The sequence below is a fragment of the Carassius auratus genome, chromosome 2 (genome assembly GCF_003368295.1).
Source record: "Carassius auratus strain Wakin chromosome 2, ASM336829v1, whole genome shotgun sequence".
Taxonomy (NCBI): domain Eukaryota; kingdom Metazoa; phylum Chordata; class Actinopteri; order Cypriniformes; family Cyprinidae; genus Carassius; species Carassius auratus.
The window spans coordinates 6,487,208-6,611,411 of NC_039244.1; the positions used below are offsets into that span (position 1 = coordinate 6,487,208).

Here is a 124,204-nt window from a genome sequence, read left to right on the forward strand (position 1 = left end):
GAAAAAGTTTCATTTGCTGAAATAAGCTTAATAACTATACACATAATTTTCAGTGGTATGTTATCAAGGTAAGCCAAAATAAATTGAGTAAGCATAGCGATGCTCGAACTCACCCAAAGATAAAGGGAATAAAGAGGTATAGCAGCCAACACAATATTTCCAATCACCCTCCTGCCAGGCTGCAGTCTGTGCTCACACACAATCACACACACACACTCATCACAACTTCTCACATACTAGTTCTCACAAGAACACAAGGGAGCCTTTATGTGTATTCTCAAGTGTGTGTTAATATCGCTTTACTTGAGTAGGGATCACCACATAGTATGTGTGTGTGAGTGTCTGCAAGAAAGAGGATGTCCCCTGTTGTGTAAAGTGATATGAATCATTTTTTCTAAGTGTCGAGAGAAAGTGTGTGTGTGTTTGGTGCAGAGATATCTCCAGGTGAATTCCTGATGAGATTCAAGGAGCCTTTCCGAACACACACACACACACACACAGTTTAGCTGGAAGGGATGTTAGCAGTCGACTCACGCCAGGAGAGAATAAGAGCAGGACGGAGAGATTAAAGAGCTTACTTGTCACAATCTATACGCAGAGAGAGAAAGAAAGAGGGATGGAAGGATGAAAAGGAGGTTTGGAGGACACTTCAGACCTCTTTAGGTTCATTGGGACCTTAGTGTGAGGAAATCTGCATGAATATTTATGCCATATTTGTCATTTCATGAATATGTGATGCTAAAGCTACACATTTCCTCTCTACTTGTGTTCTCTAGTTGATATGTCTGTATTTCCCATAAGCCCTTGCTCACAGTAAGTGCTATGTTGTTAGTGTCCCGCCGGAGGGGCTCTCCCAGAATCCTCTCTGCTTTCTGCTTATGTAACAGAACGCACCCTCTTTGATGTCCAAACTATCGATTCCAGTTGATTGGTTGAATCAGATTGGTTCCTGTGCTAAAAGACATGTACAGATAAGTTTATTTTACCTGTAGAGTTCACAGGTAGATGAAAAATAACATGGTCATCATTTTTTCAACATTACATTGAACTTTAAACTGTAGATATACAATAAAAATAATATTATTTTTTTACACTGCATTGTAAACCATATGTATTATAGTTCAATTCAAAGGTACATTACACATCACACAAAGTTTCATTTACATCTATCTATATCTATCTATATAACAGATTTTCACTTGTTTATTAATAAACAAAGCAAAACAAGTAAAACAACAATCTGTAACAAATGCTATGGGACTAATTTCAAACTATATGTTACTTATGGTTAGCTATTGTGAAAATGTGATTTCATCTACCAAAGACTGTAACAAGAAAGAGACATTTACTATGAAATCTACAGACAAAACTAGAAAACAGATAAAAAATGTTATGGATATTTGAACATTCCTCTAATAAAGAGCAAGAGAGAGCAGCTGATCTGTGTGTCACTCAGTACTGCATCTCTCTTGACCTGATATGATGATGTAATGCTTCTCACACACACACACACACACACGGGTCCCTTAATCTTATCCTTAAAGCTTTCTTCTAGCTCAGAATTCACACACACACACAAAGCCTTTTCTTGTTCTTCAAGTGTGTGACACAAGAAATAAGATAGAGAATGAAAAAGAGAAGAAGCATCGAGACACAGAGGGCAGTTTCATCTGGCCTTGAAAAGAGTTTTGATTTAGTAAATATTTTTTAAGTATGAAGCCAGTGCACACACTGAAGCAGTAACACTGAACCTAACATTCAGTGTTGACCTCTGCACTTTGACTTGCACACATGGGATCATGATTCTGCTTTGACCCTGTAACCCTAACAGATGTTATTACTAATAACAGAGTAAACAGCTGAGAATAAAGTGACCCCTCTAAACACAGCCAACAGGCCATCAGCCTATATTTCTGTTTGTGCCAAATTGAGCTCATGGTATATATTTCCTTTTAAGAGAAGATACATATTTACTGTTATAGGGTTTAAACCACAAACATTTCAACCCTCAACTTCTTTCCACAGTAAAGGTTATGGTTTAAAATATTAAAACCTCATATTTCTCACCTTGTTGTCAATAAAAGTTTTACCTTTTTGTTTCAAAAATCCACGCTTGCCTATTTTAGTGCTAAAACCTCAACTCTAGGCTTGTTGACCGTTTTAGTGCCCTTTGTCACCAGCGTACCGTAAAATTTCATATTTCAGTTTTAAAACAAACTTCTATGCTTGTTTACAGTACAATAAAAAAAGTGTTAAGAAGCTTAAAGTTTTTAATAGCTTTATAGTTTAAGTGCCCTTTGTTGCAAATTTACCATAAAATTTCATATTTTCGTTTTAAAACAAATATTTCAGCTAATTGAAGAAGCTTAGTTTTTAATAATTATACGATTTTAGTGTTAAAAACACAACCATACTGGCTTGTTTACAGTTTTAGGGTCCTTCTAAAGTTTGGTGTAAATTTCAATGTTTCCGCTGTAAACATTTTTTTTTACATTAATGTTCAAATATATGAATAATTTGCTGGTTTAAAGAAAAGTTTAGAATTTTATAGCTACAACACTACTGTCTTGTTTACAGCTTTAGTATCCTTTCTACCTAGTTTACTGCATAGTTTACGGTTTTAGGTAAGTCTCAACAATATCTGCTGGGACTGAGAGGCTACAAAATGTTACTTGATACATTTCATCTTGATGTTAAGTCAGTCTCTGGCCTGCTTCCATGGAAAAGGATTTGTTTTATTAACATTTTACTAAGATATCTCTTTGGATGATTATATGTGGGTGAGGAAGAGATAGAGACTTTATTTGATTTTTCAATACTACTCATTTACTCCTATTGCAATTTTACTTTTTTCACTTTTTTACACCATTTTGGCTAAACACATTTACAGTTATTGTCCTGCAGATAAATCCCACTAACTGTTTTCATTTGTGTTCATTAGTAAAAGTGAGTAGAGGACGACGTGATAGAGCAACAGACCGCTCAAACGTACTCAAAGATGTGCTGAGAGGGTGAAAAGCTTCTAGAGTTGATTATCCTGTTGCATGTATGCAGAAGAATTGCGGAGGATTTGGAAATAAAAACCACATCTCCGCCCATCTGTTGGATTTCAAAGCATTCAATGTCAAAGGAGACCGTGTATAAGGCAAGATACCTGCATGTGGGTGAGAGGGGGAAGGAGGTTTTTTTTCTGTGCCTCTGCTTGTCTTTTTTAAAAGGGCAGAGGAGTCTGCAGCCTCTCAGCTCCCACAGAAAAGCAACCCTACAGAGCTACTTTATTCTGAACTCAATGGACATCAAATATAGCATGAGAACACTCCACTGTCTGACACCCCACACACTTCAACACTGTACACCCACAAGAGATAAAGCCCAAACTCTAAAGTTTCACGCCAACACTTTATTAGAAAATGTTTGTGGTATAAACCCCAAATCTTCTGCAAGACAGTGAAAATCTGCCTTGCCAAATTAGAAAAGATTTGACAGTTTTTCTCCATTGGTTTGGCTAATTTCTTCAAACAGAAATTACATTCTCAAAACAAAATGGACAAACCTCCAAACCACTTGGCAATTGTTCACAACAGAATTGATTTTCTCATTCATTTCATCAAATTGCCAAAGTGCATGTCCTTAATGTCTCAGTACATCTTTGCAAATTATTAAGTACAGGTAGCCTACATTTAGCACAATTTTCAAGTGAATAGATCTCGTTTGTCTAAACTGATTGTTGATTCTCAGTCTAATGGTTGTTCGCTCCAAAACGTGTCAGCGTCATTTCATTGTATAAGTCATCACATGCACAATAGTCTGTTCAACTTTCAAAATAAGTCAAGAACATAATACCATGAATACCATATATGAATCCTTGGAACATTTGATACATTTATTACAGCAATTGACAGTCATGTGAAACTAGAACTTGACTAACGAAGGATGACCAATCAGACAGTATCTTTAGTTACCTGACAGGTACTGTCCAATCACTGTGAATGCTGCCAAACATGTATATAAAGAGCTTGACCATGCAGGACCAGTACAATTTCTGAACATGGAGGCACCTGGCCAAGTAAATGAACAAGGGCAGCTGCCTCTTTGAGGAACAGGAAGAGGAAGAGGAGTAAGGGTGCATGATGGAGGAATAGGGGGAAGAGCCCGAGGAGCACGAAGACACCATGCTGTCCCGGATTAAATTCGGGTCACAATACCATGTCATCAACCATGGCCTCACAAAAGCCTAATGTGCCTCACTCTACAGAGACAGATCCGCGCTGCAATCCTACAAGACAATGCCATTTTCCAAAACGTCAAGGGTCAAAGAGCTGCAATGCCTCCCATGTAAATCTAATACTGTTGGTTTTACTGTAATATTTCATTAAGTCTAGTCTTTGATGATTTTCCCCTTCCCTCTTCTGTATGACTGATTTAATGTGTTCTTTATTCACGCTTTTGTAGAGAATAATGGCATTGGAAGGAAATGAGACCCCTCATGTCCTTGTGTTTGTGGATGAAACTGGCCTCAACCAGGCCAAGGGCCAAAGATGTGGCCATAATATTATTCGAGGGGGTAATATAACTATGTGTGCTGCCATATCTGAGAATGGTGTGGCCACACACATCCCCAGTATAGGCCCATACAATACACAGGAGCTTGGACCGCCTTCATTTTGATTTGATCCCTGAAAATGAGAGAGGTCTCGTAGGGCCTCACCTACCAAACATGTCATGGTATGGGACAATGTGAATTTCCACCATGGCCCGATCATCAGGGACTGGTTCACTATCCAAGGATGGTCATGGTGTTCCTACCACCTTACTCTCCTTTCCTCAATCCTATTGAGGAGTTTTTCTCTGCTTGGAGGTGGAGAGTGTATGAGCATCATGCTCAAAATCAGAGGTCCCTGCTCCATGCAATGGATGCTGCGTGTGAGGATATTACAGGAGATCATTGTAGGGGGTGGTTGCGACATACACAGTGTTTCTTCCCTCGTTGCATCACAAAGGAGAATAAACGCTGTGATGTGGACGAGAATCTGTGGCTAGACAGACAGCAGCGTGTGGATGCTTAGGAGGGTGAGGACGGTGGCCAGTGAAGAACTGTTAGTTGTGAAACTCCCGCTTTATTTACAGCACTGTAGGCTGCATATAAATTTCTTTTTGTTTTGTTTGTGTGTTTATATTACAGTAGATTATGCTGTATACATTTTCTTTATACTGCTGTATACATTTTCTTTTGATGTATGGAAGTTATGTTATGTGTGTGAATGATAACGGTTACAATTTCCTTGGCAGTATGAGTGCAATGTGTGATGTCAAACCTTGGAGGCTACTCTTACCCTAAAATCTTATTTCTTTTTTTCAGTTTTATTAACAATTGTTTTCTGTTAGCTAGACAAAACAGCTAACAGTGCAATAACCATTGTCAATGAAGGACTGGGCTAAGACTGATAGGTGGACATGAGGAATATTTCATTGGTCCTCTGCCATAGTGACAAAACATCTAAACATTTTGACTTGCAGTGCTTACACAATCCCAAAGGGACAAAGCTTTTTAGGGGCACCGACTGTTTAAATGAAAACAGTTAATTTAGTTTTGATACATGAGTGTACTGTTCTGGGAGAGGTATGAGCTTTTGCTGATGAATCATGGTGTTATGCCGAACCATCCACGTTATTTTGGCAAAAAGCACCAAGAGTGTTGAGAATGTCCGGTCTGTTTCAAGAGATGAGCGATTGAGAAGGATCTTTGCCATTTCCGTGACACTGACTCTTTATATGGAAAAGGAATTTAGTTTTGAAGCATGAGTGAACCGTTTTGGGAGAGATATATGGGCTTTTGCAAATGAGCTATAGTGTTGTGCTGAACTGTAAGACTGTTTTGCCAAATGATCTAATTTTGAGTTTAAGTTTTGATCTAAGTTTTGAGAATGTAATTTCTGTTTCAAGAAATGAGCCAAACCAATGGAGAAAAACTGTAAATTTTTGTCTTCTGAAAAACAGTGTAAAAAATACTGTATGTAGCTTCTTAGGGGCAATGCTAAAAAAAATATGATCTTTAAACAAAATAAAAAAAGGTACGTGTCATCCTGTTCAAAGGATTACAAAAATAACATGCTATTTTATGATCTCTCTTATTTGTTAAAAACATCAGTATCTAGTATGTTTTGCAAGGGAATATAAACTTATGAGCAGAACTGTATATATATATATATATATATATATATATATATATATATATATATATATATATATATATATATATATATATATACACACAAACTGACACATTTTCATGGTTAAGACAACTCCATTTTAGGATTTCTAATCAAAAACAGCATAGCGTCTCTTTTGTTTAGGGGTACAAGAGGGTTTGGTTTCAGTTTTTAATAGGTACTTGAATTTGCCATGACCCCAGCAGACTATGAGTCACAATGGTTGGGAGTTAGTCTTGCTGTTTGTAATTTTTAAGATTGCTCTCTGGTTCTATTCAAATCCAGTTCTTTCTTTCAGGACTGAAACTAGACTAAGGTCAAAGTCTCTTGATCTCTTCTGCACCTGATATCTAAGCAGAATGACTCACTGAGTCAGCAGTGTCTATTTGCGCTGACTGTCATGAATATCCAGCATTTTAATTCAACCACAAACGGTAAACACATTTCACAGAGGAGGGATGGATCCATTACCTGAAGGAGGTCAGAGACATCAATGAAGCGGACAGTGTTTTAAATAGTAACAGTTAAAAACTATATTTAACAACTTGGTTGGAACTTGTACTAAATAAATGCATTTTCTTCATTAACAATACTGTCTAGGGCTCTATTCATTTCAGCGAAGTTCTGTGTAACACAAATAGGTCCTGCTGTTTGGCTCTGTTCAAGTCCTCCTGGGATACTAGTGTTTGCAAGAAGAAGAAAAAAAAAAATATATATATATATATATATATTTTTGAAATCTCTACTTCTACAAAATGATTAACAATGAATGCACATTAGGTGTGTTTGCGGTTTTATGTTTTTTTTTACATTTAGGAAGGTCAAGTGAATATACTACAGATGTTATCATAATAATATTAATGCTATAGGATTTTATACATGCATTTTTCACTGTAAATGAAAAAAACAAATTTCACACTTTTAAACAAATTTAAGCTATGTATCTATCCTAAATAAAGAAAATACAGAGTAAGAAAATTATTTGATTCAGAGCCCTGCTAATGAAGTAATGACCACTGTTTTAGACTTTATTAAAATGTAATAATGTTTTTAAGTGTTAGTGCAGAGAGATCTGGCAACAGTATGAATCTGCTGGAGAGGTTGCAAGGGTACAAAGTGGGGCAGAGGAACAAAAACTCTGCAGATGCGACTGTTGCTAAGGAACAGATCATTCCGTGCCTCATCCGCTCACGACAGTTCTCTGTATAAGCACACAAACGCAGTCACATGCAGATGAAAGCATGCCATGCCCACACACTGGCCCCCTACACACGTTTGAGTGTGTATATATGTAAAGTATGTCTTATTAGTGAAGGCAGCTGCTGCTTTGCTAATTTACTCTATTGTTAAAGGATAAAAGGGCTATCACATACAGTCATTATAAAAGAAAAACAAATAAAACGGGGAGAAATAAAGAAAGCGAGAGTGACAGAAAGACTAATAGATGCATTAGAAGGTGACTGCAATAGATCGAGGAGAACACGATAAATAGATAGATAGATAGATAGATAGATAGATAGATAGATAGATAGATAGATAGATAGATAGATAGATAGATAGACAGACAGACAGACAGACAGACAGACAGACAGACAGATAGATAGATTAACCTTAACATAAACAAACATATATATTCAAATAAATTGTATTATCATAGAGAGACAGAACGTCAGATAGAACAACAGATGGATACAATGACAGATAGATAGAATGAACGACAGACAGATCCATAGATGGATAGAACCAATGATAGAATAAATCACAGACAGACAGACAGACAGACAGACAGACAGACAGACAGACAGACAGACAGACAGACAGACAGACAGACAGATAGATAGATAGATAGATAGATAGATAGATAGATAGATAGATAGATAGATAGATAGATAGATAGATAGATAGATAGATAGATAGATAGATAGAACCAGTGATAGAATGACAGACAGATAGAACAAGAGACAGATAGATATATAGAATGTCAGAACAACAGACGGACAGACAGATAGACAGAACGACAAAGACAGAACAACAGACAGATAGGAAGACAGACCGACAGACAGACAGTTAGAAAGAATGACAGACAGATAGAATGACAGAACAGCAGAGAGATAAAACGACAGACAGAACGATCAACCGATGTGACACAACCAGCAATAAGATGTGATGCCCTCTAACTAACCTCCAGGTGGAACAGATCTTCTCTTTACTCCTAACCCAGCACATCATAATGAGCATAGACACTAACAACTCTTCAACTGTCATTAAGGGTTTTCCAGTTACAGACTGTGAAAAGAACGAACAGTTTCTGTGTGTTCAGACACAAGTACTCAGAAGCTGATATGAGATTACGTGTCACCTCACAGAGGTGAGGAGCCTACGAGGCAGTCATGGGCATTGAGCTGCTAAAATGATGCTAATATAACAGCCACTGTAATGCTTATTAAAATACAAACAATCAAAGAGTGTTTCATGAAAAATAGACATTTAGGAGCATAAACAAAGCCTTTGTTCTAGAATTGTTGTGGACTTCTATAAAATAAAATAAAAATCTAGTGATTCTGCAAAATTGTGCAGGAGGGATTTTCAATTCAAAACGGTCACAAGAGTCAGTCACGACAGAAACACTTGAGGTTTTACACACCATTTCACATCTAGATGAACATACAGCAAAGTGTGAGATGGGACATATAACACTAATTCCCACACACACCAGAACTGCTGCTCTCGAGAGATTGTCTTGTCTTTTAGTCAGAGGCAAGAGCTGTCAGGAGGACAGAAGATGAGTCGATAGACACAACCTACTTCCTGTGGACAAACGCCATCTGGCCCTCAAACACACCTCCAGAGAACTTCAAGTCTTTCACAGACTGTATGCAGACTTTAGTGAATTAATATTGTGTAATGCTTCCTGTCTAATGTACAAAAATATAACTGATTATATTACTGCGTAAATGCTTAAAATGTGTGCACACACACAGACACAAACTGTATAATCAATTTCAGAAGGAAATTTAAAATAATTTGGGTGGAAAGTGGAAAGTCAGTGCAGCGAGGTTACCCTAAGATGAAGACATGTTGAATTGCATTTTGCTGGTTAGGCATATCCTTTGTAGAAAGCTTTGCAGTTCTGTTTATTATACTGGGAGCAATCTAGGTTTACCAAATCAACTAATCTGAAAACTTGTTTTGACAACATCCTCCTGCCCTCTCACCACTAATGTTAAGTGATTCTTGGTCTTAGACCAGCAGGTAGAATCAATATTTCCATAAAACGGTGAAAAACATATGAAATGGCCAGACTGGGCATTGGCCCTGGCACAGGTGGAAAAGCAATATCAGAGATAAAACTTATCACAGGAAACTTCCCTCCGGAATCCCAGGTTGCAATAGTTACAGCTCACAATACACCACTCAGTCTAGAGTCTAGTAAAATAAAGCTGAAGTAAAACTAAAACTGACCCAAGATCAGAGTCCCCGTCCATCCTAACAACAATTTGAAGCCAATATAAAGTCTGCACCTATGACAAACTTCTCTCAGCAGACAGTTTATGATAGACAACCAGGAAAAAGAAGGACTAAACCCTGACTGAAAATTTAAGTTTTCAGCAGATCAACAACACACAAAGTGTGTATGTGTGAGTTAATATATATTAACTCAAGAGAGAAAATATATGGGAGTCAGATCAGATGCATGCGGGAATTGAAAACGGGAGTGTATGTTTGTGTGGTTATCAGGTGCAGGGTATATAACTCAAAACCTTTGATAAATCACATACACAAACAGTTTTCTTTCATGTGCATCCGCTGCCCCATTTATCGGAGGAAAGCCCATTTATCATCCAAGCCCCGTTGCCCGGGTAACCCAGTTAATATTCCAGACATGAGTCAGAGAGAGAAAGAAAGAGAGACAGTGAGAGAGAATGAGAGGAATTCTCCCTGATCTGCAAGCAAATAAATAACACAGTAAGAGGACCAACACAAAAAGCCAGGTTTCCTACAAGGTCACACACATAAGGCATATGTGCACTTTACAAGATCACACTTATGCATAATACAGTTTACACACAAAAAAAAAAAAATAAACAACATGAATATAATCTACCCAAAACAGGATCCAACCCACAAAAAAAAAACACATCACACACTTACATATGTACACAAAATGCATATTTTGACAAAATCAAACACATTTACAACTATATTGTATGCTTGTACTAATGTGCATATATATATATATATATATATATATATATATATATATATATATATATATATATATATATATATATATACTAAGCAGAACAACGTTTTCAAAATTGATAACAAAACAAATTCTGAGCAACATATCAGCATATTAGAATTTCTAGCGCATCATGCCACATTGAAGACTAAATTGAATAAATTACACTTTAATAAATATCAAAAATAAAAAAAGTTATTTTTATTTGTTATAATATTTCAGAAATCATATTTTTAAAAGATCACAATGAAAACAACAAAACAAAATACAGCTGCAAGCAGCGATGTCGGGCTCAAGCCATCAGTGCAACGCCACCCTGGTGGCATCGGGAAAACTGTGCCCAGCGGGCATAAGCATTTACAGTAACCCTCTGACAATCAAGTTTTAAGGGATGTGGCAGTTAAAGGGTTAATCCGACCAATCTAGACTTTGAAATCACATACACAGAACAATATATATAACTTTAGTAACACTTTATTTTAAAATGTATAAAAAATGTATAAGGTGTGCATTGTAGCTGACACCTATATGAACACATTACAATTGTTTTGTGACTACAAGTCTTTCTTCTCAAATGCTATTGAGTGGTCGCGAACGCGGATGGGAGAATGGCGCATATTTGTTTTGTTTTTTTTTGAGCAACTGGTGCCCCCTCTGGGAGTTGGTGCTCTACGAAGACTGCATACTCTGCATATAGGGAGTGGCGGTACTATCTGGAAGATATATTCCTCAAACCATCGTACAAGTGAAGGTGATGCTAGTCCTTCAAGAATCGCTCAAAACCTTTTCAAGTGTACAGTTTCCTTTTATTGCATCTTGAAATAAATATTTCTGAATTCTGAATCAAACTGGGTTGTGTTTATTGATTTATTTTATAAGACAACTGAAACTTTAATCTCCTTTGTAATATATGTGCTTTTAAACCAAGAACAATGTAATTAGAGATGTATTCCTGCTTAATAATGACTATTATTAAGGGAAAAGGCTTTATAATCATGAACTATTTACTAATGCTTAGCTAATGAGTGCAGTTATTATAAAGTGTTACCAATGCATTTACTAATGTTAACAAATTAGACATTATTATACAGTGTTACCAAACCCTTTAATAATTTATTAGTGTTTTGTAATGATTTTAATGACCTATAAGCATTTGTGAAATAGTTTTGCTTGCATTGCAGCTTTATCTGTCAGTTGAAGAGTTTTACTGTTACATCCATGAGATTAATAAATGTCATGTCACAGGTTGTCATAGGTCAGTATCAAATGAGTTTGAAATTATTATTTGCAGCACAAATAAGGATTCTTAGGATGTTTTTAAATCCCTAAAACTGTCAGAAAAGGATAAGGCCTAAGAGATTTCTTAACCTGTAATGAAAGGAAAAAAACACCACCATTAGCAACAACAAAAACAATAACAATTTAAAATATAGATTTTTTTTCCTGATTATTAAAGGAATGATTAGGTCTCTCTCTCTCTCTCTCTCTCTCTCTCTCTCTCTCTGCCAGACAGCCCCTCCCTACAATCCACACACACTGTCAGTCACCAAAGATTCACAGTCACCAACCCCCTCACACTCACACTCTCCCTCCCTCTCCCCCTCCCTTTCCTCACACAGACGGAGTGGCCAGAGTGAGATCATGTCAGTTGAGAAGTCTGACAGTTTTTTCTTTTCTTTTATCCATACAGTGTTGTAAAGTCATGAAACTATGCATATTTCCTCATAATGATTTGATCTCTGAAAACATGCCTTGAAGTGTTTGGAAGCTGCAATTTAGACATACAATACAATTAATGTTTCCCTTCTTACTGTCATTTCAAAAAATCACCACGTCAAAACCGTTCAAGCTAACCAAAATCCGTTCGCAATTTAAGTTCCTCGATGTTGTTTCTTCATGTAGTCAAAGTTTGGTGTGTATAGTGTACTTCCCATGTGAGGAGTATGCATTAATTCACAACTGTAAAATCTCAAAAATACACATTCAAATCAAAATAGCTGACTTCCTGTTGATCGTAGCTTATGACTGTGAATTAGAAAGTTGTCCGTCTTGATAAGAACAATTTAAGTACCGAGTTTGGTGTCTGTAGCTAAAACTAAATAAAATGCATTATTATTATTATTAGCTGTACACTTGCTAAACATTTTTAAATATAAACTTATGCAATTGTGTGTGTGTGTATATATATATATATATATATATATATATATATATATATATATATATATATATATATATATATATATATATATATATATATATATATATATATAAATTCAAGTGTACAGTTTTCTTTTATTGCATCTTGAAATAAATATTTATGAGTTCTGTGTTTGTTTATTTTATTTATTTTATTTTACATTTTTTTTAGGGAGATTACAGCCTTTAATCTCCTCAAAATAAATGTGCATATAAACCATGAACAATTTAATTATAGCTGTATTTATAAAATGCTTACTAAAATATTAATTTTGGGAGAAGGCTATATAAAGCATGAACTGACTATTTACTAATGCTTAGCTAAGAATTGCAGCTATTATGAAGTGTTACCAATGCATTTACTAATGTTAACAATTGAGACATTATTTTAAAGTGTTACCAAATCCTTAAATAATTTAAAAGTGTTTTGTTATGATTTCATTAACCTATAAGCATTTGTGAAATAGTTCTGCTTGCATTAAAGCTTAGTCTTCATCTGTGAGCTGAACAGTTTTACTGTTACATCCTTGAGATTATGTAAATTCAAATAAATGTCATGTCACAGGGTGACAGAGGTCAGTATCAAATGAGTTTGAAATTATTATTTGCAGCACAAATAAGGTTTTTTAGGATTTTTTTAATCCCTGCAACTGTCAGAAAAGGATAAGGCCTAAGATATTTCTTAAGATGTAATGATAACAGCACAATTAGCAACAACAACAAAAAAATAACTATTTAAAATACAGTTTTTTTTCTGGTGATTAAAGAGATGTTTAAGTCTCTCTCTCTCTCTCTGTCTGTCTGCCACTCAGCTCACACCCCTCCCCCACTCACACTCACACACACACACACAGAGTCAGCACACAGAGTGACAGAGTGAGATCAGATGTCTGACAGTTTTTTAATTTTCTTTTAATCATACAGTGCTGTAAAGTCATGAAACTATGCATATTTCCTCAGAATCACTGGTTTTCTAAATGAAAAATGTTTTTTAAAGGTTTGGAAGCTGCAATTTAAAAATAGAAGACGATTAATGTTTCACTTTTTACTGTCATTTCAAAAAATCACCACGACAAAACCGTTCAAGCTAACCAAAATCTGTTTGCAATTTAAGTTCCTCGATGTTTTTTCTTCATGTAGACAAAGTTTTGTGTGTATAGTGTACTTCCCCTGTGAGGAGTATTCATTAATTTTACAACTGTAAAATCTCAAAAATACACATTCAAATCAAAATAGCCGACTTCCTGTTGATCGTAGCTTATGACTGTGAATTAGAAAGTTGTCCGTCTTGATAAGAACAATTTATGTACCAAGTTTGGTGTCTGTAGCTAAAACGAACCCCCCCACTTTTGACAAAAGGTGGCGCTATAGAGTGCCTCTTCCACGCCCTTTTCAAAGCTTTTGCCATGGTTTAGCTATCTTTAATACTGATATCTGTTTCGAGTTTCATGTAAATCTGAGCTTGTTGTCTGCCTAAAAATCACCAGAACAGAACATTCAAGTTTGACACGTTGCCATGGCAACACTATATTAGATATCAATATCCCCACAACAGATTTTCTTCGGCCGTGTTTTGTCATTATTCTGATGAAGTTTGAAGCAAATCAAGTAAAAATAAGATGCTGAATTCAAAGCGTTTTGAAAATGATTCACTTCCTGCTGCCAGTTGGTGGCGCTATAACTTTGACTCCTAATAGTCACATATATACGATCGGTATCATACAACGAACAAACAAATTAAGTTTGATCAAATTCAGGAAATGTATGTGAATGTTATTAGACATTTCCTGTTTCTCATTTCTCGCCATAATTTCAACGCCTCGCCACGGGCAAACCGTTCGAGATATCAAAAATCTCTTCGCAATTTAGCATCCCCAATGTCTTGAGATCGTGTTCACCGAGTTTTGTGGTGAACGGGTGGAGTTCCTCAGAGGAGTATATCAAATTCCAGAGCATGTGTTTTTCATGAAACCCTAAATAGCCAACTTCCTGTTGGGCGGAGCTTATGACATGCAGTGTGAAAGTTGTTTGGTTTGATGAGTTATATATATGTACCAAGTTTCATATGTATACGTGCAAGTATGCATGATATATGGCCCTCAGTACTACAGGGGGCGCTGTAGAGCCCCTGTGCCACGCCCGTGTATCATACTCTGCCCGGCCCTAATGGCCGCAGGTTCCAAGGTGTGTGCCAATTTTCAAGAGTTTTTGAGTATGTTAAGGACCCCAAAAGCCCCCGAAACCTTGGAAAAAAATTAGAAGAATAAAGAAAAAAAAAAAAAAAAAAAAAAATAATCCTAAGGAAAACAATAGGGCTCTCGCCCTCCAGGCTTGAGCCCTAATTACATTCTCATGTTTATAATGTATATACCGCAAAACAATGGTTCAACACACAAAGCTTTCTACACAAACACACACTCATGGCAAAAACTGGCAAAAAAATATTTTTTACAAAAAATTGCATCACTACATTCTAATGCTTAAATTGTACACATGCAAAGCATATGTATATAACCAAAAAAAAAAAAAAGGTCCAACTCAAAAAAGCACACTCATTTAACTACCAAAAATGCATTTTTTCCAAGACATCACAAACAAATATAATAAAATACCCTATATTCTTATGCATTTATGCCAACAAATTACATTCAAATAACCAAAGAATGACAGATTTTCCTACTAGAGCACAACACTGAGCAAGCTTCGGTCACATGCAACCCAATTCTTTGTTAAATTTTTCCAACTTCCATTCATAAACTGCAGAGGTTGTGATGGAGGGGTAACCCCCAGATGACTGCAGAACCCTCCAGCAGTGTTGACTCCTCTCAGCCAATCAGAAAGCAGAGGGAGAGGAAGGAAGAGCAAAACATGTCGGGCGGTGCCAAGGAGATACCGCATTACACCGCAGCCTTTCCTTCCCCCACCATTCATTTATCAGATCCATTCTTTCATTCATCCCTTCACTGATTCATTCATTCATTCACGTTAACACAGCTACAGCTGATCTGGACTGCAGGGCTCGCTCTCAATACGGTGCAGTCCAGGTTCAGAGCATGTTACATGTCTCTGGGGGGTAAAGAATGCTGAGAGTGAGAGAAAAAGGGACCATGCTCGCAGTGTGAAGTGAGTGCTGACTCACACTTATTCTGACCGATAGTGACTCATGATTTCTCTATTCAAGACGGTTCATTCTAAACTCAATTGCCTCAAACTCTTCAGGACTTCACTGAAGATGATTTGAGATTGTTCTGATGCACAACAAAGAACACTTGAAAGCTTCTCTTTTTCTTCATTAGCTTGTTCACTGCAATAGGGTTCAGCAGTGAAACCATTAACCAACTATTTACTTTTATTTTATTATAAAAAAATATACATTTTCCAAAATATCTTTTGAGTTCAGCAATGGAAAAAATGTATATGGTTTCACAACAACATGACTGAGTAAACTGAATAAACTGTATTCCTGTATAAACAGAGGGGCGAGTCATTATTTTCTGCATGCTAGGTATAAATTAATGGCTAACTGCTAAACTTTATCTGTGAAGACTACTTCTAACAGCAATTATTTGATAAGCCTACATTTTTTCATATTGGATATCATGTTTCACTTGCATATACACAACTGTTCAAAAATTTGGGTCAGTAAGACTAAATTTTTTTTTTTTAGTTACAAATAAATACTGTTTCCTTGAACTTTCTATACATCACAGGATCCTGTACAAAGGAAAGCATGATGGTTTCCACAAAAAAATATATAAAGCAGTTTCAACATTTATAATAATAATAAGAAGAAATTATTTGTGTGCACCAAATCAGCATATTAGAATGATTTCTGAAAGATCATGAGACACTGGAGACCAGAGTATGGCTGCTGAAAATTAAACTTTGCCCTCACAACAATTAATTACATTTTAAAATATATTAAAAACTTTATTTTGAATTGTTTTCTGATTGTACTAATGCAAACTCAAAAAGCATAAGAAAATTCTTCCAAAAGCATTTAAAAATCTTACTGACTTCAAATTGACCTTTCAACTGCAGTGCATGTCACGTTACTGAACTGAGAACAAAATAGCATGATCATTTTAACATACACAAATGTCCATTGTTACATAGTTTAATCCATTAATTAAGGTTTCTTCCACCATAAACAGACATTATTTTTTTGAAGACCATTTTCACTCCTGCACGAACCATTAAACTAAATGGTTTATGCTACTATACCTTTAAAACCACTATATGTAAAGGACCTGTTGTGCTCAAATAAGTTCCACATGCTAGCACAGTTTACACATCGTTCATCAGGGCGAGCCAAATTGCTGATCAGACAGTGATATGCAAATGACGTGGCGGCTGTGCCATCAAAACCATTACCATTTTTAGCAAATGACCCATTTTCACGTCTTTGTTTCCATTAACGGCCCAAGTTTACATATGCATACAGGTCGAGGGCAAGATGGGATCTGACCTGCCTTTCACTGTGACAGTATCTGCTAACGTTAACTGCAGGGATTCCACTTCTCCTCACGCAAGAAACTGTTACGCAACCACAGAAACTTGAGACACATGCAGCCTTAACAGCCTGTTCAGGAATCTGCCCTGAGCCACTGCATTATCGGTAAGGGAGGACACTTATGTTTTTATGGCAGTATCCTTGAGCATGGAAAAATAAAAGACAAAGACAGGGAAAAAGCTTGATGGAGAGAGACATCTCATAACCAAAGAATGCATGTAAATTATAACCCAATCCCAAGCAGTTCAGCAGCAATTTGGTGGAAGAAAAACAAATATTTTATGACCATATGATGAACAAAGAACTACAATATTAAATTCAGCAGCAATTTAGCGGTAAAAGGATCATGACTGGAGCATTACATAAAGGAAAGAGGTTTGTTACGTCTGTGAGAGGTGAAGCACACCAGAAAAGGGTGTGTGTAAGAACTCCTCGCCCTGTTCCCCAGTTGAGAAAGGTCACAGAGAGTGTAGCTGTTGTGTTTGTGAGGGTGGACTGTGGAGGAAACCTAAAATGGATGCAGAAAGGGTGTCTGTGTGGGGAGAGAGAATGAAAGCGAGAAGCAGAAAAGAAGAAATAAAGTCTGATGAAATAAAGTGTGTTTTTCATTAAATAATTGTTTTGCAAAATCCAACAATACTGAATCTGCCCACATTAGACTGAATCACAATCACAGCAATTCAATTCCAAGGCTAATCACTTGTCTTTAAACACTATGCTAGGGACACGCTTCATTGATCCAAGATGCATGAGTAAAACTCAACATTGACCCAAACTATACCCTATCCAATGTGTTTTTATTACACCACTTTAAGTGTGTGAATAGTGCTTGATTGATTGGTAATTGTTTTGAGATATAGCTGAACCAGTCCTTGGGGGACAAGAGCTTGTGTCATTGCATTGAAGAGCAGATCTAGAGCTCAGAGTGCATGTCAGATGTCCACACTCATCTCTAACACAGCACCAGCTGAATACATAAATCCTGCTGTGAGTGAACTGACCAATACTGTCCCCTCGAGTTTGACTATAACATTGCAGCTACTGTATGTCTAAAAAAAAGGGCATTAGCCTACAGCTCTGCAGAATGCTCAACACAAATAATTCACCTCATTGTTTGTCAACCAGATATTATCTTTCAAATATCGAAGCTGGATGTGTGAACGTTGATACTGCACCAAGAAACCAAGGTTCCATGTCTAGGCCAACCAAATGATAGGAAACCATTTTTAATCTTCTTCATGAGAAATATTCATTATATTTTGTAGGTTTCATTTGGAGAACTTTGGGGCACCATGCTTTTAAAAAGCTGTAAAAGCAAGGATTGTCATAGGTTCAAACCTGGAAGGAGTTCCCATCTAACCAATATTCCCCTGAGCAAGCCACTTAAATCCCAGGATACATCTCTGTAGGTCTCCTACCGTCTGGAGTAAAAAAAAATAATAATCTGCTAAATAACCAATATCAGGAGAATTATGACATAAATCTTTAACTAAAAATGTTACCAACCTAAATGTAACCATTAAACAACCACCACCTAGCTATTTGAAGACATAGCAATGAATAACTTAAATTAAATAAATTACTGTGCAGGATACACGCTTAAACCACATTTTATCATAATTTGCTCATCAAAGATGCATCTATTAAAATTAAGTTTTAATCATCTGAGCAGTGCCAGTAGTTTTAGATTACACTTCACTGTGATTAGACAGCTGTAAATGACAGAAAGCATCGTTTTAAAAAACAGATTTGTATTATTAATACTGGTAGTAGTCTGGTCAATTGCATGATGCAGCATGTGCCTGGCCCATGAGAGAGTGACCTGCTCCGTGTAGATTAAATAGATTTACCAGAAGACTAATAGGGCTTTACATTGTACTTTGCTGATCAAGTGATGTAATGCAATATTTTCCACAAATTTGTTCTAATGAAAAAACAATAATCTATTTCTTGGATGGCCTGGAGATGAGTACATTTTAAGCAAATCTTTATTTTTTGGTAAACTTTTTTTAAGGCATATTTCTCAAAAACAATGCAGTAGCAACCCCTGCTGACCATTGTGTAATATACACAATACAACGATAGACGATGTGTCATAATGCTGATTTTGTTTTCTATGTGTCTAACTTACCTAGCATCAAAATGTTTTCTTCCGTTCCCACATGCTGTTTGAGCGTTTATGTTAAAATTTAGTGAAGTCTCTGAACCACTCGAAGCTCTACTCTGTCCGATACCGCTCATTCCAGTAATGAACATCTTTATATCTGGCGACATTCCACCCTGCTATAAAATAGAAATGAAGGTCATACGTCTTATTAAAATTTAGTTATTAAAACACGCGTTGCTATCATATCTGTTGTCGTGATAGTATAAAACTGACTGCACTATATTTTCACTATTTTCATTTTATTTATTTTTTTTATGTAAAATCATTTTAAGTTTTAAAATTGCTTGTCTGATTTTTCTTCATGATTATTGATTATTTTAATTTATTTTATGTAAAGCACTTTGAATTGCCATTGTGTACGAAATGTGCTATATAAATAAACTTGCCTTGCCTTGCCTTGCCTAAGATAATGTCAAGTCCAGCTGTGACTGTATCAGATCTATGAATACTTTGCATAATGTTGACTGATTACATTAAACACTTATTTGGTTAAATAAGGTTTAGACCATGTCACACAAAAATAATGAAAAAATATATATATATCGGTAACGTTACCCGGACTCTTACCAAGTCAATGTCTTTTTCAGTTTTATCGTGAAACATGTACGTCTAAAACACCGAATAAAAGAACAAAATGAACTACTAGTGTGTATTTTAAAACAGATCTCGCGTTGTCCTGACAAGACAGCCCCATGTGTGTATTTATTTGTTTTTTATGGACGTGGTAATCATGACCATATACATATTGTATTTCTACTGTCTACAGGCTATGATAATGACAGCACAAGTGGTAATTTAATGATGTGATGTCAAAATAAAAGTTTATTACAACGCAAGAGGTTGACGTTGGGAAATTAACCGCACTGGCATAAATCTGGAATACACTATATAGTTTAAATAATTATGAAAAAGTGGACACTTGTCATGATCAATGTTATTTGCATTTTGCCCAGGTCAACGGATTCAAAGGTTGATTCGTTGCAGGTTGGCTTCCAATCGCTGTATTAATCGAATCTACGTCATAATTTAGTTTCCTGTCTATAAAGACTACAATCGGCATGTTTTTTTGTTGTTGTTTTTTGTTTGTTCTTTGTTTCTGGTTTGGTATGTCTGTATAAATATTTGTTTGTATATTGACGGTTTTACACGTTTGTACCCAATGTTACCTTCAATAAAAAAAGATTTTAAAGCTTCACGAACACTTCCTTCTTTGCTGAATAATTCATCTGCACCATTCGCAACTTGTAACTGTTTAATTTCACTCCATTGTTATCCTAATGTTGCAACGATAGTCTTGTAAACTCGTGAAAACTTGGCTAAACGTTGATACAACGAAACTATTTTAAAATGTCTGGGCAACAAAAAATAAAGTAAGTGTTTAATTGAGTAAAATAGTAAAATAAAATAAAACAATCAAAATAACTCATATGACACTTAAATTATACATTAAACAAAGCTATGTTATGGACTAAACAGCACTCCATAAAAATAAAATATGAGAGAAGTGAGATGATTAGGGCGGAAAATGGGAATTTCTGTACTTTTTAATAATACAAAATAATAATAATAATTTTGCTGTAAAGGTATATGTTATATCGCCTTTAAATTGTCAGTAAATTCTATTCTATACTTATAAATATTTATGGATCCAACCACCAGCGTTCTGTACTGATCAATTGGGCGTGGCGTTCGCGAGAGGGCGGAGCCATGGCGTACTTCCTTTGGCGCGCGCTGTGTGAAAGTTAAAGCTGCGACTCAAATCGTTCAGTCAGTCCAGTCTGTTTTATGTGGTTTAGTTTAGGTTAGGATTTGTGAGGAAAAATATTTTTTCGTACGGTGAGTGTTAGAATGTGTTGTTTTATTTATTTCAACTTTAAGAAGTGTGTAGTTTAGAATAAATTTAGATATGTCTGTTTGTACTGTGGTTAGCAAGCTAGCTTGTCCCGTCAAACAGAACATGCGTGTTTTGTTTAAGTCTAATGTAAACATAAATACTTGTTTCTATATTTCTTGGTTATGTTAGCCAAGATGATGCATTTAAGTGTTAGACCGTACCTTTATAGGGCAGACATTCTGGGCTTGTTGTAACTTAGCCGTGTGTATTCTCTTGCTGATCAGCATGTTTGTATACTGGTTGTTGTTTAGGCGTGCAGAGATGTCTTGGGATTTTATTGTACCGGTTTTTTTTCGACCATTTCCTGAAGTCTGGTGCTGTTAACCAGTATGTGGTTCCGGATGTGCTGTCTGTCTACTAAACAAGGTTAAACTATATTTCCCACAATGTATCACAGTGCTCTATTTTCAGTGGCCAGAGGCCTGTCTGTTTCTCTGTCGACCCTGCTCCTGTCAGGCTTCTTATCAGCCGCGGACCGCAAACAGCAGCTCAGTGATGTGAAGATGAAAGTTTTCTTTGCAAACTCACAGAAACCATTGAGAGTGACTCATACAAGGAAACTATCGTCATGGCACCCAGCAAGGTACTGCTGAATGTTATTCAACTTTTATTATTCATGGATTGTTTACACCAGTGGTTCTCAATTCCAGTCCTCACGACCCCCACTCTGCACATTTTTCTATGTATCTCTTATCATTTCAGACATTTGTTCTATTTGACTGTAAGTGCCCTGCAAATTGGACTGCACAGGATATTCTGCCCTGATTCCAGTTTGAAGGGAGCATATAGGTTCCATTCAGATTGCCAGGACTGGAATTGAGAATCACTGGTTTATACTGTATGCCCTGTGATGAGAACAAGGCAAATACGAGCTGATTGGCTGGGATCTTGTGTTCTCTTGCTCTCTGACTGGTGGGTAATCTTGGTAGAGCAGTGGAGATTGGCTGTGCTGCTGTAAGGGCCCACCCATATTGATGTTAGCTGTCAAGCATAATACAATTCTCCTTTAGAAATGGACATTTGTGGATGATTTGGCAGCTTACAGTGTGTGTGTGTTTGAGTATGTCCCGATAGTGTGTGTGTGTGTAAATGTGTCAGTCAGCAAAGAGTCACAAATCTCCTAATGGGCCCACCAGCTGTGAATGCTTTCTTTGGTAATCTGAGGGCAACATCTACTGTTTCTAAGCTTTTAGTGTATACACTTTTGTTTATACCATATTAAACATCTCTTTGTTTTTGTCTCATGGTCAGAAAAAAGCCTGCAATAGGACGCTGAACAAGAGAAAGTTCTTCAGTGTTTGACTCAACTGCTGCAGCTGGACACTCGCACAATGTGGAGTCTGTCTCTAGTGGAAGAGGAGTTTGTCAGGTAAAAGCCTGTATTTCCTCTTAAAATGTCAACCCTTTCTCTGTTTAATCTTTTTAGCTCTGTATGTCTTAATATATCATTTTGATTGTGTCAGTCTCTACTTGACTTATGTTTTGTCTTTTTTTTTTATTTTTTTTTTATGTAGCTGTTTGACATGCTGTTGCTAAAACTCCTGGAAAACCCCACCATACGCCACGTGAAGAGCGAGTCCACCAGAGATGCCATCATTCATGTACTAGGAATCACGGTGAAGAAATACAATCACATGTTGGGTAGGGGTATATACTGAACAAAATTATAAATGCAACACTGTTTTTTTTCCTCATTTTTCATGAGCTGAACTCCGAGATCTAAGACTCGCCAAGGCCTATTTCTCTTAAATATTAGTTACAAATCTGTCTAAATCTGTGTTAGTGAGCACTTCTCCTTTGCCTAGATAGTCCATCCACCTCACAAGTGTGCCATATCAAGATGCTGATTAGACAGCATTATAATTGCACAGGTGTGCCTTAGGCGGGCCATAATAAAAGGCCAAATGTGCAGTTTTATCACACAGCACAATGCCACAGATGTAGCAAGTTTTGAGGGAGCGTGCAATTGGCATGCTGACTGCAGGAATGTCCACCAGAGCTCTGCCCTACAAAGGCAAAAGACCTTAATAATATCTGATTTATCTGTGGTAGTAAATAAAAATGTATAACTTTGTCTATATTAATGAATGGGCATTTGCAGTGTAGCAGCACTCATAAAATATTATTTGATTTTAGGTGTATAATTAAAAGTTTAAGGTTGTTATTATATCTTTTGGCTTGTATCTGTCAAATCCAAAGAAATCTATTTTTCCATGTATTTACCACTATATATTCACTTGACATTTTTGAGGTTGTGTTTCCAGCAAAGTAACTATGTTGGTTTTAATGTAACATCTTATTACAATAAAATAAAATTTTTATTATACTGCTCACCTGAGATAATTTTCATCCAAATCAAAACTCCATGTGTGTGTTCCAGAGAGATTGGTCAGAAGTCAAGTGAGGAACTAGCCAGAGAAGGTTCAGGTGTGAAGCTTTTTGTCTGAACCTAGTACTCTGGAATCCGAAACCATGATCCCAAACATCAGTGTTCTCCTTACACACCTGGATGGAGAGGTACAGTCACATGTTGTCTTTCATCACTTCTTTCATTGGATGCTTGCCCAGTGATGAGACCAAGGCGAATATGAGCCCATTGAATTGGAGTCTGAACTCTCCTGCTTTCCTGTTGGTTGGTAATCTTGGCTGGGCAGTGAAAATTTGCTGTCTTGCTGTAAGGGCCTGCCTACATTCAATAAGCCCCTTCCTCTGAGTTTTCTATCCTTTAAAGAAATGGGGATGAAAAAGGGTGGGGCTTACAGTGTGTGTGTGTGTGTGTGTGTGTGTGTGTGCCCATGTGTACGGTCACAGGTTGAATCTCAGTTCTCTGCAGTAATTCTTTGGGCATTGAGCACTCTCTTTGGTAATCTGAGGGCAATCATTTACAATTAAGCTGTGAGTTTCAGAGCTTAAATCTTCTGTGTGTGTGTGCTCTGTTAACATGCTGTTTGTGTTTTGACAGAGTCCGAGTCTGCAGGTGGCTGTGTGTGAGGGTTTTGTCTGGTGATGAGCTGGATGATTCTGCTCATGCAAGCCGAGATTGTTTCCTGGAAATGCTGCAGGAGCACATCCATGATGCCCACTCACATGTCCGAGCACATGTGCTTCAGGTCTAGAATGATTCTTTTGAACTGATTTAATGTCATAGCATGAAACATTTTGCCCAATGATGACACCAAGGCGAATGTGAGCTCATTGGGTAAGAGTCTGAGCTCTTCTGTGCTCCTATTGGCTGGTAATCTTGGCTGGGCAGGGGAGATTTGCTGCTTTGCAGTAAGGGCCCGCCTACATAAAGCAAGTTCTTCCTATCAAGCTCTTCCTCAGAGAAATGCAGGAGAGATTTGGGAAGGATGATCATAATGTGTGTGTGTGTGTGTGGACACAGGTTGAAGCTCAGTTCTCTATAATGTCCAATGAGCTATGAGCTAGTTCTTTTTTGTAATCTGAGGGCATTCTTTTCTTTATCATGTTAAGGCATGGTGTGCATTATTTAGATCTGTAACTTCATATCGTGTGTCTGTGTTTAGTACTGAGAAGGAGGTGGTTCTCCGTAATTTGGACATGCTATGGGAGAGAAGGTTGCAGAATATTATTTGCTGGCTCAAGACACATTTATCACCATCGCTAACATAACAGACCATGTGAGGGTATGTATTTACACTTTATGTATATACTAATTCTACAGCTGTCTGTCCCTAGCCATCGCTGATGGTATGTTCTTTAAGCTCTTTTTGCCATTTACACATCTCTTACTAGCTTTGTCTTTGGTAATTGATCACAAGTTTTGGTTGGTTTCTAATAAATGCTGTACCAAAAACTTTCCCCCAACACATCCTCTTTTTTTTTAATGTAAATGCAAAGTAGCCGCATGTGTCCATTTAAAGGGGACATCAGATGCTAAATTTACTTTTACCTGGTGTTTGCATATAAATGTCTTAGCAGTGTATGGACATAACCACATTACAATGATTTTAAAAAAAGAAAAAATTCATTCAACTCCCAAGATGAGATGACCTAAATATAACACTCAATTTAATTTTTTTTTCTCAGGATAACGCAATTTACAACCTGCTGCCAGACATCATCAGCTGATTATCTGATCCTGAATGTGGAATGAAGGAGGGGGACTTCAACACCATTATGAAGTGAGATATGATTTATGCTGCTATTGCAGTTTAACTTTTTCTGCATGACAAACCATAAATCACTTCTATTTAACTTTCTCTTTTAGATAACTCCTCTCCTACATCACTAAAGAGAGACCGAGAGTTTAGTGGAGAAGCTCTGCCAATGATTCAGAACCGCAAAGTGGGTATCAGACACACAACATGCTATTTGCTTTATTTTAACCTACAGTCTCCCAATGGAAACCGTGTTCTAAAAACACCTTTCCCGTTCATCACCAAATCAGAAAAGTTTTACCTGGTTTTAGAAGATTTTTTCCATTATTTTGCCTACTTCAAACATGAAAGGTAACTTGGGCTAATGTAGTTACCCAAAATCTAATTTAATAGTTTTCATGGTGCACAGGAAAACATTGCTAGAACAACATTTGTGAGATTGGACTCCTTTATGATAGATGATCGGTATGAAGGACCAGGGGCCTGTACCATGAAGCTAGATTAGATGGCTAGCCAGCTATGTTTCAGCTTAGTTTCAGCCAACCCTGGGTTTTAGGTACTATGAAAGTAGCTTGGCTTTAATCGGTGTTAGCTGCCATGGTATCTCACGCTGGATTCAAGAACTCAAACTGAAGGTGAACCAATCAGATGTGAGAGAAGTGACACATGTCAAACACAAAGTCACTCCAGTTTATCTGGCTCCAAATTAAAGGTCACTTATGCTTAAAAAGAAAGAAGTCTGGCTTTTATGATAATAACAGAGTCATTTTATGATTTATATAATTATTGTGATTCATATCATTTATCTCTTACAAGCAATTTTAGTTATTATAGACCGTACAAGCAATTACAGTTATTATAAATTATTTTAAATATTAATGTATACAGATCATGTAATATAAATAAGCTGTAGTATCAAAAGATACTGAACTATTTTAAAAATTACAAATCTGAACTTACATGTTCAAGTCTTTATCACTATATATTTTCAAATGTATAAACTAAGTTAACAAGTTCCACTTGTGACTACACTGATGAAGCAAGATCATTTATTTTATTAGTCCTCCTTCATTTTTCATATGACATTTAAATTTGTCATTCTTCAATCTCTTAACCTTTAGCAAAACCTTTAACCTTTAGTTTTGAATCTCGCTGGGTCTCTTGCGAGAAGTAAATCAAACTTGCTTTGTAATGCAAGGCTCGTGATTGGCTGTTCGTCAGTGATGTCACACATTCATGTGCACGTGCTCCACAAACTCACGATCAAAGCCCGAATTGACAAAGAAAGTTGATGAACAGCATTATGGTACCAACAAAGTCAGATTGGAGAGGTTTGGTTTTGTCAACTCGAAACTAATCCTGTAACTCTGAATTTGTTTAGCTACCATCATGGTAGAGGCCCCTGGTCTCTCTCTTATGTGATCTTGTCCTGTTTCCTGTTTGCAGGACTTTTATTAATGAATCTCATTGTATATTCACACAATTCATAATGCATTCATCTCTATATCCTTCAGGGCGTGACAAACCGAACTTAGATGACATTGACCTCATAACCCCAAGGAAATCTTGCTCTCATCCCAAACCTGCCATCGCCTTCACCAGTGATGAGGAAGAGGGTCAGTCACTTTAACATGACTATCATTTTAGTCATTTATGTTAAGTTAAAAGTGCAGTAAAACACTTATGCTCATTTAACATGCTTTATTTTAATTCTTTTTCAGATGCTGTCATGGCTGAGAGTGAGATGCCCAAAGTGACAACACCCATCGCTCGCATGTGACACGCATTTTTTTAAATACCTCTATGTAATTTGGTTTTAGACCGATGAGGTCTGTGACTGTAACTTTTAATTGTTTAATGTTTTAGTTGCCATCAAATATGCTATATCGGTGTCTGTAGGTTTTTATTAAACTTTTTCCATGGAGCTGAATTGTGTTTTTGGGCAGCTTTTATTGCAGCCCAAGATTGTTGCAACGAAAAGGGAAAAAAACGATGATTAAAGGGCCTGAGTCTAAAAATGAGATGCTGATCCGTGTGAAAGTTTCATTTGTGTCGCTGCCTAATGTAGGGTAAGAGAAACTACCTCAGTTGCTTTAGTTTACAATGTCTAGGCCACATTTAAAACCTTGCAATGAATATGTGCTTTGCAAAGACTCTGTCCGAAAATCTCCCAGAAGCATGAACTGCATGAGTGAGGCTGGTGGCTGCAAATGTGCAGCTTTTAGCATCTGCAACTTCTGTGATTATGAGAGCAGACGGGTTTACAACATACCAGTTCCTCAACAGTTTAATTTCACCAAAGATGTGTTTGATTTACTTTAAACTGGATAACACACATTGTACATTAACACTGAATAAACGTCTAAAAAAAAAGGTTAAAACTTTGACTGGATAATACTGCTGGGGAAACAGCACTCTGGACCAACCTAAAGTTGAAGTGTGTAATTTTTTTTAATAGTTTAAAAAAAGTTCTCAAACAGATATGCAGTCTGTTATTTTCATGTAATGGCTGATAACCGAATGATGGCAGATATTTACCCTTCATACTATTTTATCTAAATAAATGAAAAATAAAACATGTTTTGAATGCTGCAAATAAACTGAATTTGATATTAAATGACTAGAATGTTGACCTGGACCTGAATGCTGTAGTGATCACAGCAGAATCAGACTGATTCATCTGCTCCAGGTCTCGTCCTCATCTTTGTCTGTGGTTTTTGACAGGTTTAAGTTGAACACTCTTGTGTGCAGGAGAGCCATTAACCCACAGGTGATGTGGAAATGGAAAGAAAACGGTTTGTGGGAAAATCAGGCGAAGTCAAGCTAAAACTGGAAAACTGAAACATTCCATCTCTTTATATGCAACGTTTCCACATGTCTTCCCGCTATGTTATGCATAATACAGAAGACTGATAAATGGATCTAAAGACCTGTAATGCTTCAGCTGGCCTGAAGGTGGAGGCATTTCGTGACAATCAATTTGCAGAACTCATTTCCAGTTACATGCAATATATATTTTAGTAAGTTTAAATGATTATGAGTAACTCAAAATGTATAAGCCTTGCAGTTCAAATGTTTTTTTCTTCTTTTATTTGTAAATTGTAGAATCATTTATTAATAATATTATAAGGATTTATATCATTAGAAGCCTCTTGTTTTGAGTCAAATTGAAGCATTTTTTGAGTGACATTTTGTTAAAGATAACTTTTCTCTTCCAAACACAGGGTGATCCTTTTTTTTCCACAAGAGCATAATGCCATGTGACTGATGGCAGACAAAAATCTGATCTATGCTGAATGATGAGAGGATTGTGCGTTTATAAAGATTTCTGGATTTGTGGAAATTTTACTCAGGAATGCTGGGACTTTTCAGGTGATAAATCTGTTAGTAAATTAGTTTTATCCCTAATAGGGAAAAACAGCATAACTTCAGCAAACAGGCCTGTAGCTTTTCAGAAATAATGCTAATAATGATGCAACTATTTTTGAAAAATGAAAGCATATATTTTTCAAACTGCAAATTGTTTTAACCAAGCTGTAAATTCCCCCACACTGATTATTCTAGGACAATAAAGGGAGAAATGTAGTGGTCCAGCACACTCACTGACTGCAGTAATGAGACAGGTGCTGCTTAATTGACCTGTTAATGGGGCTTATGCTTATCAGATGGAAAATAAAGCCACAGACTTTATAACTGAAATATCAAGCAAAAATATACCAGAGCTCAACATATTCAGCTGCCTTGTGGTATGTCGTTAAATCAGACTTTAGATGTTTGTTATGACAACCTGAAAACAACAGCTTGTTTGTGAATGCAGAGCGAAAGCAATTCGTTAGTTTTGGTTTGGCGCAATTGATTAGAATGGTTTAAATGGCAAACTAAAAAAACCTGTGAGCCGCTTACCTGTCCTGACAAAAAAGTACTATGGATGGTACTAGAGTATAGAGTATGAGTATAGAGTATGGTACTAGTATATCACAGTACCATAGTACTGTGATATACTGTGAGTTCCAAGTCTGTGACTACTATGGAAATAAATACCATAAAGAACACGATATATATGAGAACATACATTTTTATTAATACAGTACACTGTGCACTGTTTTTAAAACTTGAATGCCATTGGTTGTAAAATTTCTACAAATAAAAACTTAAAAAAAAAATTACAATTTTTTTTTAGGTTTTTAAAACCGGTAACTGTTTAAATCATATCAACACATGGTGATGTGATGTGACAATTTTTTAAATTCATACATGCTCCTTATAGCCTCTAAATTGATTATGTTTGAAATAGTTTTAGATGTAGTACAAAGTCTCCCAGTGAATATGTCAAATACGTCAAGTATTTCAAGTTGACTACAAGTTTGCATGGTTCTTCAGAAAATACCTTATTGCATAGTCAAAAAGTGTAGTACCTTGGTGCTTTAGTTAGACAGCATCTGAGTCAGCTGTAAGCGCCTATGATGCCTAGAAATGCTGTCTAGGTAGGAAGTGCACTTGGTTTTGATTAAAAGAGGATTTTTAGGGCGTTAGTAAGTTGAGCTCTGTCGGGGAAACAGCCGTGAGGTGGACACTGTTAACCGACTCGGATGTTTATGGATTATTATTATTTCTGCATTAAAATTCGAATCACGTGAGATGAATGTGCAATGACAGTGTCCCGACACCGAGCCGTCTCGCGCAGTTCTAGAGGAACGGACACGCGCTCACATTCTTTCATGTAATCGAGCACTTCATCGCGTTTTTACAGTGTTTCCTTTCTTTTTGTTTTTGGTTTATTTTATAGGAATGGCTTGGCCGTGCATCAGCAGAGTCTGCTGCTTGGCTCGGTTCTGGAACCAGTTCGATAAATCAGATTTGTCGGTTCCGCTAACGATTCAGAACTACTCTGACATCGGGGAGCAGGAGGTGCGATCCGTCACCAAACTCGTTTCCACGGAACAGGCGCCGGGCGTCAACTTCGTGACGCCGGACCATGCAGCTGGAGTCCGGCGGCCGCAACGAGGACGGACGGAACCGAGTTATAAACCCCGCGAGGACTACCATCCCCCGGGTGTGCCCTTCCAGAGCGTCACCCAGTACAAACAGGATTACAAACCATGGCCCATCCCGAAGAAGGATAACTTTCCCTGGATCAATAACGGAGGGAAAGGCGGCACTTTAACGGATAGCCCGGTGAACGGTTACTCTAACAGCACGAGTCAGCAGCGGGCGGACAGACTGGAGCGCAGCGGCAAGCAGAGAGGGGCAGATCAGCTCAGCTCACACAGGTACAGATGCTCTTCATGCGGGGCTTTCTCTCATGGGAGCTGTTCTTCAGCACCTCTCTTCCACTGCAACACTCACACACTTGTCAACAGTTCATCATCATCATGAGTTAAATAAGGTTATGGGATTTACATTTACATTTAAATTTAAGCAAATTTAGTTAGTAAAACACACACACACACACACACACACACACACACACACACATATATATATATATATATATATATATATATATCAGTAATACCATATGGGTGAATTTCCTTATATTTTATTTTAGCAAAGTAAAACATTACAAAAGACAAACATTCTAGACTATATTATATTACTACTACAACTACTACTACAACTTCTAATAACAATTGATGATTTCTATTAAATATTTGTAATCTATATATTATTTCATTATTTTATTTCATTTTAGCCTGTTTAGTAAGTAAAAACATATTACAAAGAAAAATACCATAATAATAATTCTATATGAATAAATCTCAAATCTTTGTAATCTATATATTTTTATTTTATTCTGAAGTGAGTAAAAACATTGCAAAGACAAAACAAACGTGTATTATTAATATTATTATTATTTAATATATTTTTGTATTTTTTTCGGCCCATTTAGTACGTAAAAACACTAAAATTATGAAAAAAATCATAAATATAATATGTCCTTATTGCTTATACATTTTTAATTATCAAATAGACTACTACACTAACATAAAAACATGTAATAATAATATCACTTATTACTGGTATGTATCTAATATATATATATATATATATATATATATATATATATATATATATATACATATATATTATACAGAAATAATGTACATTACAAAGCATAAAGTCATGGTGCAATGGAAAAATAATTAATATTGTGTATGACTCCCATGAGCTTGGAGGACTGCATCCATACGTCTCCGCAATTACTTAAATTACTTAAAATAAATTCATCTGGAATGGCAAAGAAGCATTCTTGCAGGACTCCCAGAGTTCATCAAGATACTTTGGTTTCATCTTCAATGCCTCCTCCTTCATCTTACCCCAGACATGTTCAATAATGTTCATGTCTAGTGACTGGGCTGGCCAACCCTGGAGCACCTTGACCTTCTTTGCTTTCAGGAACTTTGATGTGGAGGCTGAAGTATGAGAAGGAGCTGAAGAATTTGCCCTCTCTTGTGGTTTGGAATGTAATGGGCAGCAAGAATGTCTTGATACCTCAGGCTGTTGATGTTGCCATCCACTCTGCAGATATCTTGCATGCCCCCATACTCAATGTAACCCCAAACCAAAATGTTTCCTACACGGAACGGACTGTTTTCTGTGTGAATCTTGGGTCCATGCGGATTCCCATAGGTCTTCTGCAGTATTTGCTATGATTGGGATGCAGTTCAATAGATGATTCATCAGAATAATCAACCTTCTGCCACTTTTCCACAGTCCATCCTTCCTGCAAGCTGTGCGCCTTGGTAAATGCAACACAATTTTTAAGTTGTCTTCTGTTTAATGCTGGTTTCTGAGCACTAATTCGGCCATTGAGACCACTGCGTGAGAGAATTCAACAAACTGTTCTTGTAGTTACAGGGGTTTCTGGTGACCAGTTCTAATGTAGCTCTGCTGCAGTTGAAAAAGGGCTGGCCCTGGACTGTCGAACCAGCAAACGGTCCTCTCGAACAGTTGTCTTACAGGGTCTGCCTGACCTGGGTCTGTCATAAACTTCACCAGTTTCTTCAAATGTTTTTCTTATCCTCTCCACTTGACGTTTAGATACATTAAAGATGTCTGCCACCTCAGCAGGAGACTTGGTCTTCAGGCTCTTGATGATCAGCATTTTGGTCTGTTGTTGAAACTTTGGCATGTTGTCAGAGGTCAGGATGCATTTCAGATGGAGGTTGGGTGTGCTGGGGTTCTTCTACACCCCTGGGAATGTGTTAATTACAGTATTTGTCACAGGTGACACTCTAATCTGTGATTGGTTGAATCCTTTAAAGATGTGACAAGACTTTTGTCTAAGCAAAGTCTGACCATTCTGTACTAATTAAATAAAAATAATAAAGGCATGATAAGATTTTATTTTGGTAAAATAAGCATAATCTAGAGGCCTTTGCCTCTAAACTAGAGCCTAAATCAGTGTTTTTTATGTCTGAAATAACATATGCTCACTGTAGTCTCCACAAATGTATTGTTGTCCTTCTTTGATGCTAGTTTACTTTAGTGCTGTAACTGGACTGGTGTGGTGGTTGCAACAGTTGTGTATTGCAGTGATTTTCAGACAGTGTGGTTACTGGTCACTGTCATGCATATTTCATCCGACAGTTCATGAAAGAGCGGAATTAATCTCAAACTACTACATAAACAGTTATCTGAGGGAAACGGAATGAATTGATAACAGGCAGCCTTCTGTGTTCATCAGGCTTTGGTTAAAGGATCTGATCTGTGAACGTATGAAACCTGCAGCTCCTCAGAATTCTAACTCTGTTTTTCCCTGTCTTATTAATTTGATCTCTTTCTGGAGTCAGGAAGGAGTACCAGCCATGGTCTGGAGCTCGGCCGTCAAAGGCTGCCCATAAACGGCCCACCTTCCTGGGTACAGGTGCTGACCAGCCCCCGCCGGAGACCAGCTACCAGGCCGCATTCAGCCCAGACTCGCACAGACACACAGACGCCAGCGTACCGGAGACCAGCACACACGCACAGACAGAGAAAGCACACACACACAGGACAGAGATCAGCATGAAACCAGAGGTGAGTGAGAGGATAGATCAGAAGAGATGTGGAGAGAAGAGAGAGATCAAATCCGACAGCGAGCTGATGTGACAGAATGATCAACAAAGAGTCAAATTTCAGACCATGCTCAGCAGAACGAGAATGAACTGGAGACTTTCATATTATCAGCAGGAGATCACTGTGTAAAATCTTAACTTTTATTTTTACCCCCACCCCATGAATTATTCATGTTTGAGCTGTAAAGTTGACAAAATAAACCTTTTTAAGTGGGTTTACCTTTTGAGCTAGATTAACTTTTTGGTCATATTTAACCCAGAATATGTTAGCAGAAATATTGATTTGCATAACCTTTTAGGTTAATCTGTGAAATCAAGCATAAAACGCAGTTTAATCACAATGGTTATTTAACACTGATCCCTGTCTGGGACAAATGCGAGTTTCAGGTCTGGTTAAACTTGTGCTCTCTGTATCGACCAGTGCTGATTCATTGAGGTTATGTAATCAGTGACCCTGCTCCTGTGCCCCATTACATCAGTCTAGTCTGTGCCCGTCCTCTCAATAATAATCAAAACTAACTGTGAAACTGGTGCTGAATCTTTTGCCCGTCAGTCAGTGAAGTATGCACTAATTGGGTTTCATTTAGTCCTAATTACTCTCTTGGTAACCCATGCATGCTATCAAACCTCATGCTTGACCAGTGAGGAGAGAAACAGAGAGCTGAAAAACACAATGCCAGTAGTCTAAGTCTGAGAAATTTGTGCTTCTGGTGTCAGGCTTAAATGCCTCTGTTATTGAGTTGTTACTTTTCTTTTCATAACCTTTGCGCTGATGCTCTTGTGAAGTTGTCAGAGAGATCCACTAGTCTGATGTTTTTGATGATGACTGAACAAGTCTGAAATTCCTCTATGACAAAGATACCAAAACCAGGGACCGCGGGACAACCATCGATCTTATTATTATTATTATTATTTATTAATTAATTTGTTTTTGAATTGAAAAATCCCTTGATATTCTTATTTTTATAATTTGTTTTATAATAATAATAATAAAAAAAATATGTATATATAATATTATACTAACATACTATAACTTTTTATTATTATTATTACTTTGCTGATGAACTGAAGAGTAGTTGGATCAGTGTTAGATAAAACAATCCCAAATGTTCCAGGAACAGGATTGAGAAGCAGTTACAGAGATCAAACCTGCACAGTTTCGCAGTGAATAAATCCCAGGGTTTCATAAGTTATAATGTAATCTTAAATGACAGTTAAATATCTTATGTAAGCTTTCAAGTTGCTACCCAGACAGTTTCCCATACATCAGCGCTCTGTCCCTGATGATGGTCACTCAGCAGTTTATGACATGCAACAGACAGAGGATGAATCAGGCCATGTCCAGATTGGAATATTCCTGTACTGTAAAATATTCCATACAATATATAAGTTTAATAATAAAAAATATATACAGTATTGTTCAAAATAATAGCAGTACAATGTGACTAACCAGAATAATCAAGGTTTTTCGTATATTTTTTTATTGCTACGTGGCAAACAAGTTACCAGTAGGTTCAGTAGATTCTCAGAAAACAAATGAGACCCAGCATTCATGATATGCACGCTCTTAAGGCTGTGCAATTGGGCAATTAGTTGAATTAGTTGAAAGGGGTGTGTTCAAAAAAATAGCAGTGTGGCATTCAATCACTGAGGTCATCAATTTTGTGAAGAAACAGGTGTGAATCAGGTGGCCCCTATTTAAGGATGAAGCCAACACTTGTTGAACATGCATTTGAAAGCTGAGGAAAATGGGTCGTTCAAGACATTGTTCAGAAGAACAGCGTACTTTGATTCAAAAGTTGATTAGAGAGGGGAAAACCTATAAAGAGGTGCAAAAAATGATAGGCTGTTCAGCTAAAATGATCTCCAATGCCTTAAAATGGAGAGCAAAACCAGAGAGACGTGGAAGAAAACGGAAGACAACCATCAAAATGGATAGAAGAATAACCAGAATGGCAAAGGCTCAGCCAATGATCACCTCCAGGATGATCAAAGACAGTCTGGAGTTACCTGTAAGTACTGTGACAGTTAGAAGACGTCTGTGTGAAGCTAATCTATTTTCAAGAATCCCCCGCAAAGTCCCTCTGTTAAAAAAAAGGCATGTGCAGAAGAGGTTACAATTTGCCAAAGAACACATCAACTGGCCTAAAGAGAAATGGAGGAACATTTTGTGGACTGATGAGAGTAAAATTGTTCTTTTTGGGTCCAAGGGCCACAGGCAGTTTGTGAGATGACCCCCAAACTCTGAATTCAAGCCACAGTACACAGTGAAGACAGTGAAGCATGGAGGTGCAAGCATCATGATATGGGCATGTTTCTCCTACTATGGTGTTGGACCTATTTATCGCATACCAGGGATCATGGATCAGTTTGCATATGTTAAAATACTTGAAGAGGTCATGTTGCCCTATGCTGAAGAGGACATGCCCTTGAAATGGTTGTTTCAACAAGACAATGACCCAAAACACACTAGTAAACGGGCAAAGTCTTGGTTCCAAACCAACAAAATTAATGTTATGGAGTGGCCAGCCCAATCTCCAGACCTTAATCCAATTGAGAACTTGTGGGGTGATATCAAAAATGCTGTTTCTGAAGCAAAACCAAGAAATGTGAATGAATTGTGGAATGTTGTTAAAGAATCATGGAGTGGAATAACAGCTGAGAGGTGCCACAAGTTGGTTGACTCCATGCCACACAGATGTCAAGCAGTTTTAAAAAACTGTGGTCATACAACTAAATATTAGTTTAGTGATTCACAGGATTGCTAAATCCCAGAAAAAAAAATGTTTGTACAAAATAGTTTTGAGTTTGTACAGTCAAAGGTAGACACTGCTATTTTTTTGAACACACCCCTTTCAACTAATTGCCCAATTGCACAGCCTTAAGAGCGTGCATATCATGAATGCTGGGTCTTGTTTGTTTTCTGACAATCTACTGAACCTACTGGTAACTTGTTTGCCACGTAGCAATAAAAAATATACTAAAAACCTTGATTATTCTGGTTAGTCACATTGTACTGCTATTATTTTGAACAATACTGTATATATATATAAAAAAAAAAAAAACGTTCAAAGTTTTGGGTTGGTAAGATTGTATTTTCAAGAGAAGTCTCCTATGCTCACTAATGCTGCATTTATTTAATTACAATTTTTGTAAAAATGTGAATATTGTGAAGTATTATCAACAATGACAAAATCGATTTTAATATATTTAAAAATGTAATTTATTCCTGTGATGCAAAGCTGAATTTTCAGCATCATTACTCCAGTTTTCAGTGTCACATGATCCTTCAGAAATCATTCTGATATACCTTACTGCTAAAGAAACATTTATTTTATATATTTTATCATATGTTTGTGGAAGCTGAAAAAAAAAATTGGTTCTTTCATTATTAGAAAAGTTAAAAAGAACAGTATTCATTTGAAATATAAATATTTTGTAATATAAATATCTTTACTGTCACTTTTGATCAATTTAATGCATGTATGTTGATTAAAAGTAGTAATAATTACTGATTTCTTTTATATATACTATTACTCAGCAAAAGGCTTTAAAAGAATGCAACACCCACTTGTCATTTCAGAAATAATTCATTCATGTTTGATGTTTTGGAGGTCTCTGAGGTCAAATTGGCGTATTATAAATCATTTCCAGCATGCATTAGTATGGTAGAATGGCATTCTGAAGACCTAAGGTTTGGACAGTGTCTGCTGTTAGTGAGGCTGAGTCGGCGGGTGTCAAGTTCTTATTCTAGAAACACTAAACAGTGTAAGAGAGAGTGTGTGAGAGAAAAAGATTTAGTAGATGATAAATCTCATTTTCACTCAGCGCTTGGCTTCTCAAATAGTGCGCCCCTACAGTAAGGATTAGATGTCTTCTAGCCAGGAGAAGGAGACAGACTGAGAGACAAAGAACAAAGACAGATGGAGGCAGAGTGGCTGGAGATAATAGAATATGAGACTTGGAGAAGTACATCCCCAAATAGTAATTTGAAAATAGTATGCTAAATAGATACTATTTACAGTGGGTTTTAGAAAACATCAAGATTGTCCATGACCTGATGCTTCTTTTTCTACTTACATTTTAGATGAAAACTGTGAATGGATTTTTATTTCAAATAAATACTTTTTTTTTTTTTACCTTCTATTCTTCAAAGGATATGGTAAAACATGTGTTTCACAGGTTCCACAAACATATTAAGCATCACAATTGTCTTCAGCATTGATAAAAATAAATGTTTCTTTAGCAGTAAATCAGTATATTAGAATAATTTCTGAAGGATCATGTGACACTAAAGACGAGTAACGATGCTGAAAACTCAGCTTTTTTATCTAGGAATAAATTACATTTGAATATATATAATAATATTTCACAATATTATTTTTTTTAAACCATACTTAAAATCAAATAAATGCAGCATTAGTCAACATATAAGAAACTTGGAAATTTTCACCAATTCCAAATCTTTGATTGGTAGTGTACAGGTAATTTATATTTGTACATTTTTTTTTTTTAATACTTGATGATGATTTTAACAGAAATGTGTTTTATGTGACAGGAGCAGAAGACTAAGCTTTCACCAAACCCTTCTGCCGTTTTTCAAAGCAAATCCAGGATCTTCAACATATGATCCATCAACGCTCCCCATTTAAAGAGCCACATCCACGTCTGATTCGGCCTTTCACTAGAAAAGACCATTTTAAAAATGAATTGTCACCTGAATATTGAGAAACTGAAGTCATTCTGAGAGACTAGGATCGTCAGAGGAGAAGAATGCCAGAGGATGAATAAAGACGGGTTCAGTGCAAGAGCTTGTGAAAAATAAAATGGAGTTCTCCAAATCATTCCACTGAGGAATCTGCAGAACCAGAGGAATTTGCTGGAAATTTACACAACGTGAAATCTATTCAAGAGAATGTATGCTTCAAATGGCAACCATCTACTGGAAGGATATGTTTGTAATTCGCTTCAGATTTAAGAGTGATAGAAAGAGTGTGTGACTGGGAAAGTTTTCGGGCTTTAGTTTCTGCTGACCTTACCCTGTCCCAGATGAATGAATATCTGCATGTTTCCTAATAGTTTTATTACCGTAATTGATTGAATATGCAACATTTAAAAATGTTTAAAAAGCAACAAAATGTAATCTGGTGTCTGGGAGGATTTATCCTGTATTTGCTTATTTAATGAGATGCTTTTGATATATAGTAATGTCGGTCTGCCAATACTGATCTGCTAATGTCTGCCTGAGGACGCCGGGTGCTTCTTATCACCGTTTTCATGCTCCAGACCCTGCTAGCCCTTTATGAAACCAATATAAAGACTAAATTATGAATATTTTCTGTCACTGAATTGGGGGCTGTGCAAGTATTTTGTAAATTCAGTTTAAATAAATGGGGAAAATCGTTTAAATAAAAATTACATTCTTTAAATTTGCTTGCACATTATTTGAGCAAGAGCTGATTAATCATTCTAAACATGTTACAAATAATTGTCAATTTAAAAACTGACATTGTCTTGTAAGTTACATTTAAGAAGTTTTTAAAAAATCACTCAAAAACTGAGTTGCATGACCTCGATCATGCAAAATGATCGAAAATAAAACGCTGTGCTAAGTAGTAATAGCATATAGCATAGCATAGCATAGATTAACATAAAAAAAAAAATTGTGGTAGGCCGTTAAAAACAAAAAACAAATTATTTCTGAGCCCTATCTTGTTATTGTTTTGCTATGTGACATTTCAATTGTACTGGCAGTTACAAAAAGAACAGAACAAATCAGGACACCTGGATCCATCTTAGTGGCAGATTGACCATTTTTAATACAAGAATAGCTATTTTGTGATGCACAATATGAAAGAAAAACATTCAGGAGTTTGGCTAGACAAGTGAAGATTTTAACACTGAATTAACACAAAGCAATAAATTCTCTCCCATCCACACAGACACTGATGCTAGCTGTATGACACAAAGTAGCCCACCAAACCAGAGGACACAATAGATTTAGCAAGTACACGAATACCTCCTGTCAATCTGCAGATTTTCCTCAATGTCCCCAAATGACACGCACAAAAAAAACTCTCACACTCACTGAAGTTTAATCCTTCATAAATCCCACAGCTGTACGAAAATGATTCATATGAAAACAACATGATTAAGACTTTTCTTAGACCTTCCATGCCCTAGTGTGAAACTAGTGAAGACATGCGACTTAAAATGGACATTTAATTTAATGTCTTCATGTCTGGGTGAAGACATTAAAAGGACATTTCTGTCATTATTTACTCGACACTATTTCAAACAACATGAGGGTACGAAAATCATTGCAGAAAAGTAATTTTTGGGTGAACTATTCCTTTAAGACTAAGACAAGCTAAACATCTGGCAACAGCAAAGCAGGGCCATGTGATCCTGGGTTTTGTTTGTAGAGATTGAGGATCTCAATCACAGTAGAATAATAGAGCAGATGCTTCTGCGTCTTCAGAACCTGATCTTTAACACTGCACTGTAGTTACTGTACTGACAGTTACACATACTGGACCAGAGTTCATAAATATCACAGAATTCATAAAGGAAGCATGAAAAACAATTAAATAGACTAATGTTGGCATATGAAACAAATGCTGTTAAGTCTGTATCAAGCTCTGTCTGGATACAGCACCTTCACAGCCGTTGTTGTAAAAATGGCTAACTTGTATTATGACACTGGTAAGTAAGAGGGCATTTGCACCTGTGATTGGTCAGCCCTTGAACATTCTCCACCTTAATATAATGTGAGGGGAGGGGTCAGTAAATGACAGTCCACCTGTCCTTCTGTGGTCAGATGCCAAGGAGTGAAGTTAGTCAGCATGGCCTTCATCCTTCACCATGATGCCCATGTACCTACCGGAGACAAAAGTTTAAAGTAAGTGAAACTGCAATAATAATGATGCATTTCCATGACATTTCAAAATTTGGTTAAGATTTTTAAAGAATAATTTGTAAAAAATCATATTATAGAAATTGCACCAAAAATGGGTTTTTAGAGCCAATTAAAAATATAAATGCTGAGCATAACTATTCGATAGAGACATTACCGTGCCTATTTATATTAATTTCATTTAATTGTTTCCATATGTTTCCAGGTTGTTCAAGATCATGGGAACTCTAATGATAGTTGCTGAAAAGCTTAAAAAGAGGATGAACAAAATTACCTATTAGTCAGAAAATCACAGGTGGGAATAGCGCTAATGGCCTGATGCACATCCATAGCTGATATTTCTCTCGGAGTTCTGTGGAGACAAGAAGAGAGGGATGAAACAAGGATGGAAATGAAAGTCTCACGGTACATTTGCTATCTTGGTATAATGGGTTATTGACCTTTAAGCATTAAATGAGAGGTCTGAGAGTCTTGTCAAACTGCTGCTTTCTGTTAATGTATGAGACTTCGATCAGTTCCTGCTTCATCATGGATAAACGGATCATCATTTAAAAAGGCAGTTACCGAATACTGTATAAAAGGCTGATGAAATATTCTGCTCAATCTGTGTGTGTGTGTCAGGCATATGAATGAAAGCAGATGTGCTGAGTAAGTAGAGCAGCACTGAGCCAATCTCTTCTCTCTCAGGGCCAGGCTCTGCTGCTCTACAACTCAAATAAATCAGATTTTCATGAGCTATTCTCAGTGCTCTGATAATTATATGCTATCATAAAGCACTTCCTCCCACAATCACGATCAAATCACATTAGACAAAGTTCTTCAAAACTGACCAAGAAATAATGTTCCAAGCTCTATCTGTAAAGAACAGAAGAGGCGTTTGAAACTACTCTTTTACTCTGAATCATGCTGGTCTGCCCATCTGTCTTGATTCGTCTTATGCACTGACCTGTTTTGTTGGGATTTCCCATGGGCATTAGCCAAAGACTCCCTGAGGATTTCACTAGCAAACTGCTCCACAGCCTATGAAGAGATTTAGACAACATTCAGCACTTAGACATGTTAAGAATGTCCTACCCAGGACAAAAAAAATTCTCACTGGAGGTAAAAAGAAAAATTGATTAGAAAATATTTGATGCTTAAGAGAGCTAAGTGGAGTGGTTTTTAAGACAAATCAGAATTCAGAGTGGGAGGGACTATCATTCATCATGGTTAGAACAAAAATGTACAAATTAATAAATAGTGCAAAGGCCCATTCAGACCAAGAACTCTCACTATAATGATGACTATATTACGGTATTAAAACTTTATATTTAACATTCTGGATGTGAAATTTTCTTTCATAAAATAAAACAAATGACTAAATCTCAGACTATTTACCTTAAGAATAATGGTCTCCACGACTGGAGCAAAAACGTTCTTCTCCACCTCAACCTGCTGCAGTCTGACGCCGATCTAACACACACACGCACGCACACGCACGCACGCAAACACACACAAACACACACAAACAAACACACACAATATAATTACTACAGCCTGAATGATATACAGTTTTGCAGATTTTATCGGCTGAAATGAGCTTGTTGCAGATATAGCAGTATCAGTGTATATGCTGCTGATATGCCTCCGATATGAAATTTTTTTATAGAACATAAAATGCAGATTAATTGCTTGTAAATGTAAAAAAAAAAAAAACATATCAGTTGAGCTCTAATCAATACATGTATGACACGGCAGAAAGTTTGGAAGCAGGTAGGAAGACATGAAGAACATTTCAATCTCTCTCACTTGCTCCGACGTGTCTCTGATGAACTGGGTCGATGGGCATCGCCCCAAGAAGAACTTGGGTTCCTGTTCAGCCTCTTCCTGTTCCAGCTTAATCTTGACCTTGGCAGCATCTATGTCTTTCACACTGATGATGTCAAGAGGCTCGTCATCCTCCTCTTCAGGCTCCGCCTTCAGAATCCTCTGAAGTTGCTTTAGACGTTGAGACAACTCCTCACAGCCCGTCAGAGTTGAGCTGCACTCTAACACACACACACACACACACACACACACACACACACACCCACACACACACCCACGAGTTAGTTAAATCAGCACACAACTCCTCACAAGCAGGAAGCAGAGCTACACAAACCTACCGAAAGCAAATAATACTCTTGATCTACAATAGGGCTCTCTTCCAAACACTGTTATTATTATTTTTTTATTTTTTTATTATTGTTTTGCCTAATAATCTTCAGAATTAATTAAATCTATTTTTTATTTTTATTTTATTATTATTAACAGTAGTTTGTATTTTTTCTAATAACTTATAATATCATTATTGGTATTATTATTATTTAATAGTAATTAATAATAATTATAATTAAACTTTAAACTATAAACTTGACTCATCTAGTTATAATTATTAGTCTTAACAGTTACACAAACTAAATAATAATAATAACAACAACAACAACAACAATTTATAAAGTGCCTAATATTTATTATAAATGATTTATTATTTTCAATAGTTTGTATAGTACCTTTAATAAACAATTTATAAAAAAAACTATATTTGTTATTTTTAATAGTTTGTATAGTGCCTTTTATAAACCTACACTGAATAACACAAACAAACCAAGAAAGCACATAAATGGAGGCTGAAGACAATAAGGAAGGCAGGAGAAAACAGTACAAACAAGACTCCCTAGTGAACCTCCTCACTGCTTACAGTCTACACTGGATATTTTCTGAGGCAGCTTTCTAACCGTGAGTAAACCTCATTAGTGCCATTCATGGACAACATCTCCATTACTGGTCACTCATTCAAACAAAAACCACAGATGTGCACTAATGTCTTACAGTCAATATCAACGCAGTATGACATCAGCTAATGACACAACACTTTGTGGTTTTCAGCTAAGCCTTATCCATGAAATCTATGATGTCTTAAAATGCTGTCTAGGTAGGAAACACCGGACTGAAGCAGAGCTGATGTTGAATTTCAGCTGCTTATGCCCAAGTTGAATTCATGCGCAACTCTGAATACTTATGATCTCATTATTTAACAGACTAATGCACCATCACTGGAAACTAGAGACAGAGAGAGAGAGAGAGTGTGTGTGAACACTACTGCATTATCTGTGCCAAGTCTTGTGTAAGTGAAAGAGAGAGACACAGGCCATGATGAATTATCCTCAACCAACGGTTCAAATCTCACACACACACACACACACACACACACACACACACACACCACATTGGACACAAGCATGTGTGCTGTTACATAAACTACACACTAACCGGGTTCACTGTCGATCTGTGTGAGTATGTCCTCGATGGAGTCCTCCTCTGTGCGCTGAGCTTCAGGGTCAGGGGGTGTGTAACCACGGAGACGGCACCAGCGAAGCACCTCTTTGGTCCTGGGTGGAGTGAGGGCCTGAAGCCGAGGGGTCCTCTCTAACAGATCAGCACACACACGGCGCACAGCCACTGCCCGCTGCAACTACACAAAGAGGAAGAAAGTAAACACACACAATCCAACAGAGCTTACAGATGCACTCGGACTAGATGAGACACAAACACTCCTGTACCTCTGCAGCTCTGCGTTTGCCAATGTTCCATGAGTAGTACTGATCCACAGAGGTGGCACAAAACGGATGGGAGTCCTCATCTGCAAATAACACAACTGTGATTGGTTTGGACTTGTGTAAAATTAACTCTTTTTATGCAGACTAAATGAATGGAGACAATCATCATTGATAATAATAAGGGTTTCTTGAGTACCAAATCAGCCAATTAAGAGTGATTTCTGAAGGATCATGTGACAATGAATACTGGAGTAACTTTTGCTAAAAATACAGCTTTCCTATCACAGGAATAAAATACATTTTAAAATAGAAAAATGTTGTTTTAAGTGATAATTCACAATATCACTGTATTTTTTTGACTAAATAAATGCCTCTGTGAGGATAAGACTTGAAATATATTTTTTTTTCCTCAAAACTTTTTCAAAAAAAACAAACAAACAAAAAAAAAGCATTTAGAAAATAGTAAGGTCTGTGAAGCTGTCAAACTTACTTTTCTCAGGGACAATCAAAGGGAATTTCTTTACTATAGCCGTCAGAAGTTGTGTCATGTTCTCGATGTGCTCCGTGCTTAAAAGAGATTGAATTTTTTATTTAAATATGTACACAAATATTGTACATATTACAAATGCAAAAAAAAAAAATCTGAATTCCCGTCACTGATATTGAGTGGCATTGGTGCTCCACAGCAACACATTTATTTTATTTTAGTGTTCAGTTTGCAGACTAGATTGAATCTGATGATAAAAACCAGACCACTGCAAAATAACAAACAACAAATGTGTCAAGTATGAACATGAATTGGTTAGAGAAATTGCTCACGCACTTAGAACTGGTCAGAGTGATTAATGAATTAACTATTTATTCAAACTGCTAGTCTGCATTACATTTGGTAAAAGCCAACTCAAAGTGTCAGGAGAATTACATGAGCTTTAACTCAATTAAGTGTCAGGAGAATTACATCACTATTATTACTGAACAGGTGTTACTATGGCAACACACAATTAAATCAATTCAAAATTGTAGATGTACGTGTCTGTGAGTGTCGATGCCGCTTTGCAAGGTATAGAAACCTTAGGGAATAACTGGCATTCTGACAGATCAGGACAGAGAGACAATTGTGTGTCTAGTTCTTACTTGAGTTCATGTGTTGAAGATTCTACACCCTGTTCCACTTTAATAGTAGCAGCTGCGTCTGTGGATGTGTGGGTTGTCGGGAGGGGACCAGAGGTGGGTGCTGTAGAGGCTGGGGCAGATGGTTGGGGTACTGGAGTCGTACAAGTGGAGCTAACCAAACCAGGTTCAGTTTTAACTGTGTAAAAACCCAAACACAACAAAGGTGAAAAGGTTTGGAATCAGAGGATTGCATGGTTATACACATTACTCCTTGACATTATATGCACTGTATATGTGTGTGTGTGTGTGTGTGTGTGTGTGTGTGTGTGTTTGCAGATGTCTCACCTTGAGCTACAGGTGTGGATGCTGAGGAAGCAATGTTGCTGCCAGATGTACCTTTAGCACCAGACTGAATGACTGTAAAATACGTTTTTTTATTGATCAAAAGAGACAGTAAAGACATTATAACATTACAAAAATTGCAGTTCTTTTGAACTTTCTATTCATAAAATGCATTTAATTAATTATGATTTAAAGTCATGTCAGCAGCAGTGGCTATATCCATGGCAAGAGAAAACCACATTTCACAATTCGGTTTCTATTCATAAAAATATTGAAAAAACATTACTGTTTCTGTTAAACAGCACAAGTGTTTTTAACATTGTTCATAACAATAATAAATGTTTCTTGAGCACCAAATCAGCATATTTGAATTATTCCTGAAGGATCATTCTGAAAATGTTGCTTGCAAAAACAGAAATAAAACTTTACTTTACTTTAAATAGTAATAATATTTCACAACCTTTCGTACCTTTGATCAAATAAATCAATTAAATGCAGCCTTTATTTTCTTAATTTTTATTTGTTTAACCAGGAAGGTCCCATTGAGATACAATATCTCTTCTACCAGGGAGTCCTGGTAAATATATCCTCACAGTGTTAATTGATTACATATAGAAATGGGAAAATAAATCACAGATTTAATGTATATTTAATTGTCACAGTAAAGAATATTTTAATTGTACATTTTATTATTCAACTTCTATAGTATTTCTTGAAACCTGCCTTTTATAACAGGTCCATTTTAATTCTACACTGTAATTTTCATAATGTGAAATAACATTTTGGTCATATTGCCCACCAATAGTTCTAATTTAGTAAAAAACATCTTTTGGCCATGACTTAGTTAGCATTAAAGTTTTTTTTTTTTTTTATGTTCTGACTCATGTGGTTCCTGTTGTTTCTCATAAATGTTAAGATCACTCAAGCCTGCCATTCCTCAATTACTGAATCCTGTAATCTAACTATTATGTTCTTCTATACTTCCATCCATCTCTATAACTAAGACAACAGCTTACATACTGTTACTGGAAAAGCCTGTCTTGCTGCTTGGATGTGTATGTACTGCACTTATTCAACAAACTAAACTGAGGCAGCTTCTGCTGTCATTGTGCTGCACAGATCATTCTAAAACAAAGCTAGAAACCAAGTAGAGAGAGTGCAAAACGAGAAAATGAAAACCATATCTGCCAGGTAAGTGTCTCTCGAGCTCTGTTCACCTATTACTGTTATCACTGATGAATGCTGAACAAAAACAAACATCTCTGATAAATACAGTCGGGCAGGCTCAACACGGCAGGAGAAAATGATCAGTCCATGAAGGCTGACATAATTAGAACTCCTTAACAACCTGACACAGCCCACCATGACACACAACAGTGCCTTGCTTAAGATCACAATAGTGATAAATCATAAATCACCACTTGTAGAGACTCAAACATACTTGATGTTGCCAGCCAAGATCTATAACCACAAGGCACATCTCTAGGTTTTAGAACAAAGTGTATGTATCAGAGCAGTTAACTGGAACAAGAAGCTGAAAATAAAAAGTCTAACTTGACGATGTTACACAGATTCAAAGCCTTCAGGACACTAGAGATCAGGAGTGTGAGTCAGGCTGTGTGGGTATCAGAGGAACAGGGTGCTGTTACCTTTGCTGACAGGCATCAAGATGGACTGCAGCCCTGAGGACCCACTGCCCACACTGAGTTGCTTCAGCTGATTAGATGGGATGGTGACAACCGTCTGCTGGGAACTGGACTGGGCTGGGTGCAACTTCAACATACCTGCGAATGTAGAGAATCATGTAGATATCCTGAATAACAAAATTTGACCAAAAAAACAAATTAAGCATTTCAAGCAATTAAATGAGAATATGGGTGGACAGGTTGCATTATACAAAAATATATTTTGTAAAATGGTTATTTAACATACAAACCATTTTTCTATAACATTTCCATGCACAAATCATGATCATTACAGCGATATACACAATGTGTTACAAGAATTTGTCATACTGCCCTAATTCATGTTAATAAATATTTATTTCACTCTTAAAGCTAATGGACAGAGACCATTCAGATGGGAAAAAAAAAGACATTTGTGATCCAATTTAAATGCCTAAGGGAGTCTGTGAGAGCTTTAGTTGTTTGTCATTTTAAAGGTGCGCTGACAGTAACAATGTTTCGATGACATTTCACAGGTCATTGTCTATTGTCAATAGTGTAGCAATGTATGAAGCACAGCTCATACAGAAGTCTTTTAAAACCGAGCAGCTTTCCGTAAATCAATGTGGCAAATTTGGATGACTAATTAAACCTATTGTGAAATCAGTGAGGGGAAATCTTTCACCTTCATGTGAATTTTTTTTTTAAAAGGGGCAACTTTTGACAGTAGAAGACTGGTTACCTGAGATGGTGGCAGCAGTTTTCCCGCTGACCGTTCCTCCACCAATCAGTGATGCTGCAGTGACCAGTGAGGGGCTTGAGGTTTTGGACCCACCCACTACAGATGACCCCGCCCCCTTCGACAGGCTAATGAGAGGCATGTTGACGGTCTTGGCGACTGTGACTATGGTACCGGTGCCAGAGGCAGAGCTCTTTGCTGTGCTGGCGGCAGAACTGGCACTCTTGGCCGCACTGATCACTGCAGCTTGATTGGCAGCTACAAGCACAGGGTGCTGCGGTGGCACTTTAGCCGTATGAGGGAACAGCTGAGAGGACGATCCTCCAGTGGCTTCAGCTGACTGTAGGGGGAAAAACATTAGAGGGGCTATAAATAGACAGAGTAACTTCAATATATCAACTTTGTGATGGATTCACAAAACAGTGAGTTTTTAGCATGAACATTTTTTGTCTCAACTGAAAGATGAAGTCAATGACCTAATCATGGAATGTGGTTTTAGACCAATGAGACTTCTGTAGGGACAGAGTTACACTTCTTGATTAGACAATGTAGAACACACAGACAGGTAAATCTCTTGCCTGTTGAGAGGTGGGTGTTGAACTGGGTGTGGATGGGGTTAAACTTGTGGCAGTGATGACACCTCCCGTCATTCTCAGGGTGGTCGTGCCGGGTTTGCTCAGATGACTTGCTGCGGCAGATGTTACCATTTTCACTGAGCCATCTGACAGCTTCACCTGAGAAGCTTGAGACCCACCCACCACCTGTCAATCAAATATTAAAAAAAAAAACCAAATCCAACTATTTGAGAAATGTGTTATTCCTACCAAAGGGTCTGTTCTTTACAGTTCTAAATAAAATCGTCAGCCTTACAATCACATTAAAAGGTAAATAAGAAACATTCTACTGAACAACTACAATCTAAAACAATGAGATTCTCCAAGAGTCTCTTTTTTAGGTTCTGTTTTTTACATTCCGACTTTAATATTCATGCCAATCCAGCTTCTCTGGACTTAAAAAGAAAGTGAGAAAAAGACTGCAAGTATCTCCCTTACATAACAGCACATGCAGTGATAGAGCAAGAGTCTTTAACTTGTTTCTCACAATTGTTCTTTCATGTCTTTCCCTCTAATGTTGCTTCTCTCTTGCTCTTAAGCTCACAGCAAATGCCCTCAATCAAACTCAAACACTCGACCATGACAGCAGAGTACTAAAGTAGATCAGGCACTAATCAATATATATGGTCATTCTACTGCATGCAAACAATCTTTAGTAGGTCTAATGCACCAGAGGAAGAAGTTTGATTTAGTCTCACCTGTGCATAGGGGCAACAAGAATTATAACAAAAACTATTGAACAGAAATCATGGTGTGCTCTATGTGCTCCACTTATGATGAGAATTATGAGGGTATGGTTCAAATGGATAATTAAGAAACAAGAAGAAAAGTAGTTAGAGAAGGAAGAAAGAGAGGCCAATGAGTGTGTGTTTACAGGTTGAATTACAGCTCAAATGTCAGCTGCAGGCATACTCATTAGCCTCTATCTTATAATCAGGACACACACGCATGCAGAAAGGGCTCTAGAGAGTGTAAGTTCTTCAGAAGAGGCGTTGTGTAACACTAATGAAAGTGCAGCAAGTGGAAGAAAGATAAAGGAAAGATAAAGCAAGATCAATGAGTGAGAGAAAGAGAGAGAGAGAGAGAGAGAGAGAGAGAGAGTAAGAAATCGATGATGAAGAGGGAAGAAATAATGGCAAACCCCTGAACACTTTTGCTTTTATACAGTAGCTAAACGGATCTCACTCCTTCTGAGTCACTGAGTTAGAGTGTGTGCATTTTAACATTTTATTTCTATATTTTACTGAAGCTAACTCATTAAATACAGATGTCTGTTTTAGCAAGATAAATTAATTTGTTGCTGAATACATCTCTGCTGCATTGTTATCTACAGTGCCATGGCAAAAAGAAAGGACATTTTACAAGAATTCTGAGCTTGTATTCTGAATGTAATTAAAAGTTAAAGTGGTCAGGTACTGCAAAATAAAGACAATACATCTTACAGCTGCATTATCTGCACATAAAATTAAACCTACAGCATGACTTAAACACCTGCTATCCGATCCAATAAGCTTCATCTATATAAGAAAATAATATAATTTTAATATAAATCATTATAATATTCTAATTTATATTATTATTATAATAAATACTATAATGTATATAAATACATTTATTATATCATCTAATAATGTATCTGTAGCTATAAAACCATATACAGCAGAAGGGGAAGTAGAGGTGTTGTTAAATCCTTACTTTGTTACACACCTGAGCCAAAATGGCTGCCTTCTGTCCAGCTGTGACCCGAATGGCCTGCTGGGTACTGGATGCAGGACTTGATGCCACGTGACCACCAGAGGTCTGTTTCCCAGAGCCCCCTGGCTGGCCAACCAAGAATGTGCCCTGAAAAGATTGATGATGACTTTGTCAACATAACCCAAACTGACAGAAAGAGGCTTCTGGGATGTGTGTGTGTGTGTGTGTGTGTGTGTGTGTGTGTGTGTCTTTGAGTGGACATTGCTTTAGACAAGGTCATTAAAATGGTGTTAGTTAGCAACTAAACAACTAGTACTGTCATGATTAATTTTCTACAGTTCAATGTGTCGAAACCTGGATTTTAAATGTTTTACAGAAAGGAATATCACCTGAGGAGTCTGTTTGAGGATGTAAGAAGTGTAGGATAAGTTGGAAGGCAGGCTGCCAGACCCTGAAGATCCACTGGAGGAATGTGACCCTCCAGAACCTGAACTCTGAGACTGCTGGCCTACAGACAGAGATTAATTTAGTCAGATATTTATCTGAATACAGAAAGAGACAATGTTCCCTAAATCACATGATCGTGTCGGTCTGACCTGCGCTGTGGGAGGCTCTCAGAATAGCTCCCTGAGGGATCAGCAGCAGTTTGCCTTTGCCAGATGGGTTCTTGCTGTTGGTGGTCAGGTACAGCTTGGTTCCCGGAGGCAGATTGGCAAGGTTTGCCAAGTTATTTGCTGGTAGCTGTAGGGTTGCCATAACTGAAAAAAAAAAAAATAATAATAAAATACAAATCACCACAAAAACAATTATTACACAAAACATATTATAGCAGGAAATAGTACAGTATCAGAGACTAATTGCTTAATATGGACAAAAATATTAGAAAAGCTATCAGTGAATATCAATTTGTCCTGTTCTACACTTAAAGCTTAAAACTGTATTAGCTACTTTCATGGTGTTTTGTCCTTAATAGCCCATGGCAGCTATATGTTTTCACTGTTTGAAGAGAAAGCAGTGTGAACATACACTACCCTTAAAACTTATCTTTTTGAAGAGTTTAATCCTTTAATTTATCAGGGATGCATTAAACTGATCAAGAGTTACAGTGAAGACATTTATATTACAAAAGGATTTCAAATAAATGCTGTTCTTTTGAACTTCTTTTCACAAAAATATGAAGTAGCACAAATGTTTTCACATTACAATACTTTTTTACTGTATTGTTGTGCACTACTGTTAATGGTAGTGTACATAATTTTGGCGGAATCTCTATTATCACAATAAGATGCAGAAAATGTGATCAACATGGACCTATACAGAACATATAGCTTAGAATCTATTTCATAAACCACTAACAAAGCTTCCAATATGAATCCACATATGGGTGTCTTTAAAATTAATCAAACTCATTTCTGTTTCTCCTTGTGGTGGCAGGGAGATACAAGTATCTGACTGAGTAATGGTGTTTCCTAATGGTTTAGTCAGTTTTGCGGTGCAGCCATTCACACTTAGATAAGGCCTGTGAAATTCCACTCTTAGCACAACATCTGCTGATCAGCCTGAAAAACACTTATCCAATCACGCAAACAAATGCACAATCTTGTTTGTTTTTTCCACCAACACACATTTTTGTTCTGAATATCTTAATTAACATCCCTGGCAAGACAGATGGTTTCTGAACTTTGTGTTTGTGAACACACACACACACTTCACCTTTTAAAGATGAATACATGCACACTTTTATTTCAAGACTGGGATAATAATTTATTCATCTCTTAAAAACCAGCACCTATCCTAAACATATGCAAAAAATTCTTTTTTTTTTGGGTTCGCATTCATTGGTACAATAACTCATTTCACATAATTGTTTATTAAACACCATGCTCTGATTGGTTGAGATTTTCAGTTTGTGCGGTATTTCATTTTTCAGCGAGGAAAGAAAAATCATCTGATGCTGGCAACTTTTCACATTATCTCAGGTTACAATTAGTTACTTCACAATTAGTTATTTAACTAATAATAAAAAATAAAAAAAATCGATCATATGAATTAAATGGTTGACTTTATGACATTATGATGGTCAAGAAAAACTGTGTACTCTGACCTCCACTCTTGCCACTTCCTCCAGACCCACTTGCTGCCTTGGTAACAGCATGCACCTGCTGTCCCGTGATGCCGCTTGCACCGCTGGCTCCTCCACTGACGATTGCCTTAGCGACACCCTGTGCCACCACTTGCTTTTGGCCCACAACCTTAGACACAGTGGGACTGGACTTAGCAACCAAGATCTGCCCGCTGCTCATGGAGACCTGTTTGACGGCAGAGCCCAGTGGAATCCCCAACACCTACACACACGCACACACACACACACACACACACAGTTACTCTGCAACTGGAAATATTTGTTAATTGCTTATCTGAGCATTACTCCAGTCTTCAGTGTCACATGATCCTTCAAAAATCATTCTGATATGTTGATTTGACACTCAAGAAACATTTCTTATTAAAATGTAAAAACGGTTGTGCTGCTTAATATTTTGTGGAAACCATGATACAATAGAAAGAACAGCATTTATCTGAAATCTCTTGTAACATTATAAATGCCTTTAATATGATGCCTTTAATATCAATTTTGTTCATCCTTGCTGAATAAAATCGTATTCTCCAAACGTTTAAATAGTAGCATGTTATCTATTAGGTCTTATTTCAATATGAAAAAGGGTCTTTCAGTACAGTACAGCCTCATACAGTTATGTTGATTAGTGGTTACACTAATATAAACAATTTTAACTATAAATGGGGCTGATCAATTAAATTTATCTTAAAAATAAAAAATTATATATATATATATATATATGTGTATGTGTGTGTGTGTTTATGTATATATATATATATATATATATATATATACACAAATCATAAATAAATGGCTTGCCTTAACACCCAGAGATCTAATGAGTAATATAAAAAAAAAAAAAGCAATAAATGTGCTCATGACTCTAATGTAACGTCAGGGAGTTAAGATATCTTTTTCGCCCGGGAGAATGACTCTAAACCGGATGTCTGAATGACTTTGACTCTCAGGAGCTAAAAATGGCCACAGTAAAGAGATGAGTAGAAGGTCCACAGAGACACAATGACCCGAGATATGTTTAGACTGCATGACCACAGTGCATTCCAGCTACAAAAACTCTCTCTGACGGGACGGCCTGCATTGGTGGATGAAATTATAGAAATAAAAAACAGAATTTTGGAACTAGTTACACATAATTATTTTGCCATCTAGAGCATCTGAACAATGTTTGAGCCAAGATGCCCAAATGTTTAGGTAAGCTGCTCACTAGGTACTGAAACACAGGCAAAGAACATTGTATGATTGGTGAAGAAAAACTTAAATAGTCAAAATGAACATTACCATAATGATGAACACAAAACAAAAATAGCATTCATAAAAACCTTGCTGGGTGTGGCACCTCCTCCAGTCCCCGTCCCACTCTGTTTCTGTGGTGACATGGCTATCATGTGACCACCCTTCACTGTCACGTACTGTTGTTGCTGCTGGGATGTTGCTGTGGAGACGACCTGTTGCTGTGGTGATGGCTGGGTGGGCACCTCTCCTGGTTCTTGCTTTATTATAACCTTAAGACAGACGGACAGAATTTTTATTACTCTGTGCTAGTCATATTACTTCGAGATGTGCACTGAAAAGCCATCAGTTTGATTCACGGTTCAATTTCGAAGATATTTTCAGAGATATTGGATGTGTGATCCAATCCAAAGTTAATTTAGTGAATCACACATTCCCTTGAGTAAGATAAACACATACTTCTCTGAGGGAGAGGGTGAACATTGAGATGAACTCAGTGAACTTAAGTTGAGATTCACCTCTCCTGCCAGTGGCAAGACCAAAGAGCTGTCAAATGATGTCAGAGACAAAATTGTAGATCTGCACAAGGCTAGAATGGGCTACAAGAGCTTTGTGAGAAGGAGTTACTGTTGGTGCGATTATTCGGAAATGGAAGAAATACAAAATAACTATCAATCAGCCTTGGTCTGGATCTCTGTGCAAGAGCTTGCCTCATGGGGTAAGGATGATCAAGAGAAAGGTGAGAGATCAGCCCAGAACTACATAGAAGGAGCTTGTTAATTATCTTAAGGCAGTTGGGACCACAGTCATCAAGCAAACCATTGATAACACACCACGCCGCAATGGACTGAAATCCTGCAGCGCCCACAAGCACACCCTGCTCAAAGAGGCACAAGTACAGGCCCATTTAAAGTTCGCCAAAGAACATCTAAATGATTCAGAGATGGATTGGGAGAAAGTGCTGTGGTCAGATGAGACCAAAATGTAACTCTTTAGTATTAACTCGACTCGTTGTGTTTGGAGGGAGAGAAATGCTGACTATGACCCCACGAACACTATCCCTACAGTCAAGCACAGAGGTGGAAACATTATGCTTTAAGGCTGCTTTCTGCTAAGAGAACAGAAAACATTAATCGCATAGAGGGGCAAAAGGACGGGGCCTTGTACTGTAAAATCTTGGACAAGAACCCCCTTCCCTCAGCCAGAACACTGAAGATGGGTCATGGATGGGTCTTTCAGCATGACAATGACCTGAAACATACCACCAAGGCAAGAAAGGAGTGGCTCAAGAAGAAGCACACTAAGGTCATGGAGTTGCCTAGTCAGTCTTCAGACCTCAATCCTATAGAAAATCTGTCGAGGGAGCTGAAACTTCGAGTTGTTAAACGACAGCCAAGAAACCTTAAGGATTTAGAGAGGATCTGTAAAGAGGAGTGGATCAAAATCTCCACTGAGATGGATCAACCAAAAAAAAAAAATCTTAATTTCTAACCTTTATATAATGTGTTTTTTCTGGATTTTTGGTTGGTATTCTCTCTACACGTTAAAATAAATCTACCATTAAAATAACAGACCCTTCATTTTTTCGTAAGAGTACTTTCCCCACTGTATAACTAGTAAAGAGGAAGAGACAATCCTTTCATGTGCTGCTTGAACTGAGTAGCTACAGTGATCTGTCACAACATTTTTTTTTTGACAAAATTTGAAAGCTGACACTTTGTTTCATACAAAAAGTAACTGCTCTGTCTGTCATACTTGCAAATACAGCAGTCATAAAAAATGTACAGTAGCTCAGCCTAATAATAATTTGTCTATATTAAAAGTATTGCTCTTAACAGACCTGTGTGTTTTGTATCACTAGTGCAGTGTCCGTTCTCTGAGCATGTGAGGCCCACAGTTTCCGGCTCACGCTGTTCTGTAATTTATTCAAAGTTTAATTCTGAATGTGTCGCGTGTCCATAAATGCACCAAAATGTGACACTTCACTCCCTTGGGTCCGCAGTGACACACCAGCCACACTTAAAGTCGATTGGATGAAAGGTTCTTGACATTATAAAAATGCAAACAGACAGACAGACCGAAAAAGATTCATGCCTTTATTAGCAAAAAAAATATGTTCAGCCCCCTCCCTCCAAAGCTTCAAATATTCTACTACCTAAGCTTCGAAGCTCAAAAAATGGTATTCGGACCAGCCCTATGGCATAGTTTAAGAAATTCATATAGGCACAATACAAAACCAATTTTAAGATTAAGACTTATTATAAAATTAAGCAAACTACTGTCTAAAAAGATTTTAAAAAATAAATGTTCTTTTACTCGGCAAAGCAGGATTTAATTGATCAACGGTCAATTAAACAGTAAAGACTTAAAAAAATATTGAGCAGCACAACAGTTTTTAATACCGACAATAATAATAAATGTTTTTAAGAACTAAATCAGCACATTAGAATGATTTCTGAAGAATCATGTGCCACTGAACACTGGCGTAAAGATGATGAAAATTCAGTTTTGCCATCATAGGAACAAATTCAATTGTACAAATATTTCACAATATTCTGTTTTTACTGTATTTATCATCAAATAAATCTTACTGAACCTAAACACAAATACAAATTATTTCTAATTATTCTGAAGAAACATCTGTGAACAATTCCCACTGCATGTCCACGCATTAAAGTGTGTGTGTGTGTTCTGGGAATAGTCCACTCCTCTGCACAGCTTGCACAAAAGCATCAGTATCATGCCACAGATAGATGTCCCATTTTAAACCTTCACACACAGCAGCTGCAGACCTTTTACTGCACCGCCTGGCAGTAACTATTAATAACTACCGGTGTTAATTTAGCCCGCAGTGTCCAGAAAACATTGAAACACCCTCAGAGAATAACCCAGATAGAGAGAGACAAAGAGAGATCGTCACCTAATTTGAGTCAGTTTTTCTTCAATTCAACAGAAGGACAAACAACGTGTTAATACTGTAAGTGTCAGTATGAATAAGATTTAGTCAAACATTATCTTTCACTTTATAAATAAATGTAAAGAACAGCAGAACCAATATTAATATAGCTCTATAGAACAATAACAGACAAATGAATCCCTATTTAGGGATGCCTTCCTCTTACAAGCTCCATTACAGTGTTGGTACTGATTCATCATGCTAATCTGCCTGAAGGGGAACTGATTGTGCCACATTGTTTTCAACAGCCTACATCTGTATTTTTCAATTATGGATGATTTCACTCACAATACCCACATCATTTCTACTGATATTTTTTCCTCATCAATCCACCCCTCACTTCAGTTGTAAGAGAGAGATGTTCACCACATTAAAAGACTGCTAAAGGGATGCAAAGCACATTTACTATTAGTTAAATTCTTCACAAATCCTTAACACATGGTTGGACTTGAGCAGCAAGAACCCAAACTGCGATAAAATGTGGTTTGCACTGAATAAATCCATTCACAGAGAGAGACACATATACTCTATCAGTCTCACCTTGACCCCAGAGGACAGGAAGCTGCTGGTGTGAACTTTAGGAGCAGGTGATCGAGCACCATGGGCTGTGCTGCTCTGCTTGGCCGACGGACTGCCTGAGATCAACACATGAAAACAGCAGATATGACAAATATGTATGATACTTCATCTGACAAACAACCAATTCCTATTGCCAGTGTTGTGATGTACATGTGAGTGAAATGGACTTTAAGTATAAGTATATTAGCTTAACTGAGCTTAACGTGATGTCTGACATATACCACCAGAGAGAGGTCGGTCAGTTGGAAGATTAGGTTATGACATTTTAAATTAAAATCAAAATATTCATTCATCAATTGTTCATAACAAGATCAATAACATGCATTTAGAAAATTGAATTTCAATTTAATTCCAACTTCAATACCTATTCAAACAATTACTGCAGCTCAACAAAATCAAAAACAAACAACCAAACAAAATTCATTTCTATAGACTCTTTCCACAACCATAAAAAGTGTGCTTTCTTTTACATTTGCTTAGTGATTGTTGTGTGTGTGTGTGTGTGTGTGTCAATATATCATGAGTTTGTGTCCCAGAGCTTTTTGCTCTTACTCAAGTTTAAGATTTTTTTTCCAGAGGTTGACAAATTTAAAACAATATTTCAACAAAGATTTGCATTATTTTGGTACAAAGAGGTTGTCTATCTGCATCTTTGTGTACAATGGAATAGTTAAATAGCAGCGTTGTTTAACCTAAATGTGTTAAGACTGCAGCTCTGCTCTTCCATGCCCAATTTCTCCAGTATGTGTGTGGACTGACAAAACAAAGGAGTTTATTTCCTCCAAATCTCATAATGCACCATCCCCCAGGATGGTTGGCATGCTGCTGCTTCTCCAGATTTACAGCCTGATTTTCACAAGCACTGTTCTCCAGTAACACAAAGACAGAGATCTTACAGCTCAAGACAAGCATACAGTGATTTTCTGAAAAAAAATAATTGAAATAAATTGAAAAGCAATTAAAATGACTCAAGTTGTCATAACATACTGCTATTTAAAAAATAATAATAATATTTTTATAACAAGTTCCCACAGACAACTGAATAAATCAGAACAGTGAAATAGCTTCACTCATCTTCATGTAATAAGGTTACATTTCCCCTGTAGAGAATCTTAATTTCTGGGTGATGCATTAATAATTAATAAAAGCATGTAACAGAATATTCATATGTTGCTGTTAGTTTTAATTCAAAGCAGCTGTAGAGGTCTTATCAGAACACAGCAGAGTCATAGGAGATTGGCTGTTTTTTAAAATTTAGTGAGCTGGATACAAAGACAGCATTTTTTTTTAAGACTAAGAAAATAAAAAACCTCAGCTTCCGACCACTCGAATATGGAAATTAATTTTTATGTAACTTCTGATCACGCTGCAATATTAAATATTAAATCTTCATTTCCAGTGCAAATGTCTACAAATTCTTAAATCAAAATACTTTTTACTTGAGAAGTAACCGTTTCCTTGAAACAGATCAAAACGTGAGTTTGCCAGTGTGCTCAGAAAAAATGAAAGGGAAACATTCTCATACCTCATAGACAGATATTTGTTCTTGTATTAAGTATTAACTCAAATTATGTGTTAAATTTATCGGTTAATTTAGAAAATACATCTTTATTTAAGAGTGTTTAGGTATTTGTACTGAAAATAAATTTTTTTAAAAGTGTCTTTTTTTGGTCATAATAGAATTTCTTTCAGTGTCCTGCCTACACATCAAGCGTTCTACACTTGACACAAATGCACTCACGATGCCCCATAATGTGGTCTATATAGAAAGCCATTAGTTTTTGAAAACCAGCTATTTTCTGAAGCCCAAGGAAAAAAAAGACATCTATGATTCCGGCAGTCACGGCACAGAAAACAGTGATAAGTTTTAAGTAGTATTACAGTTTTTTTCAGTCGCTAACAAGCATTTGTCCAAGCAGTTGTCACATTTTCAAAACTCTAAACACAATTAGCACAGCATCTGTCTATTGTGGCCGTACCATTCACACATTTCATGTCGTTTTCACACAATATGGAGTCATTGAACACATTTCCACAATGCTTACATTTTCTGAACAGACAAGCTATACCTCCCAACAAAATTATGGATCGTTTTTGTAGTATTTACAAATGTTAACACACAACATCCCACAATAGCAAAAACAATGTTCCAAACCTTAGATACAGTATAAAAATCTATGCTTCTGCAATGATATCAGTTCAAAAACAATATAACTTATATAACTGATTTATGCTGTGTAAATTGGGCCAACCACAACTGATTCCAATCTGGCTTAGACTCAATGGCAGGGGTTATTTTTTATACAATAAACTTATACAATAAAAGGAGGACTTTGAAGAGTGATATTTTTGGAAACAGAAACAGAAAAAGACAAACACTGTAATGTATGGACGAGGAAGAGTAAGAGAAAGGGGCCCAGGGAGAAGAGCATGCCCAGTGAGAGGAGCAGGAGCAGTGAGAGATGCAGGAGAAGAGAGAGATGAAGTGAGGGGAGCAGGAGCAGTGAGAGGAGCAGTGAGAGGAGCAGGAGCAGTGAGAGGAGGAAGAGCAGTGAGAGATGCAGGAGCAGTGAGAGATGCAGGAGAAGAGAGAGATGAAGTGAGGGGAGCAGGAGCAGTGAGAGGAGCAGTGAAAGATGCAGTGAGAGGAGCAGGAGCAGTGAGAGGAGCAGTGAAAGATGCAGTGAGAGGAGCAGGAGCAGTGAGAGGAGCAGTGAGAGGAGCAGGAGCAGTGAGAGGAGCAGGAGCAGTGAGAGATGCAGGAGAAGAGAGAGATGAAGTGAGAGGAGCAGGAGCAGTGAGAGGAGCAGTGAGAGGAGCAGGAGCAGTGAGAGGAGCAGGAGCAGTGAGAGATGCAGGAGCAGTGAGAGATGCAGGAGAAGAGAGAGATGAAGTGAGAGGAGCAGGAGCAGTGAGAGGAGCAGTGAGAGGAGCAGGAGCAGTGAGAGGAGCAGTGAGAGGAGCAGGAGCAGTGAGAGGAGCAGGAGCAGTGAGAGGAGCAGTGAAAGATGCAGTGAGAGGAGCAGGAGCAGTGAGAGGAGCAGTGAAAGATGCAGTGAGAGGAGCAGGAGCAGTGAGAGGAGCAGTGAGAGGAGCAGGAGCAGTGAGAGGAGCAGGAGCAGTGAGAGGAGCAGTGAGAGATTGAGAGATGCAGGAGCAGTGAGAGGAGCAGTGAGAGATTGAGAGATGCAGGAGCAGTGAGAGGAGCAGTGAGAGATGCAGTGAGAGGAGCAGGAGCAGGAGCAGTGAGAGGAGCAGTGAGAGATTGTTTTTATTTTACCCCCCTCCCCCCTTTTTACCTGGGCTTTTTTGCTGTTGTTGTTTTTTTGTTCAGAATGCTCTTATGTGTTTCATGGATATTTTGTTCACTGTAAGCAATACTGTCAAACCTTTTCTGTTCTATCATACCGTGTTTCTACTGTACCTCCTGCAGTAAACAGTAAAGGGAAAAAATTGCTTTTTACTGGAATGCTTTTGAATGTAAACATTACTGTACATTTGGACATACGGTTCCTAACCAAGAAATTTAGTGTAAAACAGTGAATTGCATGTTTTGCATGCAAATACCTGTACAACTGAGACTGAAAAGTCTATGCAGTTTTTGTAACGTCAACAATAGCCAGTATTTTGAAACCTGGTGTACTTTGATTGACTGCATGTACCTTTTGAGATGAAAACAAGTGTTATTCTTTGACAGAATAATTTAATTTTGAGTCAGATTTCCAGTGTTTTGGTAAAGTTGGTGTGTGCAGAGAAAGATGTGTTCTATTTTGAAATTAAGATTTAGTATATATTTAACAAAATGTGTTTTTGAGAAGAAAATTATCCATTTGGCCAATTGTGTTTTGTAGGTGTTAGTCTGTGTTAAGAGTTTAGAAAAAGTATCTGAAGTATGGTTAAGCGCTTGTTAGCGATTGAAAAAAACTGTAACACTTTCGTTCTTGTTTTGTCTGTCTCTAAGGGCCGATTCATAGTCAACGCGAGAAACGGGAGCAAGCAACGCGAGCGACGCGCTCCCTTTCATAGTCTAAACAGTTAACGCAAGCGTCACAGGTTATGCGTGTATGAAGTACACCGCTCACGCAATGGGGTAGTAGAGTCGGGTGATATTAGTAGAGTCGGGTCGCGTGATATTCAGATCACAATGGCAACTGAAGAGGAGTGTATTCTGTTGCTGATGAACTATCGTATAAATGTGGATGAATACGTATAAGTTCGCATAATTTTTCCTCTTCGCCCGCCATTGTATTCAAACCTTCTTCTTCTGTAAACACAATATATTGAATTAATGTACAATACTTGCAATGTCGCCCCCACCGACAACGCATAGTATTGCGTGAATCGGCGCGTCGAGTATCAAAAACTAGGACGACACATTTGGCTACGCACCGACGCATAATGGCGGCCGAAGCGTAACGATGTGTAGTCTCGGGGACGCGTATGCGTACAGATGCGTTGACTATGAAACGGCCCTTTAGCACCACAGCACAGAGCTCTGACTACCCCCCCACACACTCATCTTCCCTGAGAGCATGTAGGTGTGTTTCTGTGAAGGCCTGTGCATGTGTGTTATAAAGATTTTAACAGAGGTGCCAGAATGCAGTTATAGGTGATACAGCATTTGTGAGAAGCACATCAGTTGTGCTGCCATGGAGGTGGAATTTGTTCTTACACACACACACACACACACACACACACACACAGTAATGTTACATTAACTGCATTCTCCACACACTCCTAAACTCTCAGTGATGTGGTCGCTATGGCAACCTGGTCTTCTGATGGCCTGTAAACCCACAGCATGCGTCATGGGAAAGAGTGAAGCTCAGAGTGTGTATTTGTGTGTGTGAGCACAAAAAAAAAAAAAAAAAAGAACTGAAGGGTGAACTTGTACTTTGTAATTTGTCTTCATCATTCACTCCTGACACTCTATCATTGTGTCCTCCCTATGCACGATTTCAAAAAGAAACAAGTAAATTCACTGTTCTCCCTAAAACCAGATTGTTGCAGCAAAGCAATGACAATAACAGTCAATCAGAACTTGTTCAATGTTGAAAATAAAAGAGATGAAATAAAAACCAAGAAACCAATATCAGATCAGTGTGATGTATGGTGTGGTAAAAGCGACTCATTGTTACTCTGTGTGTAGGGATGTGGGAGAGTATGTACCTGTAGATGCAGTTGTCGACGCAGCCATATTAATGACATGCCCTGGTTTGTCCACGATAATGTAGGGGTTATTTATGACTGAGGGGCTGGACTTCATGTGCACTGGCGTGGAAGATGATGTCCGGGGAAGAGGAGAGTGACTAGGGGTGGAGATAGGAGAGCCTGGAACACAAAAATTGCATCAGATTTACAGTGTGATCCTCATAAACTTCTCATCATGTATCAGAGCCACACAGACTGCAAATCTGTAATGCTTTACAGAGCAGTTTCGCATCTTCCGTCTTCTTTTCTTGTCTTAACTGTATACAGCAAGCCAGCTGAGCTTGATGTTTGGAGTTTCCTCAAAATGGCAAACTCGAGACTGATTTACTGGCTTTAAGCAATTTTAGAGTTTCATAGAGTATAGCATTTTAATAAGGCATTGGGAAACACAGTCATGTTTATGCAAGGTCATGTCAAACTGCTACAAGTCAAGTATTTTTCTAGATTTGACAAAGTTTACGAGTTTCACAACATCAACTCTTTGAAAGTTCGGCACAAGTAAATAAACAAGATACAACTGGTAGTTTGGTGATTTTGCATGGCAATCAGATGGCCTATGATTATGCCTTGAAAACCTATTGCTTTTCTTACAGTTTTGGCAGTCATATGCTTTTTTGTGGATATATTCATAAATATTCATTCATTTTACCTAAGTGGTGGAACAATTGCTTCACGACCAATTTGAAAGTTAATTTTGCCTGCCACTAGGGGGCAAAACACGACAATCATACATAAATGTCAGAGATAGTGATATGGTGGCATTAAGTGGCTGGATCATGTACAGAATACGACCCAATGTGGACCAGATTTTATAAAGAGGTCTGGCAAGGCAAGACTAGGACAAATCAGACTGAGCTCCTCTTAGATACGCTGTCACTCACCGACAGCACATCTATAATGTATTATAAATGAGTTTCACAACTTTCTGTAAGTCTCCTTTTCTCCAGAAAATCGAAACCTCCAGCAGAAAAAAGGCAAAGCAACATGAAAGAGACTATATATAGAGGATTTTACTGCTTGCATTTCAAGTCTGCTCTTCTCCACCTTCTTTGTGCACCTGTGAGACTCACCAGACACAATCTTGCAGCTCATCGTGATCGGCTGAAATGATTTCCCAGGTGATTCAGCAGGACTGGGCACTTGCCCTTGTGGAATTATCTTACAGCTGGCCGTGATTGGCTGAAAGGCAGACTTTCCGTGGGAACCAAGGGTGATTTTCTCAGTCCTATTTGACTGCGAATTTCGTTCAGAGCATGAAGAACGCACCGACTCACTCTTGACAGTCACACCTGGAACTGAAATAAAAGGGGGATGACAATCAATTTCGTAATCATTAGATCTAATCAATAATTAATTTTATACACATTTAAGTTCATTTAAATACAAGTTACTAGGGCAAGGACTGTATTATGAAGGTCTAGTCTTGGTCTAGTCTAGTCTTGGACTGAACCGGTTTTCAAAACACAGCTTCCACTGTTTATGCAATAAAGTGCAAAAATCCCACTAATCATCTTAATCAAAAGAATCCCATATTAAAGATGCGGTAGGAGACTGCATGATTCTTTTGTGCTACTATGTGGCATCTTGTGAGATGGACAAGCATTTGTGTGTGTTTTGTCTACCTCTATCTGAGCTGGGCTGATCATCATGAATGTGCTGAGAGGGAGAGGAGGGCCGCCGAGAACCTTGGGCAGCTGTGGAGGAGGACGAACCAGACCCGCCCACAAACAGCAGATGAGAAGAAGATGATGGTGACGAAGATGATGAGGGGGCAGAGGGGATGAAGTCATCACCTAGTGAGTTTCTGTGGAGCTCAACATCCACCACCTTTAGGAAATAAGATATTAAGAGAGAAAAATGTAAAGATGAATTAAGATATTGTGGCGAGTGGGGCGGGGCCGAGAGGCGTGGGAACGAGGAGTGAGGCCAGGTGTAGTGATTGGAGATGAGCTACACCTGCGCCCCACCGCCAGTATCGAGTCCCACGTAGGAGATGGAAGGATATAAAACTGGAGCGACTATAGTGAAGGACGAGAGAGGACCAGGCCTGGGACATTATTTTATGTTTTGACTTTTATTTGTGCGCGTCAGTCACCATGAGGGGCTGACGCGCTGTTTTGTTTATTTTTTAATATTAAAGTGATTTTTGATTGTGCGCCGGTTCCCGCCTCCTTCTTCTCGATGTATATGGAGTTTTAATATTGTTACAGATATATTTGACACTTACAATAAACCTTGTCATCACAAAATAATTTTAGAACTATAAAATCCTGCACTTTTCTGCTCCCCAATTTCTGCAACTCCAAAAAAGCCATCTTTTTCAGCATTATGTTTTTTCCTTAGAGTAAAAAATCAGTTACACGGTTGAAGCACTCAATTACGCTGTGGCATCATTCCTTTTTTACTTTGCTACGAGTGAAGAACAATAAATCTTCTTGTGACACTTTCACTCATAACCCTAGTTGTGTGCTTGCTGCCACCTTGAAGACTATGACTTTTTCATCATCATATTCACAACTGAGACTATGACCTCTGATCCTTGCCCATTCAGGTAAATGACGTGCTCTTTCTTTAAGTTGATAACTGACAGACACACAATACATTCTTATTTTCTCAGAGGATTTACAGTCCCTTTAGCCTTTCAACCAAATTTGATTCTATATACAAAAGATTATCCTGAAACTATTTAACAAAACAGGTATTACATACATCCCACAAGACAAAACAATTTCTGAAATTATCCTGTTATAAAGCTTATACACTGGTTCTTAATATAGCATGTTGCCTCCTTGAGCAGTAACGTCTATTCATAGGTTCGTTATTTTTATTTTTAAAATTTTTAATAGTTGTGCTTCTGCAGAGTAATACTAATAAAAGAAAATTAGAATTAAAGTACCAAAGTAGTAGTACTAAATAAACAGAAAACTACATTTTTCGGATCCCTCATCTTAAAATAAAAAATCTAATTATGTAAACTAATAAAAAAAAGTGCATAAAAACTTATGAGCACAGCTGCAGTTTCATATAAAGATTAAGAAGCTCAGTGTGTCTTACCGTTTCAGCTCCCAAAGTCTGTAAACCTGTGTATGTTCTGTCAAGCTGAGGAAGAACAAATAAAAGATAAATAACAGAAACATAAGAGCAGTCAACAGTCTTTGCTGCAGATAATTTAAGAGGTTGATTGGTGGACTGAAATACTTTAATCGGCAAACTATTCTTTTTTCTTGACATCTTGATTAATCTCCCTCTATTTTTTCTTTGTTATTTTAACCTATAACAAAAGTGATTGCTGTGACAACAGACAAAGGAAAAGGAAATGTCAACAGACAGAATGCTTTATAAAAGAGACCATCTTAGACTCAGAGAATCCCACATAAAGGATGGATTTGTACAGGCATATTCTATTATGCACAGTCCGCACATACACAAAATAAATGGAATCCTCTAAGTAAATTTCAAATAAATACTGTTTGAATTTCCCATAAATAAATACAAAGATAAAGAGGGAGAAAAGGGAAGATGAAAAGGGCAATAAAAGGGTTCAAAGAGAATACACATGCAAGCAGTCAGTAAGTCTCTGACCTTTAAGTGGTGAATGATGTCGATACGTTTGTTCCGTTGATCTTTAAAGTGTATCTGCACACGGACAGGAAACTCTCCCCACCCTCGACGTGTCAGGTGAAATGGTGGCTCACTAAACACACACACAGTTTTTAGGAGATTTTCTCTCCCAGCAGGCTGAACTTAACAAATGCACCACATGGCTGCATATAGTCTATAGGCTGCATTATAGGCAAAACATCCTGAGCTAAGTTGCTGTAATTAGATCTGTAATTATTAGTATTATTTGAAAAAAATAAACACTTTTCAGATTTTACTATGTTTTGCTTTGCTGGCCATAAATGCAGAGAATCCATGATTAATCCTAAATACACAAACTAAAAGTCAGGTATAACTAAATGCACTGGGTGGTGCTGTGAAGCGTATTAACAAGTTGATTGTATTTAATCACAGAATGTCGTGGTCTGCCTTACAGAGTTTGGAAAATGATCTTACTAAATGTTCTCACATAATGGAATAAGTTTTGATCAAATGAATCAGTGAAACGGACTTATAATATCACCACCACAATGAGAAATCACATGAAATCCAAACACCATTTGACTGAGGAAAGACAGCTGTTCATCACTGCAGGTAAGCGCAACTGCACCCAGAGTGAGCTGAGAAGAGAGCTTATCTGACAGCGAAATGATTTTGAGACATAACCTTCCTTTAAGTTTAAGAGGGAGAGCTTTGTGTATAGGCCAACCGAGTGGATGTACGTTCTGTAATGTAATTGGCACAGTATGCTTTATTTTTTCCCATTTGCATTGCTTGAACTTGATTGCTTTTTGTTCTTTTAAATAATATTTAGTTTACACAAATGCCTAATCATAAGCTTGTTCAGAAAGGGTTAAAAACTAGATTTTCAAAAAATGGAATCTTTCTCCTTTCTCCATCAAACAAATATTTGAATATGCATGTTGTTTAGCTCAAATATTAAAATAAAATATATATTTTTAAAGTTTAAATTAAAAAGTCATTAATGTGCATTAAGTGTATCAAAAGTTACAAATTAAAGTATTTGAAATAAATGGTGTTCTTTTGAAAATTCTATTTATCAATGAATCCTTAAAAATATATATATCACAGTTTGCACAGAACTATTATGCAGCACAGCTGCAGGTAAACACATACCTGACTTCCACAAGGTCATTGGGCTTGTAGCTGGGGTGCAGGAAAAACCAGACCTTCTTCACAAAATGATCAATACTGGGCTCTTTACGAGAACCTCGAACATACACCATCCATTTATGAGTGGACTGATCATTCTCCTCACGTTTATCAGGGGCAATATACCTGAGAAAGACGAGAAGGAAATTTATAGTATCAATTTATAGTAGCATACACACATTCACTCATGCTGGGGAAGGTTCAGTGTTCATGACCCTGAGACAGAGAGATAAAAGGCAATGCGATCCTCCCAGTAACTGTCAAATTATATTTAAACATGTTAAACATATTGAAACTTTTAATGACACTATTCTTCAAGATTCAGCAGGTAATAACATCATAGAATTTTTGCTATGTATCCACTCAGTAACAGCACAGATAAAAGTTTATTTGCACATGGTGTGAGTTTATTTTCAGCTCAGCATGCATTATATATTTTCAGCTACCTGCCTCAGTAATGTGATGTTTGCACTTCATTTTAAGTTTCTTGGGGGAAAAGCATCTGCTACAAACATAAATCTAGAAAGTCTGGCTGTTTAGAGATACTTTATTCAGATAAAAATCTTGAGATTTTCAGCAAAATGGCCCTTGAGTAAACGGTCTCATAAATTTCTTTAGTATCTCTGCAGGCAGAAGCAATAAGCTTATATCATTGCTCATATACAAACACACAAACTTGTGTCTCTCTCACATGCTCTGAGTGGATTTTATGAGGCAAAGCAGACAAGGACTGTGTGATAATGCAGTATAAATGAAATTATATCACTGCCTAGGGAAAACTAAAGCTTTGCTTTGTGCAATGTGAAAGTTTATTAGGTTTTGAAAAATAATACTGAGATTTTACAGAGAAAGTGATGCATTTGAAAATTAAAACAAACTCAGAGAAATAAATATTGTTTTTCGTAAAACCATCTGTCCAAATAACAAGCTGCTTCCATTCATTCAGAAGCTAATTTTTCCCTCCCCAAAAAACATTTGTTCAATCAAAAATGAAATTGTTTCATTTACTTGCCCACATGTCATTCTTCCTAAAAAGGTAACGATCACGCTTTTCCCATGCAATCTTTACGAATGTAGCTCCTTACTATAGCTGCACTATATTTCAAAGTCTTTCGAAGCCATACAGTAGTTTTTAAAAAAATAAACAAACTTTATTCACTGAAACCTCTGACACTGTATTTTGCCTAGGGCTGGGCTATATGCAAAAAATATCTTAACGATAATCGCCTTTAAAAATATTGCGATATCCGGTAAAACGATTGCAGGAGTCTTGCAGTTGAATCTTTTGAAATCATAATAAATGTACATACAGAAAATGAGAAGAAGAATCGAAAATTTTATTTTATGAAAAGTAATTTAATTGCGGACCTTACGCACCTGATTTCCAAAATTGGAATAGCTTTTCGATTCCCAACCCTCCTACTAAATTATTTCATTCTTCCATGCAAAAAGACCTGTATGGTGACTATGGTGCTATGTAAAATATTTGTGCAACTTTTGCAAGGTTTATCATTTGTCTTTTTTTCCATTAATGTTGACAATCGTCTGTTACCTGACTGTTGACATCGACATCAAGATACTTATGGACATCGTCAATATACGATAATATCGTCATATTGCCCAGCCCTAATTTTGTCTTGGCATGTTTAAGATGGATCTTTCTCTTTTTGTGTTCCAGAAAGTCAGTCATATAGTTTTACAATGATATTAGGGTGACATAAAAATAACAAAACAATGAAGGAATATTAATTTTTTGGTTAATTATCCCTTTGAGCTTGCAGAGCCGAGAAAAAGTCATCCATTTCAAGGGCACACCAGTATTGTTCAGAGGAACACAAACATCATTCAGCTTCCCAGAGGTGCTAAATCAAATCTCTCTAGTGCAATAACAAAGATTTAGGCCAGAATGCCTCTGGTTGTTGGAAAAAAAGCTAATCTACACTACAAACAAATGATTAAATGTTCACTCCAATTCACCCAGGGTTTATACTATCTGCGCAACAGACATTGTGCTAATATAGTAAATTTAAGCAAAGAGACAAGTGTAATGCTTCATACTTCGATACATTGCCCACAACAATGGTTTTCTTCATGTAGAGTCGGGAAGCCTCCTCTCCTGTAGTGTGGTAAGTCACATGCTGCTCCAAGGATGATGGTATGCCAAATGTGTCCTACACATGGGAATGTAATAAAAAAAAACAGTTGTAGGAATGGAGTAGAAGTTCTATAGTATTTTAAAGCCATGCAATCCTTCAGGGGTTTTACATAAGCAATGTTCAATTTAAGGGGTATGTAATATATATATATATATATATATATATATATATATATATATATATATATATATATATTAGAAATTTGTGTAGCAATTTTTAAACATTCCTTGTACTTAAATGCAAGTATATTCTGTTTTCACAGTACCTCAAACTGCTTTATCTAATTTGATTCTTCATTATGCTTTAAAGGGATACTTCACCCAAAAATTAAAATGGCCCCATGATTTACTCACCTTCAAGCCATCCTAGTTGAATTTGCCTTTCTTCTTTCAGACACATAAAATCAGAGTTACATTAAAAATATCCTGGCTCTTCCAAGCTTTATAACGGCAGTGAATGGTGATCGAGATTTAAAACAAAATAAAGTGCATCCATCCATCCATCATTCAAAGGACTCTACACAGCTCCAAGGGGTTAATAAGGGCCTTCTGAAGTGAACTGATGCATGTGTAAGAAAAATATCCATATTTAAAACTTTATTAACCATAATATCTAGTCTCCACTAACTGTCGTACAAGCATTTATGAGAGTGGCGCTCCAGCAGAAGATGTAGGAACATGCAGGCACAAACGAGAGGCGAAAACTAAACACCAGTCACGAATTAGAAGAACAAAATGAGGATTTCGTTATAAGCCAAGAGGAGACTGGTTTTTCTTTAATGCAAACAAACCTTACTGTTCACACGACACAATTTCTCACCGGAGCTTACAATACACCTACATCGCCAAAGTACTTTCTGGGCTTCTAAATCTTGACCACCATTCACTGCCAGTATAAGGCTCGGAAGAGCCAGGACTTTTTTTTTTAAATATAACTCCGATTTTATTCATCTGAAAGAAGAAAGTCATATAAACCTACATGGCTGGAGGGTGAGTAAATCATGGGGTAATTTCTATTGAACTATCCCTTTAAATTTAGAATTACATCACTTGTGTGAAAAGCTGTGTGTTTGTAATGAACAAACCAATTAAGTAGTATTTTATTTAAATTCTTGATTCTGCCAAATCAAGAGTGCTTCTCCAGTGAAAAAATCCATCCTCTTGTTCACTCACATCAAAAATCCACCCACGTTTGTCTAGAACCGGTTTCTACTGTTTTCACTTGTAAACAGTTTTGATTGTGCATATTTCTCTCTTGATTCAGGCAACACACACCTTTTTACTTTACAAGGAATTAATTATTGGACTGGACTGAATATGGATTACTGTGACGTTTTATCAGCTGTTTGAACTCTCAATCTGACTGATGGCTCACATTCACTGCAGAGGATCAATTGGTGAGCAAGTCATGTAATGCTAAAATTCACCAAAATGATCAGATGGAGAAACAAACTCATCTTCAACCTGGACAGCCTAAACATGAGTACATTTTCAGTAAATTTTCATTTTAGATTGAACTATTCCTTTAACCATGGTAAAACTACTGTAACGCAACCTCTTGCAGATTATTTTACTACTAATACAACTTGGGTTTTACAGTACTATAACTACATTTTAAAAACCTATTACCGTATTTTTCGGACTATAAGTAGCACCTGAGTATAAGTCGCATCAGTCCAAAAATACGTCATGATGAGGAAAAAAACATATATAAGTCGCATTTATTTAGAACCAAGAACCAAGAGAAAACATTACCGTGTACAGCCACGAGAGGGCGCTCTATGTTTTCAGTGTAGGCTACAGGAGCACTGAGCAGCATAGAGCGCCTCTCGCGGCTGGAGACGGTAATGTTTTCTATTGGTTCATGTCAAATTAATTTTGATAAATAAGTCGCACCTGACTATTGAGAGTGAGGAGTCACGTGCCGGTTTGGGTTGATTTGGGAGGGGTCTGAGCAGGTTGGCCATGATGGCAGGACACGCTATCGGTTGCCAGGGGCAACGCCTTCAGAACTTCACAGGCGCGACTAAACATTCCAGAGCTCTTTCATTTTTGCGCATTTATTATGTCGTCGGAACAGAGACGATCTACGAATACGAGAAAGGAATGAAGAAAGTAAAGCAATGCAGAAAGATAAGGCGAAAGAAAGGGGACCTTACAGGAACAAGCTCACACCAAGCGCAAAACAGTGGTATTTGGAGAAGCTCTCAGGGATCCAAAATATCAACCCACACAAGCTCCCTGCAGCGGCACAGAAACCTGGACCATTTACCTCCAGGCACACATATGGACATTGTGAATTATATTGCTTACGTTGTAAGTCACCTTGCATTCATGCTGTTAATGGCTTTAATCTAACCAGGACATTTACATTTTACTACCTTAGCCAACCCAGAACTGGTTTGTCCACTTTGCAGCCCCCAACACAAAAACCGTATGTGTCATTTGGCTAAAATCAAATTATACCTAAACATAAACAGCTTTAGCCTACATCAAAACATGTTGGAAACGTTTGTGTACATTGAACATCTCGTTACAATCTAGTGTTTACGAAACAGTGGCAGTTATTTATGTTACCTTGTCATTTTGGTCAAGAAGTGCCTGCTAAATGCAATGTGTAATTATAACAAGCTAAAACGCATGTGAATAAACTTACTTTGGCCAGTACAACGCTGTTTTCATCACCTGGGGGCTTGGATGGACCCAGCCACAGCAGAAAGCCTCGTAACTTTCCAAAGACTTGTGGCTTTTAAACTCCTGAATTGTGTAGTTTGTGTAGAACTTACACCAAAAACTAGATAATTCACAATGTCCATATATGTGCTTGGAGGTAAATTGTCCAGATCTCTGTGCCACTCCGCTGCAGGGAGCTCGTATGGGTCGATATTTTGGATGCCTGAGAGCTTCTCCAAATACCGCTTTTTTGCGCTTGATGTAACCTTAAAAAAAAAACTGTATTCCATTGTTCCTATGTTTTCCATATGTATCGTGAGAGGTACTGGAGCAGTTTTTAACGCAGCAGTAACTTCCAGGCATGGTAAAACAGTGCGGAATTGAAAAAAACTCCTCTACTACCAAGTTAACACATGTAAACAATCCTGTTTCGTCGCCGGTGTCCTGTCAACATGGCGGAGACTAGGATATCGAGGGGAGGGGCTCTGTGCTATGACGACAACTCCTCATTCTCAATAAGTCGCAGAACCAGCCAAACTATGAAAAAAAGTGCGACTTATAGTGCGGAAAATACGGTAAATGTTTTGACATTGTGTGGGCCAATACCTTTCCTGTGTTCCTGCCGGGTCGTTGTTCACGTGGAGCGCCATCCTCTCTCCCACTGTCCGTCTCCCTCTCCCCAGCTTCCCCATGTTGGCTGAGGGATTCGGTCTCAGACTGGGCCTGTGATGGCGTCTCTGAATTCTGGTTCAGTGGAGACGAGGAGCGGGAGGAGGGATCGTAGAAGCGTTTTATGGCAGGATGGTTCAGCACAGATGGGTCACTCTTAGAGGCCTGGAAGCAAATGAAGTCAGTAATCAACTGTTTGGGCTTAGAGTCAGAAGACAATTTATAAAGCAGAAACAAAATTGGATGTTTGTTCATGCAGAGTGAGCAAAACCAAAAGTTTGTTGTGTTTTTACATATTTTAGGTGCAGTTTTTGCCCACTTTTTAGCAACCTTGGTTCCAGAAGTTTTTTTTTCCATTTATTCAAATCCCATAGAGATATTTTAAAAATGTATGAACCAAACCAACCAGCTACAATGTGAATTTCAACATTACAAACTTATATTTGAAGCAAAAATACAAATGTACAAGATTGTGTACTTAATGACTTTAATTAGAGAAAAAACTACTACACTGCCATGAAGCATCAAACTACAAATGAAGGAGTAATATAAAATTATAACTTTTGAATTAATAGTTCATATATATACATTTTATTTTAATATTATGCATACAAATATTCAAGTAGTTTGAGAGCATGAAAATCCTCAGTGCATCATGGGAGTGGGCAGACGATAGAGTGAAAAAAAATGACAGCGTTAAAGTGATACAAAGTTCTTTTATCGTGATTTGGTGAATTTTTTTTTTTTTTTTTTTGGCATAACCTTGGTATTAACAACCTCATAGATCACAACAGGCTTGTCTTTAATGATTAATAAATTATCACTTAAAAACAATTCCACTATAAAAAAAATGAATGGGATTTTTACTTCTGAAACTCGACTGTCTGACTCTATAGATAAAATGTATCAGTGCATCTAATCTCTATAGATTACCTCAGGGACTTTAGGTTGGCCAGCATTGGCATAGTAGTTTGCGACAATGCACGCTCTGAGCTTGTCCATCATTCTCCTGGCCTCATTCAGCCTCTGAAGATAAAAAAAGAAAGAAAAAAAATAGATAAAAGTTCAGATTAGTTAAATTATGTAGTGTATTACAGCTTTAACATTTTACGTTGTCTCAAGTATGTTTTAAGCAAGATATGTTGACTTGCACTTGAAGCACCATAATTAAAGCACTTTTGGACTAACAAAACCTTAAATAAAGTGAGTACCGAGCTCGATTACCTGCCCGATGACCTCAATCTCATGCTCTTTATTCTTCATCTCAAGAGAAAACTGATCCTTGATGATTGCTTCAATCTTCTGCACAGCAGCTTCACGGGCTGATAAAAAAATAAAATAAAATCGGAGCATATTTAAAAAAAACAACTTGTGCGATAATATACATCACTGTTAGGAACCTAATCTTACCATTCTGCTCCACCACTTTACTCCTCTTGTTCCCCTGCACTTGAGTGATGTCCTCATAGTCAGGATCTTTGTCCTCTATTTTCCTTTTCACCCCAGACATGATCACTCATTGGCTGGACTGAAGACACAGTACACAACATAACACATAAACGACAACGAATGTATACAGGCACACAAAGGCTGTCTCAAAACTTAGTTAGCTAATTACTTGATTTCTTAAAATGTCTAAAAGCGCCTCCTAGGTAGTCAGCTTGCAAGATTTTGAGTCTCAGCCCTAGTATATGAGCATTCAAGTGTCATTATATTTAATTTACAAACTGCTATTAGTAGTTGCAGAGGTTTCAAAACAAATAAAAACAGAAAGAAGACGCTGCTAATCTGACATACATACAGACCACGCTAAACAAAACAATAGCTTTTTAAGCAGTTATGGTAAAACTCTAAGCATACCGCTTTTCCAAACTGCGCAAAATGTGACGTAAACAAGCACAAAAGTTGTCGGTGTGTTTATTTACACGTTAAACGTACGCTGAATTTGCTGGTAAGACGTTTAAAGGTGAGGTGTTTAGCCGTTAGCTTGGGTTGATCTCGCGCACATGAAAGTCTCGCGCGGACACACGAACTCGTGCAGAGCGCGTTCCCGCTCAGGAAAGAGCGCAGAGAGCGCGCGGCCTACATTAGCTAGATAGGGAGGTTTCAAGTTGGGATCCAGAGACCCCCAGTGGGTCCGTGGAAATATTTAGATGAAAACAGTAAATAAGCAATACAATAAATTAACGAATAAATAAATCTAACATTACTTTAATGAATAGGAAACAAATGTAATGATGTACATTATATATATGTAATGATGTAAATTATATATATGTAAATTATGTATACATTCGTTGTCGTTTATGTGTTATGCTGTGTACTTATGTGTTATGTTGTGTAAAAGCTAATCTTATATTGTTTACCCAATATATATATATATATATATATATTGGGTAAACAATATAAGATTAGCTTTTAAATGGAGGTCTGTAACATCTAAAAGATTGAAAAGCAGAGAACTAAAATATTATATTAAAATATTATATATTATATATTTCAAATGATCTCTTTTAAAACTGCCTACCTTCACTGCCTATCTTTCCCTAGACATCACTCATTCATCAGGATCTGCCAAGGGCAAATAAATAATGTCCTATTTACATGTAGTCCCAATAGTTTATTTCTTAAAATTATAGTCTGCAAGAAGACATATTAAAAAACTAACAACAAAAAGCCACAGAAAAATTACACAAACTTTAACTAAAATGAAAATAAAGAAAAAAAATAAATGCAAATAATTACTACATTTTGTAATAGTATGTCAATATTCAGTATATCAAAATAACGCTGTTGTGTTCCATGATAAAAAAGGGGAACATTTTATTTTAAGGTGTCCTTGTTACACATTACATGTAATTTCTATTATAATAACAATTAATTATGCACAATTACATGAGTGACGTGAGTGAGTGAGTGACGTGACATTCAGCCAAGTATGGTGACACATACTCAGAATTTGTGCTCTGCATTTAACCCATCCGAAGTGCATACACACAGAGCAGTGAACACACACACACACTGTGAGCACACACCCGGAGCAGTGGGCAGCCATTTATGCTGCGGTGCCCTGGGAGCAGTTGGGGGTTCAGTGCCTTGCTCAAGGGCACCTAAGTCGTGGTTTTGAAGGTGGAGAGAGAACTGTACATGCACTCCCCCCACCCACAATTCCTGCCGGCCCGGGACTCGAACTCACAACCTTTCGTTTGGGAGTCCGACTCTCTAACCATTAGGTCACAACTTCCCTTCCAACTTCCTGTATATTTACCGATATTTACACTGCAAAAAAGACATCTTAAAAATAATGTGTAACCAAAAAACACCTACATGTTAAGAAACATTTTTCATATTTTTCATACCATGTCTACATTGCAGTTTCATACATCTTTCCTTGTAAAAATTGCTCGGAACCAATGCCGGAATGGATGACTAAGTAATCCGTTCCAAGCAGCTCTTTACACATCAACACTTTGGCCTTCATCACCTGAGGGGATCTGCTATCATAATGAACATTACAAGAAAACACACACATTACAGGAATTCACATTTTCATCAAGCTTGCTTCTTATCGCATTTTCCGTTCATAAAGGAAACATGTCGGTAAGTTTAATTTGTCAAGCCAGAGCAAACTATTTCATTTGGCAACTGTAATGAAACATTGCTTCAGATATAAGAACCAGTGGAAAGAAATCTTGAGGGTAAAGGTCTTTCTTTTCTGTTCTGGCCTTTTGCTGATGCTTTACATTTTTAGAGGTCATCTTTAATAAGAAGTCAACTGAATACTGATTTTAAAAAGTAAATTATTTTGTTTCATTTGAAAATGCCTTCAGCTACTATCTGCTCTGTTAAAAGATTTTTACAATATTTAAATACATTCTGCATATTTGGCCTCAAAATTAGCACAGAAAATGCTAAAAGTCTGGGTCCATATGTATTTTCAAGTACAAGACAAACTGTTTGAACTTAAAAATCTTGACCAGTTGTAAAAATGCTCATGGCTCCAGTGCTAATGAATTTAACAATTGCCAGGTAAAATCTGAAAACATGAGCTCACAATGGGTTCACAAATGATTATAGAATAACCTAAAAAAAAAAAAAAAAAAAAAACTGAACCTCAGACAAGACAAAAATTATAATAACAATAAAAATGAAACAAATAATATATACTTTTGTTTTTTTCATATGAAAGTTCACTAAATGCTAAATGTCTAATTCATCCAATAGATTCATCAAGGCACAATACATATTTTGTGTTCAGTACATTTTCATTTTTCTTTTGTAGCCATATTTGTTTTATAGGACACTCAATATATGCTATCTTTGTTTCTGTACATAAATCATACAGGTATAGTTAGGTAAGTCACCAAACAGCTAAACAATAGGCCTTATTGTGAAAAAATATTTCAATCCATGCTGGGAACTCATAAACATTTCAAGGAATTCAGTTTGTAATTGAAAAATTCCTGTAAACCGTAAAATATGTAGTTGCTTTCGCTTTTAAAATCGCTAAGAATGGCGAAGCAAACTTTTTTCTTTTTTTTATTGTGAATGGGATTATGATTCGTTACAACCTAAAGTACGAGGAAGTAAAGTACGAGTAAAGTAGCCTACTCTGCTAAAGTATGAGGAATATAGCTTTGTTTTCCTTTTGATGAATTTCAATAGAATCTTGAATAATACATAGATACCCAGAGGAATCCCGGTTTCCGCAAACTACAAAAATGACGAAGGTTGTACAAACACTTTCTTCATAAAGTTTTTCTGATGAACAGTTACATGAAATGTCAACATAAATGATTGCAAATAAAAAAATTTATTGAGGTACTTTTGCAGTTTTACAAAAGTAAGGTATATTATTATTTCTAAAAATGTCCAGTATTTCTTATGCTTCATTCCACTGAAATGAAACGATCAGAAACTGCATTTTTAGGAGTTTTGATCGCAACAAAAATACCAGGATGAATTTATGAATGAGCTGAAAGCCAACTCAGTGCTTGGACCATCAGGATTGTATAGATCAATCCTACAAAACACCACATCTAACCAAGACAAACTGAATATAAACCAGGGTTTGAGAAAAAACATAGTATAATGGAACATTTACAAAAAGTTCAGAACAGAACAGCTTTTAATAATCCAAATGATCAAAAGGGCAAATCAACGTTATGTTTAAAGTATATATAAATACACTTATATCTTTGTCATTGCAGGCAGAAATGGCAGGAGACGCGGTGCTTTGGGTAAACTAGCTGCCAGCATCCTGCCTGACACGTTCGGATGAATTGCAGAAAATGATTCTGAATAATGGCAAATATCTATCTCCATTACAGATTAGTACTAGAGCAGAGACTGCAGTTATCTTACTCCTTAAAATGAAAAATTAGGTTAGTGTAATTGGACTACGCACAACCGTACACGCAAACACAAGAATTTCCAGCGGTTCAAATTAAAACATTCAGATGCTATCTGCAGTTATAGGATTGTTTAACAAGCACAACATCACATAACACAGATAACATTAAAAAAGTAGAATGTATTTACATTGAGATATATTACTAACAGTAGTACATACAAGTGCATGATTGGGGCTCTAATAATAAAAAAAGATCAGAAAGGCACAGCTTGGTTGTCACACTAAAGTTAACGAGACCCCTAAATACAGATATGATACACAGCAAAAAAAAAAAAAAAAAAAAAAAAAAAAAAATGTTTCACAGCTGTAGGGTTCATTAAGAACCTGACGTAACTATTCATTGACCAAAATCAGAGCTGTCAATCACTGAGGTGTGTGGTTTAGGTATTCAAATGCTTGGAACGCCAAAACCTTATTATGAATACCTCATACGCATTTCTGACGGAGTATTAAGTGCTTTCTTTTACTTAAGCTCAGAAGCATAATATGTAAAAAGAGTATATAATCACCTCAAGACTGAGCCTTAAAGTTTGTCTGCAGACTTGAAAATCATTGTCAAAACGCAAGAGTCATGCTATCAAAATAAACAAAACAAAAAGCCACAAATTAAAATCTTAGAAAATAATGCAAAAAGAGCAGTGTTTTTTTCAATACAAGACTGTTGGCACCATCACAGCATCTATGTAAATACTCCATCAGATTAGACACATTCTCTAAATGCATTTCAGTTATGAGGAAGGTTACAATTTGCATTCTTCCTTGTTCCAAAAAAATCCGCCACACAAATAACAGTTTTGGTATGATTAAATCAACGGTAGCAGTTAAACATTGTGCTACACCTACAGTGCAAATATATATGCATGTTAACCGTATAAGAAAAATAATTTATCACTCAATATAAATGTTGCAAAGTTGTTTAGATGATTTAATTATTTAATATGCATGTAAGAGTCTACAGCTCCATGTTTGGACAGTTGCATGCGTGTTTGCAGATGCTTTCAGGGTTTTCGTTGTTTTTCGCTGAAGCGGTGTATAGTAACACAGCCATGGTAGGAAATGGAGCGAGGCATTGCAGCCGTGCATGTGATGATGCCAGAGGCTGGGTTGTAGCACACAATGTTGTCAGAGGCTTCACCATTTTCTCCCCGTCCACCCAGTATGTAGATCTTCCCATTGCAAACTGACATACCGCAACTCTCCTAAAACAAAACCGATTAAAATCAGTATATGGGACAAAATGACAGGAACATTGAGGTTTTAACTAGGCTTCAGATACCTGTTTGCTGAAGGTCTGGGCCACGTGCATCCAGTGGTCCTGTGAAGGATCGTAACAGTAGATGGACCTGGTGAGGCCACCACAAACGTAGATGTGTTGATTGAGAGAAACGGCAGATATATTGGGTTTGGTGAAAGGAATACATGCCTTCAGCTGCCAGCTGTCTGACTCTGGGTCATAACACTGGACCTGAAACACAATGGAGAAAGGATGTTTTATAATCTTGAATAGCCTTAAATTCTAAAGAGGACTGGGCCTGCGGGTGAAAAACCAGAAAGAACAATCTAATATTTGCACTTTTTAGTGCAAACAATGTTTCTCTTTGCCAGCTGATGAATAGATTTAAGAAAGATTGACAATGTGGATGTTTCCATCCAAAGATGCGAATTTAACTTATGTGCAAAACTGGAACATCACATAAAACATTTGCGAATAAATCCATCCATCAAGTCAAAATAGAACAAAATCATTACTTCCTGATAAACTGGAACTAAATATATATATAAAAAAGAAGGACCTAGGGAAACCACTGAATATTATAAATGACTTGCAGTTCAGAGAGAGAAGACGTAACAGAATAAATGCGGTCATTGCTTTTAGAGGTGGATGTCTGCTGTTTGGAAACGCAGTCATGCAAGACAGTAATTATACAGAAATACTTTGATGACAGATTTTCTTCAGGCATTTCCGAACAACCAAAACCACATATAGAAGCAGTGAACGAAATTGATCTGCTGGTTAAAGTTATCCCATCTCACAATGCAAAGTCACATGACTTTTTAAATGCGCATGGTGGAATTTATTTGGTTAATGTGTTTCCATCATCGTTTATGAGCATTTTTTCTTATCGGATTAAAAGTTTATGCTACTCAATTGTGCGCATAAGTTAATGCACATTTTTAGAATTTATGTACATCTCGGGATTTCCATCCAGAGTGTTTTTTTTTTTAATGCAATAATCCAAAATGAGCATAAAAATAGGTGGATGGAAACATAGCTAGTGAAGACATGCACACTGACAGACAGTAAAGACATATGGTTGAAGAGACATCATTTGCAAATTCTCAGATGACAAATGCAGGACTTATGTTAGAACAAGCAAATTTTTTTTTTTTTTTAATAAGAAAACCATATCAGATCCTTTCCTTTCAGGTTTTTCCACTTTCTTTCTCTTTCTGCTTCAGATGGCAAGTAAAGAAGGCCGTAATCTGAGCACTGAAAAATCAATGCGAGAAACCCATGTGAGATGTTACCCAAGATGTCGGCAGTGTCTGAGTACAGTAAGCTCAGCACACAGGCCCACCCACTAGGTTATAGACCACCAGCACAAAAACACACGTTCATTCCCTATCTGCCGTTAGCAGCCTTTCAGTTCAAAAGGATACACACATTTTAGGGGTTTTGGGTGGCATGGTACAGGCAGGACCCCCTCTTACACAAATCTCAAACAAAGGAAATCAAATTACAGTTTCACTAATGTATTAAGCAGCACAATGGTTTTCAATATTGATAATAGAAAGAAATGTTTCTTGAGCAGCAAATCAGATTAGAATGATTTCTGAAGGATCATGAGACACAAATAGTTAAATGTCAATTATATTAAAAATATATATATTTGAAGCATTAAAAAAAGAATTAAAATATTGAAAATAAGATACAAACATTATGACAACTCTAGTGAGCTGCTTCAGGGGTTATTTAGATAAGAAGCTATCTTCTAGAAAAGCATCCTAACGAAAAACAAAACAAAACTCAAGTGACTAATGAACCATATGAAACCAGTCAAAAATGTCTGTTAGCTAGTCTTGGTGCATTTTTCAGCTAGTTAGGCTGGGAGAACGGCTTTACCAGCAAACCAGTTCAGCCTAGTCCAAATACGTCACTCACTGGGGTTCAAAGCTGCGCCAGTGTGACAGGTTGTTTAAACTCTCACCATGAAGACATCATGTCAAACAGGAAAATCAGATGACAGTATCATTTAGACTTCCTGAAGTTGAAGATGTGGTTATTACATTTATCAGATGGACAGGTTTATAGAAATATGGGGTGACTACATGTGCCAAGCCAAAGACTAAAAAAAAATTAAAAAGTTACAAAAAAGGAGTTTGTTAAAAGGCCATATGCATGTCTGTTCTCAAACAAAAAAAAATAAGGTTTTTTTTTTTTTTTTTTAACTGAAACACACCTACTCTGGAGCACTATTGGATGGGTCTAAATCAGGCCTAAACTGCATTACCAGTGTTTTAGGTGAAATCCTTTACGGTTTGTAGAGTTCTGCCTAATTTTATATTGCGTGTTTGTATTGTGTATTTTAACACAGTTTTTCCACTCACCTTATTGGAGCAGCTGTTTTCATAAGGTTCTCCTCCAATGACGAAAAGTTTTCCCGCACAGCTTGTGACCGCTGGGCAGGAGACGGCTTCATTCATGGGGGCCACCTCAGTCCAGCGGTTGGAGAATGAGTCATACACCTCCACGTTACTGAGACAAGACTTCCCATCATAACCTCCAACTGCATACACCTGCAGAATACATACAGATGTTCACATAGCTATCTAAATGAATACATTTAGATAATCTAACCCTTAAAAATTTAATTATTAATTGCATGTTTAAATTTATATATGCATGTGTCTGGATTAACTGTGACGTTATTTTTTAAATAAGCTGTTTGAACTCTTATTTTGACGGCACCCATTCACTGCAGAGGATCCATTGATGAACAAGAGGTGTACCGTAATGCTAAATTTCTCCAAATCTATTCCGATGAAGACCCAAACTAATTTCATCTCAGGTTGCATAAAAATCTTCATATTTGGGTGAACTATTCCTTTGATGTTTTCTTAACCGTCACATTAATCAGCAAATTATTATTTTGCCAAAACAATAGTGACAGTTTAAAAACAGATCAAACATAAGCATCACATTTCCCTAGCTCATGGCTGGCGTTTCTCTGTAGCTGTTCAAAGACGAGCACTCCTCGTTTTCTCTCCACATACAGCTTTATCCTCAAACTGACACCCAAGAGGAAGTGTGGAAAGGCCACGATAACAACATAATGTCAATGACCCCCGTTAATTTAGTTTAACAGGAAACCTGACCTCTGACCTAAGAGGCTAAAGTTCGCTTATTCACTCTTTCTGATGATTTAAACGGTCACACTCATCTTCACTGAAATGCACTAAAATGGCACTCACTTCAATTACATACATGCATACATACATGCATACACTTATTAAAAAGAAAGTATATTCGTAATTAAAATATATGGTGATTACGGTCTAGTTAATCAGGATTTGAACCCCATCGTCTTTGCACGCGAAAAACTTCCAAGTAATTTTAAACAGAGCTGCACAAACAAGATAAGAGAATGTTGGATGGATATGACAGGTAGATGGAATGAAATAAAATAAGATATGCTATCAAACAAGATTTCCTTCCATATAGCTGTACATGCATTCATCATCCTGTTATCTGGTTTTTTTTTTACCCTGAATGTGTTTTAGCAAAAGAGTTAAGAGGTTCTTCAGAAATGTCAAGAAAAGAGACTCATTTTTCAAAAGGTTAACAACTTGAACTTAGTTATGCATTAGGCAAGCAAAAATGGGTATAAACAACTTTCACACGCACACACCACGAAATGAAATGCAAAAAAGAATTCCTTAAGAAATTTGGTAGATGGAATGAAAACATTTAAAGGGAAAGTTCACTGAAGTAGCAATTCTGCAGCATCATTCTCTCACCCTCATGTCTTTGTGTTCCACTGAAGAAAATGTCATACAGGTTCAGAACAATGTTAACAACACTTATTTTTGGGTGAACTATTTACTTCAAAATGGAAACTGATTTCAACCCTGCTAAAGAACATCATGAAAATGAAGTAAATGTGTCTGTAAACAACTACAGAGGAGGATGGGCATTGGGTGGACACACACAGGAAGAGAGAGAATTACAACAACTGTTTTCCAAGAGAAAAAGTCTCAAGAGAGCATTCTGTGCGTGTCTTTCTCTATGTGTATGAACAGAAAACATGATTTACATCCAAGCAGGCAGAATGTTACACCCCCTGCATGTGTAATAAAATGCATGTGTTCAAAAGATTCACAAACCCCCAAAATAAAACCCCCCAAAAGACCATCACAACAAAACATGAAGTGACGCATGCTTCTGCATAAGACCAACACAACACACAATAACTTGGGCAGCTAATTTCTACAAAATTATCAGTTAATTGGCAACAGATTAGAGCTATAAACATTGCACGGAAAGTTGGTGCTCTAAAAACTTAACGTTTCTCTTAACCCACTGCTAAAATATTTTTTGTCGTTTGAATCATAAACCACACTAAATTGTATGGCATATATTCTTAAAACAAAAAACTTATTTGCCAAGGAGATAAGAAAAAATCTAAATTACCAGAAGATTGCTTAATATTAATATCCCATGCATATACACACACACACACACACTTTTAAGGGAAGAAGACCAATTGGAGCGGGAGATTGTCCCGATATGTTATGGCCCATCCAAGAAAGAAACGGTCTTTCACCAGTGTTGAAAGTGCTGCAAACGTGTATCAAACTGCAATATTTATGGACAACAAAGAGAAGAGGAAATCTGAGTAATTCTAATGCAAGGCTAATTATGATAAGGAAAAACAAAAGGAAGAAACAGGGGCGGGGACGCCTAAGATAAAGCCAAAAGCATCTTTCTCGATCATCAGCCATTCAAAAGCCTTATTTGAACCTATAAAAATTATGTTTTCACCCTCAAGCAACACTAAAATTAAAATTATTTACATGAGATGTTTTACCAGTGCAACACAAAGGGGCAAATCATGCATTATATTGCATTATATTTTTCATGCAGTTAAACTGCAGTAAAGGAAGTGTGCCTTTGATTAAGGAAATGGGACACTGGGACTAGAAACACACACACACACACGCACACGCACACACACACACACCACTCCCTCTCACCTTCCCCAGTAGGACGGTCATCTTATGTCTCCAGCGACCCTTATTAAGAGAAGCCACTCTGATCCAGATGTTGAGCTGAGAGTTATACATCCAAACGTAACTGCTGTTGATGCGTCCACCTGTAAATAACAACCACAACAACATTAACAACAGCATAAGCAAGCTGTGTGTGTGTGTGTGTGTGTGTGTGTGAACTCCGTAGCCAATTTTTACATTTGTACCCACAAATTAGCTTCACCTTACAAACCCCTCTTCCTTTTGGGGACACTTGAGGATATTTAGTAATAAAAATTACTAAAATGTAAACTACCATTTAAAATACAAAACAGAAATTATTTGAACAAATGATTATAAATTCTTTATTATAAACTATAATATTACATACATAAACGAACGCGTACATGTTATTGAATGCATTTGCACAACTATAACATTGTACAAAACCGTTTGCATATAATCTATTTACAATGAAGACAAATTATTTTGAGACTTTCTCTATAAAAATGACTTTCTGAGTATCAAACATTAGTTGATAATTTTCTGACCTAATATGATGTTCGATTACCCTGCAAGGACATCTTGAGGGGAACGGACTTAATACATCCGCTAAAAATTTCCTTGAGACCAAACATTCAAAAAATGGCTCAGAAAAGTGAAGATAGTTCTGAGCATCATTTGGTTTAATCAATGACATTTATACATTTTTAACTGACTTAACTGTGACGTAAGTGTCCAGATACCAGTCCAGGCCACTGCATAGCTTTGGAATAACTGCACAACTTTGCAAACCCACAAACAGGTTATTAATTCTCCATATCAGACAACACCATGTCTGTAATTACACAAACCACACCGCTTCACCTGTGTTCCCATTAAAAAGAAATGCTCCCTCTGATCTGAACATCCTTTGTTGTCGTCTGTTTATCTAAACCCGCCGAGGGCTATTCTATTCTGTGTCACTTCACATCTCGGCCACATCTCAGACAGCAGGTCTGAGACAAACTCCAACAGTCCTTCTGTCCACACATACACGCTTAACACCTGGGAGAAGGCCGTTCCACTTTAATTCTGTTTACAGACTTGGATAATGAAGGTCTGAGAAGTTCTCAAATAGCATGAGGCCCTTCTTCCCTTTACGGTAGGTCTCTCACTTATTTTTGAGCAAGTAAAAATGGCACAACAAGAACAGTGCTCATAAACTCCATTAGTGCATTAGCGGAGCAACTGTCTGGTAAACAAAGACGGATTCAAAATCTCTAATTAAAGAGGATGCTCTTGCTTTGTCCTCTAATACGGAGTAAACATTATAAAGAATGGCTGTAGTCCTTTTAGTTTGCTCTACGGTTATAAATCTCTCCTGACAAAGACCATCAGGCCTTTGTGACATTCATTCAGACTGAAGACCAGACAAACCAGCATTTAACATGTTGCCACCAAGCTTGTTTAAAGCAGGCACTTTCAGGTGAACAGTAAAATTAGTCATTAACAGAAACTCTGCTTGACAAACACTGAAGGGAAGTAGCTTCATATCTATTTAGATACTAGTCCTTGAATGTTTTAGAGGCATTAGAGTAAAGACAGCCAATCATTTGGAATACAGTTCATGACAACGTCTTGGCAACATTACAGCTCAAAATAAAAATCCTTCTCAAATTCGTAACATTTCTAACAAAATCACTGCCAAAAGCCGGTAATAAATTGTGACTTAGGGAATATACGGTAGTCAGTAAGGAAGCAACATAAAATAAAGCCTTGTCTCTTTAAGTTGACATATTTAGTTCATTGTTTATTTTTCTACCAGACCTTGATGACATCAATTTTTCAGGATTTTTTATAGGAGACACAATAATAATAATACCTTTGCATTATGCAATGGTACGAATGGGGCAAGCCCCAGGTGGGATTTATGATTTGTGCCAGCCCTGTTCATTAGCCTCCTAAAATGGGCAACTGTGAAAAGGAAATGTCAAATTAAGTGTGCGTTCACTGGAAACCTATCAACTGCCTCAGGGAGGAACTGCCAACCAATTATGTCTTCCGTCATATTTCAACACCAAAATCAAACGACTTCCCTTTCTCTGGTCACAACACTAGGATCTGGGAGTATGGATTGAACAATGACTGTGAGCAAAATAAAAGACACACATCTGATTGAAAGTAGGCAGTGATGTTGCAATGAACATCTTTAAATTCAGTCCAGACATTTCTCTTTTTCAATTTATGATGTCATCATTGCTTATAGAACTTCAAAATAAATGTAATCGCGAAAAATATATCAGTGTTTCTTGCCCATACAATGAAAGTCCAACATTGTTTTGTAAAAGAAAGAAAGTCATACAGGTTTGATCAACATGCAGGTGAGTGAATGACAAAAACTTTCATTTCCAGGCTCTGCTGAAAAAATGCAGACACAGGGTTCCTAGGAAAGATTACCTGGCAAGTAATTTAACACGCTAATAAAATGCGAGCAGTCCAGAATAGTCACTATGGTGTATTTCAAGTCACTTTACTTATACATGCTTTGATTTCATTTGCATGCAAGGATCAGAAAATCCTGCCTGTTTTGATTTCTATAAAATAAAATATTTGGTTGGGTGCATAAAATAGTGGTTGGGTGCATAAAAAGTGAAGATTTTTGTTATTCTTGAAAGAAATCCAAGAGATATGTTTATCAAAGACAGCTGAACCACCACGCCTGTAGAATATGACTTGACAAGAGAGGGATAGATTTAGACAGAAACCTCTGAACCTGATGCTGGAGGCTGGCCAACTGCAAGTGCACACGAGAACAGCAATAAGAAGTGTGTTTATGAGTATGAGAGATGGAGAGAAGGGCAAACCTGACACGTGAGAACATGAGTGAAAACACAGGTCTATTCATGGAAATCGGACAAACAAAACACACTCCATACTGCTTTATGTTTTCAATGTGCTAAACAATGGCTCTAGAAGGAGAAGAATAAGAATTACACAATTCAGAATTCCTCATTATGGCATCTAGCTTGTTTAAACAAAAACACACATGAGTGTTTGTTTGAATACAATTTCAGTTACAGAAACTCCTCCAATGCATGACCTGTATATGTGGCCAGTGACCCTGGATGACATGTCGTGATGCAATATAGCCTTACCAACATCTGCAGATCATTACTGGAACTATTCTGAAACACTTGCCGCAAATAGTCCTCCAAGATGCAGCTTGCCCATGCCAGTTAGGGATTAAAATGTCCAGGGCACTCAGCTCAAGCAAACGCGAGAGTTTGCCAGAGAGAACAGAACTTGACACACTGGCTGATCAGAGAGGCAGCTGTTGTGTTTTCCTCAAATCATAAACAACTCTTCCAGAAATGTCCTCACAAACAAGGCATTTGCTAAAAGCCCTTAACCCGTCTAACACAACCCTGAAGTAATTAGTCCAACCCATCTAAACAACAACAGAATTTGTTCAATGAAGCTCAACCGAACTGTGAATTTAAAAAGTAAATGCTTAAAATTTCTACAGAAATGTGAGATGGTTGCATACTGGCACAATTTTTAAGAGCCCTTTCCCAAGTATCTATGATTTTCTGATCCCCATACATGGTTTGGGTCAGTCTTCAAAACTAATTTATTTGAACAGTTTTCAACCTGTGAGGTGGCATAAGTCAGATCACTTAGAAAGGTTATAGCACACCTTTCCCTCACACTTAACACAGTGATAGTCTTGTCAGTAGGACACTTCAAATGTTTTAGGGTAAAATTAAACAAAACAGTTAAAACTGAAAAAAAAAAAAAAAAAAAAACTGTGGTTAAATTCGCATATTATAAATTTTAATTAGATGCCATTTATGTTTCAGGCAGACATCAAGAGTTGTCCCTAATGTTTAAATCTGGGAGAATATACTTTTATAGGAAGTTCCACATGCCTGAGTCAACAACACAGCTCAAAAGAGAGAGAGAGAGAGAGAGAGAGAGAGTGTGTGTGTGTGTGTGTTCAGGTTCCACAGAACTAGACTCTCTCTGATCAATCACTGAGAACAAGTACAGGATACACCAGTACAAAAAATACAGAAAATATCACCATGTCCTAGCCACACTTTATCATTACCAGCCTCAAATCATTTGATATTAAAACAAAAATACAGAATTATGTAACAATCACAAAATTAGAAAATAAAGGATGCTTTTTATACAGCTATGAAAAGGACTTTGGAACAATGAGGCTTTACTGTGGATGGGGCTACTCAAAAACAGAAAATAAATTCTTGCAATTAATCATGTCACATTGGAATAAGGGGGTCTCACCTGACACAATGATGTCGTTGCGGAGAGCGCACACTGCATACTCAGACTTGGTGTACTCGGGGTGTTTAGCAAGAGACGTCCAGTCTCCAGTCACAGGGTCGTAACATTCTGTGTATGGCAGATTGAAACTCCCCATTCGCTCACAGCCTCCCACTACCACAATGACCTCAGAGAAACCAGTAGACCTGCAGATGACAAAAAAAATAATAAAATCAGATAAACATGGGCTTTGAAGTGGTGACATCATCAAAAAGTGGTTATGCTTCATTCCTGATAAGGTACAATGAGATTCTGCAATGATTCATTGGAGAATAAATCCTCTTCCAAGACACTGTCACGAGTTAGAGGCCCACATAACATAAACACTCACTTGTTTACTGCAGTTAGAAGCAAAGTGGAATGTCCAAAAGCAAGCTCATACATTTTCAAGAAAAAAAAAAAAAAGATACTGACTCTAAACACAGATACCTCTTCTAAATACAGATGTAGACCCAATTTTAGGATTGTGACTCTAAATACAAAAAATCCATATCAAGATACTGCCTCAAAGTACAGATTAGACCTCCCCACATCTGACTCCTGTAAAGATCCTACCCTAAAAATACTTCCCTAAATAACCACTGCCTCCAGAGCAGGACATGCTGCCACTAAACAATGACATGTTTTCAAATTCTCAGCCTTCTTTTAAATCGATACTTTCTACAAACAGTACTACTAAATGATCACTTCACTCATGATATCAGTCAAGTGAGTGTGTAGAAATGGACAATATTTGTTCTGAAGAAAACACGAGTGGTGCCTGCACGTACAAAAGTCACTGCCACAATCCCAGGATGTTGTTTTGCAGTCACTAAAGTGTTTCGAGTGGTTGTTAGTGTTAGTTTTACAATGCAAGTTTTTTCACATTTTTTGGACTTCCCGGTAATCATAAATCGGGTACCTTACAAGTAATGGCACTCTCTTCAGCTGCACTAACGGAGCTATCATTCGCATCAAGTAAAAGCAAAATGTTAACAAATAGAGGTGTATTTAATGATGACCAGTTAGTTACACTTTATCTGTGATCTGCATGTAATTTAAGAAATAAACTATTTCATGAGTAAAATGTGATTTGTTCTTCAAGAGCAAATCATTTTATCAGCCAATTTTCACAAACATTTGTGTACCTTCGGGGTCTGGCTCGTGGCGACATCATCTCATTGCCAAGTATGTGATAGCGACGTGCTTCATGCAGCAACTGGTAACATTCTGGAGCATTCTGGATCAGTTTATCGCCTTCCACCTGCAAAATATAATCACATTCTTAATGCTTAAACTTAGACTGGCTCCCTTATATCTGGCTTCCTGTAGAGTCCAGATATCTAGTTTAAATAATTAAATCCCTGGTGCTCTAGTGGTTAGGATTCCCCGCCGTGGCCCGGGTTCGATTCCCGGTCAGGGAACGTGCATTTGGGGAATTTATGGCCTAGTGGTTAGAGAGTATGACTCCTAACCCTAAGGTTATGGGTTCAAGTCTCGGGCCGGCAATACCACAACTTGGGTGCCCTTGAGCAAGGCACTGAACCCCCAACTGTGTTTGCGCACTTTTGATGGATTAAATGCAGAGCACGAATTCTGAGTATGGGTCACCACACTTGGCTGTATGACACGTCACTTTCATAAACTCGTTACATTACAACAATAAGGAAAGAGTTTTGACTTGGCAAACATCAACACACCTGCCGATAGGTTTCAAGTGAACCCCATAATCTTGATTAACTGGTTCAGGTGTGTTCGATCATCATTGAAAAGAAATGCTGCACTCCATTTGTACTCATAAGTCTGAAATTCAGAGTTCCCAGTAGGAACTTTTCACTGGAATGTCCCCTCAATTCAGAGTTCCGACTCAGAAACTCTTATGAACCACAACAACCCCAACTTCAGAATCCAATATGGCTGCTCAGTGGATCAATAGACATGAAACAGTAGTAAAATTTTGTTTGATACCACTTATGTTTGTCTGTGTCACAAACTCAGTGGTGCACACAGTACAATCAAACCTCTATGAGTGGACATGATTCATCAGAATTATCTTTGTAAAATATAACTCTATTGAATGTGTTTTTATCAACTCGTAGAGAAGATGGTTTTCCAACTTGGGTACTGGAACATGGTCAATTTTGGTCTAACATCATTCCTAGCTCCGACATGCAACTCCCGAGATAAATGGAGCGCAGCAACACTCTACAACTAGCCAAATCCAAAGGCCATGCTTTATCTGGTTCAGTAATTTATGAAACATGCCATATCCAACGTAGGGTTCATTTTCAACGAGTCAATCTTTCTTTCGTTATTTGGCTCGGCTCGGTGTTAAAACTCAGTTCTCTCTTCACAGCAGTTCAGTGAGTGTACTGTTTGAGTACATGAATTACTACGAATATTGGTTTGTTTTAACTTAGAGGGAGTGTCAGCCACATTAAAAAAAAGTTAACAGCTTAAGTAATTTGTGGATAAATGCGTATTGGAGATGCGAACCGTTTCAAACGATTCAGTTCGATTTGGTGAACTGGTTCAAAAAGATCCAGTTACATGTCACTAAACTGCAGTGTTTTGAACTCGCTCACAACAGACATGGAAGAAAAGAAAATGCTGAATAAAGTCCAAAAGGAGGTCTTAGGGGTTTGGAACGACATGAGGGTGAGTCATTAATGACATCATTTTTCATTTTTGGGTGAACTATCCCTTTAAGGACACTCTAAGAAACAAACCAACTCTATATTAATTTTGGCAGATTTCTGGATTTTTTTTCACACAAAAAAAGCTTCTGTTCAAATGAATTTGAATGTGCCACTCACCGTCTGTACAAAATAGTTTGGGTGAAGGAGAGGCAGTCGGACATGTTGTAGCATATCTTTCAGCATGGGCCTGCGGTACTCCACGCCATGGTAGACCCAACGCATCACTGCCTCGAACACCACCTCCTCCCTGCCAACGCACAGCTCATCACTGGCCAAGTATTCCTCCAGCTCATCCTTGTGGAGGTCTAGAAACTCCTCATGCTGAGCCACCTCTGGAAAATTCAATAAGGCAAAAGCACGGCAGCGACTGGCCAGCTGTTTTAAAGAGTGGGCATCTGCGAAACGCTGGATCCCGAGGCAGTTGCAGGGGTCCAACTGCTCTTCCAGGAATTTTGCGCAAGCATCCCGCAGAGTGTTGATCTGGAAGAGGCTGGAGGTCTCAAACAGGAACTGGACGTTGTGTGTGGTGATGCAGGCATGACCGGTATAAACATACTGCAGGAACATGTCCATAGCATCTGCCTGGATGCCGTTGATCTCCACAAGCATCTCATGGCTCTCTCTGTGGTCGTTGCAGAACATGGCACGGAAGTAACTGCTGCAGGCCGACAGCACAGCGCGATGACACGGGAACTCACGACCCTGGACGCTTATGATCACGTCCGTGAAGAGGCGGCTGTCGCGGAACTCATTGAAGACCTGAAGGACGCTCTCAGAGTGAGAAGAACCGGAACTGAAGTTGTACACATCGCTCAGGGTCTTAGAGTCCACCTCAAAGACTTTACGCTTGATTGCCGGTGATTCCGGCACACAACTGGAGATCTCATGATTCAGACGGCGACCCAGAATGAGCACCATGATTGTATCTGGCCCTCCACCAACAAACAATCACTATCAACAACTGCAGGAAAATGGTCAACGACCATCAACACCTGTAGAACAACAGCATTTACAATCAAGAAATACTATATTAGTGGTATTTTTTTTTTTTCATATATTGTTTTTATCAAAACAATCCATTTAGATTTTTCCTACCAAAAGCAAATCATTAATCAATATGCATTAATGGACAACTATTAATTATATTAAGATAAAATGTGAACTTAAGTGTTATTATAATTGTATTATGAGTGTCATCACATTCTATCAAAAAAAAAAATATATATATATACAATCGTGTCTTAGGTTGAAAAGCAAACTACATTTCATAAAAATCTGAGAATTTTACTAGAGCACACTGAAATGCATGAAGATGTGACCAGTAAAATACAAACAAACAAAAAAAATCTATTCCTTGAGGCAATAGTGCACTGACATAAACAGAACACAGATTCTGTGTTGTTGAGAGATAAAATGAGTGAGTGAGCGAAAGAGAGGGACAATTTGCGCAATCTTTTTTTAAGTCACTCAGATTTGTTTTGTTGTTGAAGTAGAAATAAAGGAAAATAGATGGTTGCTCAATATTTCCTCAACAGCTAAAATGGTTTGACAGCAAAACATGCTTTTAAGAGCATGAGATGATGACATCATATACTAGACATGAAATCAATTATGTGTGATTTCTACTCCATAAAATGCTTTTAACCACAGAGAAAGAAGTGTTTAGAATGACCATCGTTCTAAATAGCCTGCTGAAAAATCCAGCTTAAGATGACAGCTGGTTTTTAGCTGGTCTAAAGAGGTCATTAGTTGTTTGAGGCTGCATGAAAGCTTATCCAAACATTATGTTCCAGTAACCATCCTAGCTGTTTTGTTACTGGTCCAAGATGGTCTATGATGGTGCACCAGTGCTCAGTAGGCTAGATATTATCATGCAGTTTCTTAATAAACATTTAGTCCCAAAACGTAGAGCTGCCTACAAAAATGAACTCAATACAACATAAAGAGTCAATTCTGTCAAAATGTCAAAAGTGATATATATCACATTTAGACATATCCTAGGCTTTTAATGCGCCATAAACAAACGTGACATTAACATGTGAATGTATTAAATGTATTCAGTGTAGCTCAATCAATCGTATCTCAATCATTAAAGTTGTTCAGATAAAAGTTCAGCATTATTTTTCTCACCTTATCCCCAGGAGACCAACTTGCTAAAATAAATAAAAAAAACAATAGCTAGGGTTAAAGATCATTAAAAGTAAATGTGAACAAACAAATGTTCTTGATTCTATAAAAAGAGATCCATAAGCGTGAGCACTTATGCTGTCATTGTGAAGTTTTCTTTGTTATCGTCCGTATCGTCCTGCGTGTTCTGGCACAAAGAATACACACACTGGCTTTAAGCTTCTGTTTTGTCAGCTGTTCTGCAAGGCGTTCAAGGGAAATGTAGTTCTATTGACGAAACACCACTCCTTCAGCGCAGAAAAAGAACACCGTATCCCAGAATTCCTTGCGGGAGAATTTCCATGTGGTTGGCTGTTGTTTGCAAACAAAACCCAGCTTGAACGAAGACTATTCGTGTTATGCTGTATTGCCGTCACGGCAAACTTGAACAGATTTTCAAGCTCCTAAAGCCAATAATGTTGACGTTATTATTTATTTTATTTAGTTAATAAAAGAAGAAAACATTTCGATTAAAATACATCCCTCATGTCTCAAATGTAGCTTTTAGTTTGTTTTTGTACAGTACAAAAAAAAATATGGTGCTGGTTTCTTTTCCTTATGTAACTGTATAGAAAGCCGCCTTGATTTACAAACAAAACAATAAAAAAAAAGAAACAAAGATGAACCGTGACGCATAACTAGAAAATAATAATAATAATAATAATAATAATAATAATAATAATAATAATAAACTCGCCAGAAATCATCCTTATTAAAAGGGCCCAATAGCGCCATCTTGTGGTTATTTTAACCTTAACGAACCCTGTCGGTGTTTCGCGCGCATTATTTTCAGGCACAACTTACAGATTCGAGGCACGTTGGAATAATATATTACACACAGTACAATAATAATGGTAAATTATAGATATTCTTGGATAAGGTATCCACTAGAACCGTAATATTTGCAACAGCGTGACATTTGTAAACGTTTTTATCAGACGTAACGTACACATCTGAGGAGAGGGAGCACAATGTTTTAACTTAAACTTCAGTGGTAAGTTTTTCCAGGAATCTTTCAAATAACGTTAATGTGTATAATGAACATTTTAACATATGGTCGGTTTATCACCCTTAAGAAAATTACTGTGGTTTACATTCAGTCAAAATTCAATTGTTGCTACAGTTATTTTTTAGTAACCTGGTTTATAACAATATAGTATAGTAACTAAATTAAAGATTTTCAAAGAGTTGTAGGTTACACATCAAAATCTTTATAGTAATTTCTAATATTTACAGTAGTAAATCTGCTTCTGACTGAAAAAGTATACGAAAGCTGACTTTTAGTGTTTTTTTTTTATGATAGGCTAGAAATAAGAGTTTTTAGTGACCAAAATACATAGTAAATACCATAAGTAAATACATAATACCATATGAAACGCAATAAATACCATTAAAACCACAACATAATGTATATTTTTGATTATTCTCACATATTATTCTGACATAAAATCCTGTGAACAAAACACTCATTGAGCATCATTACAGATAGCTAATTTAATATTTTAACTGGTTTAATTGGCAGTTTCAACTGGTTGATGAGTTCAGCAACAACTTTTTGTGTTTTTCACAAGTTCAAATAATCATATTTATATCACAGGTGTGATAGCTGTAGGCCTATTCAGCTGAAGGAACTGGAACAGCACGTTGCACATTTCCCTATAGCGAAGCCTGTACAGGTATGGTGCTAAGGCTTTGGGCAGGATGTGTAAGAACTTGGGGTCCATAGTCTCACTGTTGTTGAAAAGCATCAACTCAATCATCAAAACCAGCAGGGGGCAGAAAGCCAGGAACAGGTGCAGATAATGGATGATAAATGTTCCTCTAGTAAGGGATGAGGTCTCGACCTTCCACACGCCTGAACTACAGGTACAAAAGTAGAGGATGAGGTAACAACACTATAAGGAGGACGAAAATGATACCCGTGACCGTCAGAAGCATGGAGACGTGGAGTTGGCAAAAGTGGCTTATGATCAAAACCATCAGCAAAGGAAGGGAGCAGAGGTGGAGGGTGCAGGGGGCCGTACCATGGTACCACAAAAACATGCTAATAGATGCTGCAGGGAAAAAGACAGATTACCCAGATGGCTCCAAGTGCTCTGTAGGTCCGTGACACAGGCCACAGTGAAAGGGTGCTAACAGCAGGTATTCAGCACCATTGCTGTAATACTCAGGACACCAGAGCTGTATAAAGCCCCTTCCACACTGCCATTCCGGCAAATACAGGGGTAAAGTGTTCCTGCAATTGTTCCCTGGTCGCTAGATTTGGCACTTTCACACTGCCAGTGATGACCCAGTATATGTGCGTGCTTTCACACACAACCCTTGAAGATCCCGTAACGACACGTGACATCAGCGCGTGACGTGTAATGTACGAGTCGACAACGCTAGGCACGTTATACTTTCAATGAAGCGAACGATCTCGGCGTCAGCGCAGAAAGTGAGGAACTAACTGATCTCTGCTTCATTACAGTTTGCACATATGTCTTCTTCGCGAATGTTGATCTTCCTTCAAAACAGCCGGTAAAAGAGTCGCACGATAACACGCGTCATCACTTCGACACGGCATTAGATCTGGCTTTTGTTCACACAGCGCTCGTACCAGGTCGAACCCCGCAATGTTACTAGGTCCCCGACCCGGGTTCAATTCGGTAATCAATTCCGGGACGTGGTTGCTTTCACCCAGAAGGCGACCCGGCAATGTTCCGGGTCCGACGTGCAGTGTGAAAGGGGCTTAAGACGGCCAATAAGAAGAGCAGCACAGCACATGGCCACTCCAAATGTGGATTGGTCACAGACACAGTTGAAGATGATTTCCATGTAAAATGAGAAACAGGTAAATATCACTTCACAGCTAAATGGATCAGAATGACACTCTGGAGTTTTGCACCAAGGCATAAATATTGATACGTCTTCCTAGAATCAGAATGATTGCATAACATTTACACTGTTATTTTTGGACTGACAGATTAACTCAGAGCGCTAAGTGTCACAGATGTCAAACAATGAACACTTAAACAATGGGAAATTGGAGAAAGAGACAATTTTGTAAAAATCCTGAAATGTAAATTTATTTACTTTATCAAGAGAACAAAACAGCATCGACCATTGCTTTGCACACAAGAGTTTGAATAAATTTGGTGGTCATGAATAACAACATACAGTATTTTACCGGGGAAATCCAAAAATAAAAAAAATATTTGCATAAAGAAATTCAAGCCTAAATATCTTATCTTTTTTTTTATTTATTAAGTCTTAGTAACCTAGACTTTTCTTTTTGAGATTCACCCAGTTGCACTTTTTTTAAAGTTCTGTTATGATGAATAATAGCACATTCAGTCTTCAGTTTAGATTTGAAAATATAAAAACAATTGAAACATTAAAATGCTTTAACTGAACATACTAAAATATAAAATGTATCTTTTAAAGATCTCTTTCTGCCTCGGGAGTCTTTTAAATTCCATCTTCTGCAAATGAACCCTCCAACGACTGAGCAACCAGACAGTTATTTTGCAGGCTTGCTCTGCTTCAAGTCCAGTTCTAGGCAGCACTCCTCTGACTTTGGGGTCTCTTCTTCCACAACACTCGCTGGACAGTCCTGTAAATCTCGCGATAGCGCAGGATGTACAGGTAAGGTGTGCAACAGCGTGGCAACAACATCAACACGCACATGTTCACCAAGTTAATCCACACTCCCACCTCATCCGAGTTATCTCGCTTTAAAAGAGCCAGCTCGACCGCAAAGACCAACGGGGGTACAAAATACAACATGAGCAACAGAGTGTGTGCCAGAAGTGTCATACGCGCACGAGAGTACCGACCGCGCCATATGCCAGAAGTCTTGGTGATGATGTAGAGATGGATGTAACAGTACACAACAAGAACAGTGCAGAGGCTGACAGCACTGATTAAGAATGAATGAACGCCAACCTTCCTCTGTTCCAATGAGAGCACCGCTATCAACACTAAACACACTGGAAGGCTCTGCTTGTAATGGTCCATCACCACCTCAAACATCACTAGCAAAGAGATGGGACACCCTGCGGCCAACACCCACAAGCTCATGATTATCTTCCTGGCCCGAGATGGTGTGAAAATCTCTTTGTAACGTAATGGCCACCGTACCGCCACATACGTGTCGACAACCATCAGTGTGATAGTGAGCACAGAGGTGCTATATGCCATTACCATGCTCGCCATCATAAACTTACACAACCAGTGGGGCATGTGCAGGCCCATTGAGTTACAGGAGACCATCGTAAGGTTTATGGTGAGGAAGAGCATATCGGTGAAGAGTATGTTAGCAAGGAGTAGGTAGCGGTTCTCTTGACGTAGCGAAGGAAAACACAGAATGCAAAGGGACAGAATGGGGTTGACCAGCAACGTGACCGAGGTTAGCAGAACCGTAGGGATGAGGAACAGATTCATGTGTCTGCTCATCATTATGTTGTTCCAATTCTCAGAGATGTTAACAATGAAAGGCTGATTCATGTTTGGAGTTCAGTTCCACATTAATGAGAGAAAGCGTTAGGCTGAAGAACAATAGCTCCTCTGTATGCTGAGACTGGAACGGTGGAGCACATATACGGCTTCTCTACCTACAGAAAACAGAAGAAACATGAGTACAGACTTATACAACATATGATCTGTAAACTTAGGATGAGGGTTCAAATATAAAAAATACACTTACATTTTCAAATTGGAAAGACAACAAAAATTAATAACTCATCCTGCACTACACAGTTTTTTGTCAAATTAACTGCTCTATAGATTAAGAATGCCCTTTCTGGCAACTAGCGATTTTTTGTAAAGTAACTATCACTTCAGTATGTTCTGAATAAAAGTCAAGGAAGAAGAACAATTTTTGAGGGACTTTAAAAAGAACGTTTACCCCAAAATTTAAAAGTCATCATTTATTTATCCATCGTTGGAAACCTATATGATTTCTTTCTTTCTGTGAGTGAATGAGGAGAGAATTTAAATTTTAGGTGAACTATCCCTTTAAAGAACAAAGCTTTACAGTTTGCAATTTCTCCAAAAAATTATGACGGATAAATCTTAAACAAACATGATCATTCCTAATTTATTTTTTATTTAATTTTTTTTGTATTATTAGGACTATCAAACATTCACAAAGCATTTTTCATCCTTATAAACAATTTGACTTATATAATTTTTAACATCAAATAGAGAATAAAAATAGTGATGAGTATAAAATATAAAAAATACAGTTTTGAGTGAACTTGATTGAGCTTAATATATTTACAAACATAAAAAATTATTACCACAAATGCCAGTAGCATGATATTTGGTGAGCAGGATCAATCAATGCAAATAATGTGCTTGTTTGTTTACTGGTAATATAATGTTATCTCTAATAAATACACAAATCATTATGACATGGTACGTAGTTCCAACTGAAAAAAACATTATTGTAAGTTTCAGCCCTGTTTCTTCGACAAACAGTTCAAAGAGTCAGAATAAAATATGAACGCATTGAAGACCAATCGATTAATTGTGTTAAAATGACTTGCGTACCTGTTCCACACATCCACATATGCAGTAACTCCTGCTTGCATCCTGGCCTCCATTAGACTAATGTTGCCCCAGATCAATACCGCCCGACTCTATCCTTGTTATCAGAGAGCAGGCGTTCCACTGATGCGCACAGATCCGTAAACGATCGCACGACACTAACACTCTTCAGCTTTGCATGGTTACTCAGTATTTGGTGTAAATTATGCTGACCCTCCCCATAACAGGCCATTCAGATAAACAAACACTATTATCACCTCAATGTTCCTCGACACTACTATTCACCTCATATCCGGAGGTAAAAGCTTATAAAGCAATAAATGAGATGCAGGATTAAATAAACAAATAATATACAAAAATGTTGTCATGACCACCAGCCTGTAAACAGTATGCTAGTAGTTTGCATATGTCATACTTATGCAGAACATGAAATGCTGCCATTATATAGCTCGAAAAAACAGGTAATTTTGCTGAATGAAATAGTTTTTATTCCTTTTGAATATTTAATACAAAAGGCCTAATTTTCTGTCCTTCTTGTAACCAGTGTTCCAGTGACGCTTTCTCCTGTGCAGTCCGTCATCATCATCTTTATCCTCCCCTAACTCCTCATCACTGCTGTATTCATTCTCCCTCTCTGCTTCCTCTTGCTCTCTTACCATCAGCTTGAGAAAAACATGGAACTCCTCTGCATCCGCCATGGTGATCTGCTCCAGGTAGGTTTCCTCAGAGACACAGAGGATGTCTTTGAGCGGAGGGTTAAGGATGAGAGTTTGGCCCTTTTTGTCTGGTGTCTGGTACAGTCCCCTCCGCTCCAGAAATCAATGACGACATCACAGCTCAGAGAGGTCCTGAACAGCTTTGCCTTTACCATCTCTGGCTGCCGCACACCCATTAGAAAATATGCATACTGTGGGGAGAAAACAAGCTGTTTGAAACCACTGTAAAACACTGACTGCCCTTTAAATGGCATCTTCAGTGATCCAAAATGGCCCACACAACAGTGAACTGTGGTGGGAATGGGCTTCCATACATTAGAGCCAGGATAACCTTTAGTGAAAAGTAGCAGCCCTACCTGGAATTTGTACTCCAGCAGTGAAGAGCCATTTCTCTCTTAGCAGTGGGGATACCATGTTTACCCTCTTGACTGGCAGAAGCATGACTTTGGAGTAGCGACTGATCATACTTTGCAGACTACCTGTGGACAGATTTAGTTTAGTTTAGATTAATTCATATATTTAACATTACATTTAGTCATTTAGCAGACGCTTTTATCCAAAGCAACTTACAAACAATAGAAGTGTTGTGCCAGAGTTAGCTACAGAGCTAATTTGCATCTGCAGTTCTTGGATGTTTTTACAAACTTAAAATTCTCCATTACAAAAATACAATACATACAATAACAGCACTTCTAGAAACCTTTTTTAGTAGTTTAGTAGTTTTTTAAAATATAAATTATATTTTCCACGATCAAATACCCAAATATTTGAAATGCTAAACAATATTACTTCTACTTTGACGAAAATATCCAGACAACCCTTGTCAACTCTCTTAATCGAAAAGTACATTCCCACAGTTTTACTCACATTAAAAGTTATTCTACATCCATAATCTTACCCAATACTTAAACCTAACAACTACCTTACTAACTATTAATAAGCAGCAAATTAAGAATTTATTGAGAGAAATGTTGGTTAATATTTAACAAGTGTTACCTATTCTCAAGTGTTACCAAAGTGTTATATAGCTCACTGAATCATACTCACACTTAATGCTGGGAGCAGTGGAAACACTTGAGAGAGAACTGCCAAGTGAGTTAATTCGTATGATAAAAGAGGACAATGGTACAAGAGGAATACCACATTTTAGTTTTAAGTGTGAAAGTGATAGCAGATAGCAGAAGTAACACCGACATTCAAAAACAATGGACTTGTGAAAAGGCTCCTGAAATACTCAAAATTTCACTATAAGTTTTCATTTAGTGATGAGGGAATTTTTGCTAGAAAAAGATCAGGAGAAATAGCATGCATGTGTCTCAGAGCCGGCAAAAGCTATGAAAAGAGTGACACTTTATCTTACAGAGTATGACACAGCCTGCAGAATTGACATGAATGCTTGTAGTCACCACTGTAGCAAAAGCAAAATAAACTCATTTAACTTCTTCCAATGCCCATACTGTGGTTTCTAGAGGCCAAGTCAGTGATTTCGGATCCAAAAGCATCCAACACATTCTGGTGTTGCGAGAGGAGGAGTACAGTGAGAAGTGGAGGTAGGAGGTGCACTCATTAATAGTATGCTGTGCACTGTAACTTTATTGAATTGAACAGCAGGAAAGCACACATAGCACTGGGATGAGACGAACAATACCGGACGGAAAACCAGGGGCAGAACACTTTAAATAAATTCAAACTAATGAGACACACCTTGGGACAATGTAACAGAGCGTGGAATTACTGGAATAAATGATAACATAATCAGGACAGGAACAGGAAGACCAAATATGGAAATAAACAAAACATGGAGCACGTGGGGGAAGGAAACATACAAAAATAAATATATATATATTTGTATGTGTGTGTATTTATATATAAATACATACACAGTACACATATCATGTCAAAACAAACTTTTATTTTGGATGTGATTAATCAATTTGACAGCCCTAATTTTAATTTTATCTTCTCTCCTTACTTCCAATGTACATATGTTCAAAATTGTGGTTTTCCCTTACCTATAGATTGTGTTGCATTATTTTCTGTAAATCGGCTTTGTAACAATATTTATTATAAATTGTGTTACCTAAATACATTTCAGTTGAATTAAACTATGTTTATCTTATATTTAATAATTAGGTGGAAAAAATATTTCTTTATATAAGGTTCATATATTCATATATTTAACATTACATTTAGTCATTTAGCAGACGCTTTTATCCAAAGCAACTTACAAACAATAGAAGTGTTGTGCCAGAGTTAACTACAGAGCTAATTTGCATCTGCAGTTCTTGGATGTTTTTACAAACTTAAAATTCTCCATTACAAAAATACAATACATACAATAACAGCACTTCTAGAAACCTTTTTTAGTAGTTTAGTAGTTTTTTAAAATATAAATTATATTTTCCACGATCAAATACCCAAATATTTGAAATGCTAAACAATATTACTTCTACTTTGACGAAAATATCCAGACAACCCTCGTCAACTCTCTTAATCGAAAAGTACATTCCCACAGTTTTACTCACATTAAAAGTTATTCTACATCCATAATCTTACCCAATACCTAAACCTAACAACTACCTTACTAACTATTAATAAGCAGCAAATTAAGAATTTATTGAGAGAAATGTCGTAGTTAATATTTAACAAGTGTTACCTATTCTCAAGTGTTACCAAAGTGTTATATAGCTAGCTCACTGAATCATACTCACACTTAATGCTGGGAGCAGTGGAAACACTTGAGAGAGAACTGCCAAGTGAGTTAATTCGTATGATAAAAGAGGACAATGGTACAAGAGGAATACCACATTTTAGTTTTAAGTGTGAAAGTGATAGCAGATAGCAGAAGTAACACCGACATTCAAAAACAATGGACTTGTGAAAAGGCTCCTGAAATACTCAAAATTTCACTAAAAGTTTTAATTTAGTGATGAGGGAATTTTTGCTAGAAAAAGATCAGGAGAAATAGCATGCATGTGTCTCAGAGCCGGAAAAAGCTATGAAAAGAGTGACACTTTATCTTACAGAGTATGACACAGCCTGCAGAAGTGACATGGATGCTTGTAGTCACCAGTGTAGCCAAAGCAAAATAAACTCATTTAACTTCTTCCAATGCCCATACTGTGGTTTCTAGAGGCCAAGTCAGTCATTTCGGATCCAAAAGCATCCAACACATTCTGGTGTTGCGAGAGGAGTACAGTGAGAAGTGGAGGTAGGAGGTGCACTCATTAATAGTATGCTGTGCACTGTAACTTTATTGAATTGAACAGCAGGAAAGCACACATAGCACTGGGATGAGACGAGCAATACCGGACGGAAAACCAGGGGCAGAACACTTTAAATAAATTCAAACTAATGAGACACACCTTGGGACAATGTAACAGAGCGTGGAATTACTGGAATAAATGATAACATAATCAGGACAGGAACAGGAAGACCAAATATGGAAATAAACAAAACATGGAGCACGTGGGGGAAGGAAACATACACAAATATATATATATATATTTGTATGTGTGTGTATTTATATATAAATACATACACAGTACACATATCATGTCAAAACAAACTTTTATTTTGGATGTGATTAATCAATTTGACAGCCCTAATTTTAATTTTATCTTCTCTCCTTACTTCCAATGTACATATGTTCAAAATTGTGGTTTTCCCTTACCTATAGATTGTGTTGCATTATTTTCTGTAAATCGGCTTTGTAACAATATTTATTATAAATTGTGTTACATAAATACATTTCAGTTGAATTAAACTATGTTTATCTTATATTTAATAATTAGGTGGAAAAAATATTTCTTTATATAAGGTTCATATTTTCAAAAATAATTCAATAATTTGATATACATTTACACCACTGTTCAGAAATTTGGGGTTGGCTAGATATTTTAATAAGCTTTTGAAAAAATACTCTCATATTCACCAAGGCTGCATTTATTTCATCAACAATATATTAAAACAGTCATATGGTGAAATATTATTACCATTAAAAAGAACTGTTAGCTATTTTAATATATTTTAAAATTGCATTGATTCCTGTGATGGCAAAAAAATATTGTCAATCGTGATTTCTTTTAAAATTAAAACCATCAAACATCAACTTCAAAGGCTAGTCGGTTTTTAACAAGACAAATGCATGTTAATAATTTGCTTATAATTTGTTTGCTGTAATGAGGAAGAAGCCCATCTTTACTAAATAAACAATCATTACAGCATGATACACAGTTCCAAAGCTATTTCTGGTCCACAAAACTCTTACATTTACATTTATTTATTTAGCAGCCGCTTTTATCCAAAGCAACTTACAAATGAGGACAGTGGAAGCAATCCAAAATAATAAAAAAGAGCAATGATGTATAAGTCTCTGTTATGTTAACACAGTACACGTAACATGGGCTTTTAAATAATATAATAAATAAAAATAAAACAGATAGAATAGAAAAAGAATAGAGCAAGCTAGTGTTAGAGGTCTTTACACACACACACACACACACACAACATACACAAAAATGTATAATACATGAAAATAAAATAGAATACAAAAAGATTAGAAAGGTAGTTAGATTTTTTTAAGAATAGAATTGAATAGAATAGTGAGTGTTAGAGTTAGAGGGTCAAATAAAGATGGAATAGATGGATTTTAAGACGATTGTTGAAGATGGCTAAGGACTCATTTCATTTAAAGTCCGTAAAAGTGATTTTGTGCTTCTTTGGGATTGCACAATCAAGCGACATTCACTTGCAGAATGCAAGCTTCTACAGGGCACATAAATCTGAAGTGGCAAATTTAGGTAAATGGGTGCAGAGCCAAATGTAGTTTTGTAGGCAAATATCAATGCCTTGAATTTAATGCAAGCAGCTATTGGAAGCCAGTGCAAATTGATAAACAGAGGTGTGACATGTATTATTTTTGTCTCATTAAAAATTAATCTTGCTGCCGCGTTCTGGATAAATTGTAAAGGTTTGATGGAACTGGCTGGAAGACCTGCCAAGAGGGCATTGCAATAGTCCAGCCTGGACAATACAAGAGCTTGAACAAGGAGTTGTGCAGCATGTTCCGAAAGAGAGGGCCTGATCTTCTTGATGTTGAATAAAGCAGATCTGACAGTTTTAGCAATGTGGTCTGAGAAAGTCAGCTGATCATCAATCATAACTCCAAGGCTTCTAGCTGTTTTTGAAGGAGTTATAGTTGATGTGCTAACTTGATGGTGATATTGTGACGAAACGATGGGTTTGCTGGAATCACAAGCAGTTCTGTCTTGGCAAGGTTGAGTTGAAGGTGATGGTCCATCATCCAGCAAGAAATGTCTGTTAGACAAGCTGAGATGCGAATAGCTACCGTCAGATCATCAGGATGGAATGAGAGGTAGAGTTGAGTGTCATTAGCATAGCAGTGGTATGAAAAGCCATGTTTCTGAATGACAGAACCTAATAATGCCATGTAGACAGAGAAGAGAAGTGGCCCAAGAACTGAGCCCTGAGTCACCCCAGTAGTTAGATGTTGTGACTTGGACACCTCACAATGCTTCAACAACTGAGAGCAAGGGAATATCAGTTGAATGTCCACTTCTGAAGCCAGATTGGTTGCTGTCAAGGAGGTTGTTGTGTGTGAGAAATGTAGAGTAAATGTAAATGTACTTGGTTGAACACAGCTTGTTCAAGTGTTTTTGCAATGAAAGGAAGAAGGGAAACTGGTCTGTAGTTCTCTAAATGGGTTGAGGGTGGGTTTCTTGAGTAGTGGAGTTATACGAACCTGCTGATGATGAGGGAAAAACACTAGTGTGGAGGGATGTGTCGATGATGTGAGTGAGTGCAGGTACAACTGCAGGAGAAATGGCCTGAAGGAGATGAGATGTAATAGGTTCAAGCGGGCAAGTAGGGTGATTAGAAAGGATGAGTTTTGAGACTTCTGCCTCAGAGAGTGAAGAGAAGGATGTAAATGAGAAATTTGAGGGTGTCAATGATGGCCTTCTGGACAGCAGTCAGGTCGGCAATCTTACCCATGATTGCAGTTTTGAGTAATGAACCAGGCTGAGTTTTTAATAGCCTCAGGAATCTTTTGCAGGTGTTTAGAGTTAATTTGTTGATTCAGATGATTAGGTTAATAGCTCATTTAGAGAACCTTTTCATGTTATGATAATTCCCCCCCCCCCCAACTGCTATTTCTGTCCCTTTGGGGGGTATAGTACCCCCCAGTACCTCCTGTAATTTGAACTATGCTGCCTGACCCAATCCAAGCCATCTTCAAGAAACAGCTAGACACATATCTTCTATCTAAACTTTACCCTCTAAAATGAGCACTCTCTATTTTATTTATATTCTATTCTATCCAGTTGTTTTCTTTTATTTATAATTTTAAAAAAAGCCCTGCTGATAAAAAAAACCTTGAACCTCTAGTAGTATTCTCTAATCTTAATATATTAATTTATCTATTTCATAATTACAAAAAAACTATATATATATATATATATGGACCCTCTAACACTAGCTCCATATATTTATTTTCTTCCTACTTTTGATTTATTATAATAAAAAACTTGCTAATGAGGACTTGTCACAGGATTTACATTGTTGCTATTTTGTTGGTTTGTTTGCTTTCGATTTGTTCAAACAAACAAAAAGGAATGTATAATTACATAACAGATAAAGAATTTGTTTTAGGAGATTCATATCGGCAAGCAGTCACATATCCTACTATAACATTAAATAAGCTATTATTTATTAATTTGATTTTTTTTTATGCGATTCATCACAATTGAATGTTAGACTCTGGTTCCCACCAGCACTGAGTTCAATAATGAACTGCCTTTAACTGTCATTTTGCATTATTCACAAACTGTTTTCCTAATTGATGTTCTTCAGTTGCTTTCAGAGTCAGAAAGAGCTTTATTGCCAAGTATGCTTACGCATACAAGGAATTTGTTTTAGTGACATAAGCTTCCAGTACACAGAGACAACAACAACAACACAGACAAAAAAAAGAAAAAGAAAGGGAGATTTACAAATTGGTAAATAAATAAGTGTATAAACAATTGTGCTATACATGATAATGGAATAGGATTGAGTGAGATGCAGGAATGTTCTAGGATGGAGGGTTAACAAATAAATATAAGGATATTGCACGTTTATGAGCATAGGTAGGGAACATTTAACTGTTCATGAAGTAGATTGCCTGGGGGAAGAAACTGTTCTTGTGCCTTGCTGTTCTGGTGTTTGCGGCTCTGAGGCGCCGGCCAGATGGCAAAAGTTCAAAGATGGGGTGACTTGGATGTGAGGGATCCAGAGTGATTTTCTGAGCCCTTTTCCTCACTCTGGATGTATACAGTTCTTGAAGGGTGGGCAGGGGAGCACCAATAATCCTTTCAGCAGTCCGAACAGTTCTCTGTAGTCTTCTGATGTCTGATTTTGTTGCTGAACCAAACCAGACAGTTATTGAAGTACACAGGACAGACTCATTGACGGCTGAGTAGAACTGTTTCAGCAGCTCCTGTGGCAGGTTAAACTTCCTCAGCTGGCGAAGGGAGTACAACCTTTGCTGGGCCTTTTTCACAATGGAGTCAGTGTGAATGTCCCACTTCAGGTCCTGAGAGATGGTGGTTCCCAGGAATCTGAATGACTCCACTGCAGTCACAGTGCTGTTCATGATAGTGAGTGGGGAAAGTGCAGGGAGGTTTCTCCTAAAGTCCACGATCATCTCCACAGTTTTGAGTGTGTTCAGCTCCAGGTTGTTAAGACTGCACCAGAAAGCCAGCTGCTCAACCTCTTGTCTGTAAGCAGACTCATCACCGTCCTGGATGAGGCCAATGACTATAGTGTCGTCTGCAAACTTTAGGAGCTTGACAGAGGGGTCTTTAGAGGTGCAGTCGTTGGTGTACAGGGAGAAGAGCAGAGGGGAGAGAACACATCCCTGAGGGGCACCAGTGTTGGTGGAGCAGCTGTTTGATGTGAATTTCCCCAGTCTCACTAACTGTTGCCTATCTGTCAGAAAGCTGGTGATCCACTGACAGATAGAGCTAGGAACAGAGAGCTGGGTCAGTTTGGTCTGAAGGGCTGTTGGGATGATGGTGTTGAAAGCCGAACTAAAGACACAAATAGGATCCTCACATAAGTCCCTGTTTGTCCAGATGTTGCAGGATGAAGTGCAATCCCATGTTGATTGCATCATCCACGGACCTGTTTGCTCGGTAAGCAAACTGCAGGGGGTCCAGTAAGGGTCCAGTGATGTCCTTCAGAAAAGCCAGAACCAGTTCACTCAATCTTTTTTGTTTAAAGCGCTATATAATTAAAGGTGACTTGACTTGACCTGTTTTCTGCATATATGTGTACCCATATCTGTGTAGCGTCAAAATACACCCGCACTAAAACAAATCAGACCTCAAAAGTTCCGGAGGTTTGAACAGAAGACGAGACGAAAGTGAATATAAACTGCTAATAATTTTATTGAAGAAATCAACTGACATTAACACCTGATTGAGGGTTTACAAAGCCTGAGAATAAGTTGAAAAAATTAAAAAAAATTCTGAGTAACCGACAACCAAAGTACACTGAAATCATGCCAATAATTTATTCATATGATAAACATTTAAAAGTTAAAAATATTAAAAATATTCATAATTTAAAATGTTAAAAATCAACCTAAAATTCTTTTCAAGCTCTGAAGGCCTAATAACAAACAACCCTCATCAAGGTCTAGCGCATGTTTCATATGTTTTAACAGGACAATTCTTGTGCTCAACACCACAACATTACAACAAACAGCAAGAATTTTCTACATCTCAGAATACAAGGTTTTAAAAACTCCATGAAAGGTGAAAAACAACATTCATAAATACACTCCTATTCCTTCACCGAGCACAGAGATAAAGCTGTTTCTTAGCAACACAGATGGCTTCCATTCCCAGTTATACTTTCCTTTTGCTCTTTGGACGGACTGGTATCATCAAGGAGGACAGTGGCAGGTGGAGTGAGAGAGAGTTCTGCAGACATTGTGCATTAGTGCTCATGGTTGAGCAGAACACATTAGTATTTCTTTCACAACAGCTCCTCACACATCAGTGAGATATTTCAGCAGCTCGGATTGCAGTGCCGCCATTGTTCTCCTCTGTTCCTCATCTTCATCTTCATCTACTAAAGGGGTGTCCTCTGAAGTGCTCAGATTGTTTTCGAGGTCCAGGTAGAGGATATCTGCCCGGTTCACACATGAGTTGGACTCAACATGTTCTGTGGATACTGAGAGAAAATCATGAGATAAATGATACAGAGCTTTTTTTTCTTTTCTTTTTTTTTATTAAAAGGTGTTATAATCTTTTCGGAGGACGAAGGCATAAATGGCCAAAATATGAAATAATCTAAACCCAATAGTTTTACCTTCGCTAGAGGGAAAGACCTCTCCCCACGAGTACTCTGCTAGATTTATGGGTTGCTGAATCCACTGCGACTCCAAGAGCTCCTCTAGAGTCATTCTTTCATCAACCACTGGGTGCAAAAGACCAGCCAACAGTGCATACAACTCTAAAACAAGCACACAGCAACAGGTTGAATACTAATAAACAGTGTTTTTGCAGGTTTTATTTTAAAATAAGCAATGTTCAACATTACATGTCTTATTTTTCTGGGAAATTATTCAAAAAGAAGTGTTATGATTCAAACGAGAACAAATTTCTGCCAACGGGTTTGGATAATGTAAAGGGAATCAAGTCTTCAAGCCTCACTGAGGGACCTCTTAAGCATAAACTAAATTTTGCTCAATTTATCAGAAAACAATACCTTTATACCTTCATTTTGCATCTCAAGTAAATGCATCTTGATTGATTGCAGGGCATGCAACATTTACATGGCATGTCTGTGAATTTAATAGTTTCATCTTCAATTTAAGAACTTTTTAATGCCTTCATGTGTTGGAGGTGAGAATTTAGACTTTTTAAGACCTACAGAAACCTGTGTCTCTAGTTAGTGTTCACAGCTGTGATGAAGCAGAGCTTCAAACCTGTAGAGATCGGGCATGGAGGGTTGAGTCGGGCCTGCAGGGTTTCCTCCACACAGCCAAACGGGTTTTCACTGAAGAGTAAGGTGTATAAGAACACTCCTAGAGACCACATCTCCAGCTCTGGACCCTTGTATCTACATACACACAAAAACAAATCTCATATTTTGCCTGTATATACAAACATAATGCTTTCAACATTATTCTTGCATTAATCTGACATTCACCTCCACAGGCTTTAAGTCAACATTAAAATTTTTTTTTTTTTTTTTTTTTACCAGTGATGTTGCATGTTTCCCAGTTAAAAAGGGTATTCTAACCTATTTTAACATCCAGACAGGATTAATGAAACCTGAGTGAATAATAATTGTTAACTTGTCACTACATTTTATTAAGGGTAAATAAAGAAAGACCTGCTCTGATGAATCGTGCATGTGAATGTTCAAGGGCTTTGTGGTGATCTCAGACATACAGTTATTAATGTGCTGCTTATTATATAGACATGAATATATAAAGGGATAGTTCACCTTCAATTGCTGGTCCCTATTGACTTCCATAGTATTATAAAAAAGTAAAAAATACTATTCAAGTCAATGGGGACCAGCAATTAAAGAGGAACTTTTAATCGCCTGATCTTCTCCTGTTTTCTGTCCTCATCAAGCTCAGACACACAGAGATAGAATGGAGATGTCTGTGTGATGCTTCAGTACGTACGGGTTTCCCAGAAGCACCTCTGGTGAGCAGTACTCCAGAGTACCACAGAAGGTATAGAAGAGCTTTCCGGGTTCCAGCAGGGCAGCAGAGCCAAAGTCGATCAGCCGGATGTGGAATTTAGAGTTTATGATGATATTTTCATCCTTTATGTCCCTGTGGAGCACGCTTTTGCTACGCAGATAACTCACTGCGGCTACCAACTACAACACAGATACACATCAGAAAGAAATCATCTAATTACAACTTCTATATGCATCAGTTCTCACAGCCTGTTCCTCACCTGTCTGAAGATGTAGCTGGCTAGAGGCTCATCCAGTCTCGGCTGCATGTCGATAAACTCAAACAGGTCTAGCCCATCCCCATGCTTCTCCATGACCATTTGGAAGAATCCCTCATTCTCAAACACCTCCAGCACCTGCAGCAAAAAAGAAATGCACTCATAAACACAAAGAGTGAACAGACCATAACTAGCATTTTGGCAATGTTCAATATAAAACCTGACAAATAATCCAGAACATGTATAATATGAATATTAGATCTATAAATATATTGTTCAAATGTTTGAGGTAATTTTTTTTTAATTCTCTTATCCTTGCCAAGTCTGCTTGATTAAGCTATTTAATCAAAAATATAGTCAAAATAGTCATATTGTGAAATTTGTTTTATCATATTTTTAAATGAAAAATAATTTGTAAAGTTCCTAATATTGATTTGGGAGTATCCTACAATAAGTTTATACACATACAATAAAAATAAATAAACACTAAATATGCATTTAATATTCAACCTCTCTCAAACATTTCGTTTAAAGCAGTTCTAAGGTTCAGTCTCTCTAAACCTCTCCTTTCTGTGAGCCTACTCTGCTGTGATTGGTCAGATGGAAAGTTTGTTGTGATTGGTCTACCTTGTACAGTGAGTTTCAGAAACGACTCGCCCTATGCCGTAGTTCTGTATTTTGAACGGTCGTTAGATAACCTAGACATCTATTATTTATCATACATACAGTATGTGATTCAGTAGAGCCTGCTAAACTGGGTACTGAGCCATCTTTAAAGAGCAAAAATTTTGTGAATCCTGTGTATCAAAACTCCCCGAGATTGGAAAAGTCATCCAAAAAATTACAGCAACACAGATTTGGGTCGTACTGTTGAAGTACAGTGAAAAAATGAATTTTAACCACTGATTCTTTGCAGTCTAAACTTCACAGCAAGGTTTTAAAGCATGTGAACAGATTGAAATAGACATTCAACAACAACATTTGCATTTAAGGAACCTAATGGCCAAATACTTTTTTTTTTTTTTTTTTAGGAGGCTGTTTTGCATCGTTTACTTTTGGCAACAGAATATTGTAAATATTTCATATGAACTGAAGCCATTCTCTCAGCGTACCTTCACAACATTGGGGTGTTGCAGGCGAGCCAGAATGGCCACTTCTTGACTGACCCGACCCAGATCAGGATCATCCACCCAGCATTCACTCACCACTGCACTTTTCCTAATGAACTTCACAACCACCTGAAATTGAAGTGATAATAAATTCAACATCTCTTCACCAGCTCATATAATTGTCCATAAAAGACTGAGTACACACTACGGCAATGACACGGACTCAGAGTGTAAATATCATCTCTTAAGAACCCTGAGCAAAGGTTTGAACAACTGACGTCACTGTTGTCCACTTATTATCTCGCAAACCGGATGAATATGATTGTATGAATAGCAGTGAGTGCAGAACGAGCGTCACTTACTTCCTGTCCATCTATCCGTCTTGCAGCAAGCCAGACAAAGCCAAAGGCTCCCTTTCCAATGGAGCGCAGTGGATGGTAGTCTTCTTCAAACTGACCCTCACATGCTCCGGACTGCTCCAGGTCCACACAGGAGCGCAAGGCATCTGAACGAACTGCCTAAATGAGGAAGAAAGGATCTTAAATGAAGATACTAAAGTTATAGGTCACCCAAAAATGTAAATGATGTAATTTACCCTCCTCACTCATGAGGTTCCAAATCTGTACAACTTACTTTTTCTGAAGAACGCAATAGAAGATATTTTGAAAGAATAACATTTTTGGATGGACTATCCCTTTAAAAGAGCTCAGTTTTAAAGTAATCAGGCAGCTCACCTCAGAAAGGCTAAAAGCAAAGGCTTCCTGTTCTGGAGCTCCAGTCCTCACTGTGGGAGACATGGTGCTCTGTAGAGCCTCCTGGTGGTGGAGCAGGAGATGACTCCCACTCAGCCACAGACAGACCAGGGAGCTACCGCTGGACAGGGACACCCAGCGCACATCACACTGCACCTCTACACAGAGTAAGAAAATTACCAATATGGTCATTATTGGTCCCTAGTATAATTACAACAGCTACACAGTTGACATACCAACTGGTGTTCCATCGCTGTTGTAGCAGGTCACATGAATCCTGCCCTCTGGAATGGAGGAGTTCACCTTCACCTTCTTCGGGGTGGAGGTGGTAGGAGTGTCACCTGGCAACAAAACTCCACCCCTCTCCCTCTGGAGATCCAGAACACGGCCGATAGCCTGTTCCGAAAAGGAATTCCACTGTTCCCGAAGCTTGGTTAGATGATTTATTGGATGTTGCTCTAGAGTCTTCTGCTGGGGGCTTGTTGTCTGTTCTTGCTCTAGTGGTGATGGGGCAGGATTTTGTATTGTATCTTGTTTTGGGCAGCTTTGAGCTTCTGCTTCAGGTTCGAATTCCACAATGAAGGGTGAAGGAGTACGCAGGAGCTCAGCCGTGTCACATGAGCTAAGCGAATGGTTAAGACCTGCAGATGCACTTAGGATCTCAACACTGTCATTCAGGTTCATCTCCGACATGGCATGAACAATGACATCTCCATTAGAGTTCAAATCCAGAAAGGTACTGCCCGATTTCGCTAGCTGACGTCCTTGCTGAGACTCATCTAACTTTTCAGGACCAGAACCGCCCACAAGCCGCTCGCAGAACCCAGAGGATGACCCACTGCCAAGAGAAATCACCTCAAAGCTGGAGTCCTGAAGCTGGGCTTTCTCTGAACACTGGCAGGCCTGTGTGTGAGGTTTTGGATGTGGCACAGTGCCAGAGGAAGGGACTGGAGCTTCTTTATTGTCTGAGTTTGGGCCCTTGGAGGCATCTCGCCTAGTGAAGAGCTGCTCTGATGGGCCACAATGAGCAGAGCCAGTCGCGGAGAGGCAAGCTTTGTGGACTTCCAGGGACTCCACCAGAGCAAAGGTCTGTAGCAGAGCGGTAGTGGAGTTAGCAGAGTCAGACACTTGAGCAGTCACATCCACAACCTGCTCAAAAAGCTCTGTAGTGTCATCCAACCTGAGAACAACAGAGAGAATGATGACTAATAAAGGCAATCTGCACTTGTCATCCATTTTCTTTTTTTTCTGGAACATCTACATTGTCAAGGTAACATTACTTATTACCATGTAGTTGATTTACTAAAATAAATACAACGAATAAAATGTAATATAAAAATTAAGACTCATTAATCAAATTAAAATGTAATCAAAATGAAACGAAAAGGGAAAACGTGCGAGTATATATATAAAATTAAATATTAATTAAAAACTATAACAGCATCTCAATGATACTGCTACAGAATGCTTTTTAATGAAGGGAGACGAATATTTTTGGGTTAAGTGGCAATCGCACATGCTCAGTAATTTACAATAATTAAATTGCAATAATTACAAGCAGCAAATGCTACCATATATTGCATTATATTTAATAGTTTTTCTTATATTATTTAATATTTTATTTGAATAATGAACCCATTATGATTATGATTTATGATCTATGAGGATTAAAATAAATAAATAAATAAAATAATAATAGGTTTAATTTACACATGCTGACCATGCAATTTTCTCTTAATTTGTGCATATCAACAAATAAGGGGGAAAAGAATAAATGAAAGGAATTAGTGGAGTATGTAACCCATTCAGTGGTGTTTGGGTCATGGTTGATGGGACACTGCTCTCTTTCTCTAGTTTAGCGCTTGTCCCAGTGAAGATCCTCTTCCCTTTCCCAAGACCTGCTCTCCTACGCATGGCTTGATGCACCATCACACTGTCAGCAGCAAGCACTGTGTTTGGATCTGCACGTATCATCCAATCAGAGCAAAAAGCACTGGTTAATATAAAATGAATGAAGACAAATAAAATAGCAATAATTCAGATTACTGAAAAGAAAAAAAATAATAATAATACAAAAATGTAATAAAAGAATTAAGTGACAGCAATAAAATAAAATAAATGTGCAATAATATAAGGAACTCACTACATGTCTCCTGTTGATCTTCCTTAGTTGAGAGCATGTCAGTAAAGAGGGTTCGAACATCAGCAGGGGGACAGTTAGCACTAACAGAACAACTACAGGGCTCTGAGAAGTAGACAGACAGGAAGTTAGGGGATTTTAGCACAGCACCACAAGCTAAAGTGTGTGTATCCTTACAGTGCACCACATCTCTGTACCTCTGCAGCTGTCAGAGGGGCTGGAAGTGTCGTGTGGATGAGCTGTAGGGGGGCTGCTTTGGTCCACAGCACAAACTCGCTCATAAAACGCTGGTATCAGGTATGTGACATTCTACACACAGGTGCACAGTCTTACTGTTAGCATATAAACTAGCTTGGAAACATTTAAAAATACATAACAAAAGCACTTAAAAAAATCATTTTAAATGAAAACTGAAACAGCATCACAATCAAATAACACTGGTTGGATTAGCCAAATCAAATTGGACCCACTAAAACTAAAAGCATATTTTTTTTTAAAACAGAGTTATACGAACTTAACACAAATCCCCAACCTAAAAGGGAATGTCTCATAGCATCTGTACCTTTCCGAGCAGCTGACTGCTGTTGTATCCGAGCAGCAGAGAGCTGAAGGGGTTGTTGAGGCTGTGAATTGTGCCGTTTGGCAGGAGCGTCAGGAGGCAGCTACTGGGAGCAAACACACACACTGACCCAGAGTACAGCACACCTGCACTGGGGGACAGGACACCATCCGCACCTGATTTACCATCTGCAGGACAAGAGTGCACTCCACTGATCACACTGAAATCTAATTCAGTTTATTAATAGCAACTTAGTTAATTTGCTTGGACAAATACAGACAAGAAAATAAAGATTTCATTTATTTCAGAGTAAATATTGGAAAAGTCACTTTAACTAGTGGCTTTGGGCTATAAATAAATCTAGAAATCTCATTCACAGAAGGAAATCTGCATGCACATTTTTATTTTTTTCAACTTCAGTCTGCTGAAGCACCGATCAAAACCGCATGCACTGCAGTGAAAGACTGACCTGAAGGAGTTCGGTTGGTCTGTCGACAGCTTATGAGTGAGCCATCAGAAGGTTCTGGATGTGCTGATCCATTCATCTGCAGCGGTGATCTTCCACAGGACACAGCAGCCTGCAGACGGACACATGCTGGCACCACCAAACCAGACCTGGCCTGCACACACAATCTCTGAACACGCAACACCTGAAATAAAACGGTCAAGAAACAAGCTGTATGAAGTGCACAGTTATTGTAAATTAAATATATTATACACTTTTGTAAATTGAAATAAAGCTGAAAAATAAAAAAAACATTACATTCATAAATTTGAAATGTTGACTCGGCAACGTACTGAAATAACATTGAAACACTACAATTACTAAAATGAAAAAAAAAAAAAAAGATTAAACAAAATCACTAAAAAATTATACAAATTAAAATGAAAGCTGAAGACATAATAACAAAGGCTAATTCTAAATATTAATAAGAAATAGAACCAGTCTGTTATTTTTATCATCATTTCTGTATCACTAGCATGACAAAGCGAAACTGCAAAAATGGCAACTGTTTCCTTAAGGATTTTTTTTTGAGATTTTATTGTGACCTTGGGAGTTGTCCTGCAGTGGAAGGGGATCTGTAGTGAAGGCATCAGAGACATGATCGACAGCCCAGTCATCTCCTCTGCAGCGTGGTAACCATAGAGATGGGCAAAAGTGGCATCACAACTGAGGATTCCGCCCTGAGGAAAGAGGAGGCGGAGCTAAAACTTTTCTGGCCAACAACACAACAATTTTCTTTAGAGGTACACTTCTGTTTAAAAGTTTAGGGGTCGTCAAGATTTATTTTCAATGTTTTTGAAACGTCTCTTCTGCTCACAAAAGGCAGCATTTATTTGATCAAAAATATTGTGAAATATTATTACAATTTTAAAAGACATGTTTTCTATATTAATATATTTTAAAATGTAATTTATTCCAATATGCAATGCTAAATGTTCAATGTCATTACTCCAGTCTTCAGTGTCACATGATAGTCCACAAATCATTCTAACATGCTGATTTGTTGCTTAAACTTTTTTATTTATTTATTTATTTTTTTCAGATGAAAACAGGTGTGCTGCTAAAAATGTTTGTGGTAATCATGACTTATTTTTTCGGGATTCTTTGATGAATACAAAGTTCAAAAGTGTAAGATACAGATACATTTAACGCATCCTTGCTTCTATATTACTGAACCCAAACATTTGAATGGTAGTGTATATTCCTGTTAAATTCGGTTTCTTTAATTCTATAAATTATTTATTGTCTAATATCAATATAAGCTTAATTAAGGTAATCAAATTAGGTTTACAAATGCTAAATTAAATACATAAGGACAACCTTTCAGTGCACTATTAGTTGCAAGGGAATGAGTCTCACATTCTGAGTGAATGTTACGTGTGCTGTGATTCTCTCCACTCGCTCCAGCAGGAGCTCGAAGATCTGCTGCCGCTGCTGCGGTATCTGAAGCCACACAGACACAGGAAACTCAGCCCCTGTCAAACTCACTGCGCTCACCTGCGGAGAGAATGAGCCAGAGCTGGGCTTTAATTAATGATGCTCACATCCAGCACAGGAAACCAGAGATCAGAGCCAAGGACAAAACATGCAGCGTGGAAGAAATTAAAAATTCAAGACTCAAATAATGATATTCAAGATTCAAATCATCTTGTGACAGCTAAGTGAATTGTTTTTTAATTAACCACAGTGTTTCATACCACTTTGGCAGAAATCCCAACTAGGTTCCCATCAGAATCCAGTGTCTCCTCCTTCAGGCCTTCCTCAAGCATCTGACTGGCTTTTAGGAGAGAGGTCAGCTTCCGGCCAATCAAATCACTGTATGCACACTCAAACAGCTTACAAGCATGTTCATTTGCATCCAAAACCTTTAAAAAGAGATAACATCAATAAATAAATAAAATCTTTTGTAATAACTCAACAGTTCAAAGAATAGGTGAGCAGCTAAAAGTCCAGGCAAAGAATCCAAAAACGTGGTGTAATATGGCCTTTGTTTAATTGGTAAACGGGCTTTTGTGAAAATAATCGTCCGTACCTGTAATGTGGTGCAGTTAATGGACAGAACAGCTTTATTAGGGTTGATGGTGAGAGCGGTGCCTCTCTTCTCTGGAGCAGTACACATCAGCTTTTTGAGCAGAGAGCTCTCCAACACTAGAGACTGAGTAGATGATGGAGACACAGGGTGGAAACAATGCAGATCAGAGATCTGAAGATTCCTCATTGCCACGGAAGAACCAACATGAGAATCACCTTTGGGAAAATAAAGGAGTAAAAATGAATAGTCTGCAAATTAACTTCATGTCAAATTTTTCCAAACTTGTCCGGTTACTTTTCCATATTACATTTTCACAAGATGTTAAGGAGAATGATGGCTGCATTTATTTATCAAAATTGACCCTAAAGACAATGATATTACAGATTATTTATATTTAAAATTAATTAAATGCAAAAACAAAATACAAATATTCCAACCCCAAACTTTTGAACAGTATGTATTTTTTTTTTTCACACAGTGAAAGTGAATGCTGACTGAGGATGGTATTCTGTCTTATACATTTTTGTGTTTCAAATAAAGGGATTCAAGTTTGAATAAAAGTATCACAGTCACCCGTTTCGGGCTAGATATTTCAGAAACAATCTTCTTTAACAACCACTCTGAAACCCAGTGCTGAATAACCATATTTTCGATATTTTTTAAAACACTTCTCCAATGTGGTACCATTATATTGTTACAACGACTGCTGTATGCTGCACTGTTTTGGCAAGCTTCATCTTGATTATTATATATTATTATATAATTTCCAGGATCTTTTCAGTGTCCACACGTGTGAAAGCAGTCTTGTCTGGCCCACCTGAAGAATCCATGCGGTTGAGAGTGCAGTTGCGTGCGGAGGGGAATGACTGGTTCATGCAGAAGGAGTCGGTCTTCATCATTCTGCTGATACTGCAGTCATCATTAGGAGCACACACACTGTCGCCCCTGGGGCTGCTTCTCCGACCGTGCATCAGCCACATCGACGATGCGCTTTGAATCAAAGTGGACAGTCATAAATAAGATCTAAACCTACGCCATTGTTGTTTTCGAGACTAGCTAGAACGCTTTGATCATATATATATATTTCTCATTACAAACTAACACAGTCATTACGATTATAAGGAGTGCGACTCACCCACCACACTGCTCGTTTCAACAACACACTTGTTGTGCTTTCAGTTTGCTGCCTGCTGCCTTGGAGACAGAGAGAGGGATGGTTCCTTCTTTCCTTTTAGACGGCTAAATTCAATAATAAATAACAAAGCAAACCCTTGTTTACAGGATTTCGCAAGTTCCGATGGTCATAAACATCGCTAGCTCGAAGTGTTTGCGTTAAGTATGTCACGTCCTACAATGTTTGGCGCGTATGGAATCGAAATAAGGTGACGGGAGGGAAAGAACCAATGAAAAAACAGAATTTTGAAACTGACAAAACGTTCATCCAATAGAAGACCTAAGTAGGCGGGGCTTGTTGCATAAGGGGAGGGATGTAGTCTCTATGGAGACACAAGTTAATGTTTATGTTATTCAGTATTTTTAGCAGCCTCATTTGACGTCGTTTTTCCGTTCAGTTATGGCCTAGTTTTTCTACCTTTTAAATTAGTTTCGTTTTTTCTTTTTGTTTCAGGTTATTTTGTTTCCAGGTGACTTTTTTCGTGGCATGTTCTTCAAACAGCAAAGTAACTTAAAATGGTTAAAATCAGGGCTCTCAAGTCTCACGCATTGGGCGTGAGACCCACGCATTTCAATCCGTTCACACGCTCACACGCCACACCTTGTATTTCTCACGCAGAGACATTACGAGGATAACGCCCACCAAGTTGCGGCGCTATTTTTTTAAACAGTGAAACAGGTAGAGGAATCAAGTGAGTTCCCCGAAGGCCCCGACACGCACCAGCTAATCAAATAAAAAAATATAGCTACCGATCAGCCAATCAGAAAATAGCATTGCTGTATCCGGGTAAGATTTTTACAGGCTCGTGTGCAACACAGATCCAGACGCTCGCTGAAGTAGGTAACGTTACAGTTACAGACTTGCCAAGACAATGACACAGATTTTCACTATATGATTTTTTTTTTTATCAATATATTAATTTTAAATTTTTTAAAAACAGTCTAAGATATGTTTTGGTCTGATGGTTATTATGACCCCGACACGCACGCAATTTTGGCCATTATACGTGGTCGGCCGTAGCTTTTGTGCCTATTATTAGCCCACTATTATTTTTTTATTGCCAAAGTTACACGTTGAAGAGGATGCGGGGCTACTCTGACAGTTTTATATAAGAGACTTCCATAATACGCCTATCCATAATACTTGTATGGCAGTATCCATAATAGTTTGAATTATTTTTTGTTTTTTCTTTCCTTTTATTTTTACTGCACCTCATCCTGGTCCCCATTTTCAAAACGTTTTGCCTAGGCTATTTCATTATATTTTATCCAATGTATAATATTGATTATTGCATTCGTCTATTTCAAAGATGTCAGGGAAGAGGCAAAGGAGCAATCTTTCATGCTTTGCTCTAAAAGATCAGGGCCCGTATTCATAAAGAATCTTAATGCAAAAAGTAGCTCCTAGTGACAAAATTCTAAGAAAATTCTTAGAAATGTGGGCGTTTACTCTTAAAATTAAAGAAAAAAATCCTAGTAAAGAAAAAAGTAATTCAGAAAGCATCTTAACCCTTAAAAGAGGTCTTAAGGTCAAACTTGTTAGGAGCACAGACGAGGATTTTTAAGAGGCTTAAGAGTTTCTTTAGCGGAGGAGAAAATGGCAGAAAGATGAAGAGGCAGAAGAAATGTGTTGCAGACAATGGATGACAGTGAGTTAATAAGACGGTATAGATTATATAATAATTTATAATTTAATATATAAATTAAAGTAATCACTACATTACAATATTTGGCAACTGGGAAAATGCAACAATGCAATAGTGATGACTTGGGTCTGTCACAGCCTTCTGTAAGCAAAGTGATCACACAATTACAGCACTTTCAGAACATCTTATTGTGTCGCAGTTCATTTCGTTTCCACTGGACATTACCACCTTGCAGGCTCAAAAAACTGCATTTATGAATATAGCAGGCTTATAGGTGCGCACAAGCAGGGGGAATGAACCGTTAATAGTTTGTGCTATACGGTCCTATGTCTGCTTCTTGTCTCTTGCTGTGACACCCGGCCCGAATTTTCCTTTAAGAATGGCCTTGTGTTCATCCACTAACTGGGCTAACAGTAAACACTGTTCCTCTGTCCAGTTTGACTTTCTCGCCCTTCTTGGTTTTGATTCCATGTTTGATACATTAAAACCAACATTCAAACTGCCACTTCAATCACTGTAATTAGAAAGAGTGGAACAATTTTTATCATTCTAGGCCAATCAAATACCTTATAGGAAATTAAAAGCATGGTAAATAAAAAAATAGAATTCATATACACACATATAATGTGTGTGTGTGTGTGTGTGTGAGAGAGAGAGAGAGAGAACGGTCAAATAGGAAAAATTACGCATGTAAATTCAAAGTGAGAATTAGAATAGACCCTATACTTAAAATCACTCTTTTTTTTCCTTCTTGGACAACCAACCAATCACAGTCTTCAAAAGATTGTGTCATACATAGCAACGGGGTCAACCCCGCCTCCTCACTAAGATGAAAGTTTTTGTCTTTTCCTTACTCAGAGTTGCTCTCAGATCGGTCCCGAATCACTCTTAAGCTAAGACTCCTACTTAAAAGTTTTTAAGCTAAATTAAGAGTTTTCTGAGAGGATTCTTAGAATCTTTATGAATACGGGCCCAGCTCCCTAAAAAGGTGGCTCGGTCAGAGGAGGAGGCTGTTGAGAATACAGTAGGGGAGGCAGTTAGGGTGCCAGTAGAGGATGGGTGCTTGGAAGAGACTGTGGAGGACCATAGAGGAAACAGTGGAGAACCCACTGGAAACAGGGAAAAAGAGAGGGTTATGTAGAGCAGCCACCTATAGGTGTTCCTTTAAGAAGGAGTGGTCAACCCGATGGCCATTCATCACAAAGGGAACCACTAGCTCTTTTTACTGGTGCTTAGTCTGCAGACAAGAGAACTCCTTTGTCCATCAAGGTGTGAGGGACATAAGCAGGGAGGCTTTCTAAAATAGCTGCATTAGTGTTAGTGCACGCTCATTCAAATACCTATGCTGAGAGGGTTTTCTCCATGGTGGGATTAAACAAGACCAAAACCATGAACAGCTTAGCACTTGATGGAACTGTGAAAAATGGCTGGCTTGGAACCACAGTGATTCAAATGGGAGCCACCAACCCCTGGCCTCAAAACCAGCTACCAACACCTATTATAAACAACACTGACCATTTTCTCTCTCTCACACACACAAACACACACACACAAATAAATGCTGAATTAAATAAATATTATTTTATTTGTAAGAATATGTCCCACATAGCGACATTTTTTCGGCCCAGATCTGGCCCACATCTGGCCCCCGTGGAAAGATGATCTGGCCCACATGCAGCGTGGACTGATGGCACTTGGGTGGACCACTTCTGTTTGCCAGATTTGAGCCACAAGCAAGCCATAGCAATGCCACATGTCAGCCAAGAGTAAAGAAATTAACCAGAAATGGACCTTATCTGAGCCACAAAATCTGTGTATATTAAATATGAAGTAATTTCAGCTTTAATAAGCCTGTTAACAAGCAGAATCACTGAATGAAAGAAGAGAACAGAAAAAGAGATGAGCAGAAACACAAGAACTACAACTGACTTCAGCCACAAACTTAGATGAAATCAACTGTAGATAAAAGAAGACATTAAATCGCTCAAGATCTCAGCAGAGGAGGATTAAACAACTCCACAAACAGCTTTACCAGCTTCTCTTATTACTAACCAGACTTATTTTATTTCTGTTAGACATCTACAAACGTTTTTATTGAGAATAAACAGAGGTTTAACTCTAATGTGTTTCACCATAACAGTGATTAGTGTTATCATTCGTTGGGCTCTTAACTCTTATTTTATCTTTTGTCTTTTTTTGGCTGCTGTGACAGTGTGTTTGTTAATCACATTTGCAGCTTCAAAGAAAGCTAGAGTGACATGATATCAAGTGATGGCTGTTATCTGTTGATGGTTTTATAATCATCATGAAGTACACTGGTGGGTTTTTTTAATCTAACAATAATGTTGTTCCAATGATACATTCATATTACAAACCCTGTGTTTCTGCCATATGAGATCCAGCAGTATTATAACAATCAGTTAAAATATTTTAACAAACATGAGCTAAAAAAAAAAAGCTTAAACTATGCTGCCACAAACATATATAAACAATCATCACATGAATCTCGATAATGGTGACAATCAGAAATATTTAGATAAACTGATCAATTCAGAACTTCACTGAAAAGCTACTAAGTCACAACTAAACAACAGCAAAAAATATAAGAAAATATTAAGAATTAAACGAAATAATAGGACAATTCAGCTGCATAATTCATACATGTTGCAATGCATGCTGGGAGTTTTGTACTATGCTAGTACCCAGCATGCATTGCAGCAAGGTACATTTGATTGTCACCATTATTGAGATTCATGTGCTGACTGTTGATGTATGTGTGTGTCATCATAGATTGAGTTTTTCATGTTTGTTAAAATCTTCTGTTTGTTGTAATATTCCTGGTTATTATGCTGCAGAAAGACAGGGTTTGTGATGTGAACATATTAATGAAACAATTGTTAGATCAAAAAAAGCAAATCAGCCCGTTTCATGATGATCATAAAACCATCAACAGATAACCGCCATCACTTGACCTAAATTCGTTTTAGCTTTCTTTGATGCCGTAAATGTGTTTAACAAACACACCGTCACAGCAGCTAAAAAAGACAAAAGATAAAATAAGAGTTAAGAGTGCAACTAATGGAAACACTAATCACTGTTATGGTGACACATATTAGAGTTAAACCTCTGTTAATTCTCAAGAAAAACTTTTGTAGATGTCTAACAGAAATAAAGTCAGTCTGGTTAGTAATAAGTGAAGTTGTTAAAGCTGTTTGTGGAGTTGTTTAATCCTCCTTTGGTGAGATCTCCAGAGATTTAATGTCTTCTTTTATATCTTCATTGTTTGAACAAAAGTTTGTGGCTGAAGTCAGTTGTAGTTCTTGTGTTTCTGCTCATCTCTTTTTCTGTTCTCTTCTTTCCTTCAGTGATTCTGCTTGTTAACAGGCTTATTAAGGCTGAAATGACTTCATATTTAATATATACACAGAATTTGTGGCTCAGATAAGATCAATTTCTGGTTAATTTCTTTACTCTTGGCTGACATGTGGCATTGCTATGGCCTGCTTGTGGCTCAAATCTGGCAAACAGAAGTGGTCCACCCAAGTGCCATCAGTCCACGCTGCATGTGGGCCAGATCATCTTTCCATGCGTGCCAGATGTGGGCCGGAACTGGGCCGAAACAATGTTGCTATGTGGGGTGTCATTTATGAGATCAGACACCCGTCCCCATCAAACCCCTGCCGACATCGCGACCGCGGGCAAAATCTCACTCTGAACTCAGTTCAAAACTTGAGAGCCCTGTTAAAATCATTTACATTACCAAAACACCATAA

The 124,204-nt window shown here is 37.5% G+C and overlaps 5 protein-coding genes, 1 long non-coding RNA gene, 1 other non-coding gene and 4 pseudogenes across 14 annotated transcripts; 5 read left to right on the plus strand and 6 right to left on the minus strand.

Moving 5' to 3' along the window:
• Window positions 1-21,040: 21,040 nt before the first annotated feature.
• On the plus strand, window positions 21,041-27,799 carry LOC113114270 (uncharacterized). Of its 5 annotated transcripts, none has more exons than XR_003293698.1 (11): window positions 21,041-21,167; window positions 21,637-21,808; window positions 22,484-22,594; window positions 22,740-22,841; window positions 23,606-23,742; window positions 24,188-24,335; window positions 24,753-24,872; window positions 25,276-25,370; window positions 25,457-25,533; window positions 26,861-26,962; window positions 27,068-27,797. It is a non-coding gene; the product is annotated as an uncharacterized LOC113114270 (long non-coding RNA). The 5 variants fall into 5 exon arrangements; XR_003293694.1 differs by having other exon boundaries at window positions 22,740-22,866; window positions 27,068-27,796; XR_003293699.1 differs by having other exon boundaries at window positions 21,058-21,167; window positions 21,623-21,808; window positions 22,740-22,866; window positions 27,068-27,798.
• LOC113041324 (uncharacterized) lies at window positions 22,068-22,393 on the plus strand (annotated as a pseudogene).
• Window positions 23,788-24,102, plus strand: LOC113041312 (uncharacterized; annotated as a pseudogene).
• Window positions 24,387-24,677, plus strand: LOC113041318 (small nucleolar RNA U85). The gene has a single exon (XR_003275379.1). It is a non-coding gene; the product is annotated as a small nucleolar RNA U85 (small nucleolar RNA).
• Window positions 27,800-29,795: 1,996 nt separating the features above from the next.
• Window positions 29,796-33,585, plus strand: LOC113110574 (microtubule-associated protein 6 homolog). The gene is made up of 2 exons (XM_026274704.1): window positions 29,796-30,616; window positions 33,140-33,585. The coding sequence occupies exons 1-2, from the start codon at window positions 30,135-30,137 to the stop codon at window positions 33,435-33,437; spliced, it is 780 nt and encodes a 259-aa protein (XP_026130489.1). The 5' UTR covers window positions 29,796-30,134; the 3' UTR covers window positions 33,438-33,585.
• A 5,613-nt stretch (window positions 33,586-39,198) lies between these two features.
• Window positions 39,199-74,496, minus strand: LOC113114284 (YEATS domain-containing protein 2-like). Of its 3 annotated transcripts, none has more exons than XM_026281177.1 (31): window positions 74,386-74,496; window positions 73,858-73,975; window positions 73,672-73,769; window positions 73,381-73,473; window positions 72,385-72,612; window positions 69,009-69,121; window positions 66,915-67,076; window positions 65,760-65,871; window positions 65,232-65,276; window positions 63,800-64,004; window positions 63,248-63,472; window positions 62,136-62,297; window positions 56,928-57,022; window positions 53,521-53,703; window positions 52,169-52,409; window positions 50,661-50,822; window positions 50,454-50,572; window positions 50,065-50,211; window positions 48,334-48,516; window positions 47,759-48,095; window positions 47,002-47,136; window positions 45,356-45,427; window positions 45,032-45,206; window positions 44,388-44,464; window positions 43,901-43,980; window positions 43,611-43,812; window positions 42,108-42,346; window positions 41,697-41,771; window positions 41,266-41,339; window positions 40,594-40,671; window positions 39,199-40,282 (listed from the first exon to the last, which is right to left on the minus strand). In XM_026281177.1, the coding sequence occupies exons 2-31, from the start codon at window positions 73,955-73,957 to the stop codon at window positions 40,240-40,242; spliced, it is 4,260 nt and encodes a 1,419-aa protein (XP_026136962.1). In that variant the 5' UTR covers window positions 73,958-73,975; window positions 74,386-74,496; the 3' UTR covers window positions 39,199-40,239. The 3 variants fall into 3 exon arrangements, with proteins under 3 accessions (XP_026136962.1, XP_026136968.1, XP_026136975.1); XM_026281183.1 differs by having other exon boundaries at window positions 74,308-74,496; XM_026281190.1 differs by lacking the exon at window positions 74,386-74,496 and having other exon boundaries at window positions 50,077-50,211; window positions 73,858-73,957.
• Window positions 74,497-77,239: 2,743 nt separating this feature from the next.
• LOC113114298 (kelch-like protein 24) lies at window positions 77,240-93,468 on the minus strand. Its single transcript, XM_026281199.1, has 8 exons — window positions 93,247-93,468; window positions 91,234-92,108; window positions 89,566-89,681; window positions 88,400-88,584; window positions 84,116-84,234; window positions 81,470-81,658; window positions 79,137-79,325; window positions 77,240-79,059 (listed from the first exon to the last, which is right to left on the minus strand). Exons 2-8 carry the CDS (start codon window positions 92,032-92,034, stop codon window positions 78,859-78,861), a joined length of 1,800 nt encoding a protein of 599 aa, XP_026136984.1. The 5' UTR covers window positions 92,035-92,108; window positions 93,247-93,468; the 3' UTR covers window positions 77,240-78,858.
• Window positions 93,469-94,868: 1,400 nt separating this feature from the next.
• LOC113040310 (probable G-protein coupled receptor 148) lies at window positions 94,869-96,388 on the minus strand (annotated as a pseudogene).
• A 206-nt stretch (window positions 96,389-96,594) lies between these two features.
• LOC113110581 (probable G-protein coupled receptor 148) lies at window positions 96,595-99,076 on the minus strand. The gene is made up of 2 exons (XM_026274709.1): window positions 98,818-99,076; window positions 96,595-97,877 (listed from the first exon to the last, which is right to left on the minus strand). Exon 2 carries the CDS (start codon window positions 97,768-97,770, stop codon window positions 96,820-96,822), a length of 951 nt encoding a protein of 316 aa, XP_026130494.1. The 5' UTR covers window positions 97,771-97,877; window positions 98,818-99,076; the 3' UTR covers window positions 96,595-96,819.
• Window positions 99,077-99,317: 241 nt separating this feature from the next.
• On the minus strand, window positions 99,318-101,097 carry LOC113040317 (transcription termination factor 4, mitochondrial-like; annotated as a pseudogene).
• A 6,867-nt stretch (window positions 101,098-107,964) lies between these two features.
• On the minus strand, window positions 107,965-118,980 carry LOC113114308 (PAS domain-containing serine/threonine-protein kinase-like). 2 transcript variants are annotated; one of them, XM_026281219.1, is made up of 20 exons: window positions 118,752-118,980; window positions 118,430-118,602; window positions 117,613-117,827; window positions 117,278-117,445; window positions 116,940-117,077; window positions 116,126-116,260; window positions 115,545-115,725; window positions 115,079-115,263; window positions 114,714-114,825; window positions 114,520-114,621; window positions 114,178-114,337; window positions 112,613-113,556; window positions 112,359-112,534; window positions 111,987-112,142; window positions 111,628-111,753; window positions 110,519-110,653; window positions 110,239-110,438; window positions 109,528-109,661; window positions 108,909-109,052; window positions 107,965-108,770 (listed from the first exon to the last, which is right to left on the minus strand). In XM_026281219.1, exons 2-20 carry the CDS (start codon window positions 118,590-118,592, stop codon window positions 108,586-108,588), a joined length of 3,759 nt encoding a protein of 1,252 aa, XP_026137004.1. In that variant the 5' UTR covers window positions 118,593-118,602; window positions 118,752-118,980; the 3' UTR covers window positions 107,965-108,585. The 2 variants fall into 2 exon arrangements, with proteins under 2 accessions (XP_026137004.1, XP_026136997.1); XM_026281212.1 differs by having other exon boundaries at window positions 118,748-118,979.
• Window positions 118,981-124,204: the final 5,224 nt, after the last annotated feature.

Bases quoted from the DNA above. Each gene is read 5' to 3' on its own strand.
- LOC113110574 (XM_026274704.1), top strand. From the start codon at position 30,135: ATGGCTTGGCCGTGCATCAGCAGAGTCTGCTGCTTGGCTCGGTTCTGG. The intron at 30,617-33,139 runs GTACAGATGCTC...TTCTGGAGTCAG, and splicing joins GATCAGCTCAGCTCACACAG to GAAGGAGTACCAGCCATGGT.
- LOC113114284 (XM_026281177.1), bottom strand. From the start codon at position 73,957: ATGTCTGGGGTGAAAAGGAAAATAGAGGACAAAGATCCTGACTATGAG. The intron at 67,077-69,008 runs GTATGAAGCATT...CGTCTTTCTCAG, and splicing joins GTTGTGGGCAATGTATCGAA to GTATATTGCCCCTGATAAAC. The intron at 53,704-56,927 runs GTGAGACTGATA...GTCTGTCTTAAG, and splicing joins TCCTGTCCTCTGGGGTCAAG to GTTATAATAAAGCAAGAACC.
- LOC113114298 (XM_026281199.1), bottom strand. From the start codon at position 92,034: ATGGTGCTCATTCTGGGTCGCCGTCTGAATCATGAGATCTCCAGTTGT. The intron at 89,682-91,233 runs GTGAGTGGCACA...TATATTTTGCAG, and splicing joins CAAACTATTTTGTACAGACG to GTGGAAGGCGATAAACTGAT. The intron at 84,235-88,399 runs GTGAGACCCCCT...TGTTATTTACAG, and splicing joins CAACGACATCATTGTGTCAG to GTGGACGCATCAACAGCAGT.
- LOC113110581 (XM_026274709.1), bottom strand. From the start codon at position 97,770: ATGAATCAGCCTTTCATTGTTAACATCTCTGAGAATTGGAACAACATA.
- LOC113114308 (XM_026281219.1), bottom strand. From the start codon at position 118,592: ATGTGGCTGATGCACGGTCGGAGAAGCAGCCCCAGGGGCGACAGTGTG. The intron at 112,143-112,358 runs GTGAGCTGCCTG...TTCCTCATTTAG, and splicing joins TTGCTTTTAGCCTTTCTGAG to GCAGTTCGTTCAGATGCCTT. The intron at 111,754-111,986 runs GTAAGTGACGCT...CTTCAATTTCAG, and splicing joins GACGGATAGATGGACAGGAA to GTGGTTGTGAAGTTCATTAG.